This window comes from Amphibalanus amphitrite, unplaced genomic scaffold (genome assembly GCF_019059575.1).
Source record: "Amphibalanus amphitrite isolate SeventyFive unplaced genomic scaffold, NRLGWU_Aamphi_draft 000550F_arrow, whole genome shotgun sequence".
Lineage (NCBI taxonomy): Eukaryota > Metazoa > Arthropoda > Thecostraca > Balanomorpha > Balanidae > Amphibalanus > Amphibalanus amphitrite.
The window spans coordinates 1-142,737 of record NW_024882044.1 but is presented as its reverse complement, the minus strand read 5'-3'; the positions used below and the strand labels follow the sequence as shown (position 1 = coordinate 142,737).

At 50.7% G+C, this 142,737-nt stretch overlaps 6 protein-coding genes across 11 annotated transcripts; 2 read left to right on the top strand and 4 right to left on the bottom strand.

The window, feature by feature from the left end:
* Positions 1–8,503: 8,503 nt before the first annotated feature.
* On the bottom strand, positions 8,504–34,493 carry LOC122393733 (beta-1,3-galactosyltransferase 5-like). Of its 3 annotated transcripts, none has more exons than XM_043390004.1 (2): positions 34,189–34,493; positions 8,504–10,700 (listed from the first exon to the last, which is right to left on the bottom strand). In XM_043390004.1, exons 1-2 carry the CDS (start codon positions 34,234–34,236, stop codon positions 9,462–9,464), a joined length of 1,287 nt encoding a protein of 428 aa, XP_043245939.1. In that variant the 5' UTR covers positions 34,237–34,493; the 3' UTR covers positions 8,504–9,461. The 3 variants fall into 3 exon arrangements, with proteins under 3 accessions (XP_043245939.1, XP_043245940.1, XP_043245941.1); XM_043390005.1 differs by lacking the exon at positions 34,189–34,493 and adding an exon at positions 16,411–16,613; XM_043390006.1 differs by lacking the exon at positions 34,189–34,493 and adding an exon at positions 14,734–14,907.
* Positions 34,494–45,513: 11,020 nt separating this feature from the next.
* Positions 45,514–47,412, bottom strand: LOC122393734 (trypsin-1-like). Its single transcript, XM_043390007.1, has one exon. The coding sequence runs from the start codon at positions 47,104–47,106 to the stop codon at positions 45,862–45,864; it is 1,245 nt and encodes a 414-aa protein (XP_043245942.1). The 5' UTR covers positions 47,107–47,412; the 3' UTR covers positions 45,514–45,861.
* Positions 47,413–54,132: 6,720 nt separating this feature from the next.
* Positions 54,133–55,328, bottom strand: LOC122393728 (venom protease-like). Its single transcript, XM_043389985.1, has one exon. The coding sequence runs from the start codon at positions 55,316–55,318 to the stop codon at positions 54,176–54,178; it is 1,143 nt and encodes a 380-aa protein (XP_043245920.1). The 5' UTR covers positions 55,319–55,328; the 3' UTR covers positions 54,133–54,175.
* Positions 55,329–68,983: 13,655 nt separating this feature from the next.
* Positions 68,984–72,420, bottom strand: LOC122393732 (proteasome subunit alpha type-3-like). Of its 4 annotated transcripts, none has more exons than XM_043390002.1 (6): positions 72,338–72,420; positions 70,929–71,011; positions 70,441–70,564; positions 70,043–70,288; positions 69,487–69,699; positions 68,984–69,280 (listed from the first exon to the last, which is right to left on the bottom strand). In XM_043390002.1, exons 1-6 carry the CDS (start codon positions 72,365–72,367, stop codon positions 69,206–69,208), a joined length of 771 nt encoding a protein of 256 aa, XP_043245937.1. In that variant the 5' UTR covers positions 72,368–72,420; the 3' UTR covers positions 68,984–69,205. The 4 variants fall into 4 exon arrangements, with proteins under 4 accessions (XP_043245937.1, XP_043245938.1, XP_043245934.1 ...); XM_043390003.1 differs by lacking the exon at positions 72,338–72,420 and adding an exon at positions 71,803–72,090; XM_043389999.1 differs by lacking the exon at positions 72,338–72,420 and adding an exon at positions 71,951–72,013.
* Positions 72,421–72,696: 276 nt separating this feature from the next.
* Positions 72,697–94,903, top strand: LOC122393731 (heterogeneous nuclear ribonucleoprotein U-like protein 1). The gene is made up of 15 exons (XM_043389998.1): positions 72,697–73,000; positions 84,311–84,397; positions 84,789–85,179; positions 85,472–85,663; positions 86,020–86,236; positions 86,498–86,594; positions 86,883–86,995; positions 87,145–87,429; positions 87,598–87,720; positions 87,984–88,112; positions 90,012–90,180; positions 92,182–92,361; positions 92,706–92,917; positions 93,357–93,620; positions 94,299–94,903. The coding sequence occupies exons 1-15, from the start codon at positions 72,859–72,861 to the stop codon at positions 94,341–94,343; spliced, it is 2,646 nt and encodes an 881-aa protein (XP_043245933.1). The 5' UTR covers positions 72,697–72,858; the 3' UTR covers positions 94,344–94,903.
* A 12,708-nt stretch (positions 94,904–107,611) lies between these two features.
* Positions 107,612–131,819, top strand: LOC122393711 (paired box protein Pax-1-like). The gene is made up of 2 exons (XM_043389957.1): positions 107,612–107,808; positions 129,772–131,819. Exons 1-2 carry the CDS (start codon positions 107,727–107,729, stop codon positions 130,620–130,622), a joined length of 933 nt encoding a protein of 310 aa, XP_043245892.1. The 5' UTR covers positions 107,612–107,726; the 3' UTR covers positions 130,623–131,819.
* The last annotated feature ends 10,918 nt before the right edge of the window (positions 131,820–142,737 follow it).

The window sequence follows — 142,737 nt, the reverse complement described above, 5'->3', positions numbered from 1 at the left end:
TTTAGCCCCATCATGTCGTGATTTATTGGCTAAAAACTGTTGATGACCTCACCTCACCTCAGATGATCCTTCCCGGTGCTCCTGTCAGTAAATGCCACCTGGGTGCTTACAGATCAGATAATCTGACGTAATTCAGAAAGAATTGGGTGGTTTTGACTCGTTTTCTCGAAGCAGGACACAGTTCATTATATTTTCCAATAGGCTTGTCACGATTCTGACCTTACTGACGTCTGCAAGATTGAAACTATACGGTTATCAATTCTTTCTGTGTGAATGATGTCACGTTTACTTGCTGTAAGTAAAACATGGTTTCGTTGGTAAATTTTCCTAGGTCCAGGTGGTTTGCTTCATTTACGCCGTAGATGAAACAAACAATCGATGGATAGGTATAGGTATATTAATTTCCCGGTCAAATAAATTATTATGAGTTGTGCGAAGCATGGCTATGGGAATATCACCACGGTCTATTAAATGGTTTGGGTAATTGCATCCATCGTAAAAATACCAACACAGCCACAGGTATATATTACAGAAATGGGCTGCTGTGTTCATGCATTAACCCGCGCCCTGCCGGGGGGTGTTAAACACCCCCCTGCAGTTTTCCGTGAATATCTCAAAAACGGCGACGCGGCACACTTTATCCTACATCATTTCTACACATGTTGTGAAAATTTCAGACCCTGGTCACTTAAGGTCAGGTCACCAGGTCAGGTCAAATGACCTCACTACATAAAAAGTTTCAATGTCTGCCAAAGGTACACGGAGTGACCAAACGCTTTGAAACTTTCAGAGATGCAAATGCACAAGAGCGACAAAATGCCAAAAATGTATGTCTTTGAATTTTGATATCGATGACATAAGGTCAGGTCAATTTTGCGACCTTAAATTGAAAGTCGCCTTTTTAGACGGAAGTCATTATAAACACTCTAAAACACTGAATTACTAGTATCTTTGACACATTGAACATGAAAATGGCACCCGTTACCCTTTTTATAACCCTGAGGTCACATCAGGTCACGAATGGTATCTGACTGTTTTTCGCGAATAACTTTTGATAGAGGTATGCTAGAGCGATGAATACACCTTAGTTGTGTTTGGCTCGACGATACGGATGGACTGATATGGATCTTAGCCCTTATCAATCAGGCCATGACCTTGACCTGAGGCCAAATTTTCAAGTTGACCTTTCAAGGTCAATTCATAGTTCATTCCACACGTCTGGACGAGAGGAACACGATGCTGGTAAAGGGAAGTTCGTGCAAATTTTGAGACGAAAGTTATCGCCGAAAACTGGTTTCCGAAAATATCGGCTATTTTGGCAGTTTTTGCGGCCACTGCAGGTAAAACCGCTGACGGTAAAACCGTTGACGGCACCCGGCATGATTTCTCTGAGCGCATTTATACAAATAATTTGTCTACATAGAATAGGGCCTTCTGTTTACAGAGGACCTCCTCCCCTGTCCCTTCCTACAGTGGGCGGCGACGCGGTTGGGAGTCTATTCTGTACAGTTTCCTAAGTAAGTAAGTTTTTGGGTTAGGCCCTTTCGGTCGACAAGACCATTGCAGAGCCGGAAGGATGATAGGAATTAGGAGGAGACATTGGTCTGGGCAGGCACCCTAGAGAGTCGCCGGGGCTGAGCCCGTCCATAGGATAGGCCGACCAGCCCCCCAAGCACTCTCTGCACCCGGCTACGGGGTGCAGCTCCCTCGGGAGCAGCGGTGCCGCTCCAAGGGAGCAGCCCGCATGAGATAAAGTTGCCTGTCCAGCCCGGAAGGGGTTGTGGCGTGGAGGAGAAGGATTTCAGTATCCCTATAGTGAGAACTGATAACTCTCTATAGAGAGTAGCAGGGACCAGAAGCCAGAAGGTAATTTGCTTACAGTGGGCCTCCACTCTATGTACTTAATATACGACGCTGTCTTTGACTACCGGGGGCCTCCTGCCCACAGAGGGCCTCTTATCTACAGAGGGTTCCTCTCTACAGATTGCCTCTTATCTACAGAGGGCCTCCTCTCTGCTGAGGGTGTCTCTCTCTCTCTCTCTCTCTCTCTCTCTCTCTCTCTCTCTCTCTCTCTCTCTCTCTCTCTCTCTCTCTCTCCAGAGGGCCTCCTTTACAGAGGGTATCCTCTCTACAGAGGGCCTCCTCTCTAGTCTCTACAGGGACCTCCTCTCTACAGAGGGCTTCCTATCTATGTAGGGCCTCCTCTCTTCAGAGTCTCGTCTCTACACAGGACCTCCTCTATACAGAGGACCTCATCTCTGCAAAGGGCCTCCTCTCTTCAGAGGGCCTTCACTCTACAGAGGGCCTCCTACCTACAGAGGACCTCCTTTTTACTGAGGGAATCCTCCTCTACAGAGGGCCTCCTCTCTTCAGACGATCTCCTCTCTACAGAGGGCCTCCTCTCTTCAAAGGGCCTTCTGATTTCAGACGGTTTCTTCTTTACAGAGGGCCTGCTCTCTACAGAGGGCCTCCTTTTTTACAGAGGGCCTCCTTTTTACAGAGGGCCTCCTTTTTGCAGAGGGTCTCCTCTCTAAGGGGGCCTCCTCTCTACAGGGGGCCTCCTCTCTACAGAGGGCCTCCTACCCACAGAGGGCCTCCTGTCTACTGAGGAGTCAGAGGGGCCCTAGCGGTCAGACACAGACACTAGTGGTTATTCACAGGAGATGAGAAGGGCCCTAGCTGTCACTTGTCAGGCTGGTCAGAGGGCCCTGATTGTTCTGACGTCATGTTTTAGATTCCCGCGTGAATTTCGTTCGCCTCCGACGTGATTTTGGCCAACGTGGGCCTTCGGCCCACGTTGGATTCAGGCCGAAAGGATTCAGGCCAACGTGGGCCTTCGGCCCACGTTGGCCTGAATCCTTTCGGGGGGCCTCCTGAAAACCCCAAGGGAGGGGCGGGCGCCCCCTCCGCCCCCCCCTTGGCTACGTCCCTGAGCCAGGTAGGTATGGGCTGCGCTGACCGTAAATACACATACTAACTAAATCGCTTGAAAGTAACTGAAAGTGAGCGGTGAATATCATTAGAATATCATAGTGGATTCCGATTCATAATTCTCATTCAATTCTCGCCGACATTCATGACCATGGGGAATCCATTTCCATAAGTCATCGGCGGCGCATTCAGCTGTGTTCCGGCCGCCTCTCGGCTCCCGCCCGGTCCGCCAGTGAATCCGTCCCAGTCCCTATTCAGGGGGCACCCTCCTGGATCCGTATCTCTCAGCAGGGAGTGTGTAGTCTGCCGGCTGGAGGTCTCAGCTAATGTTTATGGTGTCGCGGGGTCGGCGGCCATTCAGGTTGATGGCACCGAGTTTTTGCTGGTTAGGAATTTGGTCGCAAACCTGGAAGGGTAGCTGTTTGTCTAGAGTTGGAAGAGCATGCATGGTGACCTAAGAACAAAGAACATCAGGAAGCAATGGCAGCCCCTACCAGAAAACATGAAATCATCGAGCTGTTGTTGACGAGTTCCATAATTTTTCGGACCTTCTAAAATGACAACGCTGTTGCTTCCTGTCTATTGTCTCGATCGTTATTCGTATTGATGACTCTTCTAAAAAGTTGTACATGTCTTCGTAAATAACTGAATAAACCAAGGATACAGACAATAAAACATCAAACCTGGTTTATACTAATCGCTTGTCTTATTTCATGACGTGAGCGCATAGGAAGCTAAGCAAGTGATATCACTCGAGTTTGTTCCGTTATAAAGCTTAACCCTCGCCGTCCGACTGTGGGGGGGGGGGGCGGGTGCCGCCACCCATAGGGTTTTTTCGCGATAGCTCCGAACACGCTGGCGATAGAGAGCTGAAACTTGGGATACCTGACCTTTGATTCATGCCAAATCTTTTGAAACAAATTGCATTTTCTGGTCAGGTCAGGTCACTGACCTATGACGTATTAAGTGAACCTCTGCACGATCTTCAGATGTCGCAACTTCGCAACGCCCTCACTGCCAGAGTAGCTTTCAGAGGGATATGAAACTTGCAGGATCTAATATCCATTATTAGTCTCACAACTTGTATATCTCGGATTTTTCCTAAAGGTCATATGAGGTCAGGTCATTTTCGTGACCTCACCATTATAAGTCAACGGGGAAAAATTAAAACTGCTATTCTGGCACCGGTAACGATCTCTAACTATCTCAAGCACACAGAATCGTGATTTGGTGCACTCCTTGCAAGGTTAGATGTGTCATTTTTGCAATGTTGACCTTGCGTGACGTCATTTATGACGTCATCGGGTCATATTAGTTTCTCGTCAATAACTCTCGATCAAATTAAGCTAGCGAGTCAGAAAAGCCACCAATGGACTCAGGAAGACCTGCCGAATCAAATGATATGCGACATGACCTACTTCGACCGATTTCGTGACCTGGGTGCTGACCTGACCGTGACCGGAGGTCAATACCCTAAGTTGACCTCACCCAAATAAAGAGTATATCATTCGACGCGCCTGAGCGAGGCAAACACGATGCTGCCAAAATCGCGGCTCTGCGACCGCTTTTTGCGAAGTTATTCACCAAAAACGGAACCGTACCTTGGAGCACTTGACCTGACCTCAGAGGTCACCGGTTGACCAGGACCTTAAAATTGGATATCAATCTCTGCGTCTCGTAACGGCGCACACGCTCGTTTTTTTTCTGCGACGCGCTAGCTCCACCAGGGGCGAAACGACGAGGGGGGTCGTAGCCGCCCCCCCCCCCCTCGGCCGGCGCGTATGTAGAAAACCAATAGGTCCGGCGAGGGTTAAGTTCTAAAAACAAAAGATGCAAGTAAAATAAAGCGTTATGCATCTATTTTAAGCATACCGTCATAGGCCACACAGCACGGCAGAACTCGAGAGAATTTAAATTGCACATGACAATGTTTGTCATGATCAAAGACAGACTGCTCAGTGGTTGTGGTGAATTCATCAAAACTCTGGAAAAATTGTCACATCGCCCCCCTAGCGCTGGTGTGGGTTATCACTTGGTATCCATTCCACCCATTCATTAAATTCTCCCGAAATAGAAAGGTCAGTTTCCCAACCACCAGGATAATCGATCCGCGTTTATGATAACCGATCGGCGGGGGCTGATTGGCGGGTGTGGACCGGCTGCCTGGGGAGCCACTGTTGGGCTCCGCTCGTGCGTATCGACTCCTCACGGTCGGCAACCCGCCCGGAATTTGGCGAGCGAGGAGCACACGCCCCGGCCTTCCCGGCGTGCGGCACCCATTCATACGATCACGCCTGGCAGAGGCGGAATGCGGAACGCAGCCGCTGTGACACCCTGTCATCCGGCGACATCGACGGGTCGGCATTGGGACAATGACAGCTCTCATTTCCATGAAAACTTGTAATTAAAAACTTGTAAAAAAAAAAACTTGAAAACTTGTAAAACACGAGTGAAAAGTGTGAAATAACTGCGATAGAACTTTATAATGAGGTTGCTGTGAGAAGACTGTGAGAGGCAGGCTGCAAGTGACCTGTAAGATGGTTGGTAGCTGCTAGGACTGTGACATGCCGGTTAGAGGACTGTTAGAGAACTGTAAAACTGGGGATGAGAGGACTGTGGAAATACTGCACGAGACGGACTGTGAGACGGAATCAGACGGGTGAGACGGGTGGCCTAAGAGGTGTTAGAAGAGTGCGGTGAAATGGCTGTGAGTCTGTTGGTGTGTGAGCTGTGAGTGGTGCAAGCGCTGTGAGATGAGCGGTGACATGTCTGTGAGACGGGCGGTGACAGTCACAGGACTGTTATCAGACTGTCACAGGACTGTCACAGGACGGTAAGACGGGTCGTGACCGTCGGCGGCACTGATCCCGGCCTCGTGACGGCTGTCACCGGCCGTGACACGGAGCGCGTGTCAGCGTCACGACACGCCGTCACAGCGGCGTCACGATACGCCGTCACAGCGGCGTCACGATCACCGCAGCGCTGTGCGTTACCAGCACGGTGCGACCGGACGTTCCCAGGAAGGTGTCAGTGGCGGTCACCGGGTCTCAGACGGTCCGGGCTGGTGGACAAATCTGGTCACGGGAGGGTCATTTTTCCACACTATTTATATCAGTTCGCATTCACCTGTTTCTATTTCCGTAGCCTATCAATCTCAATTTAAAACAATACTAGAAACATTGATTGGAGTCGATGCATGCACATTGCACGCTGCACTGTATGCTAGCGTACCGAAAGCCCAGATAATATATTGTCCAGGTATGTGCCATTGTTCGGGCCAGATTGGCAGATTGATTGATGGCTGACCCGACAAATCCCCAAACCTGACCTGCGACCCAGCTGGCAGACAAAGAGCCGGTCATTGACCACAGGAAGATGTTGTGGTCCAAGGTTCAGGCCAAAACCACGGCATGTGTCTTTGAGTAAGCCGGCTGCAGATTTGAACAACCGGTTAAAGCCTCTGTGCAGCTCTTCAAAAACTGCAGTGTAAGAAAATGTAATGAATGTCATTGCCCATTGAGCAGAATTTCATTTCGTAAGGGATGTTTTTAATGAAACAGAATTCAATGCCACTTGCCGGAAATCTGGTGAAAACGTCAATGTACTCAAGACTTTGGCAGCTGAAAATACTATTGACACAGCAAGCATTCGTCCGCAATGCATCAACAACAATGCATTTGCATTACCCATAGATGTAGAATGTAAGCATCTGCGGCCTGGCCTCGAGCTCCATGGAGACTGCATCTGCGCACAAAAAGCTAGCACTAAAGACTGCATTCCCGCACAACACACAACCACCATGGAGACTATACCTACGGCTGCCCACAGCACACCAGCACCAAGGCCCAGGCTTCGAGGCATAAGATGGAGTCTGGGATGTCAAACAAAACAGAAACACCAGATAAGTAGTATTGTTTTTTATCTCGACCTTCTCCTTGTTGATAGATAGCCAAATATTAAAAGACATAGGTTACATTTGCAGTCGGGCACAGCCCATCATCAGATGTATATTGTTCCAAAAAAAACTATATTAAACTAATATTAAAACAAAAAAAAAATTGTTTTAATATTTGGCTATCTATCAACAAGGAGAAGGTCGAGATAAAAAAAAACAATACTACTTAAATATTATGCTCCTTGCCAAAGCACTTAGAGATATACCAGAAACACCAGATATTTAAAAGTGGCCTAGTACGGGAGTGTTTCAGATGTCGGTGGCTGGACTTTCCTATGACTGGTGTGATGCGGCGGTCACCACGCTGCTGGGCGGGGGGGGGGGGGGGGGGGGCAGTCAGTGGTCACCACACTCTGATGTGATAAGACAGTCAGCCTTCATCATATTGTATATGTAGGGAGGCGATGCGGCCAGTCGTCACCCAGCAAGCAGTCATTCGCAGGAACTCCCATGCACTGATAACCCCAGACGACATTTCGGTCGCTATCTGTAACGAGCGGCAGTTTTAGCGGTGTTGTAACAAGGAGTGTTCACGACTGTGCACTTATTCACCGATGCTGTAACGGGGAGCAGACACAGCTTTATAGCATGGCTACTCATTTTACCGGTGCTGGCTTCGTTCCCGTCGCCGTTTCTCTCGCCCCGCCAGTCACGCTGTCGACCCTTTGACACGACGTTTCGCGTTCGCGTTCGCGAACGGTTCTTTTATTCACAGGTGGTTACGGAAAATTATTATCCATTTTATCACACACCAAACATGCAGCTCAACGAGCAGCGACAGCCGTCAGACTCGGAACAGTAATCATGATCGTGGCTTTATGACAGTTGATTTGATAAGATGAAGCCCGAGCCCCGATTTCTGCCGGGGCAAAATTTACCGAGCGTGGATGCAGGATCAGTGCTTACCACTATCATGACCGCATAATTGTTTATGATAGCTAAACTTTCAGCTCTCATAGCTCCAGCCAACACAGCGTCTGTGAACGACGCGCAGCTATAATCGAAATTCCATTCCATATTTATACCTGTCAGCCTATAATGCCACGGTTCAGGCGGCTGCGGCACACCACCTGATTATCTCGCCGGTGCCAGCCATCAATGCTCGCTTCACGCGCGCCCGACGCATGTCATTATCCTCTCGGAGGAGGCACGCACAGTTGGCCGCCCGCGGAGCTGGGATGGCTCTGATCGCCGGTGGCTGGGTCGGCCCGGCGGCGGCACTCTCCTGCCGGACCCATTACACCAGATAATCTGCTCCGGAGCAGCCCGCAGAGGCGGCTAACGGTACTGGGGGCGCGGCGTTTTTGTACCCCCGCGCCCGAGGCCGGACCGGAGCGGCGACACTCCTGTTTACACGGCACTCAACATAGATGTTGGTGGACGCTGGGCAGTGGAAAGGCAAGGATTGAGATGTAAATGGCTGGGACAGTTTGCGCAATGTTCACAAGAATAGAAGGTAAATGAAAAACTGTATGGCGTAACCATCGGTTTCATTCTCCGGGAGAAGTGATCGCACGTAATTTATCACTGATATTGCGAAGCAAATAATGCTTCACATTTTGCGGATTTCAGCAGTACTGAAACCCAGGAAATGTTCAGACACCACATAAAACCCTCTTAGTTGATTACATATATTTTACGTCATGTATGTGTCTTGTTTTGTTAGTCAATCAACAGTTAATGGTAAATAACAACCAAACAACATGCACTCCTTCCCGTTACACTTTATCAATTACCAATGCCACATAAACAATTCCCACCTTTCGGTGCAATGGTTTTACACTCAATGCTGATCACATTGTAGCATCCTATCGATGCTATCGTGAAGGTCGCCTCTGCGATTTCAGCCCCTCGGCACCCGTGAAGCCGTACGGTCGACAGGCCCTGATTCACTCATCAGGTGCCGCCGGACAGCGCGAACACTGAGCCTTTGTGGCCGGTCATTAGGTGACAGAGCGCGACCGTGGTACTGGGACGGCCCCGCGCGCGCACAATGGCCACTATCGGCCCATCATGGTCGGTACCGGTCGCCAATCACTGTGCGAACATTGCGTGCAATCATTCGTGCAGGTCAGAGTTGGCAGTCATCTAAAGGATACTGTGAATTTACATCGTGCAGGCCCTCACGTCATGGTGAAACAGTTAACGCGCTTTTGATCAGTCATCAGACGCTCGACAAAGGGCGAAAATTTGTATGCGTTTGGTGCCATAAAACCTGTTGAATAGTTTTGAAGTGGTAAACGGGGCAGTTGTCGGGGCAGCGCATTCTATGAGATCTCTGTTGCGCTCGTCGCATCTGCTGTCGTCACTGCACCGAACAATGCGAAAACATACACTGATCTAATGGCCTATGAGCATCGCTCCATGGTGCCTTATCATAGCACTATTAGTGCGCATTAATTGGCGCTATCTTCTCTCTATTATCTTCCTTAATAGCACCACTGTCACTCCCCAGCGCATCAATCACTATCACCTCGAGTTTTCACGGGCCCAGCAGTGGCCACTGGCATTGTTCGGCGCCCACCACTGACCTCGAGTGACCTTCAGCACGCAGCGGGCGCCTCCGGTCACTTCATCACGCCTTCTGACTGGTGCGCAGCGTCTTCTGCCACACTCGGAGTGCCAGCTCGGCCCACCCGGGCGCCGCCGTGTCCATGTGGGCCACCATGTAGGGTAGCGGGCCGACCCTCTCCGGCTCCAGCCACTGATGTAGCTCGTCTGGCTCGTATGTGTACCGCAGGTTCATGAAGAAGTGCCGCACGCCCGCCCGCTCGGCCGCCAGACCGGTGACGAACGCATCGTCCACCCAGAGAGGGTGCGGGTGGGTACGTGCCGCCGAGTATAGTCTTCTCGCCGTTTCTGGAGCCGCCAGGTACAGAATACCGCCGCAGAATCGCGGGTACTCGTCGGCGGCCAGCTCTGAGCGCGAGACAGCCCACTTGCCGCGCCGCAGCACCGGTGTGCCAGCCGGCAGTACGTTACACACCAGCGTGGATGGCGCCGTGGAACCGTGCGTGCGCTTCATGAAACGCACTAGCTGATACACGTCCACGAACGCATCATCGTCTGCCTTGACGAAGAAGTTGGCAGCACCGCAGTGCTTCAACATCCAGCGCTGACCGAGAAGATGTTTGATCGTCAGGTTGCGATACGTGTCGACGAAATCCGCCTGCACGATGTCGCCAAACTGTCGCGCCTCGGCGTCGATGAGTGACTGGGTGCCGGAGTCGTCATCTGATGATGGCCGTCCGAGCACGAACACCACACGCACGCCGGCGCCGTCCACGTCGCGCACGGCGCCCCACGTGCGGCGCACCACGGCTCGGTGCCTCGCGTGACTCGGTGCCGAGTGGACGAACGCCGCCAGGTAGGGCGGCCGACCCGAGCACGCTTCACTCGGACTGTGCATCAGTTCCAACCGCTCAATGTCCACCGAACCGCTGGTCCACGGCGCGACATCTGCCTCCTCGGCGGTGTTCTCCAGTGCGTCAGCGCCGCGCCGCCCGGATCGACTCGAGGAGGCTACCAGTGCGTCCATCGAACCCGTGGCGTACAGGATGGTCAACAGAAGCACTACATAAAAGACGAGCAGAGCCGTCACGGCGGCAGCGATTTGACAGCAGGAGAGCCGGCGCGGTCGGAGCTCGCAGGCTGGCGGCGAGCTGTGAGCGGCCAGTAGCAGCCGGCGGGGCCGCGGCTCCTCGCTGGGTCGACCCCAGGTCATGAGTACCACCGGTGGAGGGGGAGGTGTCGCCTCCGGCTCACTGACAGAGTACCGGCCGCGCTCCCGGCCGTCACACACCAAACGACACACCTGTGGGCGGAAGACGGGCAGAGGTCAGCATGGGAACGAACAGAGGTCAGTGCAGAAACGGACAAATGGCAGTATGGAAACTGACAGCCAGTCAATGCTGAAACAGACAGTGGCCAGCACTGAAGACAGGGGTCAGCAAGGAAACGAGCAGCTCGGTCAGTACAGAAGCGGGCTGATGATAGAGTGGAAACATTCAGCAGTCAGTTCAGAGACAGCCACTGGAAAACAGCCATAATCTATGGTAAAAACTGTCAGCGGTTAGATCAAGCGTCAAAGTCATGACAACATTTCCAATACGGTATCTTATTTCAAAATGTTTTAGTGTTAAATGTTTTAGTTTAGTGTTTTAGTGTTAAATGCTGCTCTCAACAAAATCATCACTCATCAGTGTCATGTTTTTAGGTCCATGTATTTGCAATGTCCAAGCCATGGTCTGACGCCCTCACAGTGATGATTAGCCCGGCTGGGTGTACCGTTTCTCCCTCTGAGATGTGACTCTGACGCCGGCGCGTTGAAGTCTCGCTCGGTTGGGCGGACCGTTTGCCCTCTGAGTCGCGGGTCCGTCGCCCGTGCGGGGACGGGCCTCTGACGCCGTCCCGACCGCAGATCGTCGGCGGTGGCCGTGTCCCCATCAGCGTTGCGTGTCGGGGCTAATTGGAGCCCCGCCGACCGGGCGCCTGGAATCCATCTGGTCGGTTGGCGGCTGCCCGCGGCGGCCGGCGGCGGTCCGTTTATTGCCAGGCCGCCCACCGGCCACCTCTGCCTTCAGACGAGCGGCGCCGACCGCGAGGCCGCCTCCAAGGCCGGCTGAACGCGCTCAGCGCTAACCGCTACCGGCCGCCAGAGGCGACAGTCACCGGACGACCGAAACAGCTGCGTGCCGACGACGTCGACACCTTTACAGCGTGACGGATTCGCTGCGAGCGCCGCCCTGCGCCCGGCGCCGGCCGCGCCGCGAGCTCAGGAAACCCTGACGTTAGCTCGCACGTGACCCAGCGCTCGGATTGAGTTGACGCACGATGAAAGCCGATCAGCTCAGCATCGTGACGCGGGTGTCCATATTCGTCACGGTTCATTACTCGCGATGCTTAGCGCGTCTGCTGATCTCACGCTGCCGCCGTCAGCAGCTGGCACGGCTGCGGCTCCGGCTGCGGCTCCGGCTGCGGCAGATCGAGCCAGTCATGGCGGTGACGGCCACCCCGGTGCACCGGATGTGCTCCTGGGGCGCCGCCGGACGCGCCGGGTCGGTCAGGAGCCGCCGGCCGGCCGCCCCGGCCGCTCGCCAGTCTTCTGTCAGCGGGGGTGAGGAGTGACATCCGGCCTGCGCACCTGGCCGCGCCGCGTCACTCAGTGACGGCGCGCCGTCAGGGAGGTCTGGTGGTTCCCACACTGACGGGGATCTGGCACTTCTCACAACGGTGGGAAGAAAGGCGTATGGTGAATGGTGATCACATCAGCGACTACTAGCAGATTCACTAGTTCGCAGCCATTTCACTGGTTCGCCGTTCTGATACAAGCTGCTCCCATTCCAGAAAGGCTTTCGTCGCATGGCTGATATCTCTGCATACAAAAAATTATACGTAGACTCTCCATGCAAGAAACGAGAAGCCATCGCGCAACTGCAATAAACGTCTATGGTGCAACATTGAGCAGTTCCCAACTATGTAGTTAGGTTCCTAACTCAGTGTACTCATCAAGCACGCCAATTGAATTCGCCGCCGCCCCGGTGTGTGTTCTGTTTACCTGTCGATTTCGTCACGGTTCGTCACAGTCGGGCGTCACGGAGCCATGTCCACGTCACTCCGCGGAACGGTTGTTTATGCAGTCGGTGCCGGGAGACGGAGGGGAAGAGTCACACTCCGTGGGAGAAGGGACGGTGAACGGGCTGATAGCCGGCCTGTCGCTGCCCGAACACACCTCCGAGCAACGGGGCGTGGAGCGGAGGCGTCTCCAAAGGATACGACCGTGGAATTAAGTGTGATGGCTGTTTTTCTTTCTTCCTTCAATCAAATCAGTTCCTGTCATACCTAGAGAATCCAACCCCCTTGCCAAAACTGGTTGGTGTGTGGAGGAGGGGCCCGCCACCGTATCAAGAAGCACTGCAGTGCCGTTCCTAGGCAGATTTCTATGATAGCACCGTTCTGGAGCTGGATAGTACGCCAATGCCGTTCCGAGTGACCGTGCGGTACGGTTGCCGTTCCGCCTGACCGGTCTCTCCGGCGTGTAATGTATGCACAGCCGCCCCTGCACGGCCCCGCGTGGCCTCGGCCCCGGTGCCGGGCCGTGCTGACCGCCGTGCCGAGTACGTCACCAGCCCAAACAAGGCGCAGTGCCTCCGCCCCGGCCGGCTGCAGCTCAGCCTACGCGACTCAGAGTGGTGGGAAGGTGCGGGGTGAGCTGCGGGGCCGCCAATGGCACGGGGTCCGCTGGCAGCTGACTCTAAGGTTTCGCTTATTAAGGTTTTAGGTTTCTAAGGTTTCTAAGGTTTTAGAAATCTGACTCTTCAACTATGCTTCGATTTACGTAGGGCTTTGGGGAGAATCATATTTGTTGCTGGTTTTTATTCCTACCCCCACCGCTTTTCCTCCTTTCAGAATTGATTGATCGTTTTCAGCATCGTTGTTTCGCCTGGTGTATCAACTGCTGTACTCTTTGAACCAAACATTGTATGAAATAATATTGGCCATCTTTCATCATCATGCAGAGCATAGCTAACTATATAAATTCCACATTTCTGTGCATCAACGAGGTCTACAACGCAACGCGTACACACATGCTGATGCTACCATTCACTAAAGCTGAGGTAAAAACTGAGCTTCTTTTTCCATCTACCCACCATACCGACAGGTCCACCACTCTACTCGTTCCACCTCCGCTTCCCGTGACAGCAGGTCAACAACTCAACTCCCCGCCGCTTCCCCTGCACCCTCAGCGGCAAATTGCCATATGAACTTGATGAGCGCATGTTTCGTGATTCCAAGCAATTAACTCACGCTCAATAAAAGTGGCGGTGAATCATCAAACAGACGTGGGCTTCCAGCCCTGCGTCGCCGAGTAATGACTTTACAGGGCGGGCGGGCGCACAGCCTTATTATGCTAATAGACCCCATGAGAGCACTGGCAACGACCCTGCATGGTGCACACGCCGCACGCAGCCGCGCAGCGGCGGTCGGTCGTGGTCGACCGAGAGCCCTTCAGCAGTCATTATGTCGCAAAGTCATTTGTATGTCTCTAAAGATAACGTTTCTCTAATTGCCTCCAATCTTCAGGCCTGGTTATGGCCTGGCAGATCGTTAAAAGACATCCACTGGCGAAATGACGCTCTTCAATCTTGTGGGAAGGCCCACACGAACTCTGATTGCAGAGCGGATATGAGACACGAGGTCCCGCTGCATATGCGCAGTTTGTTTCTTGTTTCATGAAACGCTAGTCACTTCTCAAGCTATTCATCTAAAACAGGTGCAAACTCCCAGCTCAGCTTAGCGTGAGCATGGCTTCACTTCAACTTCAGCGGATTCTACTGATTCCCTCCTTGACTGAGCCTCCTAGCTTTTGATCCTCCGAGGGCCGGCCGGGACATCGAGCCATTCCTGGCGTCCCACCGCTCGGTGACCCGGCGACCGCGGCTCCCACTAGAGGTCTGCACCGGCCGGCTGCAGCCGCGGCTGGCTGCAGCCCCACGGCTGTGGGCCGGGGCGGCTGCAAATATCTCCAAGAACACGGCTACGGCTGTGGCCACGGCTGTGAGATTTCAAGCTCAATCTTAAGTACTCAAATATAAAATTTTAAATCCTTAATCTTACATTCTTATAAGCAGTCTAGCCTGTAAAAATCATGCAAAGGATGCCCAGCAACATTGAAAGTGGTGAAGCCTTTGAAAACCTGTAATGGTTTTACCATTTGCTGTAGGGGAGTTTGCACTCTGGTACAGAATACTAATTATAGGTACCAAATGTTCCTTCATCACCAAGACTTTACAGTTTCAGAAAATGCAACATGTTGCATTGTCACATCCCTCTCAAATCAATCTCACCTGGTCATTAGGAGAGCACCTTACAGCTATTGAAGACGAGCGTTCAATGATTCTTTCAGGTAATAAAAAAAGAAATCACGCCTAGGTAAGGGCAGGTAAAGGCTTCATAAAATATTATCTAAAATAACTCTTAGATGTAAGATGTATTTCTGGATTTTCGGCAAGTCCAATTACATAATATAAAACTGGTGCTTTATGTTCTAACTGGTGTGTGAGTGACCGCTAACAGAAAATGCTGATCAACGAAGCCAATGAAATTAGATAATAAGTGAGCATGAACCTTACTTACGGCTAATTTACATGATGGTGAAAACCCTGAACACGTAATTCACATGACGGTGAAAACCCTGAACACAATATTTCTTACGCGAGCTGTTGACTTTACTAATACAATGACGTCTTCTTCTGAAAATGTTAAAATTTGATAATTTATCTTTGTTTGAGAGCGAGTTTTTAACTGTACAGCATTATTATTTATTAGTTATAATTTTTATGGCTGTTTATAGTGACACAAAACAATTTATTGCCACTTCTTTGCTATTGACGTCATTAAAAACTCAAGTAAAATTTTTAATTGAAAGAGGCAATTGTGGCGCGCACGTCCTTGGGGATTTGAGCGAAGATCATTATTTGGAAAAATCAAAATAGATGAATGTGGTTCTTTCTTGGATGCTCACTAGTGTTTTGATGCCTTGCATATCAAATTAGTTTGAGACTTGCTCAGAAGGCTGCTTCAAGCCTGGCATATCACACCCCAGAAAAAATGCAAGGTAAGAAAGAAGCAAGAGTTTTGACCAGACAATCACTGTTTGACAGTCCATCAACTTCAGTTCAAGTTTCATTTTCCATACCTAACATTGATCATGAAAAGCATCAGAGTCTGTTGTTCTGTCCCACAACCATGCTTCAGGATTTGGCATTAGATGTCTACACTGCTAGTGCTTCTATTCTGGTTCGTTGTTTGTTTTCTGTTGATGTAGGTATACCTACCTACCTACCCATCTTTCTTAACCCCTTGCAAGGGCTTGTGTACCTAGGTACCTATGCGATGCGCATCAGGCTTCAGGCCTTCAGCCTAAAGCCAGATACACAACCACTTAACCTATGATGCTTCATGAGCTTGAGAATCTGTAGCCCATTGCAATGTGCTTTTAGCTAAATGTTTCAACTAAAAACAACTTATTTTGTACTATTTGGTTGCATTTCATTGAAAGTATCCACGGCCGGCTGACGGCTGGCTGCCCACAGTTTGCCACGGCTGTGGGCGGCTGTGGCTGTGGAGCCACGGCTGCGGGGCGGCTAGGCTGTGGAAAATTGCAGCCGTGCAGAACTCTAGCTCCCACCGACCCCAACTGTGGGACCGGAGCGGCGGACAATCAGGCCCGATTACACACATTAGCGGTCAGCCGCAGCGCCTCAGCGGTCGACAGGTGAACAGAGTCACCGACGCGACTGTTTCCTGGTGAGTGAGTGGAACAAATTATTTATCAAAGTTTCAGCGATATATGATAAGGATTTCTTAGTGGCGTAGGTGACTTTACCACGACCTCCGATGGCAAAGTAACTTAAAACTTTGCCCAATTATGGGAGGACATGAGACTAATTACCAGCCAATTAGAGCAGGCAATGATCCAAAACAAATTTAGGATGAAAATAGTATATAACTAAAATACCTACTTGTCAAACACACGGAGGTGTATCCAGGTGAGCTTCTAGACACCGGAGAGGACACGAGTGGCACTGCACAGTGATGGCGCATACACAGATGGCACTGCAGAGGAGCGGCCTGTGGCACGTGTGACCGGGGCCAGCGACGGGCCGCGACTGGCAGCGCCCCGGTCACCACGGCTGCAGACGGCGGATCCTAGCTCTAATCTGGTTCCCGGATCAGCGAGGGGGCGTCCTCCGCGACCGCGGGGACACACTGAGCAATCCACAGACACGAATAGGTAGAGTTCTGGCTTTAGAGGACATCGCTGGACCAGCCATGGTGGATAAATATAGAGCGTGACCTGTTCGCGGTGCAATTGATTGTGAGCTTCGCAAATGCAGATGGGAAGCTAAAATAATTGAAAAATTTAACATAATGAAACTTAATAAGTGCATGAAAGTATAAATACGATTAATATAGCATCTAAACTCTAGCTCTTTTAGCACGAAGAATCAGCCATTCACATCCGTTCCGATTAAATGGAAAATAAACCGATACGCTTTGTGAATAATAGACCACGACCGGCCCAGTTGTATCAAATATTTATCACGCCCATATTACAGCCGATTCCCGGATGAAAAGTCAAAACGGTAAAAGTAAACGGATTAAAAGTCAAAGGACATTAAGTCAACAGACAGAAAGTCGACATCGCAAGAAGTCAAAGGACAAAATGTCAAATGAACAAAAAGTCAACCTGCCAAAAAGTCAACACGCCAGAAGTCAACAAGCTAAAAGTCAACACGCAAGAAGTCAAAAGACGTAATGTCAAAGGGACAAAAGCCGACATGTCAAAAAGTCAACGCGCTAAAAGTCAACACGCTAAAAGTCAACACGCAAAAAGTCAACACGCAAAAAGTCAAGACGCTAAAAGTCAACACGCCTAAAAGTCAACACGCTAAAAGTCAACACGCGAAAGGTCAACATGCTAAAAGTCAACACGCTAAAAGTCAACATGCTTAAAAGTCAACACGCTAAAAGTCAACACACAAAAAGTCAACAAGCAAATAACTAGTTAATAGGTGCGCGAAAAGTTGATGCGCAAAATGTAGTCAATAGCAAAAAGTAGTCTTTAACAGCAGTCGTTAACTAAGTCGGTACAAGTACAGGGACCCGCAGTTGCTTCTGTACACACTAGTATTTCAGCGTATTCTTGGCCTGTGACACCGTTGAAGGCGAATTGGGAAATGATTGTGTGCTTATTAAAACCACCATCTGAAGGGCTTTAAACTGATGTGCTGCTCTCCTAATTCAATGAACGTTTTATGGCTGTATCAGCAAAACCTTGTTTTCAGCGCTTCTTCCTGCCCCATTCCTTCTGAAACCTGGAACCGCTTATTCCATTCACTCCTGCCATCTGACGATGGTCGTGCTGATTACTAGTTCCGGCGCTAGTAACTGCTCCAGTTTTGCACCCGGCACAAACTCAGGCGGCACCAGGCCGTGGCTCGACCAGTGAGGGTCGGACCGAGCCGACTGCCTGGGGCGCGGTTAGATCGGAGGCCCTGCTGGGGAAGGGGACGGGAATGAAGGGGAGGGCAGGAGGTGGTCACGTGGCCCGTCCAAGCTCGCACACGACCTGTCCCGCGCCCAGCCATGTTCCGTGATCCAAAATGGCACTCGAGAGCTGTGGAATTCGTGGAGGAGACGCTTCGAAAGTGAACTTCAGTAGCACTATTTTAACATATTCTGTGGAGATAAATGAATATTGTCTTGTTGCAGAAAAATTGTATGCCTAAGCAATAAGCTGTATAAGCTGTATCTTTTTAAAAGCTGTAGGTAAATAGGATTATTTTTAGGGACTTAGGGGTTTCGTATACACAGTGAAGTGTTACATTAAGCCGCTTCACTCTTATGGTTAGAACTGAAGCGTTATGCTTTTTCTCACAGGGAATGACAATACAATAACAATACGAATAAAACCAGACGTTTCGCACAACAAAGTGCCTTCGTCAGTGGCAAGAAATAAGTCACTATAATAGGTTTAGGTGTTATCTCTCGATAAAATCGATGAAGTAGTTATCTTTATTTTTTCGGATATATTTTCAGCAGTTTTTAAAGGGACCCTCCCACCTTCAAAAAAGTTTATGAATTGGCATGAAAGTGATGTCGCTCGGTTCAGAAAGAGCGAAATCGAATATCTACCAAATTTCACCGAAAAATATTCACCGGTTTTCAAGATATTAGACTTTTACTTTTGTTTACTTTTATTGGGATCTCCGCTGTTTCTAGCGACTTTATTTTAGAAGTGCGGCGTTTGCGGCAGATGTTGCGCGCAAATAGCATATACCACCGCGTGCTACAAAACGTTTTAGTCAAACATTAAAAAATCGTTAGATATTTGCGCTGACGTCACACATTCAGAGGGGTATTCCTAAGCATTAGCCCCTCTGAATCAAAATGCTGCAATTTTGAAATTCAATATTTCCGATTTAAGGCATTTCTCGATGTTGTGAGTGCCGAAACCGGTAATTGTGAGCCAGGGACCTCATTTTGGCTATCTCAACTCAAATCTAATGTTAAGGTGGGAGGGTCCCTTTAAGCACATCATGGAAGCATATAAACATTTGTGTATTTTATCGGCAACCCGGCTGGCCAGACCGAGACGGTGCCGCATATATTATTAATCGATGTTAAACCTACACGTATTTTTCTCCACTGACGAAGGCACGTTGTTGTCCGAAAGGTCTGATTTATTCGCATTGTTATTGTATTGTCATTGTCCGTGAGAAAAACATACTCAAGTGGCCTGGTCTCAGTTCATGTAGAAATTGTCGCTCATTCATCAACACAGATAAAATGAATAGGCATTAACCCTCACCACACATACCTACAAATAGAGTTAAGTAGACCCTGCCCTCTGTTTTTCACCAATACCTAAATCGCGTAAAAGCTAAGGATTGCGACGATTCTTTGGTGCCCTGGAGATAATCAATTTTACAGCTTCCCGGAAGAGTAAATAGCCCTTATTATTTTTGCACCTTCCCCGAGAATTTGAAATCCCTGAACCAAATTACCTTTGACCTGTGATTAGTTTTTCTCAAGATCATGTCAGGCCAGAAGAGCGATTGAATGTCAGTCAGCGCACATCTTCTGTGTGTTTCCAGTCTTTTCGTGATTAGGGACGTGACAACATGTGAAATATAATATTTAATGTTTGTCTCAAGATTGTAGTGGGTGCCAAGGTCAAGTGAAACTCAGATTAAGGTCGTTTACTTGAAATGATCTCGGTTAACTTCCTTCAACTTACACCTTTTTACTGTGGTTTTTAGGTAATGTTGGACGTTGTTTTGAAATTTAGCATCCATTTTAGCATTTGAAAACTAGGTATAGTTTGGTATCAGTGTGCCTATGCAACATGTTGCAAGGCTGTTAGTGCTGGTTAACATTCTATGGATAGCCAGCAGAACGCCTACGGCCTAATGGATGATCTGGCGTGACCCGTCCTACCCGAAATGCTTTGATACATCGTCTTTGAACAAAGCAAGTGCAAATTCGAAGTCAGGAGCAAGCCAAGTCTCAGCAAACTTCACTTGGAGAAATTCTAGCAGGACCCAATTTTCCGTGCTTTTGGGTTACCTATTAAGTATTAACCTGATCTGGGAGGTCGACCTAGGATCTCAACATTGACCAGGACATAAAGATAACTGGCTTTCTCTCGTCAGCGATGACCAGGACCCTAAAATCATTGGATTTCTCTCGTCACGAGCAGCACGCTCTTTTTTCTTTTTTCAGCGAAGCTCTGGCCCTTTTATCAAGGGCCGAACAGCTGAATGTTTCTACGCCCCTCCGCTACATGTTAGACGCTGAAAATGCCTAGATTGGTGAGGTTTAAAGGTAGTGTGCCACCTTTGAAAGATTTCCCGTTTTATTTTTCCTAGGATAAGAAGCTTCTGTTTTTACCTAATATCGCAAAAAAAATCAAAAATGGGCCTGAAATAGTGCCTTTTTCGCCTAAAAGTTTATCGGTTTTTAGATATGTATAACAACTGTAGTGGGCTCACCTGCAAACAGGCGTCGGGCAACAATCGCGAATGCGGCGCACTTGTGACAATAAGCAAAGGTCATTATAGTGTTACGACCATACGACGTACGGGAATGAGTTATCAGCTGTCTAATCGTAGACAACACAATGTCGAGCCTTAAACTGTAAGCCTGTATTGGTATTGTTTCTTAAATTTGGCTGTCGAACATTAATTTGTGGTTTGAAATATGATTTTATGTAAAATAATTGATATGAAACAGCCGTCTCTTAAGTTATGACCCCATTACACCACACGCAAGTGGCAGAAATGACAATGATCAGCTGACGCATTTTTCTTGGCCGAAGTCAGAGCGCGCGGCCCGACTTGGGCCCGACGCACCACGCGTATTTGGAAATTCCGACCTCGACGAGCATCAGAAGCCACCTAACAGGCGTGTTCGAAACCGCAGGAGATGATGATGAACGGGTTTATCGAAACTTGATTGGATGAGCCTATCGGTAATAGCGATTTTAGTGTGTGCATTTATTGTTCATAGTGGTGTGAAATGTGGTTGGGGTACGACCGACAACCCGTCGGGGCGAATTTCGCACTGGGGTACTCAAAATTTGAAGAATTTAAGACGTTTCCATAAGTTTTGAAGGTATGGATAAGTTCTAAAAATCCGGTTCTCCTTATCCGGGTCATTAACTCCATATGGTCCAGGAAAGCTGGCACACTACCTTTAAATGTCGATTGTTTTTTAAGTGCCGAAACACTTTAAGTTACTTCGATAGCAGTTTTTAGGACCAACGAGCTCGAAAACAACAACTTCTTGAATAATGTAAGCATCATATAAAATGAATCATCGTGAGAGAAGCGGCTCAAGATTGAGGAGCTATGAGACACTAAGTAAAAAACGGCATAGATTAGAAACAGCACTTAACTTGCACTGCCGTTTTTAAACCTTCCCGTTGCAGACTGGTAGATCAAATTTTAGGATTGATTTCATCTGACGCTCAAATGATGTGGAGCTTTTCATTCGTTCATTCATGCGACCATCCATTCATAAAAGAACTAAATCAAAGTTGAGAGCCCAAATACGTAACACAATTGAGGGCATTTTAGGCCATCACATCACAGTATTTGAGTATTTGTCAACAATTGTTGTTGTTGGGGGAGGGGGGACTGGGGAGGGTGGTTGCTGGCTCATAAACTGTTTAAAAAAAAAACGAAACGATCATCCGCGAATGAACTATTGAGCTCGAACCAAGCTGACGAATCGATTTATAGGTATGCAACATGACTCACGATGCCACTTTTTGACTTCTTGTGTCGGTATAAATTCCATCATCTGGATAGCACGTCAACATTCTATTTGACATTTTGCAATAAACGTATACTATTTGGCGCGATTAGCCTCAGAAATGTTCTGAAACTAAAACCGTTTCTTTGCAATTAACTTTGCCCACGTGATCCCAGCTTATGCACGACAAAAATAAAATACTGCTTCAGGATCACTGGCCTGAATTCCAATACTTAAGGTTTACTTAAAACCGGTGTGGCTGAGGCACTATTCGCTACATCTCGTGACGGCCACCATTGTGTTGCATCTTTTCGGTAAGCTATAACTTAATAAGGGAAGGATTGTGAGTGTGTTGAAAACAGCCCTCCCCCCTATCCTTCTTCTGGAAACATAAGTATTCGAAAGATCAGGCGGCAATGGTTTATCCACCTCGTCTGCCGCCGCGCTGCGAGGCCTCGAATCATTCAGTATGTGGCTTCCTGAGCGGTCCTCCCCGGAGGCAAGGTGAAAGGTCATGGCCTGTATCAGAAATTTATACGTTCCTGCATATGTTTTACAGTTCTTCCAAGACCTTGGACACCGTTTTATTATCTCGAAAAAGCGTTGCACTTTCTTGTTAATCAATACATTTAAAGAAAACTTTATCACAATCTCATACTGCGGCAATTGTAGTTCTGCTTACGGTTGCCTCTTTATGATACGGGCCACCACCAGCTCCACTGCGCTGGACCTCTAGCGTTCTACCCCTCCCCGCTACGGACCGGCCCTCGGGCTAGGTGTGTTAGTACTGAGCGCAAACGTGTAGTAGTCACGTGACTTTCATTCACGTAGCGGGAGCGGGAGCTAGTGGCGATACCAAGGACGGGCTCTGGGGAGGCAACCGGCACAGAAAAATAGCACGATTGTAGTTTTTGAAGAATATCTGTTGCGGTAAGAGGAATTATGCAAAACATTCGTCCTAGAAGCAAACATGTGTTATTCCTCTATACTTTGCGCTACATTTCTTTTCTCCAATGGCCAGCACTTAGCAAATAATAACACAATTCTAAATTGGTAATATATGTGTACAGTAGCAACTGCGGGTCCCTGTACGCCGCAGCCCGCGTCTCCGGTCGGCGACTGACCCGCGCCGGGCCACCTGATCCCCGGCCGCCGCCCGCTGGGCGCCGTCTGCACCGCATAGCGCGTCTCGGCGCGTCCCCGTGCGAGCCCCGACACTACCGATAAGAACGCTCCAACCTATTTTTACTTTTCTTTAAAAAGTATATTGGAAATATGAACTTATTTATATACCTAAAGTTGGCGTACTGTGCCTGCTGGTGGCGGGGGGGGGGGGGGGCAGTTCCGATAAGGAGACGTAGGGCGGAGGCGAAGATGAAGGAGAGGGACAGTAACTGGTGGCCACAATGCGCTATACTTGTCACCTCTCTTTGGACGTCACAGCTCCGAGGTCCTAAAAAATTGTGTTTTTAGCAATGGTATCTCGATAACTTAATTGACCTATACATTTCAATGAAAATAGGTCACCTTAATTGTATGCAGACCGTACCTTTCGATGAAAATTGGGCACCTTAATTGTATGCAGTCCGTGAATATTAACAGGTTGTTGTCTGTTAACCCTCGCGGGCCCGGGGGGGGGGGGGCGTTTTTCGCCCCCCCCTGGCGAATATTTGCGATAGCTCCCGAACGCTTAGGGATAGGAAAGCGAAACTTTCAGTACCTTTTCTCCCATCAATTTGACATCTTCTGAAGTAAAAATGTTTGACCTAGCCCCCTTGATGACGTCACAAGGTCGATTTTTCTAGACCCCTGCAAGGCAAACTTCGGCGTCACAGACGCGAACTTCAAATAGCTGCTAAAAATAGAGTTTTAGAGATAAAGACAAATTACGAGCACGGTTGTGTAGCGTTTGACCTAGAGAAAAATAGAAAAATAGTTTTAGTGACCTGAGGTCAGAGGTCAGGTCAACGACCCCGAAATGTGGTTTTAGTTTTTCGCAAATAACTTCGACAAAAATGGTCCTAGAGCTACGGCAGTGGTACCATCGCATTCGCCGTGTCAAGCCGCGTCGAATGATATATATTTTGTTTGGAAAAGGTCAAATTTTATGTTGACCTCGTGTGACCTCAAATGACCTTTGGTTGACCTTGACACATGAAAGGTCGTTTATGATGGATTTGTACTCGCTGATCACGAATCTCGCATCCATTTTCCTCTAAGCCTTCATTTAGAGCTTCCGGATGGCAAAATTGTCTTATTTATTATTACTAACTTGAATTAGTGAAATAGCCTCTAGCAAGGATACTCTTCTGTGACCTTGACCTTTGGGCAGCCTTGTATCGTAAGATGAACCACAAATAGGGAACTGATAAGCCTCCAAACATTTCAAAACGTCTTGGAAGTTAGCAAGCAAGATGTACGAAAAAGTGCAAAGTTTGAGGTCAATTTTGAGCGTGACCTTGACCTTGACCTTTGATTTGGAGCACATATTCGGAATCCTCAGATTCTCTTCTTTCGTTTGATACCCAATTTTGCCGGTTTGATGCATCCTGCCATCCTCTAGAAGGCTTACTTTGAGATCACTACACCTGTGCCGGTTTTTGCCTTTGACCTTGACCTCTGACCTTGAAAATTGACGTCAAAAATTTTAGGTGCTTTAGAATCGTCTGGTAAGGACCTTTCGTTTGGTATCGCTTTTGTTTCCGTAGCTCCCTTATTTACGGAGTTAGACAGGGGGGGGGGCGAAAAACGCCCCCCCGGGCTGCGGTGGTTGGGATTACCCCCCGGGCCCGGCCGGGTTAATGCTCATATGAGCGTTCCTTTCAAGGCAGGACAATCCGACAATCACACAATTGCCTCTCGTTCCAACAGCCAACTTCCACCTATCTAAAAGAAACGACGCGCTTTACTATTGTACCAATTGTATGTACCATACAATACGCTTGAACTATAATGAAAGTGTGAAATCGCTTATAGAACCCGTGACGGAATCAATTGATGAGAAACGTCTCCCTACACAATATAGGAAATTTGAACAAGCGAACCTTTCGTATCGATAACATTCCGGGTTACTATATTTGTTGAAATAATTCCAGTAAACTGTGCCTGGTACAGCCAGTCGTCTCGAAGGATCATGTAACGCTGCCTCAAATGCCTCATGACAACCTTACGATGCGAGCGAGCTCCCACCCAGCACGTAAGTGTCAACGGATGTGTGTCAGATTTCAGCCAAGCATGCCCGTGTGACCAGCTGAGTCGCGGTTGCGGCCTGCGGGCCATGGGAATCCCCATCAGTCGCGCAATGGAGGCAGTCTCGCTTCAATGTCCAATGATGCAGGTTATATTGTGCAGCATCCTGCTTAATTGTGTACAGCTGTTTGTAAATGTTATCTCATGTATGTAATGACTGATGATCCAGGTGTCATTGACTTTGTCTCTTTGACTTGTCCTTTTGAGTTTTTGGCTTTTGGCTTTTTTTCCTTTGGATTTTTCGTAATTTGACTTTATGTCCTGTTGACTTTTCGTCTTTTGACCTTTGTCCTCTTCACTTTTTGTCCTTTTTTACTTTTTGTCCCTTTGATTTTTGTCCTTTTGACTTTTTGGACTTTGACTATATGTCTTTTTGACTTTTTGACCTTTTGACTTTTTATTTTGACTTCATGCCCGGTTGACTTGTTGTTTTCTTACTTTTTGTCCTTTTGACTTTCTGTCCTTTTGGTTTTTTGGATTTTGACTTTATGTCCTGTTCACTTTTTGTCTTTCGACTTTTGTCCTTTTTACTTTTTGGCAATTTGACTTTTTGCCGTTTTTACTTTTTGTCTTTTGACTTTATGTCCATTTGACTTTTTGTCTTTTGACTTCTATGCTAGTTGACTTTTTGTTCATTGACTCTTTGACAATTTCACTTTTTATCTCTCGACGTTTTATCCTTTTTGACTTTTTGCCTTTTGACTTTCCTCTTTGTTGACCTTTTACCTGTTGACTTTTAAGATTTTTGACTTCTTGCTTTTGACGTAATGTCTGTTGACTAATCATCCTTTTACCTTTTATCATTTGACTTTTTGTCCGGAACCCATTACAGCCAATCCACAAGGCACAAGTCATCGCGGAAACGCTAACTATTGTGTTTCTTCGTTGTTTATTTCTGTGTTCGAGCGGGGATGTGCCAAGTCATTGAGTTTGGCCCTGAAAGACGATTTTATCATATCCCTCGTTGACAACCATGTCCAATCTGTGTGACAATTGATAAAGTGATTTGCCTTCGGCCCTCAGTTTTGCCGAATATCCCGAGCACAATGTAGGTACTTACGTAACGGCATGAATCAAACGATTTCCGGATGCCTGCTGAAATGGTGTTTGGCTGGCCCTACCAATGAAACGTCTTTCTGGTAGCCTTGAGGTAGTTATGGCGTTTTTTTTTTTGCACTAATTCTTCGCAGTTCACACGGATAGCCTAATCGAGTATTCACTCGAAACAGATCATGTTCAGAAGAAGCTATACTTGGTCGGTGGTTTATGTGATGGTTCATTAGTTTTTGGCCACAGCCGTCCTTGTGAGCGCCCGGCTGATTCCCACGAAAGTCAGTAAAACACACCGCTGGTGATGCAGCGTGTGAGCCATTGGTGGCGGGCTGGATAGCTCTCACTGCATACACCATTGGTGGCGGGCTGGATACTCTCACTAGTCACTACATACACCAGCTGGGTCGCGCACCATTCGGCTCACTGTCCTCACGGCGCCAGGTCGGGTCGGGTCGAGACGGGTCGGGTCGGGTCAGTTTAGATCGGTGCAAGATACCAGGTCGGTCGAGCTGAGTGGATCAGTGTCAGATCTGATCGAGCCAAGTCCGATCAGCCTGATCTATAAGAGCTTTGTAAGTTACTACAATGCCTAACATATTCTTAGATCCAAACTATCATCTAATTTCTCCTCTGGTTTTCAAAAAGGTAGCCTTTTAACCTTTTACGGACAAAACGCAAGTGTCGTGAGACCACGGTTCAGAAACAAACACATCTTTAGAGCTGTTCAAAGCCATCCAATGCTATAGCTTCATTTTTTATTGTGAAGGAAGGCAGCACCTTTTCTCTAGAAAAGATTATGCTTCTTTCGTCCGAATAATTAACTACGAGTTCATCGTTAAAAAATGTGTTTGTCAATCAACTTCGAAAAAAAGCATTTTATATAATGGTATGCAATATTTTTTTTTTAATCAGATAGCGTCTGTTCCTGAGTAAGGAATCACTTTGAAATGCCTCCACTCAGTAAAGAATGTTTCTCTAAGTGGCTGTGAATTAGTCAGCGTAATCAGACGACGGCCTTATCTTCGAAGGAATGTGTATCACCGTAGGTAATTATTCAGGATTCTGCTTTATACAAATGGGGAGTAGTAGACCGAGTGACTGGAATTGTTTTCATATTTTACACAAGATTTAACTCTTCAGAGTGCACTTACATTTGACAACTGCATTTTATTCATTTGAGACCATTGGACGAAAGTCTGTCTTCACATACATTTCACTCAGTAACAACTTACCGCTCAAACTTTCCAGTGGTATTTCTATGTGTATGATAGCGCCTTACCAGTGTCACCGGAGTCCACACCATCGCCGGCTCCGTGAACATCAGCACATGGTCTCGTCTGGTCATCTCAGTCCATTCGGTCAGCGGCTGGTGTAATAGGTCTCCAGTCGTTAGTACTCAGTTGAACTTCATATGGGAAAGCGACGGAAGGGTCTCAGTCTCGGCACAACACAAAACGTCCAGTCGTCCACTACAGTCTTCAAAGTCACGGGCTAATTGGATGGTTTTTATGCAGTCTTTGTCGGGTTTGAGGGTCAGTTTCATTGAAACTTAGTCGTCGAAAATTGTCCACTGTCCGTCTCAGCCAAATCAATGTCATATGGGGATTACTTGCGATACACAGCGTCTGACCTTTTTGCCGATCCAATCCCAGGGCCACATGGTTGCTGTGAAGCTGACGTCACTTCTGACTTCGCTGACTGTTCAATATTGTTTCGTGGATTCTCAGTAGCATCTCGTAGCTCCAGAACACCATCCGCAGACGACATAAATGCGTCTTCAAATGCCTCGCTACTTGCTGTGGCAATCTGTGTCTTGATGTGAACTCGATACTTCGAGATAATTGCTGCCTTCAATAGGTAATCAGATTGCACAGATGCTCTGGTCTAACCGACTGAAATTGCTCATGCTCAATCAGCTTCCGTCACAGTTCATTGCAAGCTTCGTGTACGTAGTTACATACAGTGCTGGTAGTTGTTTTGATCACGCAATATTCATGGCTTGATATGGCATACTACTGAAAGTCTAAGATGTCACACTGCTGTCAGATTGCCACCACCAACTATCCGAGATCTGCGACATCTCGCTACAAAAGCAGCCACCACTTGCAGCGGCCGGCGCCAAGCCGCGCCGGGGTGACTCTGGCGCCTCCTCGTGTCGCCGTGTCGTCGTGACGCTGCCGTGACCGCCTTCCGCGCGTCGCTGTGACGGGCGCACCGTGATCTGACACGACGCCCCGGTGCCGTCTCGGGGCGTGCGGCTCTGTGCTGCGGGTTTCGGAGCGTGTCGTCAGCCGCAGAGCCAGCCACGCGACAAACTCAGACATTACCGCGAGTCGCACCTGCTCACGGTCGAGTCGGGACCGCGCCGTGTCACCCGTGTCAGGCACGGCGTGGTGTAAGCCGTGTCACCCGTGTCACGGTGCCAGCCGCGGACCCGCAGTCGGAGACCGGTCAGTGGACCTGTCACCGTCGATTTGCCGGTACCGCCGCCAATGAAGATCCATCGGTTTGGATGATAACCGAACGGCGACCGAGGGCGACGGCCTTGCGAAGCGGGCGTCTTTGTGGACGGCGCGTTTTACGCCGTGGAAACAATGCGCCGCGGCGGCCCGGGTCGACTGCGGCTTGCTCTTGGCGCCGCAGTGGCACCGCTTGGCACCCAGGCCGCGCTGGTCGGGCGGACGGCCGGATGGGCGACCCAGAGCGCCCTCCCACGCGGTCACGCCTATTGTGAGCCAAGGGTCGACAATCGTCGGCGAGTCAGCGGGCCGCACTCATCCATTATACCGGCCGTCCGCATACGGGGGTCAGAGGGCACCTCCGACCTGAGACCAGCGTGACCTCACCTCGGCCGCTCGACTGGATGGAGGACACCAGAGCGGTCAGCTGGCCAGCTGTGGCCAGCTTCACCAGCTGGGTACACAGCTATCAAAGATTACCGAGCCCGGTCAACTTATCAGCTATAAGTGCTCCCTGCACTAGAGTCAGTGACAGTACTTACAACAGTCCTTATCAGTGACCAGAGGCTGTCAACAGGCGAACTATCATAGCCATCAGTACCATCCATTTCCATGCTTTCATTCTCATCCATTCATTCATGCAGAGAGAAATTAGCCATTTCATAGCCCACCACTTTCAGTTCGTTTATTGCTTGGTGGATTCCGAGTGCATTTTTACTTGTTTTCATTTTATATTGGAATGCGTTTTGATTTCTTGACAATACAACACACGACCGCTGCGGTATGTTATTAGTTTATGTGTCACCATGGGATCAGCGTCCTCAGCACGTATACAACCTGTAACGCACTTCACAAGTATCACACCGCAGTCTCGTTAGCCATTGTGTATCGTCTATAGTTGGTCAGTTAACGCCACCGCAAACAATACCCTGCTGTCAGTAGACATATGACCACTCCTGGCTCATTTGTCACCCCCGGGCCACATGCCGTTTCAGCTGCGGCTGAGTTCTCTGGGCAGCCGTCTGCCGCTATTTGTGCCCTCTGCCGGTGTTGCTCGATCAATCACAGGTGTTTGCCGGTCCGGGTCCAGCCGTCAGCGCGGTCGAAGGTCAGGTGATGTGACCTGAGGCTGGTGTCGGGCGGGCGGCATCGTCCCAGGCACCAAGTATTCCCGTCCAGAGTGGCTATGGTGTGTCCGTGCGACGGCGGTGTTCCTCCCTTTCCTCCAGCCATCAGCCATAACAGAAGGACGGAAACAGTCGCCAACAGCCCAATGTCCCGGCGATAACCGACCCGATCCGTCAGAGCTGTCAGCGAAGGAAACAGCCTAGCGTGATCCGCACTCACATACGCGCGCACGCACATGCATGCACCGTATACGGGGCATAGCCATTGCTTCACCAATCGCCTTCACCAATGGCTTGCCTTCATCTTACCCTGGATTTTAGATGTGACCTTTTTCACTTTCTTTTCTTTTTCATTATTTCCTCATCCTGCAATCGGGAACTCGAAAACTTAGTAGCCGCGTTGTCTTGAACAAACAAGACATTTGACATATTTTTAAAAGCCGGCGGCTTTAAAACGCACGCAATGATGGAAATAATTTTTAAAAACTGTCGTAAACTTACACGGATTACAATAATGCTAAAAAGGCGTGAACTTAAAAGCAATCTAAAACGGCGCAATAGCTCACATATCCGCTTAAAGGGACCCTCCCACCTTAACATTAGATTTGAGTTGAGATAGCCAAAATGGGGTCCCTGGCTCACAATTACCGGTTTCGGCACTCACAACATCGAGAAATGCCTTAAATCGGAAATATTGAATTTCAAAATTGCAGCATTTTGATTCAGAGGGGCTAATGCTTAGGAATACCCCTCTGAATGTGTGACGTCAGCGCAGATATCTAACGATTTTTAAATGTTTGACTAAAACGTTTTGTAGCACGCGGTGGTATATGCTATTTGCGCGCAACATCTGCCGCGAACGCCGCACTTCTAAAATAAAGTCGCTAGAAACAGCGGAGATCCCAAAAAAGGTAAACAAAAGTAAAAGTCTAATATCTTGAAAACCGGTGAATATTTTTCGGTGAAATTTGGTAGATATTCGTTTTCGCTCTTTCTGAACCGAGCGACATCACTTTCATGCCAATTCATAAACTTTTTTGAAGGTGGGAGGGTCCCTAAGTATTCACTATCTATGTACGGCTTTGTATGACTCGCGTCCGGCACGGGCCCGCTTGGGTTCACTAATGACTCGGCTCCCTAATGGGCACACATACCGGGCTTTTTGTCTCTGGCGTCATAAAATGTGACGAATGTAGCGAGGCGACAGCCCGCGGAGGTGGCGTCCGAACAAGGCCGGTCCCAAACCGGTCAGGGCACTGATGGCGACAATACTGGGTGAAATGGGGCAGGTCAGGAGCGTTGGACAGGGTGAGACAGTCCGGAGTTTCGAGTGAGGCTGGGACAGTCCTAGGAGTGTCGGATGATGTGGGACAAACAGGACTCAGTAGTGTTGGGTGATGTGGGGCAGATCAGGAATGTCGGGTAACGTGGGACAGTCAGATCAGGAGTGTTGGATGAGGTCGAGGCAGTCAGGAACGCGGGACGAGGTGGGATAATCAGGAGTGTTGGGTGGGGAGGGACAGTCAGGAGTGTTGGGTGATGTGGGACAGTCAGGACCCAGGAGTGTTGGGTGGGGAGGGACAGTCAGGAGTGTCAGGGAGGAGGTGAGATGTCTGGACGAGCACTGGTCATGACGCTTTCTTTCCTGAGAGTTGCAGACAACAGGTGACCTGTGCACAGGTGTTGGCAGCGACGCTGACCTCTCCTCTAAGCCATGTCACGACGCTGACGGCGAGTGTTGCCGGCGGCGGGCCGCCCTGGTACGGACGCTGGCGGACACAGTACCGACACTGGCAGCTCCTCCACATATCTGCGTACCATCAGTCGGACGAACGGTGGACGTTAATGCAGCCCCGGCCGCCGGCAAAAGGTTTAGATCAAACAGATAACTCGGCAGCTCGCTCCAGTTTTTGTCCCCAAACAAAGGCTGGCGGTATATCAGTCCCGGTACAGAGCGCAGTGTCTTCTAACAGTGTCTTCGCTGTCCGACAGCCTGTAAAGGGTTGAAGACACTGGTGCAGGGTGCTGGAGCCCCCTCCCCCTCCTACACCCGGCCCGGCCTCGAGTACTATGAAGAAGCTGTGCATAATCCAGCACACACAGCCTGCCAAGGCTTTGTTATAACGATATTACGCAAAAAAAACGCAAACCCGCAAAAAAACGCACGCAGAAAACGCATAGTGTAGCCAGGCCTTTACTGTTATATCCCATTTTCTGAATATTTTAGGTTAGAATGTTGGATTGAATGATTAGAAACTCTTGATTAGATATTCTGCTGGATCAGGCTTCGTATGACCTTGTTCTGCGAAGGTCAGATAAAAACGACACGCCTCTGCTAAGAATGTGCTATTAGCACACACCACGTTTACTCACAGATGACGCGAATATCCCCTTAATTTACATAAGCGTGTGTATTATCGCTACATGGCTAGAATGTTTAGGCATTTCTCTGAGGTTACCTACGAGCTAAAAGGGAATGGCAAATCATAGCCCTGTTGACCACAAGCTGAGTCAGACTGACCCTGACCAGGTGTTGGCTGTCACGTCGTCGCGTCCAGCCGTCACGTCGTCGCGTCCAGCCGTCACGTCCAGCGGTGGTCGATTCAGACAGGAGGACACCAGTGGCGCGGCGCAGCGGGCCCGGTGGGAGTGCCTAATGAACCCACCGGGCGGCGACCACTGGCTATTAGAGCGACCCGCCGCCCACAGCGCTTTTTACCGCCGGCTGCAGCAGGTGGCTCAAACTCGGTCCACAGCTAGTAGCTGGTCCGTATGGCCTCAGGGACAGCGGCTGGCTGACTTGATCTAAGAAATAGGGGCTGGCTGACCCGACCTTAGTCCAGCGGCTGGCTGACCCGACCTCAGGGACGGGGCTGACTGACCCGACCTCAGAACATGGCGGCTGACTGACCCGACCTTTAGTCCAGCGGCCGGCTGACTGCTGACCTCAGGGACAGCGGCTGGCTGACTTGATCTCAGAGATAGGGGCTGGCTGACCCGACCTTAGAGACAGTAGCCGGCTAACCCAGTATCAGAGCATGGCTGCTGGCTGACCCGAACTCTCAATATGGTGACAGCTGGCTGGCCCGACCCTGCACGTACAGTGATGGAACGATTCATCGCTACAGGCACTGGCCCTTTTCTGCCTTTGGCTCTAGAAGTGATTTCTACTCGAACCACGGGCCCCTGGATCCAGCACTGCTCCGGGACTCAGGTTCCTGAAGTTCAGCATTGCCCCGGCCGGGCCTCACTCCTTCCCTAGGGACAGAGGCGGACATCCTGTATGTCCGCTCCCACGGCGTATTACCTACGCTAATGTTGATCAGACTACGCAGCGAGGGAGTGTCAGTTACCAGAGGCATCGCGACACTGAATGGACGGCCGGCCGAGGATGTCTGGTCGGTCCACTCCTTACGGCACAGTTCTGTGCATTTGCATTGGCATGATTATTTATCAATGAACTTGTCATTGCTTATAAAATGCTTCCACGGAAAGATACAGAAAAGACGCATGTCTAAGGTTGCCCCCCCCCCCAAAAAAAAAAACGGAGAGAACGATTACCGAAGCCACCACATGTGGTTGCAGGCAGACCCCTAGGTGGTGGATTCATGAATTTATCGCCTTCGACTGTGGCGCATCTGTGACGAACCAGCAAACAACGGGCTCGCCATTGTTGTCGGTGGGCCGTGGCATGGCGCGTTTTTAGCGCGTGGACTGGCCACTGCAGTAGAAAGCGGCGATAAGAGCCAGGAGAGGAATTGGTGAAGGGCCAGATCCCGCTAGCCATTGTCAAGCAATTTTTAATGTTGTTTGTTTCTTCCCTTGTCTGGCGAAGTTAACTTGATGCACCTGAGGTATTCAGCGTTGTGTGATGCTGGCTGTATGTTAGTGAACGGTTATGGTCGGTACAAGTAAACATCAATCATTGCGAACTTATTAACGATGAAATCTCAAATACATAGGTACAAATCAATTTACAGTACAGTAGATTACTGAAAAGGCAGAGCCCTACAAAAGTGTGATAAACAGCAATAAACAGCATAGGTACGTGCACGTACCTATGTACATTGTACATGCGTGCATGCAGTTGTACTTACTATTAGGTATAGCACGAGAATGGTTGGGCCGACTGCGCTCAAAATTGGCCAGACGTTGAGCCCTAAAGGAACCGTTGAGCTTAAACAATTTCGAGGATAAGATAATAAATGCCTGGGCGCTTGGAGTGGTAAGTCTTGCGGTCTGCACGTGCGCACGTATAAAATGTGATAGGTAATGACTGGCTTAAACGAGGCAACCTTCCAAACAGAATAGCAGTAGTGCCCGACAGGTTTATAATTGATGTGTTTTTCGCAGTGTTCACTGCTCATGAGATCTGCTTTGCCTATCTTTTCAAAACATTCAACACATTAGCGATTAGTTCTAAGTCAGGCATTTGACAGTGCTCCAGTACGAAACTAAACTGATCTCTGAGCTGACTGCCATGCCATTCACATTTGTTCGCTGCATTGTACATTTACAAATCACAATAGGTACAATGCAAATATCATACCACAATTCAAGCACATGTCGTATAAAATGATGAACTACATACCTGGCTGGAGCGGTTGCCGTAGAACCGCTGACCGTTGACGTTGATCATCGGCTCACGAGCAGGCTACATGTCCGTCCGAGTGGGAGCCCTTCCCAACCAGCAGCTACGCCAGACCAGACGACTAGCCGGTCCCTGAGCGAAACGTCACTGGTCCAACAGCCGTCACACGGCGTCACGGGCGTCACGGGCGTCACTCGGCACGGCCGGTCAGTGCGTCCAGCCCCGACGCCTGGACCCGACTGGCTCCCGGCCGGCCGCCGTCGCCGCTCGGACCGCCGCGCCGCGCTGGTCAGCCCGCCGACCACAGAGGTCAGGTCAGTGAGTCGCCCAGTCGGGCAGCCAGGCCGACCGGACACGGGGACAGCGTGTGACACCCTTTGAACTCTATGACCTCATAACTGATAACAACCACGTTTGCTTGAATTGTCCACAATGGTTCGTATGTTGACAAATTTGTTTTAAAAAAAGTCTAAAAATGAATTAACTCCCACTGTAAGAAAAATATGTCATTTTTTGGGTTTGCTATATTTGGATTTAGGCTATTCATGAGAAAAAAAAACTAACCATTTTTCATTTTTTCCTAGGAATGTCATTTCCTTAGCCCCCGCCGGCACAGGGTTCATTGGGCAGGGTGAGGAGTAGTGGTGTCAATAACGGAAAATCGGAATACCGATACCAAACCAAATACCAACCAAAACCGTGGGGAAATACCGAAACCAAACCAACTTGGGAAAAATGAGGAAAATACCAACTTTTTACCGATTTCTTAGCCTCTTATACATTGGTGAGGGTTCATGATACCAACAAAATACCAAACACATTACGATTGAAATACCAAATACCAAGTTGGTATCGGTTTGGTATCGGTATACCAAAAAGTTGGTATCCGATTGACATCTCTAGTGAGGAGGTTGATGCACACCCTCCTAAGCTTTTTCGCGAATAACTCGCCCGTAAAAAGCGATCGATCGCGACGAAACTTTTCGTACCCTCCCGATGAGCAATATTACGCCTACCCTGACATTTCATGACCCTGACCCAAATGACCTTTGACCTGTGGCCTACTTTCCGAGACCATGTTTGGCCGGAATCGCGATTCTGCGTATGTCGGCTCTCATTAGCCGCGCGTTTGTAGTCTTTTTGTGGTTTCAAGCGTTCAAACATGTGATTTGATGTTGCTCCCATGCATTAGGGTGGATGTCAAGGTCACCTGAATGTCATGCAAGGTCATTGACCTTTGATTATATCGGTCCACTTTTTCGAGTTTTATATGTTTCTAGGCTAGTTTTTGGAGCTGAAATCGCATTTAGCTACCATTTGAACATTTACGAAATAGTTTTGGCTCCTTCGTAACATGTTGCAAAGCTGTCAGATGCGGTTGTAATATGGACACATAAACAATCGGTGCACACATCAGTATACACACAGACACACACAGACATACAAACACATATCATTGACCTCGACCTAACTTGACCTGAAATGACCTCAGCAGCAAAAACCTGGTCGGGTAGTGTGACAAAGAGGTTCTAGCTGGCTTGGCACCAGAAAACGGCATCGTCATCGGTATATGATAAGCAGCGCACTTGATATCCAACGGTGACCCAAAACAGCCACATTTTTTAGTTTGACCTGACCTGGAAGGTCAATGACTGACCTGAGAAGGTAAAACTGGGTATCGTTGGATTTGTCTCTTCTCAAAGAATCTTTTTGGTCCTTACCGCTAAGCTCTATCTCCAACAGGAACGAAATGGCGCGGGGGGGGGTGGCAACCCCCCCCCCCCCCCATGTGCGTTCTAGGATGGGAAAATGGCATTGCGGGCGAGGGTTAAAATTGGGTATCATCGGCTTCCTCTCGTCATGGGCAACATGCTTGCATTTTTTTTTCGCGGAGCTCTAGCTCGATCAGGGACCAAACGCGAGGGGGTCGTACCCCCCCCCCCCCCCATTTGTGCCGTCGAAGGACGCAAAATGGCCTATGCCGGCGAGGGTTAAAACAGCTAGGTAGGTCGCTAGATCATGCGGCCGGTGACTGCCCGGTGCCGCCGCCTGCTTCTCGGCAGAGAGCAGCAAACACAGTCATTAGGCGCCCGGACGTACCGGCTAACGGCCTAGGCCCGATTGAAGGACAGATGGACAAACGGACAGACGGACAAACAAACAAAATGGTGCCTTCCATCGGGACACACCAGCACCAGTCGGGCATTGTAGAAAGCTCTAGGTATAGTTTACATTCTGATCAGGATGTCTCTTGCGACGAATGCGATTCGTCATAGGTATGCATCTCACCCTACCACACCGTCAACATCTTCATCTTATAAACCATCGCTGTCCACATCTTGATCACGCGTTCTCGTCTTGCCATGCTAAGCAAGGGCGCACACAAGGGGGGGGGCACACGGGCCCGTGCCCCCCCCCCCATTCGAGTTGGGGGGCCCAACTCCAAGGAAGGGGCCCATTTGAGGCGGCCGAAGGCCGCCTCAAATGGGCCTCTAACTAATCCTTAGACCACCGAAGACCGTGTACAACGGGCCCTCAAATGGCCTTAAAGGGCCCTCAGATGGTCTCAAAAGGCCCTCAGATGGCCTCGAAGGGCCCTCAGTTAGCGTCATAGGGCCCTCATCTGGTGTCAAAGGGCCCTTAGATGGTGTCAAAGGGCCCTCAGATGGCCTTAAGGAGCCCTCAGATGACCTCAAAGGACTCTCAGATGGCCTTAAAGGGCCCTCAGATAGCCTCAAAGGGCCCTCAGCTAACGTCAAACGGACGTCAGAAGGCCTTAAAGGGTGTCAAAGGCCCCTGAGCTGGCGTCAGAGGGCCATGCCCTTGCGTCAAATAGCTCTCCGAAGGCTCTAAAGGGTCCTTAGCTGGTGACAGAGGGCCCCCAGCTGGTGCCAGATGGCCCCCAGCTGGCGCCAAATGGCCATCAGAAGGCCTCAAACGGTCCTCAGTTGGCGTCAAGCGGCCCTCAAAAAGCCTCAAGGGGCCCTTAGAAGTTAGAAGACCTCAAGAGGCCCTCAGAAGGCCTTAAAGAGCGTCAAAGGGCCTTGAGCTAGCGTCAGAGGGTCCCCCAGCTAATTTCAGAGGGCCCTGAGCTAGCGTCAAACTTAACCCTCGCACGACCAGGCCATTTCTCATAACACGAACGACCAGGGGGGGGGGTTGTTACGACCCCCCCCCTGGCGTTTCGAAACGGAAGGTCGTAGAGCTTAGCGGAAAAAACCAACGGATTGCTCTCAACGAGATCTCGCGATTGGTGGTATATTTTTTGGTCCTAGGTCAACATTTGACCTACTTTTGACCGGTCAAAGGTCAAATTTTCGAAAAAATAGACTTTTTTCAACTTTCGGCGGTGATTGCGGCAAAACGGTGGGAGATATCGACTTAAAACCTTCACTATCGTGTTCCATGATCAATTCTCTATCGTTTGGTATGTATTTCGTTTCCCTAGCTCTAAAAATGGCGCGTTGGGAGCGCCGGAAGTCGGCAAGGTCACAGTCGGCGGCAGAAATTCGAAAAATCAAAATTTAAATTTTTGAAATCTGATTGTATTTTTGGATTTGGGAGGTCCATTTGCTCCCTATAGAAGCTAATATTGCTGCATATTCCCATTGAGGTGACAAGAATTAGCAAAATAGTGGTTCGGGCGCTTTTCAAAAAAAGTACCGGACGCTGTTCCTCTTGTGACGTCATAGCTCCGTGACCTGACCTGACCCGGTCAAATTTCTTATACCATATGATAGCCAATACTTGCCCCAACATGCATGGGAAGTTTCATCACGATCCATCAACCGATGTCCGTACCACCGGCAGGAAACCTCGGGCGTTGGCACTCAGTTTGTGAAAATCCGGCCGGAGGCTGTACCTCTTATGACGTCATAACTCCGTGAGCTGACATGACCCGATCGATTTTTTTTTTCGGCAAAAGATGCGCAAAGGTTGCCCCAGAGGGTATTGAAAATTTCAGCCCGCTACGACAAGCCGTTTAGCGTGCACTTCGAAAAAACCTCAGGGGGGGTTGATACACCCCCCCCCCCTAGGCGTTCTAGGGTTAAAGTGCCCTTAGCTGGTGTCAGAGGGCCCCAGTTGGTGTCAGAGGGTCATCCATTGGCGTCTAATGGCCATCAGAAGGCCCAAAAACGATCCTCAGCTGGCGTCCAACGGTCCTCAGCTGGCGTCCAACGGTCCTCAGCTGACGACAAGAGACCCTCAAAAGGCCTCAAAGGCCCCTCGACTGCTCAAAGGGCCCTTAGAAGGCCTCAATTGGAACTCAAGAGACGTTAAACGGCCCTCAAAAGGCTTGAAAGGGCCCTCTGCTGATGGCAAAGGGCTCGCACCTGAGTCAATAAGAGCCTTGTCAAAAAAACGGACCTGAGAAACCTTGCCGGCCCTGGTTATCTGCGGGACTCCTACACTTACCTGAGTGGCCCCCGTTTACTGAGGGGCCCTGGTTATTGATGGGGTCCCTGGTTACTTAAGGGGCGCCTGGTTACCAGAGGGGCCCATGATCACCTGGTGGGCCCCTGATCAATTGAAAACCCCTGGTCATCTGAAACGCCCCTGATTACCTAAAGGGTCCCATCACTTGGATTCAGTGACATAGCAAGGGAGCGAGGGGGTACGTGCCCGTTCTCGGGTTTAGGGTTCCTTCGAAACCGAGGGGCCCTGCGGCGCCAGTTGGTAGCAGAGGGTTCGCGCTGGCCGCACTTCAACTCGGAAGGACACCACAGGGCTTGTGGGGGGACGTTATTGGCTCCTATGTAGCCACAATTTTCTTCATAAAGGCCCAATGCCGGTTTCTGAGAGACCTTGCCGGCCGCTCAGGGCCCTAAGTAGTAACGGCCAACGAGTGATTGGCTGCTATGGCTCCACATCCGTCTGTGATAGACACACGGTCCACACCAGTGTTTCTAAAGGCACCCACAACGGCAACTGCGAGGCCCCTCGCCCCACCTCCAAGGGACCCCCACCAGCGCATCTTATGGGCCTACATCGGCGGCTCTGAAAGTCCCCACACCGACGCCTCTGAGGGCCACGTACCAGTGACTCTGAGGGCCTCTTACCAGCCTCCGAGTGTCCTTGCCAGCCTATGACGGGCCACTTTCCACTTGCAGGCCATTTTGCAGGGCCACACACATGCCAATGATGGCCCCACCAGTGTCTCTAAGCCCTAAGACCCCGCAACGGCGCCTGTGAGGACCCAACACCAGCGCATCTGACGGCCTTTCACTGGCACCTCTGAACGCGCCACACACCGGTGACTCTGAGTAGATCGCTCGCTTCGCTCGCTCGTAAAATACCATGTAAATTAGGCATTAGTGTACATTAGGCACACTCCTCGGGCATAAATGATACTTTTGCTTGCCAATTTTCCACATTTTTTCATGCAAAGACCGTTTTAAAGACCCGTCTGCCAGTGAGACTGGACCCACCGTGCCTCCCTCCTCCCATCGAAAGGTCCTGGGTACATCCTTGCCTGAGCTGACCCCGGGCGCCCGGGTGACTCGCGGGCCCGGGGTCAGGTGACCAGCAGGTGACCCCCTCTTGGGAGAAATTCTGGGTACGTGTCCGACATGCATCGTACATAGTCCTGTTGATTTGGTTCATTGGTTAAGCATTAAATATAAGTTATAAGCTGGATCTCTAGTCTGTGATCCCGCATCGTATCAGATATAATGACATTTCATGTCGATGTGCCTAAAAAATATGTGAATATACGTGAAAAAGGAGTGCTGCTCCCGCTCCTACACATCTGGGCCAAACAGTGACCGGCCCCTGCTTCTAGCCACCCGGGGCCGGTCGGCCGGCCGGCAGTCAGTCGCTGCCCGGGGCTGATTTCTGAGGGACCTGCAAAAATGTTTTACGTAATAAATTAGATGATTAGGTATATGTACCGGCTCTGAGTCGCATTTGAGAAAAAACAGCCTAGCGTAAAAATATATATGTTTTGAAAACAAAGCTGGTAGGTACCGAAATAATTGTTTTACCATGCATTGACAAACCAATTGCTCAAGCTTCAAACCAACCGAAATATAGCCCCGTGGGCCGTATTTTTTTTTTTTTTTGGGGGGGGGGGCCCTTCGGCATGGGGGGCCCAGTTCGAAGGTCGTGCCCCCCCCCCCCATTCAAAAATCCTGTGTGCGCGCCTGATGCTAAGCAAGTGAAGTGACACATCAGTGAAGCAAAAACGAGCCGCCTTGACCGGCAGCCGGCGCGGTGGCGCGGATTGGACTATACTCCGGATTGGGCCGCATCCAGCCCTGTCGTATGGCGCCGGTATCAGTCAGTCAATAAATTAGGGCGATCCGGCTGTAGGGTGGCGCCGTGGATGGTCAGGCCGACGGTTGGACCATCAATGATACGACGTCGGTGGCGCGGTCGGAATTCGTAAGCCCGGTTCTGCTTTTTGTATTGTTGGGAGAAAGCTCTTTGGAACTAAAAAGACCGTTGCTGAGCCATGGGATGCTATGATAGGGCGTAGAGTGTAGACATTGGGCTGTACGGGACATCGACGTGAGCCGACAGTTCTAGCCGGAGTCGGAGTCGGATTAGGAGTCGATTTTGGATTGGAAGCCGAAGCCGGAGTCGGAGTCGGAGTTACAAAAAATCCATTGACTCCGCACCCCTGCCAGCTCTGCGGTGTTGGAGCCGGAGTTGGAGTCGGTCGAAGTCGACAATTCTGCCCGGAGTCGGAGTCGGAGTTGGGGTTGGTTTTTGAAATCCGGTGGGAGTCGGAGTCGGAGGGAGTCACCGAAAATCCATCAACTCCTCAGCCCTGGTGATGCCTATGGCTGATGTACCTTAAATACCTGCCATATCAAAACGAGCTAGATCGTATCGTGAAGATTATGCAGGATGTGCACTTGCAGCCATCAGCAGCGGGCCCAGGCGATCCCGCCCACCGTCCGCCACCGCGCTGCCCCTCGAAGCATGTACCGGAACTACAGCTTCGTGACCCAGCCCCACAGAGGGCAGCACACTGTTGTCAGGTCCGAGCCCTAGGATCTGGGAACGCCGCATTGCACGGTCGCGACGCTATACATTTATTTATGTCAACTTTAGAGCGGTATGCTTAGTGTTACATACTTTTGCTAGATTGCGTGAGGATGTCACTTTATATCACTGATTCCTTTCCTATAGTATAGAGCTGTGACCTGGGGTTAGGTCAGATCATAGGCGTCGCCAGACATTTTCGGTTGGGGGGGCAAAATCAAGTTTTGTGTTAAATCTTGCCTTTCCCCAGCCGTTACTCACTCGTTTTACATATCATTCGACGCGCAATGGTGCGAGGAATCCGATGGTGACAAAGTTTTCCGTCTAGCTATAGCATGTATTTTTTTTACAAAAAATAAATAATATTTTTGAAATTTCTGGACAAAAACGACTGTTAGAATTACAGTGGCTGCGATTGCCGACGCACTGCAGAGGGCCCCTGTGCAGACTCTCGTCGCTCATGATCATTACTCAGAAGAAGGTGAAAAACGCTCCATTTGAATCGGATCACCTCGCTTAAACCTCCATTCACGCATGCATGCCGAGGTTTTACGTGAAATGCATAGGGCTTATCCCAGCCGCCGATTGTAGCTAAGAATTGGGCATTCGGCGGAGACTGAGAGAGAATGTCGGAAGTGTGAATCGGAAGTACATCATTCATCCTTGCTGCAGTGAGAAGAAGTGTTTTGTTCACTCGAGTGTGAACAAAAAGTTTCTGGTTTTTCGAGTGAAGGGAAGCGCTGCAAACGCGACCAAAAATATTTAACGGAACCAAAAGTTACGCACGGCATAGCGGCAAGGGATCCCTTAGAGATAGGAATGCGACTTCCAGGCCATTTCAGGCCACTCAGGGTCAGTGTGGGCTCTCAGAAGCCTGCCTAGGATCCCGGAGATCGGCGTGGGTCACCCCAAATATTTACGTGTATGTGGTGCACTGGTGCTTTAGGGCTTTCCGAGCCTAAGGTGGGCCCGGAAAGCCCTTTAGGGCACACGAGCTTTCAGAAGCCAGTGTGGGCGGCGGGCGCTAAGAGACTAGGCCCAGGGTGAGCCTGGAGCCCTCGAATAACAGTGTGAACCGTCGGGGTCTGTGTCGAATCCTTAAGGACCCTACGTTGGTAGGGACATAAGAAACATGTGTTGCGGCCCTCAGAGGGACACGTGAGTTGTGACCCCTCAGATGCCGGGTTGGGGTTAGCTAAGTCTGTCGCCTCATAAGTTCGGCTGAACTATCATAGGCCAGTTGAGGTTTTCAGAAATTTTCGAAGGCATCCTCAAAGATTCGTGTGGCCCTTCAGAGGTCTACGTATGTATAATGTCCGCAAAGATCCCTGTATGGGCCCTCTAGAGAACATGGACACCAGTGGGACTCTCAGAGGCCGGTTTGGGCCCTCCGAAAGCTTCTTAGAGCTCAGTGGAGCTCCTTAGAAGCCTGTGTGAAAAGCAGGCTAATGAGCCCTGCGGCACTTGAACGGTAGGTACCTGTCGCAGACATTTGACGAGAGTTGAGAAAGGCCCCGAAGATTTCGTGTCACGCTTTGAACGAAAATTATGTGTCAGCACTCCAAAACTTATGGAAATCAGCTACAAAATGTAATAAAGAACCGACTAGGAACATGGCATGAATCATGGCATTGACATTTCCGAGTCTGGAGTCGGAGTCTTGAAGATTTTGGCGACTGCGACTCTGACTTTGGTTTGAACTGCACGCTCCAACAGAGTCTGACCTCACAGGCATTCTCAGAAAGGTACCCCCATTTTTCCCCGACTCCAAAATCTCATCGGATCTGTATCGATCTCAGGGGGTGCCCGGTCCGAGGTTGGGGGGGGCAAGCTGCCCCGCTTGCCCCCCCCCCCCCGTGGCGACGCTAATGGGTCAGATCCATAACATAATCATGTTAAGCTGACCATCCCACCTTAACATTTAGTTTTTAGTTGAGATAGCCAAAATGGGGTCCCTGGCTTGCTCTTACTGGTTTGGGCGGTTTGGGCACACATAGCGTCGATAAATGCCTCAAATCGAAAATATGTGGTCATAGGTGTCGATTTGTGTACTTTTGTGGGTGCCCGGGCACCCACAATACTGAGTTGGGCACCCCCCCCCCCCCAAGGTGTTCAGGGCACCCACAACCAAAGTTACTGGCATCACTGTTTACGGTTCTTTGAACGCATTGTTTTCTCTATTACCGTACATCAGAATGCGTTGTAAAGAAAAGACGCGATTTTTATTGCCTAATCTATGCCAGACAGCAGCATTTGGCAGCCATCGACGCATTCGTGCTGCGTCAATGGGTTTCCGGTTCCGGACGTCCTGGAGTTTTGCTTTGAGTGGCGGAATAGTCTTTTGGTCCGAAATATCATGGTTTAACCCTCGCCGGCACAGGGAGGGGGGTGCAATGATGCAATGCCCCGTTGCATCAACGGGGTAGGGGTTGATGCAACCCCGCGCACCGACGGGGATCCGCATTCCGCGCCAACTTCGCACCGACGGGGGGCGGATACCTGCCTCCCGTGATATCTCGAGAACGAAGCAAGCTATATAGGGACAAGCGTTAAATGGCACATGGGATACAGACGGACAAGGTCTACGATTTTTACTGAGGTCATTTTCAGGTCACCGATGGTCACCAATGACACCACTAGTCAGTGGTGTCCAAAATTTTTAATCCATTCATATTTGACGGGCCGGGCCGGGCTGGGCTTTGACACTTTTACCATGAATGGTTTCGGGCTTTTTTATTTCTAATCCATTCGTATTTGACGGGCCGGGCTGGGCCGGGCTGTGAGCCCATGGGCCTGGGCTTGGCTGGACTGGGATTTTGCAGCCCGTGGCGAACACTGCTATAACGACATAACGTTTAATTAACCCGCGCACCGACGGGGGGGGGGGCGGATATCCGCCCCCCCTGAGGTTTTTCGCAAATAGCGGGAAAACCGCGGCGCGTAGCGCCGCGAAATTTGGTATGACTATTCCCTTATCAATTTTACACATGGTGTGCAAGTTTGAACCTCCTACCTTTCAAGGTCAGGTCACCAGGTCACTTTGAATGACCCAACCTCAAGTCACTTTTTTGCAACTTTGTCACCGTGCCAGAGCTACAGTAGATGTCGGAGGCCTTTGAAAGTCGCAGGATGTTATTAGGTCATTAGTAGCTACAATTTGTATATCTCGGAATTTTGATATCGGTGACCTAAGGTCAGGTCAATTTCGTGACCTCCCCATTATAAGTCAATGGGGGAAAAATCAACTCCCTGTTTTTACTACTAAAACGGGTCGGAATGGCCCCATATACCATACATGACTTCATATACGATCAACCTTCACTACCTTGAGGTCTGTTTTGCTGTTGGGCAGCTGTGAGGTCATGTGACGTCATCAAAGGTCACCAAAGGTTTTTGGCCAATAACTCCGTACAGGAACAAGATACAGACGCGTGTATGGTCTCATTGTGTTCAGCTCGTCAAGACGCATCGAATGATATACATGATGACCTCGAGGTCACGTGACCTGAGGTCAACCTTTGACCTTGACCTTTCGAGGTCAACATATATACCATTCGATGCGGATTGACGAGAGGATCACGATGATGCCCTTAGTTTGTTCCTATCTTGACTAATTCGAAAGTTATTCGAGAAAAACTCTCTCCATATTTAGCGCCGCCATTTTGACTTTTTCGACCCCTGTGACGTCATCTTTGACCTGACCTGAAAATGACCTTTGTAAAAATTGTAGATCTTGACCGTGCGTATCCGATGCCGTTTACCGCTTGTCGGTATCTTGCTTCGTTCTCGAGATCTCAGGGGGGGGCGGTCATCCGCCCCCCCCCCCCCCCGTCGGTACTAAGTTGGCGCAGACCCCCGTCGGTGCGCGGGTTAAATAATAGCGTTGCTTTAGTCTTGAGACGCTATCTCGTACCTAACTTCAAGCAATGATCATGGACCATGGTAGTGTGCTAAAAAGACAACTGAACTAGCTATAAAGTAGCAGTTTCTACCAAGGTATATCTGCGTACTCTACTATTACACCACAGAAAAAAAATGTTCTACACTCCTGAAACTGGATATCTTATTTTGTATGCATCCAAAAAAGTAGCGTGAGGAGCCATTACATACGATGCATTTTAACCATTATTCGTTTCTAAATTTATCATTTCTGTGTGGGAGCTATTTCCTTTCCATCATGTAGGTGTCGCTCTGAGGTCTCTCCGGGGCTTCGGCTTCAGCCACAAGCCACAACCACTAAATTTCGCTAGAGATTTGTGTCTACCTCTGTTTACAGTTTATAAGCTTCGCGATTTGTAGCGTCCTCCGAATTGCGTTATTTAGACAAACATCGAGGAAAGTATACAATTTGTATTAGAGACCAAATAACTAGTACAGAAACACGATTTTGCATATATATATAAACTTCAACAAGGTTTGCTGAAAGATGTAAATGGCCTGAACACTGGAAGATGATATCTTCTCAGGTGTCATTAGACTTTATAAATCTTCAAATACACACTGTCTGACAAAAATAAAGACAGGAAAGAAAGAGGCAAAACCCGTTGATTTTTAGTCATCAGGCTAGAGATCCCGTCATCGCCTGGCTAGCAGGCTATGTGACTCTCTGGCAAAGGCTCCGCAGAGACTGGCCTGGGCCGTGGTCAGGACTCAGCAGAGACTGGCGCCGGCCGTGGTCAGGACTCAGCAGAGACTGGCGCCGGCCGTGGTCTGGGATATCCAGCTGGAGACGGCGGTGATGCGAGAATAGACACCCGGAGAGCCCTGATCGGCGCAGCCGTAGCCCCACGACACCACGCCGATGAGCGTGTAGCGTCCGCTGACGTCGGTCACCAGCGGGCCGCCGCTGTCGCCCTGGCAGGAGTCCTTGCCGCCGGCGTCCACGTCGGCGCAGATCATGCTGGAGTCGATCTGGCCCTGGCCGAGGTCCGAGGTACACTCGGCATTGGACATGGTCTGCACGGTGACGTCTTGCAGCACGCTGGGTCGTGAGCCACCGGAGGACAGGGTGCCCCAGCCGCTGACAATGGCATCGACGTCGACGAAGTCGCCGCCGGACGGCAGACACGCCGGCGCCACCTGGTTGCTGAGAGAGCTGAAGTCAATGGTTTGCGAGAGCTTCAGAAGCGAGAAGTCGTGCGACAGGGTACGGGAGTTGTAGGACGGGTGGTCGACGATCTGCGAAACGCTCATCCGGATCTGGTTGGAGTCGGAACCGATGTTGTGCTTGCGCAGCAGAACCTGGAGGTTGCCGGCCGACTCGCCGGCAGTGCAGTGGGCGGCCGTCATCACCCACTGGTTGTTGATGACGGTGCCGCCGCACCAGGGACGGTTGTTGCCGGTGTTGACCAGTCCCACCTGCCACGGGTACTCGTTTACTTCGGTCGCCTCGCCACCCACGATGCGGGTGACCCTGTTGGCGACGCCGCAGCAGCTGTCGCCAGGTGCCTGGGTGGTGCCGGACGTGGTGCCCGCCGTGGTGCCCGCCGTGGTGCCGCTGGTGCTGCCTGGCTCCGGCACCGTCACCAGACAGTAGAACCCGGACGCCGTCACGCTAGAGTCGGTCTTGAAGACCACCCTGAGCTCGGCGGCACTGGTGGCAGGCACCGGGCTGGTGCCGCAGTACTTCACGCCGTTGACCCTCAAAAAGTCGTACCTACACGAGGAGTGGAACTCAATGTCGACAGGGTCACACTGGACGGTGACATCCTGGCCGTCAGAGCCCCGGATCACCCACCTCCTCCGGAAGTCGTTACCATAGTTGTTGGGATAGTTGGGCGATGTGAAGAAGTACTGGCCGGGCTGCAGCACGTAGGTGGCTCTCGGCTCTTTGTCCGAGAGCGGGACCGGCTCTGCCGCCTTGGTTTGCGGCTTTGCCAGGGCCGCGCCCAGTAGCAGGCAGCAGACGGTCAGTCGTAGCAGGACCATGGCGAAGAACAGTGGCCGTTGTGGTACCTGCTCCGGGTGCAGTTCGGCTTTTATACGGAACCACGCCGTAGCTACAGGTGTGACCTGTCATTCGGATCTGCCCTGTCACTGGCGAATAACGCAGTTCTGAACGAGGCAGACAAGTGGGCCTCTGCTTCGTCAGCCATATGCCTGCCGATCTGACAACCTCAAACGTTTTCAGGAAACCCGAAAAATTATGCTACGTGGAACGTTTTCTGCAACCTTGAGCGGACCAGACGCGTACCTAATTTGTGCAGCCACATCACTGGCTCTGTTTATCTACGACACTGTTAACCCTCGCACGATGTATTGCTTTTCTACGTATGTACCCGAGAGGGGGGGAAGACACCCTTCCTCGCAGTTTCACCCCTGATGTAGCTAGAGCCTTGCAGAAAAAGGAGCGTGTGCAGCGTTACGAGACGCAGTGATCGCTACCCGATTTCAAGGTCTCAGGTCAACTGGTGACCTCTAAACTCTAAAGTCAGGTCAAGTGGCTTAAACCGCGCCCTGATGGGGTCTGCCGAGCAACGCGGTCTGATGGGGGGGGTATTTTGCCCCCCCCCCCCCTAAGATCTCGAGAACCACGCAACATAGCGACAAGCGGCAAACGGCGTTGGATAGCCCCAACGGGGAACTACCTTGAGGCCCAATTTCATTGACCTCGGTCAAACCGATGACGTCACAGGTCAGGTCAAAGGTCGAATTTTCACCGTTTACAGGCATTTCCAGAAATGCGTTGTAAAATCGAGGAAAATGCATTTCATTGAAAATCATCGATAGGGAAATGTTCGTCAAACACATATTTTGCTATTTGAGGTCACTGATACCAGGTCAGGTCACAGAGGTCAGGTCACTGAGGGCCACAAATTAAAAATATCATGTGATGCATGTTTTATGGTCCATTTTATATGCCAAATGCGATTATGTGGGACAGGCAGCCCTTGGGGTCAGTTGAGATTATGTTTTGGTAAAGGTCAGGTCAATGTCAGGTCCAGGTCAGGTCAAATTAGGTCAAATTAGGTCAAATTTCAAAGTTGATATTTTTGCATAAAATGGGTAGCGATTCGATGCAGCTCGTCACGGGGAGTTTAACCCGCGCACCGACGGGGGGGCGGATATCCGCCCCCCCCCCCTGAGGTTTTTCGCAAATAGCGGGAAAACCGCGGCGCGTAGCGCCGCGAAATTTGGTATGACTATACCTTTATCAATTTTACACATGGTGTGCAAGTTTGAACCTCCTAGCTTTTAAGGTCAGGTCACCAGGTCACTTTGAATGACCCAACCTCAAGTCACATTTTTGCATTTTTGTCACCGTGCCAGAGCTACAGTAGATGTCGGAGGCCTTTGAAAGTCGCAGGATATTATTAGGTCATTAGTAGCTACAATTTGTATATCTCGGAATTTTGATATCGGTGACCTAAGGTCAGGTCAATTTCGCGACCTCCCCATTATAAGTCAATGGGGGAAAAATCAACTCCCTGTTTTTACCACTAAAACGGGTCGGAATGGCCCCATATACCATACATGACTTCATATACGATCAACCTTCACTACCTTGAGGTCTGTTTTGCTGTTGGGCAGCTGTGAGGTCATGTGACGTCATCAAAGGTCACCAAAGGTTTTTGGCCAATAACTCCGTACAGGAACAAGATACAGACGCGTGGATGGTCTCATTGTGTTCAGCTCGTCAGACGCATCGAATGATATACATGATGACCTCGAGGTCACGTGACCTGAGGTCGACCTTTGACCTTGACCTTTCGAGGTCAACATATATATCATTCGATGCGGATTGACGAGAGGATCACGATGATGCCCTTAGTTTGTTCCTATCTTGACTAATTCGAAAGTTATTCGAGAAAAACTCTCTCAATATCTAGCGCCGCCATTTTGACTTTTTCGACCCCTGTGACGTCATCTTTGACCTGACCTGAAAATGTTCTTAGTAAAAATTGTAGATCTTGACCGTGCGTATCCGATGCCGTTTACCGCTTGTCGCTATCTTGCTTCGTTCTCGAGATCTCAGGGGGGGCGGTCATCCGACCCCCCCGTCGGTGCGAAGTTGGCGCAGACCCCCGTCGGTGCGCGGGTTAATGGTGGTCTCCGTTTTGCGCTACGTGGTCTAGAATTGCTAAAAATTGAGTTCAAAAATTTGACGTCATCAATTTTTAACAGTTTTTTTTTTGCTATAACTTGGCCAAAAAAGGAGGTATCGATCTATAATTTAACCCTCGCACTGGCAGGGCATTTTTCATAACACGGCCTGGCAGGGGGGGTCGATGCGACCCCCCCTCGCGATTGGCTTCTATGGCACCTAGAAACACTAAATTTGGTAGGTAGGTGGGCCCCCTGAAGTTCTTGCCCCTGTGCAAATTTGGTTTCTCTAGGTCAATATTTAGGGGGGTTTTGGGGGTATAAATGTAAAAATTTCGCTAAAAACAGGTCAAAAGTTTTTCGCTTATTACTTTTGATCTAATTAACATAAAGCAAAAAGAAAAGCACCAATGAACTCAGTACGTCAAGGCGCGTCAAATGATATACTTTTTTGCTTGCTTAAGTGTACTTACAGTTTTTCTTAAATTTTAAGTAAACTTAAATTAATAAATTAAGTTCAATTTAACCAAATTGCATCATATCGCATATCATTCGATTCGGCTGATCACCAGGAACACAATGATACCATTTTTTAAGCTCTAGCGTCATTATGTGCCAAGTTATTGGGAAAAACATCATTTGACCTCAGTTGACCTCATTTGACCTGACCCATGGATAAGTACATCAAACAAAGAAGCACCAAGTGACCTGCTTTTAAGTACTGTGGTTTCAAAGCACAAAAGTGATGGAACGAAGCGGATATCTCCAGTATTTTCCGAATTTAGTATTTTCCCATAGGCTTAACATTACGACGTAATGACCTCTAACTGACCTCAGGTCAGTGACCTCAAAAAACCCGGACTATATGTTATACAACTCGCTGAACTTAGCACATCCTAAAAGTTTGAAGGAAATCAGTCCAAAACTGTGAGTTGGACAGGTGCAAAAAGAAAATTGAAATTTGACCATGACCTTGTACCGGTTTTTCTGACCTGGTTACCTGACCCTAGGTCACTCGGACCTGAAATTTTCAGGTCATATGTAAAAAGGTTGCCCCATAGGCTGTGCCAAATTTGGTGGCGCTGCGCGCCGCCGTTTTTACGCTATCTTTGAAAAACCTTAGGGGGGGTCGCATCGACCCCCCTGCCAGGGCGAGGGTTTATGTGTAGGGGAAGTTGGGGGAACGCCGAAGACTTTTTTTCTGACGCCCGTAGCACGCAAGGTAGACAACATAAGCTATTCTTGTTGGCGTCATTCGAGAGGCCAGTCTTTTGCCTTTCAAACATACCAGGCGCATTTGATGAATTCGCATACCGTTAAGCGCACAAACTAAAAATATCAAAGAAGTGACTTTTTCGGCGTTGCCCCGGACTGCGGGGAAAGCCGAAAATGGGAGAAATGATCTACGGGGAATGCCGACATTGATGTTTTGCCATTTTATCTCAAACTTTATCCAGAATTGATCAAAGCTGACACGCGTTTTAAGAGCTTGAGGACGCGGTGCACACTGGAAGTTATAATTGTGTGATATAATAAGAACATGCCAGGTAAATCATTCCTTATAGGTAACAGGCCGTTGTGTCGGTTGAAAGTGTAAATTGTGTGACTAAAAATACGCGTTGCTATTCTACAGCAGTAAAGTCCACGTAGCGTGCTTTTAACACGTGCGTAATCGCACGTTTTCGGCATTACCCCAGCCTGCCATACTTTCATTTGCAGGCCCATAACTTTTCAACGTGCTGTATAAATTTCAAATAGGCAGCACACTTATGCAAAGACATGCTAAAGATTACTTGACCGAATTGGCCAGACAAACGGTAGCATAATGAGTAAGAAATGCAGCTTCAAAGGCGCATGTAGTACAAGGGAAACGTACCTTGAAAACGCTCTTGGCGCCCTCACAGTCGAAGTATTCCGAATGACGACTCGTAACAAACATGCGATAATTGTAGTCACTTAAGCTTCAGAGCATCACTGACAGGTGGCATCCATGTCTTACGGTTTTCGAAATATCTCGAATTTCGGCTTTGCCCCAACTCCGGCATTGCCCCAACTTCCCCTATATCGGAGAGCGCAAGGACTATTACATATATTCCGTTTTTTCGAAAGTCTAAAAAAATCGGATTTTTTTAGTTTTTCTTTAAAAAATCAATTTTTTATTTTGGGGGTTGTTTGTTTGTTAATTGGGGCTTTAGGGCGCGCCGACTACTTAGGTCATTTTGCGCCCATATTTTGGGGGTGCAAATCTAAAAAAAAATCCGAGACAGCAGTTTCGTAGCGCCGTTTTTTCTCTACACAACCACATAAAGAACTTTAAAATTGCTTGTTAACTGTAGAATTGGTGAGCGTTTCAAGATGTCATGTTTTTTTGCTCATTTTTGCTCGAACATGACCTCAGTTTGACCTCAATAACTCCTGACCCGAGGTGATCTGTGACTTGAAATTTTGTGTGAAGGTGTCAAATTGATGCCCGGTAAGATACCCAAAATTTGGCGGCGCTGCGCGCCGCCGTTTTCTCGCTATTTAAGAAAAACCACAGGGGGGCCAAAATGCCCCCCATCAGGGCGTGGGTTAAAACATTAATTCGGTTTTGGTAAATAATTTCGTCAAAAATGATCGCAGAGCCATGATTTTGGCATCATCGTATTTGCCTGGCACAGACGCATCGAATCTATACCATTCGTTCGGGTGAGGTCAACTTAAAAAGTTGAACTCCGGTCAAGGTCAGACAGTTTGAGGTCGTTCCAGGCTACAAAAGAGCAGTTTTCATTTTTCCCAATTGACTTCTAATGGTGAAGTCACGTGACCGACCTGACCTCATGTGACCTTTAGGGAAAATCCGAGATGTACAAGTTGTGAGAACTCTATGTAGAGGATAGTAGGCCCTGTAACTTTCAGCTCCCTGCGAAAGCCGCTCTGGCACTGGCCGCATTGCGAAGTTGCGACATGAGGAGTGAGGACCATGCTGAGGTTCACTTATGACATCGTATGTCAGCATGACCTGACGAGACCTGTAGATACGGTTGATATCACATTATCACAAGATCTGGCTTGAATTATCACAAGATCTGGCTTGAATTAAAGGTCAGATATGGCAGGTCTCAGCTCCGCTCTCTCTCTCTCTCTCTCTCTCTCTCTCTCTCTCTCTCTCTCTCTCCTCTCTCTCTCTCTCTCTCTCTCTCTCTCTCTCTCTCTCTCTCTCTCTCTCTCTCTCTCTCTCTCTCTCTCTCTCTCTCTCTCTCTCTCTCTCTCTCTCTCTCTCTCTCTCTCTCTCTCTCTCTCTCTCTCTCTCTCTCTCTCCTCTCTCTCCTCTCTCTCTCTCTCTCTCTCTCTCTCTCTCTCTCTCTCTCTCTCTCTCTCTCTCTCTCTCTCTCTCTCTCTCTCCTCTCTCTCTCTCTCTCTCTCTCTCTCTCTCTCTCTCTCTCTCTCTCTCTCTCTCTCTCTCTCTCCTCTCTCTCTCTCTCTCTCTCTCTCTCTCTCCTCTCTCTCTCTCTCTCTCTCTCTCTCTCTCTCTCTCTCTCTCTCTCTCTCTCTCTCTCTATCTCTCTCTCTCTCTCTCTCTCTCTCTCTCTCTCTCTCTCTCTCTCTCTCTCTCTCTCTCTCTCTCTCTCTCTCTCTCTCTCTCTCTCTCTCTCTCTCTCTCTCTCTCTCTCTCTCTCTCTCTCTCTCTCTCTCTCTCTCTCTCTCTCTCTCTCTCTCTCTCTCTCTCTCTCTCTCTCTCTCTCTCTCTCTCTCTCTCTCTCTCTCTCTCTCTCTCTCTCTCTCTCTCTCTCTCTCTCTCTCTCCTCTCTCTCTCTCTCTCTCTCTCTCTCTCTCTCTCTCTCTCTCTCTCTCTCTCTCTCTCTCTCTCTCTCTCTCTCTCTCTCTCTCTCTCTCTCTCTCTCTCTCTCTCTCTCTCTCTCTCTCTCTCTCTCTCTCTCTCTCTCTCTCTCTCTCTCTCTCTCTCTCTCTCTCTCTCTCTCTCTCTCTCTCTCTCTCTCTCTCTCTCTCTCTCTCTCTCTCTCTCTCTCTCTCATCGGCGTGTTCGAACGGGAGGCGGGGTCGAACGGACCCCCCTCGGTTTGTCGCCAAAAACTCGCGTAAAAAGCGGCCGATCGCGACGAAACTTTCAGTATCCTCGCGTTAATCAATTTTACACCTACTCTTTAAATTTCATAACCCTGACCCAAATGACCTTTGACCTGTGACCTACTTTTCGAGACCATGTTTGGCCGGAATCGCGATTCGTCGTATGTCGGCTCGCATTAGCCGCGCGTTTGCAATCTTTTTGTGGTTTCACGTTACATGTGATAGGATGTTGCCCCCATGCATAAGGGTGGGTGTCAAGGTCACCTCAAGGTCACGTCAGGTCACTGACGACCTTTGATGACCTCGGCTCACTTTTTCGAGTCTTACATGTTTCTAGGCCAGTTTTTGGGGCTGAATTCGAATTTAGCAACCATATAGATATTTACGAAGCGGTTTTGGTGCCTTCGTAACATATTTCGAAGCTGTCAGAGGTGGTTGACACGTACTACGAATACCCGGCAGGACCCCTACTGGTTAATCTGACCTGGCCTGACCCGCCCTGGCCTAAATGCATGAAGACATGATCTGTGATCAAAACTGACATAATATTCGTGATCAGCACCCCGAAAAACCTCATAGCTGTAACACTTTACGACGTTCTACTAGGTCCCGATTTTCCCGACTTTTGGGTCATTGACCTGACCTGGAAGGTCAACCAATGACCTAGAAACTTAAAATTGGGTATACTCGGCTCGCTCTGGTCACGTGCAACACGCTCCTTTTTCCGCGAAGGTCTTGTTCGATCAGGGACGAAATTGTAATTTGTCAATGTCAACGGACCCCTCCCTTATACGTTCGTGGCTGGAAAAACACCACTATACGGGCGATTAAAGTGAAAAAATATGAAACCAAAGATATCAATTTTGATCACAATACAGACCCTAGATCACATGAGCTGTCCTACGATCCAGTAGATGTAAGCCGACACCCTGGTGTACAGTCCGGGGAACTCGGGGTTGCCGCAGCCAAAGCCGGCGGAGACCACGCCCACCAGCTGGTAGGTGTCGTCCGCCAAACGCACCATCAGCGGACCGCCCGAGTCGCCGCGGCACGCGTCGCGCGGCTCGCCGTCCCGGCTCTCAGCGCACACCACCGTGCCCTGGAAGCCGCCCGGGAAACGGCGCTCGAACTGCGGCACGCGCCGATAGGCGGTCTCGCAGACGGCCGTGTCGGCCACGCGCAGGGCCACCTCCTGCAGAATGTCCGAGGCTTCCCCATCGAACTCGAGCAGACCCCAGCCGGCCATTTCCACGTCTCGTCCGACGTGATCGGCGCCGGCCGGCGGCAGACAGATGGGTGACACGTCCCTGGTGACAGTGGCGGGCGCCGCCAGCCGCACCACGGCCAGGTCGTTCTGCGCGCCCACGTACTGCGGGTGGCGCACGATGCCAGAGACGTTCCGCTGCTGGTGCTCCACCTCGTCCAGCCGGTTCAGGTCGTTGTCGCCGATGCGCGCGCCGATAGTGTCGGCCTCCTCTGGTCGCAGACAGTGGGCGGCCGTGAGCACGTGCCGGTCGGTGATGAGGGTGCCGCCGCAGAACCAGTCGCCCAGACCGGCGTCTGTCCACCGGCCGAACAGCACCATCCACGGCCACTTGCCAACAATGGCGTCAATGCCTCCGATGCCACCGGCCACAAGCCCACCACCCGTCGACGGATGAAAGAGGTCTGCCGAACTCTGGCCTTGAGAAAACGTCTGGCGTTTGACCTTTCGTCGAACGTTGCGACGCGTCTTTCCGCATATGTCTAATGACGGTAGCACATTGAACGTCGCATACAATACCTGGTCAGTGTCACAGCAAACAAGCGGCACCACACCAACGAACCCACAGGGTCTCGGCCGGTGTCTCAGAATCTGCTCCCTCGTCTGATAGGCTGCACACTGGTGGATGACGACGCACCTCTGGCTGCGCGCACAGAATGTCTGCACACTGATAACGAGTTCTTGGGTCAGCACTGCACACATCAGCATAGCGCGGATGCCACTGTGGCCGTGTTTCACCATGTTGGCGGCTGTCGCGATATACATAAAGGAGTGGTGCTGCCGTCCGATCACCCGGTCTTCCAAGCCTGCACTGCGCCGTGGCTGCGTCAACACCTGCCTACGGCACAAACATGGGTCATTAACTCAGCAGGAAATCGGGACCGGTTTGGGTGCTGCCCTGCAAAGCCACTGGTGCATACGTCTGTGCAATCAGCATGCTGCCAAATAGTCTGTGAAATAGATGGAGAAAGGGATCTGAAGAAATAGCATGAAGCGCTCTAGCGAGAAACATCTTGATATCAGGCGCGGATCCAGGGGGGGGGCGACGGGGGCGGCCGCCCCCCCCCCCCCCCGACATCCGAAAAAGGCGCCCATAGCTCGCAGCAGAGAGGGCGCCCCGAGCAAAACAGAGGCGACACAGCAAAGGTTGAGCAGAAATAGGGCGCCTCCAGCAGAAGTTGGGCTCACCAAGCAGGAGAGCGACGCCCAATTGCCCATTCCCAGCAGATCAGAGTCGCCCCAGAAGCAGCTGGGCGCCCCCAGCAGAAGATTATTACAAGAATAAAAACATGCCTTCTGTTCAAGAGGGGCACTCCTGGCAGGAGAGGTGTCCCCCTGAAGAGGAGCGACGCCCCAGCAAAAGTAGAGAGGCGCCCCCATTCCAAGAAGAAGAAGGGCGCCCTAACCGCAGATAGGCGCCCCAACAAAGAAAAAGAGAAGCCCCATAATAAAAAAATGGGTGCCACTGGCAGAAAAGGGGCGCCCCCGGCAGCGGAGGGGGCCCAGCAGGAGAAAGGAGCCTCCAGCAGGAGATGGGCGCCCCAGCGAAGGGGGGCGCCCCAGCAGAAGAGAGGAGCCCCCTGCAGGAGAGGGGCGCCCTCAGCAGAAGAGGGGCGCCCCAGCAGAAGAGAGGCGCCACAGCAAAAGTTGATCAGAGATGGGGAGCCTTCAGCAGAGGTTGGGCTCGCCAAGCAGGATAGGGGCGCCCCATTGACAATATCCGGCAGAAGACAGACGCCCCAGCAGCAGATGGGCGCCCCCGGTAGAAGAGAGGCGCCTCATTACAAGAAGAAAAGGAGTATATTCTGCACAAGAGGGGCGCCCCTGAGGCAGCGGAAGGGCAACCCCAGCAGAGGGGCTGTGCCCCAGTAAAAGGAGAGTGGTGCCCCGCTCCGAGCAGAAGAGGGCCGCCCAAGCAAAAAGAGGAGCCCCATAAGAAGAAAAGGGATGCCTCTGGCAGGAGAGAGCGTCCCCCGCAGTGGAAGGGCGCCCCCAGAAGAGGCGTCTCTAGCAAAAGATAAGTGCCCCTGCAGGAGAGGGGCACCCCAGCAAAAGTTGGGCAGAAATGTGGCGCCCCCAGCAGAATTTGGGGTCGCCGAACAGGAAAGGGCCGCCCCATTCACAATAGAAAAAGGGACTCCCCGGCAGCAAAGGCGTGCCCTAACAGAAAAGGTGCACTCCCAGTAGAAGCGGGACGCATCAAGAAGAAGAGGGGCACTTCTAGCAAAAATATGGGCGTCCCAGATAAGTGGGCCGCCTACAGCAAATTGGTCGTTCTTAGAAGAAATGAGGCGACTTCAGCAAAGTGAGCCTTCCCATGACGGATTGGGCGATCCAAGCAGAGGTTGGGCGCAAATATCTTTAAAACGGCGGCGCTGCGCGCAGCCGTCTTAAAGATATTTGCGAAAAACCTAGGGGGACGTGACAACGCACGGCGTGGGTTTTAAAATCTCGATTTTGACGACGGTTTGGCGCCCCCGGATTGCCAGGTCGCCCCTATTTCAACTTGCCGCCCCCCCCCTCCCGAAAATTCCTGGATCCGCCCCTGCTTGATATATGATAAAACTTCGTTGTCAATTGTTTCATGTGGCTTGAGAATGAACTGTTGTTCGAAAATTTGCCAACCAACATAATATTTGCTTTTTTATTGCATTTTCAATTAATTATCTCGAGAAAGGGATCTGTCGTAGCCCTATGAGTGTGATAAATACCCCCAGACATGAAGCCTTGACTTCCGGCTAATACCATCCGGTAAAAATATTATGAAAATGTCTCCCACAAATGGACTAGAAGGCCGGTTATGCGAACATTAGGATTGTGCAGCGTTTTGACAGAGTTTATGATGAGAGGCGCCCATTGCGAAGTCCTGAAGTCCATGCTACTGAAAGCCCGATTTCAGGTGTTTAACCTGACCTTGACTCGAACTGTGACCTCAAAATTCAACTTTAAAGTACTCATCTGAAGCGTCTCGTCGCGTTCTTTCGTTTGCCGCCTCGTGCGTTTCGCTGCGCCTATTGGTTCTCGAGTTATCGGCTTGGGGCGTTTAACGCTCCCACCCCCGCCCCCAGCAAACGGCGGGTGGCGAAATACCCGGCCCCAGCAACTGCCGGGTTAACCCGCGCCGGGCCGGTCCTCGGTGCCAACCGCTCCGGACCGGTGGGTGTCTGAACATCCCCTCTCCTTCTAACTCGGCTTTTGTTGTATAACGTAAGTAGCGCCAAGTAGCGACACGCGGAAAGCGGCATTCAAAAGAGCTTCGAAAATCAGGACAAAAGCAGTCATTTTTTAAGTCTAGTCAAAGGTCAGGTAACCAGACGCAGAGAGAATCAGTGGCGCACCCAAGGGGGGGCCTTGGGGCCCGGCCCCCCCCCCCCCGCTCGGTCATAATTAGGAGGCCCCCTGAGCACCGCTTAGGGTACTTTTACACTTGACTTTCCTGCCTAACCTACTATAATTCTGCACAAGATGCACTATCTGGGCAGAGGCCAGGAGGCCCCCTCTGGTAGGCGACCCTTGATGGGCAGGAGGCCCCTTCTGGATGTGAGGCACCTTCTCACAGGAGGCCCTATCTGGGCAGGAATCAAGAGGCCCCCTCTGGCAGGAGATCCTTCATGGGCAGGAGGCCCCCGAGGCTCCCTCTGCACAGGAGGCCCCCTCTGGTAAGCGACCCTTGATGGGCAGGAGGCCCCGTCTGGCAGGGGACCTTTTATGCACAGGAGGCCCCTTCTGGATTTGAGGCACCTCTCACAAGAGGCCCTATCTGGGCAGGAATCAAGAGGCCCCCTCTGGCAGGAGATCATTCATGAGCAGGAGGCCCCCGAGGCTCGCTCTTCACAGGAGGCCCTTTCTGGACAGGAGCAGGAGGCCCCCTCTGGCAGGAAAGCCTTTATAGGCAGGAGGCCCCTCTGGCAGGACACCTTTTCTGCTTAGTAGGCCCCTTCTGCATGGGAGGCTCCCTTCTGCACAGATGGCCCTATCTGGGTGGGAGCCAGGAGGCCCCCTCTGGCAGGAAATCTTATACTGGGCAGGAGGCCCCCTCTGGCAGGAAATCTTATACTGGGCAGGAGGCCCCGAGGTTTCCTCTACTTAGGGGCCCTTTCTGGGCCGGAGTCAGGGGGCCCCTCTGGCCTCTTGCAGGAGACCCTTTCTGGGCAGGAGGCCCTCTCTGGATGGGAGTCTCTCTCTGCATAAGAGGACATATCTTGGCAGCAGTCAGGAGGCCCCCTCTGCACAAAATGTCCTATCTGGGTAGGAGCCAGGAGGCCCCCTCTGGCAGGAGATCCTATATGGGCAGGAGGCCCCGAGACTCCCTCTGCACAGGAGGCCCTTTGTGGGCAGGAGCCAGGAGGCCCCCTCTGGCAGGAGACCCTTTATGGGCAGGAGTCCCCTCTGGCAGAGGACCTTTTATGCTTAGGAGGCCCCTTCTGGATGGGACGCTCCCTTCTGCACAGAGGGCCCTATCTAGGCAGGAGCCAGGAGGCCCCATCTGGCAGGAGCTCCTTTATGGGCAGGAGACCCCGAGGCTTCCTCTGCACAGGGGCCCTTTCTGGGCAGGAGTCAGGAGGCCCCTCTGGTCTCTTGAACGAGACCCTTTATGCCCTCTCCTGATGGAAGGCTCCCTCTGCACAAGAGGCCCCTTCTGGCAGGACTCTCTCTGGATCCCCTCTGGAAGGAGACCGTCTCTGGGAAAGAGGCCATCTCTGGATAGGAGGCCCCTCTTCACAAGAGGTCCTATCCGGGAAGCGCCTCGCCCTGGCAGGGCATTTTTCATAACGCGGCCTGGCAGAGGGGGGGGGGTCGATGCGACCCCCCTCGCGATTGGATCCTATGGCACCTAGAAATACCAAATTTGGTAGGTAGGTGGCCCTCTTAAAATCCTCGTCCCTGTGCAAATTTGGTTGCTCTAGGTCAATATTTAGGGGTTTTTGGGAGGTATAATTGTAAAAAATTTGCTAAAACAGGTCAAAAGTTTTCGCTGATAACTTTTGATCTAATTAACCCGCGCCGGGCAGGTGCTCCGCGACTTCCGCGCCGGGCCGGGGGGGGTGTCTGAAAACCCCCCTTCTAACTCGGCTCCTGGGTCACGTAGCGACACGCGGTAAGCGGCATTCAAAAGAGCGTCCAAAATAAGTACGAAAACACTTCAGTCATTTTTTGGGTCAGGTCAAAGGTCAGGTTACCAGAGGTCACCAAAGGTAAAATGTTGGCTATTTCAACATTTTGGAAACTGCCAACGGCTAACTCGGGAACCGATAGAGCTACAGCGCCGCGGAAAAGCGCATTCGATAGCTCTTTTGACGCTCTTTCGCCATTATGTCCTCAGATTTGACCTCAGGTCAACGGTTTAGCCTCCAGAGGGCAAAAACTCCAAAAATAGCCGTTTTTTTTACGAACAGTGTTTTTCGGCAATAACTTCTGACTCAAAAAAGCCACGACATTACTTTTGCCAGAATCGTGTTCCTCTTGTCAAAACGCGTCGAATGAACTATAAGTTGACCTTGAAAAGTCAACTTAAAAATTTGACCTCAGGACCTGACCGGAAAAGGTCATGTTGCATATCAGTCGATCCGCATCGTCGAGCCGAACACATCTAAGGCGTTTTCATCGCTCTATCATGCCTCTATCAGAAGTTATTAGCAAAAAACTGTTAGATACTATTCGTGACCTGAGATGACCTCGGGGACATCTCAGAACGAGGGGTCACACTCCGGGTCACAGGTGCAATTTTCGGGTTCAGTTGTGTCCATTTTACCTACATCCCGATGTTTGAGAGTGTCTAGAATGGCGTTCGTGCAAAACAGACGCCTTTCAATTTTCTCCCATTGAATTATAATAGAGAGGCCGCAAAATTGACCTGACCTTAGGTCACCGATATCGAAATTCCGAGATACACGTTTAATAGGTTTTTATACACGCTTTTATAGGATACACGAGATACACTGTTACTCTCATCAATCGCTGAAAGTTTCAAGGCAATCGTGCGGTCGGTGTAGCCATGACGAACATTCTAATTTGTTTCTGACCTGACCTTTAGAGACCTGGGTCTGAAATTTTCACAGCATGTGCGGAAAAGATGCACGAACAGGTGTGTTAAAAACGGCGGCGCGGAGCTGCGAAAAGCCGCCGGGGGGGGGGGGTGTTCAAACACCCCCCGGCCCGGCGCGGGTTAAGATAGAGCAAAACAAAAGCACCAGTGAACTCAGCACGTCAAGGCGTGTCGAATGATATACTTTTTTTGTTTGCTTAAGTGTACTTAAAAGTGTAGGTATTAAAGTGTACTTAAGTGCACAACTTAAGTAAAACTTAAGTCTTAGGAATGGTTGAAATGCTTAATGTTGCATATCATTCGACTCAGCTGTTCAAGAGGAACAGAATGATACCATTTTGAAACCTGTTCTATTATGTGACAAGTTATCGGCACAAACGTCATTTGACCTGAGTTGACCTCATTTGACCTGAACCTTAGATAAGTACACCAAACAAAGAAACACCGAGTGACATTATGTTAAGTACTGTGGTATCAAAGAACAAAAGGGATACAACGAAGCGGACATCTCTATATTTTCCGAATAGGAGTTATTTGAATATTTTCCCATAGGCTTAACATTACGACGTAATGACCCCTAACTGACCTCAGGTCAGTGACATAAAAAACGAACTACATATTATACAGCTCGGTGAACTTAGCACATCCTGAAAGTTTGAAGGAAATCAGTCCAAAACTGTGCGTTGGACAGGTACATAAAAAATTAAATTTGACCATAACCTTGTACCCGTTTTTCTGACATGGTGGCCTGACCCAAGGTCGACCGGACCTGAAATTTGCAGATCACATGAAAAAAGGTTGCCCCATAGGTTGTGCCAAATTTAGCGGCGTTGCGCGCCGCCAATTTTACGCTATCTTTGAAAAACCTTAGGGGGGGGGGTCGCATCGACCCCCCTGCCAGGGTGAGGGTTAAGCTTTACTAATAACGCTAAGAACGTCACCAAACATACAGAGGCCGTCAAAAAGTAGGCCATTTGGAGGCCCCCTCGATAGAGAAAAGGCCCCCTGGCAAGCGGAACACGGAGGCCCCTTTGAGCCCGGGCCCCCTCCCCTGGAAAATCCTGGGTGCGCCCCTGGAGAGAATCAAAGGAAAAATCTTGCCTATGTCAACACATTTCGAAATACCTACCGGCACATAACTCAAGAAACAATAGAGCTGCAGCGCCGCAGAAAACGCATCCGATAGCCCTTTTAACACTTTTTCTAAAGACAGTGCTCAGATTTGACCTCAGGTCAACGGTTTAAAATTGAAAAAATATCTGCTTTTACTAACAATGCTTTTTTTTTAAAATAATTGTTGACCCAAAAAACATCGAGATCTCTCGTCGAGATGGCTCGAATGAACTATAGGTAATTTGGCCTTGAGAGGTCAAAAAATATTTTGAAAATTTGACATTGGGTCAAGAAAATGACCTGATCGGAAAAATCATTTTGCATATCAATAGATCCGTATTCTCGACCTGAACAAATCGAATGTGTTTTCATTGCTCTAGCATGTCTCCATAAAAAGTTGTTGTCAAAAAAACTGCTGGGGCCTTTCATGACCTGATATGACCCCAGGGAAACAGAGGGGTCATGGTTACAATTTTTCGATTTAACGTGTCTGTTTTACCTGTAACTACCCGATGTTTGAGTGTTTGAAATGACTTTGGACCAAAAGAGTCGCCTTTCGATTTTCTCCCATTGACTTATAATAGAGAGGTCGCAAAATTGACCTGACCGTAAGTCACCGATAGGCGATGTATAAACTCCGAGCGAGATAAACATTTTATAAACATTTTATAATTTATACATTCTGCTAGTCGTTGAGTTCTAACCCGATGTGTGCATATTACTGCTACTATGTACTAGTACCAACCGCTGAAAGTTTCAAGGTGATCATTCAGTCGGTGTAGCTTTGACGAACATTCAAGTTTTTTTTTAGGTGAGGTTACTTGAAGTGACGTAGTGACTTGACCCTTAGGGACCTGCAGGTTTGAAATTTTTAACGTGTCTTTTTTACCTGTAACCCGATGTTTGAGTGTTTGAAATGACGTTCGTCCAAAAGAGTCGCCTTTCGATTTTCTCCCATTGACTTATTATAAACATTTTATACATTCTGCTAGTCGTTGAGTTGTAACCCGATATGTGCAAATTGTGCATAAACCGCGGCGCGTAGCGCCGCGAAATTTGGTACGACTATTTTCTCATCAATTTTACACATGGTGTGCAAGTTTGAACCTCCTAACTTTTAAGGTCAGGTCACCAGGTCACTTTGAATGACCCAACCTCAAGTCACTTTTTGGCAACTTTGTCACCGTGCCAGAGCTACAATAGATGTCAGAGGCTTTTGAAAGTCGCAGAAAGTTATTAGGTCATTAGTAGCTACAATTTGGTTATCTCGGAATTTTGATATCGGTGACCTAAGGGCAGGTCAATTTCTCGATCTTCCCATTAGGTATAAGTCAATTAGGGAAAAATCAACTCCCCGTTTTTACCACTAAAACGGGTCGGAATGGCCCCATAAACCATACATGACTTCATATACGATCAACCTTCACTACCTTGAGGACAGTTTTGCTGTTGGGCAGCTGTAAGGTCATGTGACGTCATCAAAGGTCACCAAAGGTTTTTTTGCCAATAACTCCGTACAGGAACAAGATACAGCCGCGCGGATGGTCTCATTGTGTTCAGCTCGTCAAGCCCCATCGATTAATACACATGATGACCTCGAGGTCACGTGACCTGAGGTCAACCTTTGACCTTGACCTTTCGAGGTCAACATATATCATTCGATGCGGATTGACGAGAGAATCACGATGATGCCCTTAGTTTGTTCCTATCTTGACTAATTCGAAAGTTATTCGAGAAAAACTCTCCATATCTAGCGCCGCCATTTTGACTTTTTTGATCCCTGTGACGTCATCTTTGACCTGACCTGAAAATGACCTGTGTAAAAATTGTAGACCTTGTCCGTGCGTATCCGATGCCGTTTACCGCTTGTCGCTATCTTGCTTCGTTCTCGAGATCTCAGGTCATCCGCCCCCCCCCCCCCCCGTCGGTACTAAGTTGGCGCAGACCCCCGTCGGTGCGCGTGTTAATGTTTGCTATATGTATTGTTGGTACACGCAACGGCAGAAACGGTTGTCCGACTCCGAAGCAGGAAGCTAATCGAACTTTAATCACGGTTGTCACTTTCCAATATAGTATTGGAAGAGTTCAACAGCTCTAATTTTAGGTCTTAGGATACCAAAGGTTGGGTCATTGACGTGGCCGAGAAGGTCAACCAATGACCTAAGAGCTTAAATTTGGTTATAATAGAGTCCCTCTCGTCAAGGAAAACACGCTCATTTATTCGGAAGCGCTTGTCTGTTTGTGAGTTTGTCCAAAATGTGAGGGCATCCAGTCGCCATCACGTGCCGAATCAGGGGGGAAGATGGGGGGAGGGGTCCGATCGACCCCTCACACGTTAGTGACTGTGAAAACGCCGATACGTTGTCATGTAAAAAGTCAATTTTGCTCAAACGTTTATCCAAAGTGTAGTGATTGAAATAAGGAAGGCCTTTTCTCCACGCGTTTTCATAATCCCTGCCGACAGTGACATTCATGGCCGCGGCGACATCAGACAAATAGGTAATCCGCTTCGGCATATGACATGACAGCGACTGTTTCGACCGTGTCAGAATTTGGGTCACGTGTTCGCCATCCGTAACCAGGAGCCAACCTCAATGGCACGGATCCGCCCAAATCGGCTGCACATGTGGGGGTGAGGAAGGCAGCGCGAGTGAAGCTAACCGGCGCCAACGCCGACATGACGCCTGTCATAGGAAACGCGTCAGCAGTCAGCAGACGGCCCTGTCACAAAAACACATCCTACAGGCTGAAGTGGGCGCTTAGCGCACACTTCACCACTTGCGAGCAAATCCCACACAAAAGAACACGTTCTAACATTCAACACAAACACACCTGCGGGCTGCGAACCTTTGCCATTTGCTTATGGTGCAGGTGAAGGGGGTCAAATGTGTGATGGCGGCTAAATCAAAGGCTGTGAAAACTACGCAAATAACAGGACTGAAAGAAAATATCAGTAAAATGTTTACCAATAACAGAGCATTCGAATATACCTACTGCGGGCGACAGGTGGCCGTTGGTACTATCCCAAACTCAGTTTTAGAAGACCACGGGTCAAGAAAATTCCAATCAAGATTATTGACGCGATTAATAAGATTATTGAAGTGGCCATCCCACCTTAACCCTCGCCGACACAGGCCATTTTGCATCCATCGACGGCACAAGGGGGGGGGGGTGCAACCCCCTCGCGTTTGGCCCCTAATTGCGCTAGATCCTCGCGGAAAAAAACCATCATGTGAAGCAACGGTACCCAGTTTTAAGGTTATAGGTCAAATAGTGACCACTGACCTCTGAGTCAATGACCCAAAAGTCGGGTAAATTGGGACCTGTTAAAAGTTAAAACGTAGTAAAATGTAGCTGATCAAGGGGTTTTCGGGGTGCTGATCACGAATATCATGCAAGCTTTGATCACAGATGCTGTCTTCGTGCATTTAGGCCAGGTCGAGTCAGGTCAGGTCAGGTCAACCAGTAGGGGTCCTGCCGGGTATTCGTAGTAGGTGTCAACCGCCTCTGACAGCTTCGTAACATGTTACGAAGGCAGCAAAACTACTTCGTTCAAGTTCAACTGGTTGCTAAATTCGAAACCAGCTCCAAAAATAGCCTAGAAACATGTAAATCTCGATAAAAAGTGAGCCGAGTTAATCGTTATCTGAAATATGGAACTGAAACGTCACGTTAATCGTTATCTGATGTCAAGGTCACCTGACCTTCAGGTGACCTTGACATCCACCCTAATGCATGGGACCAATGGGATGGGTAGGTAATGGGGCCCAGGCGCGGATACAAGGGGGGGCCATGGGGGCCATGGCCCCCCCCCTTGGCCGATTTTTTTCAAAAATAAAATAAAAAGTTAAAAAGCTGAAAAGGGGGCCTCCTGAAAATAAAGTGGCCGAAATCCGATGAGTTTTTTTTTAACCTACCCACTTAGTTATTTCTTAGAAGACTAGCTGAGAAGACTTCTTTGTTAGAAGATTGGTAAAGCTTTTCATAACTTGGAGGTCTCTTATACTCACAGAGATGACCACTTTTACAGGGCCTCCTAACCTGCACAGAGGGCCTCCAAGCCTGCACAATTGTCCTAACAAACACAAAATCTCTTAGCCTACACAGAGGCCTCCACTCGCATCCGAACAAAGGGCCTCCTAGCCAACACAGAGGGCCTCCTAACTCACACAGAAGGTCTCCTATCCTGCACAGAGGGACTCCAAGCCTGCACAGATATCCTCTTCGCCAACACAGGACCTCTTAATCTCCACAGAGGGCCTCCACTCGCATCCACACAAAGGGTCTCCAAGTCTGTACTGAGGGCCTGCGCTCGCATCTGCACAGAGGGCCTCCTAGCTATCACAGAGGGCTTCCTAGTTCACATACAAGGCCTCCTAGCAGGGGCGGATCCAGGGGGCGATAGGGACTATAGCGCCCCCCCGGGCGACTTTCTCATTTTCTTTTTTTTTTTCAAAAAAAGCATGATAGGGGGCCCCCAAAAATAAAGTGGACGAAATCCAGGCTTAAACTTTTGGGGGTAGGTAGGGCCCCCATCGATGGGGGGCCCCCGATTCGGAATAGCCCCTCCCTTGGCAAAATGCTGGACTCCGCCCCTGATGGGGCCAGGCATCATTCAGATGCTAGTGTTGATCAGGATGAAAGGTATGTGCTGCCGAATTTGGGCGAAATAGAAAGGATCGTTGATTTTTCTATTGTCGTCGACTCAACTCGGGAAACTACGTCATTAGATGCCTTGCAAAATCCCGCTGGGTTGGTGAATGGGGTGTTATGATCTGACTTTACGGTGATTTTCAGCCAAGTCGAAGGGTAATGATTGAATGAGGACTTAACTCCACAAGAAATCGTTCGGGTCGGAGCTTTCGAATTGTAGTACAAAGCTTCGTCAGCGAATCGCAATCGGGTTCGGGGGTATCGGTCGCAAACGAAGCTTTGTAATACCTACAATTCGAAAGCTCCGACACGAACGATTTCTTGTGGAGTTAAAGGGACCCTCCCACCTTAACATTAGATTTGAGTTGAGATAGCCAAAATGGGGTCCCTGGCTCACCATTACCGGTTTCGGCACTCACAACATCGAGAAATGCCTTAAATCGGAAATATTGAATTTCAAAATTGCAGCATTTTGATTCAGAGGGGCTAATGCATAGGAATACCTACCCCTCTGAATGTGTGACGTCATCGCAGATATCTAACGATTTTTAAATGTTTGACTAAAACGTTTTGTAGCACGCGATGGTATATGCTGCTTTGCGCGCAACAAATGCCGCACTTTCAAATAAAGTCGCTAGGAACAGCGGAGATCCCAAAAAGTAAACACAAGTAAAAGTCTAATATCTTGAAAACCGGTGAATATTTTTCGATGAAATTTGGTAGATATTCGTTTTTGCTCTTTCTGAACCGAGCGACATCACTTTCATGCCAATTCATTAACTTTTTTTGAAGGTGGGAGGGTCCCTTTAACCCGCGCCCTGGTGGGGTCTGTTTATAACGCGACCTGGTGGGGGGGGGGCTATTTTTTGCCCCCCCCCCCCGTATCTCCGAAACTACTGGACGGATCCGCAAAATTCAAACGGCGTTCGATAGCCCTGTCAAATTTGTCAAGGGAAACCAAATTTTATTGACCTCGGGGTCACCGATGACGTCACAGGTCAGGTCAAAGATAAAATGTTTCACCGTTCACGGGGCTTCTAGGGAAAGCGCTATAACACCGAGTAAAACGCATTTTGTCGAAAATCAGCGATAAGACGTCAGTTGTCTAGTACATATGTTGCTATTAGAGGTCACTGGTCATACCAGGTCAGGTCACAGGTCAGGTCACCAAAGGTTACCAAGGGTCACCACATGAACCCAACTTTACTAAGGTTGTGCGATGCATGTTTTATGGCCAGTTTTTCATTTCCAACCCAATGGTGTTGGTTATAAGACCATCAGGTACGGTTTAGGTCACTTTCTGGTGGAGGTCAGGTCAAGGTCAGGTCAAAAAAGGTCAAATTTCAAAGTTGATATTTTTGCATAAAAAGGGTATCGATTCGATGCAGCTCGTCACGGGGAGTCTAATGGTGGTCTTTGTTTTGCACTACGAGGTCTAGAATTGCTAAAAATTGAGTTTGAAAATTTGACGTCATCAATTTTGAACAGTTTTTTCGCTATAACTTCGCCAAAAAGAGGTATCAATCTAAAATTTGATATGTGGATGGAAGGCGGTAAGGACTAGCACATATATTCCGGTTTTTGCGAAATTCAAAAAACTTTTTGGATTTTTTGACTATTATATCCCAAAAATCTATTTTTTGATTTTTGGGGGTCAAAATAAAAAAAATTCAAAAATCCGAGATAGCAGCTTTGTAGCCCTGTCAATTCTACAGCTTTTATGTCCTAAACATTTTTCTGTATTTGCAAAGCTATAGGCCTGACAGCTCTTCCCGCGAAACCCTTTTTTGGGTCGAAAACGGCAGAACATGACGTCACTCTGACGTCATTTCCGGCCAACCTATCATAGCTTTTGGAAAATTTTTTTGGTCACAATGTGTAAAATTGATGTCCGGGAGGGTACTGAAAGTTTGGTGACGATCGGCGCAGCGGTTCTGGAGATATATCGAAAAGTCTGGAGGGGGGGGGGGGGCAAAAAATAGCCCCCCCCCACCAGGTCGCGGGTTAGTCCTCATTCAATTATTACATTAGCGAGCTCCACATCATGTGCTTTAGTGAAAGTCGAAGAGGTCGTCGAATCTGAATATCTGCTGAATGCATAAATATAAGTAGAACTGAGGCCTCTTGCACCAAAATCCTCTTGCACCAATGCATGGATTATTTTGCATCGTATACCCAATCCAAGACTCAAATGTGACAATTTGCGTGTAAAATTTACCAAGCACCTGTAGGATTATGCATTGGGCTATTGCAAACAAATTTACTACCGTTTGATTATCTTATTCTGAAACCGGTTTTTCGATTTTACCTAACTAGGTAGTTTGGTGCAAGAGGCCTCTGCTCACATTTTCACAATTAATTTTAATTTGGTTGGGCGAATATTGTCACGCATTGCGAATTACAGCCCAATGGTCTGTGACTTTTCGGTATTATATCAACGAATGAGAATGCATGTTACAACTAACACAATCATATAGATGACCCTTCGACGTTACTTAAAAAAAGCGTATAACTATATCAGGCGAAAACTCTGGTGGTGGAGCGAAATCTCTGGTGGTGGAGCGAAATCTCTTTTGAAAAATGGACCAGTCCAATCTTCCATAATGGTCAACCACGGCATCTCTTTTAATTATATTATCGAACCGGCAATACGAGAGTAGCAGCGACAAAACACAAGAGACAGTGTGCCGCCCCTGTCGGCAGCAGTGCGGCCGGACCGTTTATCTTGTCCCGGTCGGCCTCAGCGGACAGCCGGCTTCCGAGGCACCCGCCGACCGCATCAGAAACACGCACCGACCGTGTCAGAAACACGCACCGCTCGGGGAGAGGCCGTGGGGAGATCACATGGCCTCGTCCGAGTCCGAGTCCTCCTCCAGCGCTGCCTTGGCGTACCGCTCGGCGGCCTCGTGCACGTCCTGTGGGCCGGGGGAGGGGTGTCACCACAGCGCTGGATAGCCATAGATCACACACTGACAACAGAGAGCCGTCTGTTATCCGCAATGGAAGTACGCAATCCAGGCCGGGGAGGGGCGGCACCACTCAGCGTACAGCTCACAGAGCCGATAAAAACACCATAGAGCCGCCTCCTGACCGGAGGAGCTCCGGCAGACAGCAGACTCACCTTGGGCACGAGCTGGTGGCGACCGCCAGTGTGCTCGCCCACCCAGCTCAGCTCCAGCTCGAACTCCTTGTCCTTGACCTCGTCGTGAATGACGTAGATAATTTTGGCAGCTTCCTTGATCAATTCGGCGCAGGTCAGCTCTGAGGTTTTGAGCTTTTCGATTTCGGTCTTGGCCGACTGGCGCGCCTTGCCGATGGAGCAGCCGTAGTAGCCCTGTGGCACACAGAGAACGTGTCACAAAATCCGAGAGTATGCCGGTAAACTCCAAGTGGCATCGTACAGCAGACAGAAGATAGCTCTGCGCCGCGTACAGGGAGCAGCTGCGAGAGTCGATAAACGCCGCAAACAAGAAATTAAAATGCTTCTAAAAGCTAGACACATGGAAAACAGTATTAGCGAATTATATATCAATCTCAGTAGAGACTACTAAGTAGCTCAATGAAATTCATGCCTAATATAAATGAGGTAAGTGGGCAATGGGTATTCCTTCCATCGCACTGAATGTGACCTTGTAATTCTCTACATCACACATGCCACCCGGTCGGCGGTTACTCACGAAATGCACGCCCGAGGGGTCCGCCATGAAGAGTTCGGGCCCGTCCTCGCCGTAGGCGGCCATCATAACGCTGCATCCGAACGGGCGCACGAACGAGTACAGAGTGTAGGCATGCAGGTACATGCCGAGCCGGTCGGCCAGGTGGCGGACCGGGATCGGCGCGCTGTAGTCGGCCCGGTAGTTGGACGCCTCAGTGCGCGCCGTCTCAGCGAGAGCGCGCGCGTCGGCAATCAGCCCGGCCACCGCCTACGCGGGGGACGAAATAACTGAGCTGAGAGGCAGGTACAACAATCCAACAGAGGGATGAACCATTGACAGATTCATTCGATAGGGGAGGAAGGAAATACAAATGACAGCACCAGTGCAGACGAGACAAAGCCAACAGAACAGGAACGTACCAATCCCACGTGGCGATCCACTGTGAAGATGCGTTTGTTGGTTGACTGCTCAAACAGTTTGGATGTGATGATCTTCTCAACTGCAAACACAACACCATCCTTGCCACGCAGACCTATAACAGTGCTGTGGGTACACAGATCAGTTGTCAGCCAGTCTATTGAACATTCTGTATATGCAGTTCATTATTTTACCCATGCACTGTGCTTCCATGCCTATTTCATATCCATTTATCTACAACCCTGTCAGATTAGATATCTCTTGTTATTATCTGGGAGAAGTGATATGATACCTAGCAAACAAAAACTTATCACAATAAACTTATCTGCATTTGGGTTTTTACCTTTACCAATAAATGAGCACCAAGGGTATTGTACTCTAACCATTGTACTCTAACATTCCTAACTGTGTGTTCATTATTTATTCAAACTAAAAGTTTAAATGAGTAAATGACAAAACAAGGAAAAAAGACAAAACAAAGCTGACTCACCCACTGTTTTCCACAGCTTTCTGGGCATATTCTACTTGGAACACTCTGCCATCTGGTGAGAATTGTGATGCTGAGAGATCATACTGGAAAATGCAGAAAACTCAGTCAAATGATGCACAGTTTTTCATATACACTACAAAGTTGAAAAGGCAGTTATACCTGCCCTTAGCTAAAATCTTTAATATTTTCAGCTGATACCTATTCATTATGAGTTGGCGTAAGGATATCATCATCTTGGATTAAAAACAACTACTTGCTAAGACAATTAATGACATTGCTGAAGCACAAAACCATACAGCATTCTACATAATATTCTGGCATTTCAAATGATGTCACTCAATATTTACTGAAGAAATTTCACCATAACTTGATAAGAATATCACATGCAAGAGCCCATTCTCTATGGCACAATACACATATCACAGTTCCAATTAGGTTTCCATGGTTTCATCAACAGACTCAGGTGCTCTAGAACATTGAGGCTATCTGACATTGTTAATGACTGATGTTTCCATGGATACCCAAAAGCGAGATATGCACACTGTTGTGTCATGCAGTTAAACAAAGCTAGTATGTATGTATTTATGTATGTGTGTATGTATGTATGTATGTATGTATGTATGTATGTATGTATGTATGCATGTATGTATGCATGAATGTATTTACGATCGTGGGCGATCCACACATCAACATGGCATGGCGATTACTGCCGCAATGTGTGATAGCAGCAGACAAGGTCTACTGGACAAGATATAATTAAATAGGCTCTTGCAGCAATTTCCTGCCTGCTGACAGAGCCTGTTTCTGCCTTAATATCTTAATTAATATGATAACAGATAACAATAATAAAAAATAAAAACACTTTTGCACCTACCCCTGTGCCAATGGAGCTCATGATGAAGAGCAAGGAATACAATGGCAATGAAAGCGACCAGTGTATCAATGAAGGTGGAATACAGCAGGTTTGGTTACTTTCACCTACTACCTGGAAAGAAATAAAATATTTAATGCAAAAAATGAACTGCGAGTTCGCCGTATACGCAGGAAACACCGGCAACCACGAAGTGCATGAATCAACAAAATTGACAAAATAATGTTCGATAGTTCCATTTCCAGATGAGTAAGCTATGAAGAGACCAATGGAACACCGTTCGAAAATCTGTTGCTAGGCAATCACACAATAAGGATGCGAATAGCACTAACAGCATGCTTCCTTGAACATAGCTAACTAAAAAATCGCAGCACTAGGAATGAAACACCTGCGCATTTTATGTCACCTAATAGTGATGGGCAAGTACTTGCAGCTGCCGCTTTTAGAGATCCAGTATGTATTGTTCCCTTTGCTTTGATAATTTTGGCATTTTGTTTAGCTTTTCGTCCATAAAATGCGGGATCTGCTGTAACCTGACATTTTCTCGCGGTTTCAAGCGGCCACGCATGGGCCACGCCGAGAAGACGCCGACCGGCGCCCATTTTCTACAAAACAATCGCCATTTCGCGTCGCTAACGCCTACAACGTTTCAAAGTAAATTTGACTAGTGTTTGCTTAGGGAGTGACCCAATATCTGACGTCATAAAACCTAGTAAATTGACTAAAAAATGCCTTAGTTTTCAGATATTACAATGCACATGTTGATGATTCTTAGCAGTAACAATCGCTTTTGCAATATATTGAAATACTTTTAAGTTTTTGGGGAATATTTTAACACTAACTCATTTATCCTGAGAACCTTGACCAATCAGCTGCATAGACTGTTGTGACGTATTCAGTATGAAATCTACTTTCCCTTTTTCGATGCTCACTTTCTCTTGAGGGCACGCGGTGCGGAGAGGAAGACAATCGCGAATTGGTCGGATTACATTTATTGAATTATTTTTACTAATTGCAGGTTCTGTGTTTAATCTTTGTGAATCTAATAATCTGTAAAAGATGAGTGTGGACCCGACTAAAATGAAGGTCGCCGAGCTTAAGGCGGAACTAGAGGAGAGGGGACTAGACACGAAGGGCCTCAAGGCTGTGTTGGTGAAACGACTGCAGGAAGCCTTGGACAACGAAGCTTTGGCAGATGATGGTGAGTACCTTTGAAGATTGCATGATATATCAAGTGGTGGCAGTTTGGGAAATTAATGCTGCTAAGTTATGTTGATACTCCAGTCTGAAAAATGTGGAAGCAAGCTCTAAGAGGTGTTTCCACAGTGTTTCTCGACAGTTTCCTCGACAGTGTTCACCCATGCCATATACTGTGCTGATAAATATTTCCATTGATTAATGTGTCCCAGCCCTCAGGCACCTAATGCTGATCGTTGCAGTGTGCTGTGCCAGGGGTGTTTTCTTGATTGGTGACCGTGGCGTGTGCTGAGGGGGTGGAATCTCTGACAACGGCTCCAGGGACAATTTAATCAAAGATCTTGAAATTAGTGTGACCTTATCATGTGTTAATTAGGGAGTTAAATGCATCAAGAGGGAGAATGTTCCAATAATCACATGACTTAAAATGCTCTCTGGCACCCTATTTTCAGATTCCACCTCAGTAGGCGGAACTATGGTCAAGCGTACCCATTTTCGGGAACGCATTTTCGTTCCCATTTTTGGGAACGATAAACCCAAATATGGGAACGCCATGTAGGCATTATTTAAAACAAGAAAAAGAGCCGTTAAATGACGTCCAAAAAATATTAAATGATTGTGAACCGCCTGATATTTGTCTCAATATTGTTGGGAAAGAGTTCGATATTGTAAGGCCCATCGTAGTTTCAAATCGTTCCCCTATTTCTAAAGCAGTCCATCATCCGGGCCGCGAGCCCAAATTTGGGAACGCTCTCGTACACTGGCGCTGCAAGCGTTCCTTATTATGGGAACGGCGTACCCAAAATTGGGAACGATTTCACCGACGCCTTTCATGGGCTCTTTTCATTAACAAGCATCACGTCCAACGCCGCAAATTATTGTTAACGCAACAATCATCAGATGACCTTTCCGGCAAGACCGTCGCATGTTTCGCCCGGTCTTCTGCGCTTTTATTTCAGTCGATCTTGCAGCGGGCACGCCCCCCTCTGCAGGATTACGTAATTCACAACGCTCAGCGATGTTCAACAAGGTCTTCCATACCTATATCCACCGTCCGCGCCGAGGGTGGAGACATGTCAAGCACCTGTCTGTTTATCACCGATAGTTAACGAGCACAAGGAAGTATCCAAAAATGGGAACGCTGAACATGTTACACCCTCAAAACACCTAGTCCCAATGAAAATCTAGTTTTTTCCTTTCTTGATGAGTGTAAGTGGCAAAAGGCCTGGTAGGATGGGCACGAGGAATGATCGAAATCAGCATAAAAATTATAAATAAGTCACAGAGCGACCTATATAAGAGAAATTCCCCCAAAACGATCATGCTTAGAAACACGGAAGACAAAAACCACGCTCATGACGCTCCTTATAAAACAACGCTAAACAGCTAGCATCCAAATAAAATATGTCTTTCCGGGATGATAAAATACAGCTGAATAATTTTCGACCACTTAAACTGAGTTTACAACAGTAGTTTGGTAAACTCACTGGCGTTCCACGCGGTCGTCCGCCCCGACACCAAATGTCAACAATATTACCCCGGGATTGTCCGCGTGTTCGCTTGCATATGTCAGCATCTGGTGTCGCTAGTATGAAACTTCATAACCAGGCGAAAATTATTATACTTGACCTCAAAATGTAAAAAACGCTTCATTTTCCTTAAAATTGCAAGTTAAATGTAGTATAACCCATGTTTTCACCATTCCGTCATTTCAAAAATTCATTAAAAATATCATTCGACGGTCAATTTCCTTGTTCAACGGTCAGATTAAAGATAATTTTATAGAGAATTAGTAGATACTTAAATTAGCGTGCACTTTTTTGAGACGCGATGCACTAATGAGTTTTAGCGGGCGAACGGCCGAAAAATTACCTTCCGTTCTCATAAATGGGAACGCCCGTTCCCATATTTGGGAACTCCGTTCCCAAAAATGGGAACGTTCCTATATTTGGGTACTCATGACCATAGTTCCACCTACTGACCTGCTGCGGCCTGCAGGTACCCACCTACCTTTCATTGGTCGGTGCTGTGTCAGTGTGCTATGCTGAGGCACCTTTCATTCAGTGTTGTGTGTTATGAGCAGGTTGTGGAGTCAATGGATTTTCTTGTGACTGACTGCAACCAAAGATTAAGTTACTCCGGCTCTGACTCCGGGCCAGTCTTCAAGACGTGGCAGTGTTTGACTAGACTTTCGGGCACAGGAAAATCCAGGCTGAAAAATACATTTTATGCTGAAAACCAGCTTATGCTGGGATGGCGCCCAAAATTTCAGCTCACATTCGGCGTATTTTCACACGTGCCAAATTCAGCGCATGCCGGCCGCTGAAATTTTCGAATTTCGCCGAATGGCGGCCACCGAATTTTTCGACACGCTGGTCAATCTAGCAGCAGATTCGCCCTGCGGGCGGCTCTGGAGAGGGTTTGGGGTGAGATGTGCCCAGCCCTGGTCATCGCTGCTCCGACAGTTGTCGTTGTTTTCCCTCTGCTCAGTCGAGCGTAGCCGATCGGAGGGACTTGGCAGCGGCCGTCAGGGCCATCACCACGTCGTCGTCTCGCAGGTTTTTCAGGTGTGGGTATATAGTGGGAGCGGGTGCCGCAGTGGAAGCGGACCCACTGCAGATGGGCCCGGCGGCCCCGCTCCGCCAGCGTAAGCACTGCAGGGCCTGCAATATTGTGGCACCCAGCCGTGATTGCTGGGCCGCCGGTCCCGCGCGTAGGCAGGGGCGGATCCAGGAAAACTCCAAGGGGAGGGTCATGAATCGAAGTGGTGCCCCTACCTATACCCAAAATTAAAAACTCAACGGATTTCGTCCACTTCATTTTGGTGGTGCCCCCATTTTCAGTTTTTATTTTTATTTTTATTTTTAGTCAGTATCTTAACTCTTAGCCACAACCTCATTTACCAATTGTAAGCAAGTATATATGAATGTGCTATGTGTATATATGTTGTGGACGCTGAGTAGTGAGTACTTACTAGGAACCTTATCAGGTAAGCAAATCGTTGTCAGTCCGACGAACTTGACCCTGGAGTCTAAAGGGTCTGTCCTTGACACTTCAGGCTTGTCAGGGGCACCAAAGTCCTTCCAGGGACACCACAAACCTGTCAGGGGCACCTACGGCCTTGTAGGGGCGCCACAGGCCCGCCAGGGGCACCACAGGCCTGCCAGGAAGCAGGGGCACCACAGGTCTAGCAAGTATACACGACAGGCCTGTCAGGGGCACAACGGGCCTGTTGGGCCCATGAGCACCCCTAGGGGCAGGGGCACCACAGTCCTTCCAGGGGCACCGCAGGCCTGTGAGGGGCACCAGCGGCCTAGCAGGGGCACCAGTCAACACAGGCCTGCCAGGGGCACCACAGACCTGCCAGGGGCACCAGAGGCCTGCCAGGAGCAGCACCGACCTCGCAGGGGTAACTTGGGCCTGTCAGGGCCCAGGGGCACCACGGGCCTGTCGAGAGGCACTTCAGGCTTTTCAGGGGCACCATAGTCCTCTCCGGGCGCAGGGGTAGCAGGGGCACCAGAGGCCTGCCAGGGGCACTACAGGCCTAGCAAGGGCACCACTGGTCTAGCAGGGGCACCACGAGCCTGTCATAGCCAGGCATCTCAGGCTTGTCAAGGCCCAGGGGCACCACAGGTCTGTGAGGGGCACCAGCGACCTAGCAGGGGCACCAGTCAACACAGGTCTGCCAGGGGCGCCACAGACCTGCCAGGGGCACCACAGACCTGCCAGGGGCACCAGAGGTCTGCCAGGGGCACCACCGGCCTCGCAGGGGCACCTTGGGCCTGTCAGGGGCACCACTGGCTTGCCGAGGGGCACTTCAGACTTTTCAGGGGCACCAGTCCTCTCCGGGAGCAGGGGTACCAGCGGCCTAGCAAGGGCACCAGAGGCCTGCCAGGGGCACCAGCGGCCTAGCAAGGGCACCACTGGCCTGTCAGGGGCACCTCAGGCTTGTCAGGGCCCAGGGGCACCACAGTCCTTCCAGGGGCATTACAAGCCTGTCAGGGGCACCAGAGGCCTAGCAAGGGCACCACAGGCCTGTCATGGACACCACAGGCCTGCCAGGGGCACCACCGGCCTTGCAGGGGCGCCTCAGGCCTGTCAGGGGCACCACGTGCCTGCCGGGGACACTTCAGGCTTGTCAGGGGCGTTACAGTCCTGTCAGGGCCCAGGGGCACCAGGCCCGTGGTGTCCCTGCTAGACCTGTGGTGCCCCTGGCGGTCCTGTGGTGCCCCTGTCAGGACTGTGATACCCCTGATAGGCCGGTGGTGCCCCTGGCAGGTCTTTGGGCCCCCGGGCCTCAAGGGGGACCATGACCCATGTGACCCCCCCCCCCCCCCCTTGGATCCGCCCCTGCGCGTAGGGCCGATAGGGCCGACTGTCTGTCGGTGCACAGCATCACCGAGTCGCCCTGGCCCTCTTCTTGGTGGTCCAGCAACCAGCTCAGCGCCGTGGCCAGGGCATCTCGGCCCGGTAGCTGGAGCACAGCCGGCCCGCCGCGGCTCGCAACTCCTGCTCTTCTCCTCCCGGGCGAACCACCAGCGCGCGCGCCTCCGTTGTCCGCTCCGCCCTCCGCCCAGCCATCCGTCCAAATCCAGGTCGCGCACTGGGCTAGGCCTCCCAGGCACCTCTCCACCGCCCGTCTGGCGTCTTCTGTCCTCCGCCGACGCGCCCAGCGACAGCTCGCCGACGTCCAGGGCCAGCGAGACACCGGCCGTGCCCATCCACGGCGGCGGGCGGTGGGAGATCATCGGCTCGGTGGGGCCCGTCACACCGGCCACCGTCCACACTTCCCGGCCCAGTGAACGCCATCCCCCGGTGCTCCTCAGGCGTACGGTGGGGTGGTCTCCGCTACTCTCCGCAGAGGGTTTTCCGGGGGTAGAGACAGTGCCTTTGTCAGGAATCTCGCCGCTAGGGCTCCAGCTGGCACCAGGCCCGCTTCCGCCACCACTGCGTGGGCTGGAGTCGAGATCGGGCACGCAGTGATGATGCGTGCCACCGCCCTCATATCCGTCTCCAACAGCTCCACGTGGGACGGAAGGGGGCTTCACCGGGAGCCACGCTGCTGCTGCGTGCTCCGTCGCTTCGCGGATATATCCCTGGCCCGCCACGTGGAGTAGGCGTTGTTCTAGGCCCCAGATGCTCGCGTTCTTCTAGGTCAGGTTCTTTAGTTGGCGAATCCTTGGCCGGGTCCGCTCTTTCAGGGTGCGACAGCGGAGGCCAAAGTGTAACAGACGGTCCAGGGTTACGCCTTGCAGCTTCAGGTGTGCCCCGGACCAGACTGTCTGGCCCGCCATTCTTATTTCACAGTTGGTCTCCCTGGCCCATTGGGCCCGTGCTCCGACTCGCGAGCCGCCCTTAGTGCTCAGCCGAGGAGAGGCCGCTCAGGTGAGGCCCCCACCCTCGGCGCGGAAATGGGTATGGACGACCTTGTTGAACATCGCCGAGCGTCGTGAAGTAATCCTGCAATGGGTTCCTGCCCACTGCGGGATCGAGAGGAATGAGAGCGCGGACGACCTGGCGAAACAAGCGGCCGCCCTGCCCTCGGACACCCGCTCGCTGACCCGGGCGGCTTATTTTGCGGCCCTACGTCGATAGCGCAACAGTGGTCCGAGTCACTATTCAAGCCACTCTTCGGGAGCACGCTGCCCCTCCCCATCTCCAGAAAGGACCGAGAGGACGCCGTTCCGGTGCACCAGATGAGGGCGGGCTACTGGGGCCGCTCGATCCAGTACGTGCACCGAATCGGCCTTTTCCCTTTCCCCCCTCCCCCGCGGCGCTCTGAGCCGTGTGCCGAGAACAGACTGATGTGCCGGAGCACGTGCTGCTTCGTTGCCTGGCCCTCGCTATCGCCCACCAGCCTCAAACACACCGCTTCGTCGATTTTTGTGGCCCGGGAACTTCCGGTCCGCGCCTTGTTTCACACACGTGCGCTACGCGTATTGTGGGTTTCCACAGCAACAACGAATTCGTCGCTCAAACATGGGAGAACGTCCAAGGCCCCGGAACGCTTTGTCTGGTTGATATGGCCTTGGTCGGTAGATATGCACTTGTGATTTATGTAAATGTGGCTTTATTTTCGCAGAAAAAGGCACCCAACTTCCGGCGCAAATTATGCGGAAATTTCAGCGCAAAATCGCTTGCGCTGAGGGTATCACTGTCGTGTGGCGTACTGTATGGATGTTTTCCAGTCTGGCCAGAAATCGGGGTAGCTTTTGAAAAGTCGAGGCAGAGTTCGGCAATTTCGGGGTAGACCGTTAGCAGTCTGGGCGGGGTCCACATTACCGATGGAAAATAAAATGAAACGCAGTGTTGTTGAAACGCGTGAGAAAAAAAAAACTATCTGCGCCACGAGAGTAGGGGCGGAACACCTTCAATTAAGGGGGGGGGGGGCACTGCCGACTTTTGGTCCCATTCTTTCCATGCAACGCCCATAGGGCTAATGTTAAAATGCCAAAATCAAAGGGGGCACGGTGCCCTGGTGCCCTATCTGTTTCGCCGCCTATGCACCACAATCGTTTCTAAAGCGCGGAAATCGTCGCCTTTGTAATTACTGATTCTGGCGGCTCCAGCTCTGAGTTTCATTACGGCGACCGACTCAAACATTTACCCGCGTAATTTAAGTCCATGCAATAAAAGTAAAGTTCATGTTGGAGATATTTTTATCTTCCCTGAAAAGATATTTTGCGTGTTCCATGGCCTTGCATTGCCAATATACTTTAAAATAGCATGCAAAAATAAAAACAGGCTGTGGCGCAGCTGCCGTGTTCAGAGGGCTGTACACGGGCACCGCACACTGCTGCGTGCGGTGTGTGCGGTGGGTCCAGCAGGCGTGGGGGTAGGGGATGGGTAGGCGGTTCTGACGTCATGGCTGCGTGCGGTGGACGGTCCGCTTTGGCCAGTCCCGACCGGCCACAGCGATCGCTGTGTGCGGTGACGGAAGGCTGACGTAGGGACGCAGTGGACGGAGCTTGGAGGCTGTGTGCGGTCCGGTCCGACCGCACGCAGGGCCCGTGAACAGCCCTCTGCTTTTTCAACGAAAACATTGATTTGGCATTGATTTGGAACAGCGCGGCGGTATGGCCTTGGCTTTTGACAATGTCTCATAAAGCCTTGGTCTCATTTTATTTTAACCCTCGCCAGCACGCATATTTACGTCTGGACAACGAGTTGCGTTGGAGAGGCCGGAAATAGTGGCGATTTCAGGACCGCAAGAATGGACTGTCATTGGAATGATTCTTTTTTAAACCGTGGACTGTTTTCAGCCGGAATTTAATAGTTACTACAAAATATTTTGTAATTACGTTTCCACCAAGAATGAATGCCATCAGGGCTAAATTTTTACTTGTATTGCATTTTGTCAAGAAGCATATAGTGCTGTTATATTGCAGTTTTAGCGCGTTTGTTACAAAATATGAAGCGAATAAGCGTCAGTGTAATTCATTAGTGCCAGAAGTTAACTTGAGGGGAAGCTATGCTAATTGCTCTTGTCCATCCACTAAAATTTATTAAATATTTTGCTTTGTGTATTCCAAAAGGAGAGGGAACTATTTCATTTGTGCCTTCATGTCAGAATTGATGGTGGATCATTGAATTTTCAACGCAGTTTACAAACAAGCATTTGGTCTTTCTCGTATATAAGCAGTGGCTAAGAAAAGGTTGATCAATCCTAAAGTTCAGTCATCGTACCTCAACTTGGCAGCAAGATCCCCCAAGGACAGATGATATATTGTATACATGTCCTGTAAATCAAAGAAACAAGCATTTGGTCTTTCTCGTATATAAGCAGTGGCTAAGAAAAGCTTGATCAATCCTGAAGTTAAGTCATCGTACCTCAACTTGGCAGCAAGATCCCCCAAGGACAGAGGATATATTGTATACCTGTCCTGTTAATCAAAACATTTTTGTGCCTGCAAAGGCTTAAAGGGACCCTCCCACCTTAACATTAGATTTGAGTTGAGATAGCCAAATTGGTGGCCATGGCCTGAAAATACCGGTTTGGGCACTCACAACATCGAAAAATGCTTTAATTCGGAGATATCGAATTTCAAACTTGCAGTTTTCGGATTCTAAGGGGCTAATGCATTGGTATGCCCCTTAGAATTTGTGACGTCAGCGGAGATCTAACGATTTTAAATCTTTTACTAAAACGTTTGGTAGCACGCGGTGGTATATGCTGCTTTGCGCGCAACAAATGCCGCACTTTCAAATAAAGTCGCTAGGAATAGCGGAGATCCCAAAAAGTAAACAAAAGTAAAAGTCCAATATCTTGAAAAGCGGTGAATATTTTTCGATGAAATTTGGTAGATATTCGTTTTTGCTCTTTCTGAACCGAGCGACATCACTTTCATGCCAATTCATTAACTTTTTTGAAGGTGGGAGGGTCCCTGTTATCTGTGGTGTGTTCGGAGTTAGGCCATATGGCCGTTTTTGTTGTATGTTTATGTGGAGATTGAATATAACTGTGACCCTGTGCTTGTTTGTATACTTACTATGGTCAAACAGGGAACAGCACATTCACATAACATACTCACCTAGCACCTAACTCATAGCTGTACCCTGCAGGATCTGTACTTGTTCATGTCTCGAGCATTAACAAAGCACTAAAGTAGCTACCTAAGTAATCATTTCCCACATTTCTGAGCATCTAACATGACATACAGCAGTGCAGAGCAGCTTCAGAGAAGAAACACTTTAAATGCACAGACTCACACCAGCCACCCAATGAGCCAGTTCCTCAGTTGACTGTTTCCCTGGACACAGCTTGGCAATGTGAGCTAACTTTTGGCAAGTTGAAGGTTAGCAGGTAAGATTGAGTTAGGGTGAGTACCTACCTATAACTGGGTGCTACTGCCATGCAGGTCTTGGGTAGGCTGCAAATATGTGTGATGATTGAGTCAGCTGTCAGGTTAGTCAGGTTCAGGTATGCTCATTGCTCATGTCACATTTTTATGGACATTTGGCAAATTAAAAAACTAACAATCTGATCTAAGCTAACCCGACTAAACATACACAACTACTGACTATAGGAACTGAGCACCTACCTACTTGTGCCTACATCTCATACCATGTCAAAGTAGAGTTCCTTGGTGGAAGATTACCCTCAGTACTTTTTATCCCAGCCCTGTGAAGAAAACTAATACTTCCAAGCTCTGAGTCACTGCTGGCCATCCACAGGAAGAAACGCTGAGACTGAGAGCTTTGCCATTGTATATTGGACCAATAATGACTATCACGAATGACTATGAACACATAATATGATCACATCGTTGCATGGATTGTCACATTGACAATTTTACTACAATCCTTTTTTAAGAAATACAGTGATGATGATTAACATCAAAATCAACATTAAGTGGATTTAGTGATCCAAGCTTTCTCCTCCAGTAGCAATGGAATGATCGCATGTTTCATTTGCCAGACACTGAGTACCTGATGCACATTACAATCTGCATAGCATCTAAGCATAGTAAAACTGCCCAAGTCCATTCATTCTAGATTTCAACTTGATAGTTAGCACTAATTTATCTTGCTGTTGTAAGTTATCATTCAATATTCATACCAATACATCAATATGCGCTCATCAGTCAACATTTTCTGGCATGATCCTGCTTAGCGTGCTCTTCAGTATTGCTCCAAGGTCTGCAATATTATAGCTTGTTTTTGGACAATAAGCTCTTTTAATTTTACTTTTTCTTGCTGATATATGAGCCCGATCAACTTGCGTTTATCAACCAAAATTTCATAACTTGTTTAACTTGATATTGATATTGCTCAGTAGTCAGGACCTCTGTCAGCCTCCTGGATACTTCAGATTGTTTTCAGTCAACATGCTTCTTAAATATTATATAAGTCAATCTTAAGGGATTCAAAACATCCAACAAAACGACGTACAAGAGCAAGAAAACCACCAGATAAACTAAAAATTGGCCTTGGAACAGAGCCAAGTGGTGCTCCATTTGTTTGTTTACAATGATTGTAGTGCTGATGTATTTTTAGGACTCTGAACGTCGGCTTATAAAAAAATGAAACGTTTTTACAAAAGTTGTAAGGCAAGTAATATTTATCTGAAAGAACTAAAATATTCAAAAGCCAAAGGCTATAAAATACATGAATCGGAACGAAAAAGTAACCCAAAAATCCAGCCTAATTACCGGCTCCTAAAACTGCAACACAATCAGCACTTTTCCCCGCAACTCGTTGTCCAGACGTAAATATGCCGCCAGCACAGGGGCGTAGACGCACCCCCCCCCCCTCCAAGGTTTTTGCGAATAACTCGCGTAAAAAGCGGCCGGTCGCGACGAAACTTTCAGTACCCTCGCATTGATGAACTTAACACCTACCCTGAAAATTTATTGACCCTGACCCAAATAACCTTTGAACTGTGATCTACTTTCCGAGACCATGTGGCATGTTTGGCTGGAATCGCGATTCGGCGTATGTCGGCTCGCATTAGGCATGCGTTTGCAAGCTTTTTATGGTTTCAAACGTTCAAACATGTGATTTGATGCTACTCCCATGCATTGGGGTGGATGTCAAGGTCCCCTGAAGGTCAGGTCAGGTCATTGACCTTTGGTGACCTAGGCTCACTTTTTCGAGTTTTACATGTTGCTAGGCTAGTTTTTGGAGCTGAATTCGAATTAAGCAACCATTTGAACATTTACGAAGTAGTTTTGGTGCCTTCGTAACATGTTACGAAGCTGTTAGAGGCGGTTGACACGTACTACAAATACCCGTCACGATCCCTACTGGTTGACCTGACCTGATCTGACCCGACCTGATCTAAATGCTCAACGACATCATCTGTGATCAAAACCAACACAATATTCGTGATCAGCACCCCGAAAAAGCCCTTAGCAGCCACACCTCACGACTTTCGAACAGGTTCCGATTTTCCCGACTTTTGGGTCATTGACCTGACCTGGAAGATCAACTGATGACCTAGGACCATAAAATTGGGTATCATCGGCCTCCTCTCGTGACGGGCAACACGCTCGTTTTTTCCGCGAAGCTTTAGCTCGATCAGGGCAAAACGCGAGAGGGGTCGTACCAACCCTCCCCCCTTGTTCCGTCGGAAGGACGCAAAATGGCATGTGCCGGCGAGGGTTATGGGTCAACGAGCGCGATGTTGTCAAACTAACAGGTGTGAGGGGTATGGCATTACTGAGGCATGCCGTGTTAACTCAGACTCGGGAGTCAGAGTCAGTGAGATTCCGGCGACTCCAGCTCTGACTCCGGGCAAAACTGTCGACCCAACCGACTCTGCAGCCCCCTGGTTGTGAGGGCGCCTCTCGTTGATGTGTGTCGCGTGCCACAGGCGCTGAGGAAGCCGACAATGCGGCCGAGGGCGAGGGCGATGACAAGCTGGAGGACACTGCCGAGGAGGCTGGCGACAAGCCGGAAGGTACGTGGACGCACACAACTTCTGCTAGTTTCTCAAAGTTCCTCACCTGCTGGCGAGCCATGTATCCCATACAATCCATATATCGCTACAGGCTAGGTACCTTGTTTATTGAAACATTCTTTTGAACTGATTTAAGCCACGACCTTCCTCTTCAGCTTGCGACAACCCACCATAATTTGCTTTGGTTTTACTGAAATTGCAAAACAAAAATCCGTTTCTCTATTTCACAAATATTTCGTCAATTTGTCGACAGCTGGTGATCAGATTACAAAACATCACACACTGTGAGCAATTGAGCTTTTTTTACAGGAAATACGGCGTGTCTGATTGTATTCAAGGGGATTCATTTTAGTTATTTTTCTGTCTTATCTTTTGCGTCTTTTCCCGCCAGCCGAGCCGGAGCCCGCGAAGGAGCCTACTCCTGAGCCGGAGCCGGAGCCTACGCCCGTTCCGGAACCTGAACCCGCCAAGGAGCCCGAGCCTGCTCCCGCCAAAGAGCCGGAACCAGCTCCCGCCAAGGAGCCAGAACCGGAGCCGGAACCTGCCAAAGAACCGGAGCCGGAGCCCGTCAAGGAGCCGGAGCCGGAGCCCACCAAGGAGCCGGAGCCTGCTGCGGAACCGGAGCCGAAGTCGTCCCCGGCGAAGGCGAAGTCTGAGCAGAGCTCCCCGCAGAAGCAGGCGACTCCGGTGAAGTCGGAGCAGGGTACGCCCCGGAAGGAGGCGACGCCGGTGAAGTCCGAGCCGGCTGACAACGGAGCCGCCCAGGAGGAGCCGATGGACCAGTGAGTGCTCGGCGGTCGGCCTGGTGTTGACGGATGGTCGGGACCCTTGCCGGATCAGGGACAAGGGGGGGGGGGCACCGGCAGCATGATACATATTTCTGTGATATCATTCGCATAGATCTTAGCGTAACGCCATGCCATTGACCATATTAGATCAGTCATACATGTTTTATTGCATGACGATGTCCCCTCCCCAGTGATCTCAGCTGATTGGATCTGGTATAGAAGTAATTGTTGGATCGCGCCAGTCCGACACTGCAGTGGATTTGACCGGGATGCTTTCGTCCGACAGATCGGAGGACACCTCCAAGGACGAGGTCAAGGTGGAGGAGATCCAGCTGGAGGATGACAAGGAGGCGGCCGGTGACGGGCCCAAGGACACCAGCTCCAGCCAGGGCGATGACGTGCAGTTCATCAAGGAGGAGGCCCAGCAGCAGCGCGGCACCAAGCGCGCCCGCTCGCCCGACAGGGACGAAAAGCGACGGTCAGTGGGGTGCCTTCTTCGCTGCTCCCCCCTCCCCTCCCTCTGCTGGGTCAGGTTGCTGCGGCGACCTCTGTCTGGTCGGGTAGCCTCAGTGTATCCTCTGCAATAGTATTGAGTGAATGTAGCTTATTGTCTCCGGGCCCGGGCTATTTTCATATATGACAACAGTGATGCATTCAAAATGCTTTTTTGTCTGCATTGGCCTCTCATTCTTACACAATCGTAGATGAACGGTCCTCAGCTCTCTAGTGACCTTACTTGGCCTATTAATGTAGCCTGCTCACCTGAGGCATTGAGGCAGTGTCAGGCGTGGTTTTGTCATGCTGACATGTTCGCCCGTGTGTCCTCTCGAACAGCCGCCCGGCGACGCCGGTGAAGATCGAGGAGAACGAGCCAGAGTTCGACGAGTCCAAGGTGGTGCTGGACTGGTACAACTCGGACCTCAGTCTGGTGATCGACTCCGAGACGCGCTGCTCGGCCACGCCGCTCTCCACCGAGGGCTTCGGCTTCATCTGGTCGGGAGCACGCGCCACGTACGGCTTCAAGGCCGGCAAGGTCTGCTTCGAGGTCAAGGTGAGTACAAACTCTGCGATGTGTTATTAGCGTTGAAATGGTCCCGTTATGTCTCTTTTAAGTGCTAAAGGTGGTATAAATTTTCACTCTTCGGCGTCTCTGGTCAGTGCTACGTTCATTGCAAACTTTCGGTTAAAGTGAGCTGACAAGTAATATAATTGCACTAAATAATTTTTCATTGTCTAAAGATACCTCGCTTGGATTGTGGCACGCATCATTACTTTGTGATCGGCATAATCATTCGCGTTCCTCGTGTTTCAGATCACGAAGCACAACGGCGTGGGTCACCTGACGCAGGAGGCCAACCCGCACGTGCTGCGCGTCGGCTGGTCGCTCAACAGCGCCTCTCTGCAGCTGGGTGAGTGACTGCTTAGATGCTGCTCCGAGCACGTTGTGTTGTTTGTAGAACGCAGGGGACAATTTTTCATTCGTGCCTACTGGCTTATCTAAACTGCGTGTTCAGTGTTGGTTGCCGACATCGCTCCATCTAGCAATTGCTGGTGGGCTGATCTATATCAGAGGGCTACAGACTTTGTAGGGTCTCCAGGAAAGTCGAGTGCTAACTGGCCGTCCGGCGTATTCGCTTTGGATGGTTGCAGTCGCACTGCTGCGGCATATGTGTAACTGACCCCTTCCACTTCGTCAGGTGAGGATGAGTTCACCTACGGATACGGAGGAACGGCCAAGTTCTCCACCAACCTCAAGTTCAAGGACTACGGCAAGACCTTCACCGAGGGCGATGTGGTCGGCGCGTATGCCGTAAGTCATCGTGTTTGGTTATCAATCGTTCGTGTGATATGTTTTTACATGTGGATTCAGCTATATTCTCGCTCTATCGTTCGACACAATGTTTATTTGTATTTTTTTTCTCCCGAACTAACCCTGGTCCTGATCGCGGCGGCCGACAGGACATCGGTGAGGAGACTGTCACGCTCCACTTCACGGTGAACGGCGCCTACCAGGGCGTGGCGTGCCAGATCCCGCGCTCCGAGCTCGGCACCGACGCCGACAAGGCCGCCCTGTTCCCGCACGTGCTCTCCAAGAACTGTGCGCTGACCGTCAACATGGGCCAGATGGAGGAGCCGTGGTTCCCGGCGCCCGAGGAGCTCCCCGACTACCAGTTCTGCCAGGCGGCGCCGGAGGAGAACCGCGTGCGAGGCACCGTGGGACCGAGCCAGCGCTCCGACTGCACGGTACGTCGCAGATTTTTGACAGGTAGATCAGTCGCAGACAGACGGTCTAGTATAACTCAATTTATCGAACATAGTCTACGTTACTACGTCGTTCCTGCATAGTAAAGTTGACCTGCCAGTGTAGCGTGGTTCTTTGTTCGGCGGTTGACTGTCTTGGTGCGTTTGCAGATGATTATGATGGTGGGTCTGCCCGGCTGTGGAAAGACCACCTGGGCCAACAAGTACACGGCTGAGAACCCGGACCTGAAGGTCAACATCCTCGGTACCAACTGTCTGATCGACAGGATGAAGGTAACTACCTCGTGTTGGGCCTGCGGTGCTGTTCAGTCGACTGCCGTGGTGGTACTTATCAGTAGGCAAGCAACGTAGGCGCTGGGGTGGTGGTTGTTGGTGTTTGGGAGATTTATCCCGCCTTCCTCTAGTTTTGCCCAATGTTGATTGGTTGGCGGCGTCTCGGCTTCCCAGTTTGCTGTTATTCATAAATTTGCTGGACGGTCGTCTGGGACTTAAGCTGCTCTGGACGTGCACCGACTCATATGACCTCCGTCCGCCAGGTGATGGGCCTGCCGCGCAAGAAGAACTACCACGGCCGCTGGGACCAGCTGATCGCCATGTGCACCCGCTGTCTCAACACGCTGCTCGACATGGCCTCCAAGCGGCGCCGCAACTACATCATTGACCAGGTACGGCCGGCTGCCGGTGAGGGAACCCGCAATGGCAGAGCGGAGGGCACGGCGCGGCGCTGAGCAACTGGACAGGTAGGTGACCGGAGACAGGCGGCGCACAGCAACAGCGGCAGCCAACGAACAGGTGAGGTCCAGGTAGGTGTCTTCTCTGACCCTGCCTCGTTTCAGCGGCTCCACAGCGCTACGATCGATCAGGTGAGTGGTCTCAAACCCCATGCGTTCCTCCAGCATCGCGGACAGGTAAGCGGCAGAGCGGGACGGCGGAGCGGTCCGTCAGTGACCCGCGGCGTGAGGGTGGGGCGGCGAGGCGCCGGCCAGCGGCCTCGGCGGCTGAGCAACTGCTCTGGGCGGGTGGGGAGGGAGGACGGAAGGTCTCGGTGGTTACGTGTCCAGTGCTGGGTCTGCGGTGGCGGCGGGGTGGATGCGAAGTGGCGATACACCGGCCCAGCGTCGGCACACTGAGCGGGGGACTGCTCAGACTGTTTGAGGGAGTGGCGGAACGGAACTGTAAGCGTCAGCTCAGCTGAGAACAGTGGAACTATATAGACAGTGACCGTCGTAATGTGCAACCAGTGATGTGTCCTGGGCTGACCAGTGACGGTATCGACTGTCGAACCCTGCTCGGGGCGCACCTTGCGGTCCTGGCAGCGTTTGTGTTCAGTGTGAGCGCTGGCCTAGTGGCGTTAGTGAACTGTAGGCGCCAGTGACCCGAGGTGCCAGTGAATTGTGCGGCTGTGTACTGGACCTGGGGCCGGTCGGAGGATCGGCGGACCGGAGATGGCGATTGCTCCGGTCTGGAGATTGACTGTGGCACTGGCGACGAGGATGAGACTTTGCCATGCGAACTGTGGTGACTGGCGAACTGTGTCGACTGGAGTGGTGCGGGCATCACCGAACTTTGTGTCTGTACCGACTGATAGGCCACTTGGGCGACGGTGGTCCTTTGGTGTTCGGTGCGGGGACTGAATGTGTGGGCCTGTGTTGTGTGTCATGATGTACCGACTTTACGCTGGGAACTACGTGGACATCCGTGAACTCCCAGCCTTTCTGGATCTGGGCAGCATCCGGTCCGGGGCTGGGTAGTGACCTGCTGCTGACGGTGACGCGCGCAGCACAGTGAGAAGCATCGCGATGGTTGAGGGGAGGGAGGGAGGACTTAGCACTGGACACGTAACCGCAGAGGCTGGACGTCGGGGATGTGTGTAAGGTGTGAAATTCGCCAACTCGTAGAATTAGCCTGTTCAATCAGCGTATTAAATGAGTGGAAAGGGTCTAAGTAGGGCTGGGGCTCTACATCTAGTGGGCCCTTATGTGGTGCAGGGGCTGGGGGGGGGGGGACTACCGCAAGAGGCGGGCAGCTATGCCTCAGGGTGACGGGTGCACGGTACGGGAAGCTCAACGCTGAGCGACACTGCGGCGGACGCAACCGGCGGGCGGGCGGGATGGCGAAGCGCATGCGGAAGAACGCGGTACCTACGCAAGTGAATAGGCGGGCGAACGGATAGCGTATTGCGGCGCGAAGTGATGGCCAGGCGAAAGGCCCAAGAAAAGCTCCGCGAGTGGTGGGCCATGCGATGGCCGAAAGACAGCGGCGTGCGAGGCGACGGCCAGGCGAAGGGCCAGAGAGTAGCGGCGCGAGCTGACTGCAGAACCGTAGAAGAGTACCTAGCGTGCGAACAAGCGGCCATGCGAAGGGCCAAAGGACATGGCGCATAGGCGAACGATGCGGACGTTGGCCAGTTGGCGCCACTACCGTAAGGCGCGTTCGGGAGCGGGGTGGGTGGCCGGACGCGCGCGCGCGACTGGCAGGTAAGGCGGGTCGGGTGGGCCGGTCTCCCTGCTGCGGCCGAATCGGTCCGGCTCCCATCACAGTGTCGCTCATATCGTGCCTCGCAGACCAACGTTTACCAGTCGGCGCAGCGGCGCAAGATGCGCAACTTCGCCGGCTTTAAGCGGCGCGCCGTGGTGATCGTGCCCACGGACGAGGAGTTCAAGAGGAGGATCGAAAAGCGCACCAGCGAGGAGGGCAAGGATGTGCCGGACTCGGCCGTGCTCGAGATGAAAGGTGCGTATGTCGGCCGCGCAGGGTACGGTAAGTGGTGCCGCCGCTGGTGCCGGCGCCGAAGCGACGCTGGCCCGGCGGCGGCCTGTGCTGTCCGTCTGTTTGTCTGTCTGTCTATTGTCAGTGACACCCAATGGTGTTGTTACCTGGTCCTGGTCCTATCTGTCCTGAACCTGCAGGTCTTCTTTCTCAGAATGGGCGCCGACGCTCCCCGCTCCCCTACACAGACACTGTTCACAGCTGACAGGGTGGGGACGGGTGGTTAACTGAAAATGGAATCGAGAGGACCATGCGGTTTTCTGCCGCCTCCCGGTGTTACGGTATTGTGGTGATATTTTCTTTGAGGTGACAGCTTATGCGCATGTTCAAGATCGGCGTCAGCTGAGGAGCTATTGCTAGGTGAGTGAGTAGATGCGTCTGTGATACAGGTGGCGTTTCCTCTTTTGTTTTGGTGACTGGCTGTTTCGGCAGCATTGTGACTCCACGACTGCTGTTATGTTTTCTTTGTGACGTCATGGTCTTGCATTATCTTTCATCGATCACCAGATATTTATTGAATGAAGCGGCACATCTAGAAGTATTTATCCTGCGTTCGAATTCGAGCGCAGTCGAAATGAATAACCTGGGAATGTCATACCTGTTAACGAGTTAATCTTTGATTTTTTTTACGGTAATACAGTATCAAGACAAGGTTAACAATGTAAGCATGAATTAACAAAACATGTAAAGAACTGAGAGGGAAAATCCGCCAAGCAGCTTGTGTCATCTTGTTTAAAGGGATAGGTATGAACACAAATGTGTTTTACCGTATTCTTGGTCTAACTCTGATGTTTTCGTTATTGTGATTTGCTAGCTGCGAGTCAATTGTGCAGTGGGATGTCCTTTTTTGACGAAGGGGACTCCACGGTCCTCAAGGTCTGAGGCTGTTTTGTCCTGATATTCGAAGAATGTATGATAAAACTATAAAGGGAAGTAAGTCTCCAGTTGATAATCTTTGAGGAACGGCGCCATTCTGTTACTGAGGCTAAGGCGAAGAAGAATTTTGGGGCACACAGTGGGGAATCCCAATTTGCATTTTTATCTTATTGGAAAACTAAGAGTGACTTCAGTGGACCTTCTGTTTTCTGACATACGCTTTGACATCGAGGGGCATTTTGTGCCAAGAGCTTGAAATCAGTCTTTGGTGTTTTATGAACCTGGAAGTGTGGCGTGGGTTCCCGTAGCCCATGATATTGCCGTCTTTGTGGCCAGTGATGCAACGTCATACGGCGTGACGTGATTTTGAGTTACGAGTGGCTGTTAGCAGACCGATTTTGTTGCCTTGTTGAATGCTGATTGACACTTGCTTACCACGAGATGCATGCGTCTTGAAACATTTTGTTTGTGAAGCACTTTATCGAGGCACTGATCACATGTTCCAGGCTATTACTGACCTTACCACCCTCCTGTCGGGCTATTGTTATCTTTTCCGCTGATCTAACGCAAGTCTCAACACAAACGATGCTCTTGGATGACATGATCGTCCCCGGACAGACTGGTCCGCTCTTCATATTGTGTCGTCTTCCTAATGACCAACGGTTTGTAGTAGTGACAATATTATCGCCCTGACTTTTCTGCATTGCGATGTTTTATAGAGATGGAAGCTGTTCCCATTTTGCTGGTATATGCGCAGGTTTTGCCATGACTACGAAACTACAACCATGACTACGAAACGAGCACTGGCCGTTGCCGAGGACGAGAAACCAAGGCCCGGTGGACACACTAAGCCACCGCCTGGCACGCATGCCAGGCCCCCTAACGCATGCGAGTCGGGCGGCCCGTATTAGGCATGACCCACACGTCAAAATGCACCCCGCGAATCACATTTACACACACGCAGACGAACATACACACCAATGAAAGCCCACCGTCCATCCCCTTTCCCTCCACTCCCCAACCTAGCGTCGGCGCCCCACGCTCGCCCGGCTCGGCTTGTAACCGTCCCCCCTCCGCGGCCGCCGACAGCCGCCTTCAAGCTGCCAGAGGTGGGAGAGTATCTGGACGAGGTAGAGTACCTCGAGGAGCAGCGAGAGGCCGCTCAGGAACTGGTCGACAAGTACGCCAAGGAGGCGCGTGACGCCGGCTACCTGCCGCCCTGGGAGAAGAAGGGCCGCTATGACAACCGGAACAGCGGCGGCGGCGACCGTGAGTTGGACCTGCAATTAGGAGGGGGGGGGGTTGATTGCACCGGGGAGGGGTCTGTGGCTGCTTAGGAGTGTGCCTGTGTTTCGAACACCCTGGTGATGGTAGGGCACTGGCTGTTACTGCAGCATCCATGCGAATTAGAAACGCAGAAAACTGCTAGACTAGGGAGAGACTGCTTGTGCCATCATCTGAATATTTCTCTTGGTGGTAAACAGTCGAAAGTGGAACAGGCGTTGCAGATTTCAGGAGACTTCAATGATGCTTTTTGTTAGTAACTGTCCCACTATGTTTGTCCCACAAAACTACCACTTCGTCGCTAACCCGTCACTCCTCGGCGTGTGCAGGCCGCGGCGGGTTCCGCAGCAACTGGGGACACCGCGACCGTCCGGGTGGCCCGCGCTACGACCACCGCGACAGCCGGCCGGGCAGCTGGCGCGACCAGCGCAGCAGTGGCGGCGGCAGCAGCTGGAGGGACAACCGGCGCGGCGGCGGCGGCGACCGCGACCGGCGCAGCAGCTGGGGCGGCCGCGACAACTACCGCCAGGGCTCCGGAGGCGTGAGTGGGGAGAGGGGACACAACATTGCTCCTTCTTGTGACTTGGTGCTGAGACGCCTCTGAGTGGCGGGAGAGGGGGGGGGGGCATAATATCGCATCGCAACTTTATGTGACTTTTGTGACCATACTTGGCGCTGAGGCGCCTCATCAATGACGACCCTTATGAAATACGCATTTTTTACAACCAATATTCTCGTCAGTCGGGGCACTTCCTGGTGATGTGATATCAATCCAAACTCTCTGGTTGGATATCGTGATTGGTATTCAATGCTTCCCCACTTATCTTTTTCTCGTATATGAATACATTATTGGGCTGTATGCTCGCTGAGGACAGTCTTCGCGGGTAATTATTGTTGTATTGACTTGTTGGTGCCCATCGCGGCTTGAGGTGAGGTGAGGGATTTTTGATGACCTGTCTGTGTGTCCCTATGTATGTCAGTGGGGCCAGCAGCCGCAGCCGTGGTCGGGCGGCAGCTACCAGCAGCAGTGGGGCAGCCAGCAGTACGGACAGGGCTACGGACAGCAGCAGCAGCAGAGAGGCTACGGACAGCAGCAGTACGGATACGGATACGGACAGCAGCAGGGAGGCTACGGACAGCAGGGCTACGGACAGCAGAGCTACGGACAGCAGGGCTATGGTCAGCAGGGCTACGGCCAACAGCAGAGCGGCTATGGCCAGTACTACCAGCAGGGCTACGGACAGGTACGTGCTGAAGGACCGTGCCGTCCTCGCGGGCGCTCTGCCCGCCTGCCGACGATGGCGCTGGTAATGGAGGGAGGCCGCGGCTTGGGGTTATAGGATGGAATAGGGACATGAAGGATGGAGTAGGGACATGGCGGGCCGGCACTTAGCAAGGTACCGGTCCGCCATACTCGTGGTGATGGAATGCAATGCTGGCGAACACAAAGTGTTATGTGTGAGGATTGGAAGTGATCCGGCCATCTGACCTGATGGCGCTACTGTTATCTGTCTCAGCTAACCGCCCAGCATACCTGACGCTCATTCGGTGTATTGATGCCTCTTTCAGTTGTTTTGTTTCGCTCACTACTAGCATACAATCTGACATGGATTGCGATGTTCCAAGTGACCAATGCTGTCCGCGCTGGGCACGGTGGGACGTGAGAAGCTTGAACTAACTGAATCATCTCACGCTAATGTGTGTGATCCCTGTCTAAGCTCGCCATTCAATAACTGAGCATGGTATTCATGGGGAGAATACCATCACGTTCACGAGTCGCAGTGTGTCTTGACCTGGTTCTTTGTCATTTGTATTCAATAATCGATATTATTTAGTCGTCATCCGTTTTGTCTGCGCTGACTATCCCTCGAACTGATATTCTCCGCCAATATTGTCACTGACCTAACTCCCCGACCCCACAGAACTACGGCGGTGGGTACGGCTCGAGCGGCCATTACGGCCGCTAGGGCGCCGCCTGCTGCCCTCTGCGGGCCGGTAGAACTACCGGCCCCCTGTCGACCGGACCCTACCGGTCCCCAGAAACAAATAGCGATGGCGAGCGGAGAGCGGCCTACACCTGAGACGCGTCGGTGTTTTAGTTAGCGCTCGCGAGCATAGAGACGCGTCCCGTTCGGTCGGCTTCGTGCTTGAATTTGTACCTGTGCCGCGGCTGGCATCTGCACACGCGCCTCTACTTGTGTGAGCGGCGGCGAAACGGTGCGCCCGGATTAAAGCCGACACCGCGCCGGCAGCCGGACAAAGATCATCAGATGTTTTTACTCTCAGCACTCGGTCTGGACTAATTTGGATGTTTTTAGCGTTAGTACGTGGCTCCAAGACTAGGAGCGGGGCTGGCCCCGCCGGTGGCCGGTCTCTCCCGTGCGTGCGTGTGTGTATATGCATGCCATGATTACCCCCTGATCGCCACCCCCCTCAGACGGACCCCGCGCGGACGGTCAAGTACAATGTTTGGATCGGTGCCGGTGTCGCGCGGTACATTCATCATTACACGGAATTTCCATCATTATGCCTGTGTTTTGGGGGATTGGACGGCGTCGGGGACTCGAGTGGAGGAAGGTAGATGGTACGGCTGTCAGAGATTAAAGCTGCCACAGCGCACCAGCTGCTGCGATACAGACTGCTCACACCAGCAACTCTTACAATAGGCGGCTATCATAACACACAAGCGGCTGCGATACAGAATGAGACAGCTAGACGAACTCTAATCACTACAGTTTAGTTACACCAGCTACACTACCGACATACCACACTGCATCGATGTTTTCCGTATACACGGCGCCCGGAGGAGTCGAGCATGACACGTGCACTATGACCAGAAGTGCCCGACCTACTTTATCGTTATGTACATGGGAGTGGTATGTTGCAATGGTTGACGATCAATCTCAAGATAGGTAAGCCCATCCGTAGCATTTTGCTATGATCGGTCTTGTCTCTTATACGCGTGTCTTCAGTATAATGCTGTCAGGCTGTCGGTCTCATGTGCGCGGGTCTGTCAGTACCCCGCTGTCATTCCGTCGAGCGCCGGTCTGTCGGCTGGAGTCTGTCGGCGGCAGGCGGCCACCGAAGCGTATCGCGCCTCTCCGGAACGGCGGAACGACATCCGACGTTCCGGAACGGGCCCGGAGCGAGCCGGCGGTAATTGGCGACTATTTTAGCGTCAATTAATGTCTGCCGCCGCTGACGGAGCGGGGCGGCGGCCAATTGACAGGGCGGCGCCGGCCGCGGCAGCCGGGCGGCTCGCCGGCTATCGGAAATAGCTCAATCGGCTGCGACGCGCTGCTGATGTGTTTTTCAGCCGGGTGATTGACAGGACAGGATGGGAGCGCAGAGTCTAGAGAGCCGAGTCCGGCGTCTGCGGCGGTAGAACTCGTCGCCGTCTGCCGTATGTACAACGGCAGGACTCTTAGCTGGGTACCCGTCTGTGGTATGTAGATTTAGAAATCGCACGAATCCCTCTTGTCGGTGGTACCTAAGTACACTACGACTACCAACATGCCATGACGAGAGAACCGTCTTCTGCGGTACATGAATTCACTGACTTTGTCTGCAGTATGTACTAAGGCCATGTTCTTCTAGACAGGCCGAATTCGGGACATCTCCGACTCACTTGAAACTTGCACACAGCTGAGTCCTTTGGGGTAGGTCATTTGACATACAGAGGTTAACAGAGGTCACGTCACGATCCCCTAAATTTGCACAGCAGGCAGTAGGCACGCAAATAGTGGCCCACCATGTGGAGCCAGCGAACTTTTAACCCTCGCCGGCACAGGGGGGGGGGGAGGTTGATGCAACCCCCCTAAGGTTTTTCGCGAATATAGGCACAGCAGATAGTGGCCCACCATGTGGAGCCAGCGAACTTTTAACCCTCGCCGGCACAGGGGGGGGGGGGAGGTTGATGCAACCCCCCTAAGGTTTTTCGCGAATAACTCGCGTAAAAAGCGGCCGATCGCGACGAAACTTTTGGTACCCTTGCATTGATCAATTTTACACCTACCCTGAAAATTTCATGACCCTGACCCAAATGACCTTTGACCTGTGACCTCTTTTCCGAGACCATGTTTGGCCGGAATCGCGATTCGGCGTATGTCGGCTCGCATTAGCCGCGCGTTTGCAAGCTTTTCGTGGTTTCAAACGTTCAAATATGTGATTTAATGTTGCTCCCATACATTAGGGTGGGTGTCAAGGTCACCTGAAGGTCAGGTCAGGTCATTGACCTTTGGTGACCTCGGGTGACCTCGGTTCACCTTTTCGAGTTTTACATGTTTCTAGGCTAGTTTTTTGGAGCTGAATTCGAATTTAGCAACCATTTGAACATTTACGAAGTAGTTTTGGTGCCTTCGTAACATGTTACGAAGCTGTCAGAGGCGGTTGACACGTATTACGAATACCCGTCACAACCCCTACCAGTTGACCAGTTGACCTGACCCGACCTGGTCTAAATGCTTTAAGACATAATCTCTGATCAAAACTAACACGATATTCGTGATCAGCACCTCGGAAAACCACATTGCAGCCACACTTCACGACTTTCTAACAGGTCCCGATTTTCCCGGTTTTCGGGCCATTGACCTGACCTGGAAGGTCACCCGATGACCTAGGACCTTAAAATTGGGTATCATCGGCTTCCTCACGTGACGGGCAGCACGCTCGTTTTTTCCGCGAAGCTCTAGCTCCATCAGGAGCCAAACGCGAGGGGGGTCGTACCCCCTTTACTTTACTTCCCCCTTTAACCCTATTCCTGGCGGGGGGGGGGCCTCAGGAGCCCCCCCCCCCCTGAGGTTTTTTGGTTATATCTCCCAAACGCGTTGAGCTAGGAAGCTCAAATTTTCTGACTTTTCCTAAAAGGCTTCTACGCAACATGTCTGAAAATTTTGAGTTGATCTGACCTCAGGTCAGGTCACCAGAGGCGGTTTGGTGACGCTACCTCAGAAAAGTTTGCAATCACGCCAGAGCTAGAGTTTTTGACCGATCAATTTCTTCTCTTCAGGGTTTAGTTAGGGTACCAGTATGTGCAATTTGTATATCTCGGAATTTTGATATCGGTGACCTAAGGTCAGGTCAATTTCGCGACCTCCCCATTATAAGTCAATGGGGGAAAAATCAACTCCCTGTTTTTACCACTAAAACGGGTCGGAATGGCCCCATATACCATACATGACTTCATATACGATCAACCTTCACTACCTTGAGGTCTGTTTTGCTGTTGGGCAGCTGTGAGGTCATGTGACGTCATCAAAGGTCACCAAAGGTTTTTGGCCAATAACTCCGTACAGGAACAAGATACAGACGCGTGGATGGTCTCATTGTGTTCAGCTCGTCAAGACGCATCGAATGATATACATGATGACCTCGAGGTCACGTGACCTGAGGTCAACCTTTGACCTTGACCTTTCGAGGTCAACATATATATCATTCGATGCGGATTGACGAGAGGATCACGATGATGCCCTTAGTTTGTTCCTATCTTGACTTATTCGAAAGTTATTCGAGAAAAACTCTCTCCATATCTAGTGCCGCCATTTTGACTTTTTCGACCCCTGTGACGTCATCTTTGACCTGACCTGAAAATGACCTTTGTAAAAATTGTAGATCTTGGCCGTGCGTATCCGATGCCGTTTACCGCTTGTCGCTATCTTGCTTCGTTCTCGAGATCTCAGGGGGGGGGCCGAATCGGCCCCCCCCCGCCAGTTTCTTGTCCCGGCGGAGCCCGCCAGGAATAGGGTTAACCCGCGCCCCACTGGGGTCTGTGTATAACACGCCCTACTGGGGGGGGGGGGGCTATTCATAGCCCCCCTCCTAACTCCGAAACTACTGGGCCGATCGTCAAAATTCAAACGGCGTCTGATAGCCCCGGAAAAACTGTCGAACGAAACCTAATTTCATTGACCTCGAGGTCACCGATGACGTCACAGGTCAGGTCAAAATAAAAATTATTAGCATTTTGGCTTGTTCACATTTTGGGCTCTGGCCGCCATCTTACAAGTCAGATCAGGCTCATTTTTGGTTTCCACACTCGTGAACAGATGCTCTAGATACCTTGAGGGTACCAAACTTGTACTTTGATTTTCAGGTCAGGGTCAGGTCATCACAGGTCACGGAAATATTATATCATGCGTCGGTCACGTGACACATGTTTTATGGTCCATTTAGGCCATAGACTTCGAATTTGATGTCGTCTGTGTCATTCGAGGTCATTTTGAGTCGAATTTAGCTTAGTTGAGGTCACTTTCAGGTCAAAAAAGGTCAAATTTTGAAGTTAAAATTTTTCAACAAAAAAGGTGTCTATTGGATGCAGTTTGAGCTCAGGAACACGATGGTGCCATTTATATTGGTGTACGATGTCAAATACGTACTGAAAAATTGATTTGAAAAATTAATAATTGTGAACTTTTTGCAATAATGCGTGTATAACTTGGCCATTTTTGAAGATATTTAGCTGAAACTTGCTAGAGTTAGGGGAGAGCGGGGCCAGTTGAAACACGGGGTCAGATGAAACATGCATGGGCGGCGCCACCGGGGGGGACGGGGGGGACAGGTCCCCCGCTATCGAAAGTTAGGGGGGTACAGTACCCCCCTATCGGCGAGGCCCGTTCAATAGTTGATAATAATGCATTATAGAGCTATCCGTGGCATTTAATGCATCGTTGGTTAATCAAGGCAGGTTCTGAATAAAGATTGCTGTTGGAATGCATCGCAGGGGTCCTGGCCATCTGCAAAAGGTGTGGAGCTGTGATGTCTGTAGTTATAAGGTGATCGGCAGGGCCTCGGGGATCGTGCCCCCTTTTTGGGGCGCCAGGCAGGGTTATTACTTATTACCTCCCCACCCCACTGCCAGGCCCCATTGCCGATAAAACCAAGCTGAAATTCCATTGATTTCCGTTACTATATGAAAATTTTCCATTCCTAATGAGTCAAATTCAAGCATGGCAGTTCTACCACAGGAACCATTTGAAATCTATGCCATTTAACCCCAGCACTTGTGGGGAGAAGTGTTCGGATAGATCACAGGCAGGACCAAAAAAGCACGCAGTAGCCCAAGACCTTATAATTGGATATAGCATCGGCTCCCTCTCGTCAAGGGGTTCGATAGCACTCGTTTTTTTTCTGCAAAACTAAGTTCGGTCGGCGGCCGAACGGCTGGGGGTCTAATCGAGCCCCCCATCCCTCCCCTTCTTACGTCAGCGGCTGTGAAAATGCCATTACCAGCTGTTGAAACATGGCAGTTGCTTTTGCATGAGTGCACGAAAGGGTTTTAGGTCCGTGATACGTGAAAGGTTCTACATGAAAATTGAGATACACCAGCTTATCAAATTGTGCTCACTGTGGTGCGCTCGGTTTTACCTTGACTAGTCTTTGAATTCTGGGGTGAAACAGACCAGTCAAGAAACCTGTTCCATAAGGAGAGCCACTAATGCTTAAGAGATGTGGGATGAGGTTTCCAGAGACCTTCATTACCTCCCAAAGGGGGTGCCCCGCCATTTGCCAATCCCTGCTGTAGTTGTTACGATTGGAGGGTGAATATGAGAACGATGCAGGTCGTGCCAGCTCGATCATGACGAACACAATGGTGCCGACATCACAGCTCTACTGCCATTTTTGACGAAGTTAATCAACAAGGACCGGAATCCTACCCTGGGGCATTTCACCTGCAGAGGTCGCCGGACCTGAGACCCTTTCACTCAATTTTTTCAACGGTGCATGCGCTCGTTTTTCCCGCGAAGCTCTTGGCAAGTAAAATCCATCAGAAAGTGTGATCTAATAACGGTTGGTGACCTTCCATGACCTAGCATGGCCTTTTGAGTGACCACCGATGACATGACCACTGACGGCTAGCCATTAGCTGCACCCTGCCCGTTGCATATGGATCAGGTGGTGATGTCATGATTCTGAAATTATATTGCAGTTTTGGCGCACTTGTCAGAGCAGAAGACATTCCCACTTTTCCTCCATGACTATGTATATGATGGTGAAGCCCTGAAGCTGACCAGACGTAAGATCGAAAATTTGAAAGTACGAAATGTAAGAATAGCTGGCACTGCTACTTATGCCTAAGCAATTCGCAGCTTGTAGGAAACCAGCTTTGAGTTGGCAAGACTGCAAATTTTGATTTAGAGGGAAGGATGCTTGAAAAGGTGATCGATCTTTTTTTGCATACACGATCAGTATCTACTTTTGGGATTTTCGATTTTCGGTCCCCGTCCCCCCCTATCGAAAACCCGTGGCGCCGCCCCTGGAAACATGGCTTTATTTTCAACAATATGCAAGATATGGCGTTGCCGACACCACTGCGCATCCGCGCTCGACCACTTCCTTTGTCAACGGCGTTTGGGCGGCAAACGGACGGTAATTTCGATTTGACACTTGTTTTTGTGTTTTTGAGGGGCGTTTGGGAGAAATCGTTTTTTATGAATATTTTGTGATATCTCATATACCTTTGTTTGCTGAAAGAAGAACTCCTGGCTCCGGAATAACACCTTATTTGGCCCTTCATTCAGCATGATGCCGTCCCTCCAGCTCGTTTGACATGTGCTTTACGGCGCGTGCGAGATGGCGGGAGAGGATGGGGTCAATTGAAACGCTTCTCTGAGGGTCAGTTGAAACAGGGCCACAGGCCGTTTCAATGGACCCCGGTGACCTTTGCAATGGTTATTGTTCAGGGGCTGTAAACATTAAAGGAAATAGTCCACCTTTGAAATGAGCTTTTAAACTGAAATAGTAGTTTAATAGAGCTCAATTTTTGACCCCTTTTTCTCCAGCCCTTTGCTTGAACGTACACTATAGCCTGAGACATTTTTCATTTTTCTCATCCGCCCATTTTGCCATAGTCTATGTACTTTATGTCACCTATTATGAGGAACTTTGCACTTTTAGCTTTCCAACGACCTATTGAAAGTAGCATTTGGAAAAGTAAACCGGACAAAATATCTCCTTAAGAAAGTGGCCTTAAAGAGGAAAACATCCCATTGTTAAGGATAGGTGCAATTGACCCCATGAGCTGGTTCAATTGACCCTCGCATCGGGGTCATTTGAAACAGGCGTAGAGCTTTTTTATAAGCATGCGTTTGGCAGCAAAATATGTTTGAAACATAATTTTACATATCTTAAAATAAAGCCAAAAGAACATATTTTTTCATGGCATTGTGCATTTTTCCATATGACAACTAGGTCTCGCTGTGCATGTCAATATATAAAAAGTGGTTCAACTGGCCCCGCTCTCCCCTAGTCATAATCATGCATTCTGTCACATATATTCCGGTTTTTTCGAAATGTCAAAAACTTTTTGAAAAAAAAATATAAAAATATAAATTTTGAATATTATTATAGGTATAAAATTTTCAGAATTTTCAAAATTTTGAAAATCTGAGATAGCAGTTTGATAGCGCTGTCAATTCTGAGTCCTTTCATGCAAAGAAATTGGATCTAGCTTAAAAACTGAGCTCTTGGGAGCGATTGCCGTGGTTCAATGTTTTGCGTCGAAATCGGACGAACATGACGTCACTCTGACGTCATTCCCGGCCGACCTATGGTAGCTACGAAGTTCAAATTTTGACACAAGGTGTCAAATTGATGCAGCCGAAGGTACTGAAAGTTTGGCGCCGATCCGTCAAGCGGTTTGGAAGCTATTGCAGAAAAACGGGAGGGGGGCTATAAATAGCCCCCCCCCCCCCCAGTGGGGCGCGGGTTAAGTGCCGTCGAATGACTCAAAATGGCCTGTGCCGGCGAGGGTTAACCCTCGCCCGCACATGCCATTTTCCCATCCTAGAACGCACATGGGGGGGGGGGGGTTGCCACCCCCCCCCCGCGCCATTTCGTTCCTGTTGGAGATAGAGCTTAGCGGTAAAGACCAAAAAGATTCTTTGGGAAGAGACGAATCCAATGATAGGTACCCAGTTTTACCTTCTCAGGTCAGTCATTGACCTTCCAGGTCAGGTCAAACTAAAAAATGTTGCTGTTTTGGGTCACCGTTGGATATCAAGTGCGCTGCTTATCAAATACCGCTGACGATGCTGTTTTCTGGTGCCAAGTCAGCTAGAACCTCTTTGTCACACTACCCGACCAGAATTTTGCTGCTGAGGTCATTTCAGGTCAAGTTAGGTCAAGGTCAATTATATGTGTTTGTATGTCTGTGTGTGTCTGTGTGTATACTGATGTGTGCAACGATTGTTATGATCTGAGAAGCTTTTACCAAAAATGCAGTCAAAAAAATTCACAAAAAGTAAATTCAGCTTGCCTAAAACGCAATTATCTTAGATGACCTAGGTTGACCTTGACCCTGACCTTGACCCCTGTACATCGTCGAACAACATGTTCCATGATAGGTGGGAGGTAAGACTGGCAAAAAAGGCCGAAATCAGGGTGTCAAAAGCTCACAAGGCCCATGGCAAACGCAAGATGTTGAGAATTGGCCATTTGGGTCATGACATGACTTGAAAAACAAGGTCATATCTCCGAAACCAAAAATCACAGACACTTCAAATTGTCAGTGGACATCAAGAAAGGATAGAGGAGCAGCTATACGAAAAATCAGCCCTATAGCTCTAAAAATGTTGAGTGCAGAGCAGAAAGACTACCTGGAGGTGGCAACCCCCCCCCCCCCATGTGCGGGCGAGGGTTAACCCTCGCCCGCACATGCCATTTTCCCATCCTAGAACGCACATGGGGGGGGGTGGTTGCCACCCCCCGCGCCATTTCGTTCCTGTTGGAGATAGAGCTTAGCAGTAAAGACCAAAAAGATTCTTTGGGAAGAGACGAATCCAATGATACCCAGTTTTACCTTCTCAGGTCAGTCATTGACCTTCCAGGTCAGGTCAAACTAAAAAATGTTGCTGTTTTGGGTCACCGTTGGATATCAAGTGCGCTGCTTATCAAATACCGATGACGATGCTGTTTTCTGGTGCCAAGCCAGCTAGAACCTCTTTGTCACACTATCCGACCAGAATTTTGCTGCTGAGGTCATTTCAGGTCAAGTTAGGGCAAGGTCAATTATATGTGTTTGTATGTCTGTGTGTGTCTGTGTGTATACTGATGTGTGCACCGATTGTTTTTGGGTCCATATCACATGAAATCATGATCTGAGAAGCTTTTACCAAAAATGCAGTCAAAAAACTTCACAAAAAGTAAATTCAGCTTGCCTAAAACGCAATTATCTTAGATGACCTAGGTTGACCTTGACCCTGACCTTGACCCCTGTACATCGTCGAACAGCATGTTCCATGATAGGTGGGAGGTAAGACTGGCAAAAAAGGCCGAAATCAGGGTGTCAAAAGCTCACAAGGCCCATGGCAAACGCAAGATGTTGAGAATTGGCCATTTGGGTCATGACATGACCTGAAAAACAAGGTCATATCTCCAAAACCAAAAATCACAGAAACTTGAAATTTTCAGTGGACATCAAGAAAGGATAGACGAGCAGCTATACGAAAAATCAGCCTTCTAGCTCTAAAAATGTTGAGTGCAGAGCAGAAAGACTGCCTGGGGGGGGGGGGGTGGCAACCACCCCCCCCCCCCCCCATGTGCGGGCGAGGGTTAACTGACCAAGCCTAAAAAAGTTTGCAATCATGTCCAGCCGGCAATGTTTGTCACAGAGGTTTTAAACTTGGTGGATTGCATGATGTTATGGGCGCCTATAACTTGTATATCTTGGATTTTTTTATATCCGTGACCTAAGGGCAGGTCAGTGGCGTGACCTTTCCAGCTTCCATTATACCACCTAAGTCAATGGAGAAAAACGAAAATGCCTCTAGATCCGTGTACACGCATAGGAACAGTCCAAATATTTCAGAATCACAATGATTTGGACCACCCGTGACGACCAAGGTGTCCTTTTTGCTGATAGCCTCTAGAAAGGCCATCCGAGGTCATTTGAGGCTTCAAACAGCTTTTTGCCAATAATGCTCGGTTGGAAAGAGACAGAACGCTGGGGATGGTCTCATTGTGTTTGTCTTGCCGAGACGCATCGACTGCTATGCAACATGACCTTTTCCGGTCAGGTCATGACCTTGACCTGAGGTCAAATTAATGTAAGATAAAATGGATAAAATGTTGACTATTTCAACATTTTGGAAACTGCCGACGGCTATCTCGGGAACCGATAGAGCTACAGCGCCGCGAAAAAGCGCATTCGATAGCCCTTTTACAGACCTTTCTGAATAATGCTCTCAGCTTTGACCTCAGGTCAACGGTTTAGCCTCCAGAGGGCAAAAGCTCAAAAAATAGCCGTTTTTACGAAAAGCGTTTTTTTTTCGGCAATAGCTTTTGACTCAAAAGAGCCATGACATTACTTTTGCCAGCACCGTGTTCCTCTCGTCGAGACGTGTCGAATGAACTATAATTTGACCTTGAAAGGTCAACTTGAAAATTTGACATCATGTCAAGGTCATGACCTGACCGGAAAAGGTCATTAGTCGATCCCCAACGTCGAGCCGAACACATCTTAGGCGTTTTCAGCGCTCTAGCACGCCTCAATCAGAAGTTATTAGCGAAAAACTGTTAGATTCTGTTCGTGACCTGAGATGACCTCGGGGACATAACGAGGGGTCACACTTGCCATTTTCCGGTTCAGCGTGTCAATTTTAACTACATATCGATGTTTGAGAGTGTCTAGAATAGCGTTCATGCAAAAGTTTTACACGAACGCTATTCTAGACACTGAAAAACAGACGCTTTTCAATTTTCTCCCATTGACTCATAATGGAGAGGCCGCAAAATTGACCTGACCTTAGGTCACCGATATCGAAATTCCGAGATATACATTTTATAGATAATGTTGCTCTTATCAATCGCTGAAAGGTTTCAAGGCAATCGATCAGTCGGTGTAGCTATGACGAGCATTCTTATTTTTTCTGAGGTGAGGTCACTTGGCGTGACTTGGTGACTTGACTTAAGGCGACCTGGGTCTGAAATTTTCACAACATGTGCGGAAATGATGCACGAACAGGTGTGCCAAAAAACGGCGGCGCGGATCTGCGAAAAACCGCAGGGGGAGGGTGTTCAAACAGATACGTCTTATTACAGATACGTCTGAAATTAGATACGAGACCCCCCGGCCAGGCGCGGGTTAAGATATTAGACTTTTACTTTTGTTTACTTTTTGAGATCGTCGCTATTCCTAGCGACTTTATTTGAAAGTGCGGCACTTGTTGCGCGCAAAGCAGGCAGCAGCATATACCACCAAGTGCTACCAAACGTTTTGGTAAAAGATTTAAAATCGTTAGATCTGCGCTGACGTCGCACATTCAGAGGGGGCATTTTATAAATGCATCAGCCCCTCTGAATCCCAGTGCCGTAACTTTGAAATTAGATACGAGACGTATCTAATCTAATAAAATTAGACGTATTTTCGATTTGAGGCATTTTTCGATCTTGTGAGTGCTCAAACCGGTAAGTGCAAGAAGCCAGGGACCCCATTTTGGCCATCTCAACTCAAAACTTATGTTAAGGTGGGATGGTCAAGTAGAAACGCATCTACCTGTGGTTGCGGAGTTGGCGTCGGACTCGGTGCCGATTTTGGAAGTCGGTGTCGGATTTACCGAAAATTAATCGACTCCGCAGGCCTGCCAGGGCTGGGAGTCGGAGTCAGTCGGAGTCGACAGCTATATCTGGAGTCTGAGATGGAGTTGATTTTTAGGCCGGATTCGGAGTCGGAGTCGGATTTAACGAAAATCTATCGACTCCGTAGCTGTGCAAGCAGTTATTAGAACCGGTTCCCTCCCGTCTCATTGAAAACTCGTCGATTTGTCCTTCGAACCGATCTTTGTGCTCATATATAATATAACTATTCTATTTGCGTGGGTTTGCGGTTTTTTTAAGTGCTCAGTTTTTGCAGCGAGCTTTTCCTCAATTATTTTATGGCCAACGCGACGCGTAGCGAGCCAAGATATCTTGTATGGATCCTATGGGGTATGAGTAGTATATAGTCACTATATACCGGACCTTGTCTCCCCGGGCCTGCGTAAAGAGAGACATTTGTTAGAGCCAGGCCCATCACTTATGTGGAACTTGGCCCCGGCCCTCGCCTGACCGGGTGTCGGCAGGGGTGGAGGATTAGGGGTTTCGAGGGTGCTCGAGCACTCCTCAGTGTCAAAAGCACCCCTTGAAATTGGGTAGTTCCCATAAAAATATTCTTAATCGGTGGATACCATGTGTTAAAACTTTAAAGTGAAACACAGTCGTGTGGGCAGCAGCGCTGCTGAGAAGCGGATGTAGGTACATACTTTATATACATATTACGCAGAAATGTTACGGCGCCGTTCAGTTACCACTGAAAGGCACCCCTGGCATTCTTGCAATGTTCCACCTATGGGCGTCGGCCCCTGACCGCCTCTGACTGGGCCTCGGCCTCTGACTGGACTGAAGTCCCGTCTGACCGGGTACCATGGTATTTTAATGGAAGTGGACTTCGTGCGTCCGCGTAGCAGCGTCCCTGCCTCTCATCTGCGGCCCCGTTTGACCGAGGCCGTGTGACATTGATCGTGTCACAGTCAGATCGAGTAGTTGAGGTGGCCTCCAGACGTGTCAGCTCGGCCCGCTGTGCTGTCTGTCTGTCTTTCTGTCTGTCTGGCAGATCTGTCTGGCTAGCTGGCTGAATTCTCCAGGCGCGCCACCTGCCGCACGCACGCCACATTACGCACCAAACGGCCTCGCGCTGCTGAGGTGGCGGCCCATCGGAGCGGGTCGCCGCCCGTCTGACGCCTGACGCACGTGCCGTGTCACCGTCGACGGGCGCGAGGCATTCGGCGGCGCACTTTAGCTACCGGAAAAGATCGTATCATTGTAGTTACCATGAAATGTAACTGTCACCCTGATTTAGAGTCATAGTGGCGAAGAATGTCTGTGTCTTTGGCCTGTGTGTCTATATCGGGAGGTTTTATTGTGGCATTCGTTCTTCGGCAGCAGTAACGACAGTCTGTGAGGGTGGGCCGGGTTAAATTTGCCGTCACCCCCTCCCCATTTGTGCTGCTCCGTTAACCCGTTCCAGTGCTAATAGCGCCGGCGGCGACTTCTGACGCATTTCAATCGGGCAAACAGCGATCGCTGCCGCCCACCCGGCCACCCCATAACTCTGACCAATCATCCGCGGCGGCAGAACAAACATGGCGGCCGGCCGGCCAATCAGCGCGCCGCCCGCGGCCGCCGCCGACGCTGATTGGCGTGTCGGCTCGCTGCGTCTGATCGCGCGCCGGCGCCTCGGCCGGCCCGGCCAATTTGGCCGCCGGGTCCGTCGGCGTGACTGTGTCAGACGTGACGCGACCGTGCGCGCCGGCCGTGACGGTGCGAGCGCGGCGAGAGCGACGCCACGGAGTGACGAGCGTGACACGCAGCCGCAGGGCATGACCCCGTTCAAGGACAAGGCGCCCGGAGAGCTGGTGACCAACTTTGGCTTCAGCGGCGAGTCGGCCATCTCCGGCATGGGTGAGTGATGGCCGGCAAAGTCGGCACGACCGTCCTGCCAACAACTGTCCCCAGTCCAGTGTATTGAGAGCAATTTGAATTGTGGACCGTACAAGGGTTTGTAGGTTGCTACTTGAAGCTGATCGCATAATTGTCCTGCATGAAAAGACAAAAAAGGAAATAAATGCTAATGAACATGACTTCTATAAAAAAAAAAAATCATCTTCAGCTTTGCGCTTAACACAGTGTGCATTGAACTTTCCAGCCCCTGCAGTCACACGGCTATTGATCTACTAAAACCACCAAATTTTTAAGTTTTCAATCGAAATCACCCCTTGTAAATCAAACCAAACAAAAGATGTAAAAGAATGATTTTCAATATTCTGCTTCCTCACCCATGAAATGTTTGTGTGGCGTTAGAAGATTCCACATAAATCACATTTATACGATACGTATATGAAAGAATTGTTATTTGATTTCGGTGACGATGACCACAGCTTGAGTCCCCAATATTTGCGACTCGTCCTTTTTCATCATAAGTTTTGGAAAGGCAGCAGAACAGCTTCATGCCGGGACAATGAAAGATGATTTATTGCAGGCATTGGTTTTCATAAATATTTAGTAGCTCTATTCTGACTGCACTGGATCAGATCAGAGAGTAAAATATCAGTAGGTATCCCTATTTACTCTTCATTTGTGTTTCAGTTTTTTATGATGATCAGTAGGCAAGAAAACAGAGATAAACTGACAAACCAATATTGATTTTGACAGTATTTTTTTTTTTTTGTCGTCTGACGACTGACCGATATTTTACACGATCTTAGATTATTTAACAATGTACTCAATGGTCATTACACACTGTTAAAAATAGCTGTAAAAGTTTAGAACGTATTCTATTATGCTAAATTCAAATCGCATAACTTGAAAATGCGTGATGTCATAACAGCTGTACAAATGGCTATGCAGAGACTTTTTTCACCTCACCATAATGTAGACGTAGTCAAAGAACCTTTTTTCAAACGGACGCTAAATTGTGTCCGAAATCAGTGGAATTCTACTGCAGCCGTCTCCCCTGCATCACATCAAGGGCTACATTTCTACTTATAAGCGCAACAGAGTGCCTAGTTTTACCGGGCCCATATACAAGCATTGTGGAGGCTCGTAAGCCGAAAAGCAAGATGCTGAGTTTTATCGCACTATGCCTCTATCCTTGATATTTGCCGTGCCCTGTCCTGGACGCTTGAGTATGCAAAAGACTGTGACGCTCGGTGGCAGCTGCTGTCGAGCTATTACCAGTGCGTGCAGGATATATTTCAACTGCCCCTCAGCAGGCAGCAGCTAGTATTTCACCCCGGTAACCTCCATTGTCGCGCCCTGCCGGATAGTGGATGGCCGAAATTTATCGTGAACCAGTTGTGTGGCAGTGGAGAGCCATCTGACACCGCCCTGGGTGGTCGCGAAACTGGTGCGGACACTAATTACTGTCTCTCTCTGATCAGTGTACAGATGCAGGCCATTAGTTGTTAGACTGAAAAACATTGCAGCTCGGCTTTCTCTAATTGTCGCTTACGCATAATCCGGTTGCATGGATGGCGTCGGTTTTCCACTCAAAATAATCGATTGAAGGAAATGTACGATTCAACCCATCGCCCGACTTACAATGTCCCAGGGAGTGTAATTTATGACTGCGGAGGATGAAATTTCGATGTCGCTAATGCTAGCCTATGACCCCCATGACGAGGCAGACACATCCCTGTCGTCCACGTGAATATTCTGGCAATGTCATGTCCGTAAATACCGGTACAGTGATGTTGCGCGGAGCTGCGACTGCCATACCATCTCGTTCAACCCAATGCCAGCCGCCAATGCTGTTGTCTCCGCGCGTCCCGGCTTCTCCGATGTTTTTCTCATAGTCTAGGCCGTTCCTGTGCGTAGGTTTACTCGCCTTATTTACTTCAAAGTTTCTTACCAACCAACCAGCCGGTAAAGCCGTTCTCATACTGCTCCATTTTTAGTCAGCAAAGATCCAATGCCGTCCAAGCTAAGCCCTATCGTAGATCGAGTGCGGTGTGCGCTCTATTTTATTGTAGCGCATCGTACGCCCAAATTATATATCGTTCTGCCCCATCGAATAACCAGTGCGTCCCACATAACCCTAATGACGCGTCTGTGAGTTGTGATAATTGTTCATCCACAGAGATGGTAATCACTCCCTGCTCGTTTGGGTAACAACAATTTCCCCGATGGTATATCAGTTAAGTAGTTAACTGATCTATATTACCGCCTTCAGAACGCTCCTCTTATTTGTGAAGATCAGTGGTGGCTTGTGACCAGGAAAAGACGGCATGGTTGTCGAAGGGGAGCAGCAAGATCACTCAAAGGGGTGCGGTAGGGTCACCAGATTTGGCCGACGTTGTCGGAAGGGCCAGGCGCCAGCTGACGACGGTAGGAACACCCGACCGATTAGGCCGGCGGGGTCAGCAGGGGGAGCAGCAGGGTCACCAGATCAGAGCGGCGTGGGTCATCACAGGAGGGCGATGGGGTCGGCAGGGGAGAGCGCCAGGGGTCGGCTGTTTACGGCGGCTCGTCAGCAGCGTCTCCGCACCGTGGGAGCGGTCAGTGGGCCGCCGCCACCTGCGGTCATCGGTCAGTGGCGACTGACGGTCGCCGACCGATCCTCAGTCATCTCTGACCCTTCCCCTGGCCGCGGAACACCGCGCCCCACTGCTCGCCGCCGCTCCCCACCGGCTGTCCCCACAGCTCCCCGCGTGTCCCCGCCGCCTGTCCCCACTTTGCTCTGGTGTAACGAGCGGCAGAGAGGGGCGGCGTGCACGGGGTGTCCGGTGACCCCCTGTTGTCCCCTTTCCTCGGACCTCCTCAGGTCACAGCGGGCGGTAATCGGACCGTCGAACTGCCGGCCGGACCCGGGCTCCGGAGGACGACGCACGGTCCATAACACCAGTGGCGGATCCAGGGGGGGGGGGGGCAAAATGGGCATTTGCCCCCCCCCCCAAACGGCATAATTTTAACATTACGCCTATGGACGATGCATGGAAAGAATCGATAAATTGTTATGGTTTGCCCCCCCCCCCAAACCTCTGAGCTGGATCCGCCTCTGCATAACACTGGGAAATGGGGATGCGGAGCAGTGACGGCACTCCAAGGAGACATTTTTCTTTCTTTCTCGTGTTTCTTTTCACGAGAATGTCAACTTCAAATGTCAATGCTGCCTTTAAAAGTTATCTGTTTTCAGAGCGCATCAGAAAGTAAGGATGATCTTTTACATCGATAGGTGTGTCTTTTTAAAAATGTTTCCCGTGGCATTTAAGCAGCAGTCGGAAATATTTCCGCATAACTCTAACCTGTTGGGATAGCTACAGCTGGCATGGTTGCATGCCTACTTTTGTGCCACTGTTTTTCGAAAGTATGCTACGTCACAGCTTGAAATCTTTATTGCCTCAGCTGTTATGACAGACCCATCCAGACCCTGAAATTCAACCTCCCGCGTTCTCCCGCCCTCCCTCCAACGCGTTTCGTTTTAGTAGCAGTGTTACGACACAAAATGTCAAATTAGTATCCAGTCCACGGTAGCATGTGCGGGTCAGGCCTCGCGCACGTGGAGTATCCGGTTTCCATAACCCACTCTGTTCTGGCGTCATAACCGCCGCACAAAAAACAGCCGCCGTCATGAGGGCCCCACTAACTGGCAGTGGCGGCTCCACTGATCTTCAGAGACGGCGCCGGACCGGTCTGCTGGGCTAGCACTCTCGCTCTCTCCTTTTCTCCATCTTTGCTGTTCTGCCGTCATGTCCCGTGCCGCTCGCGCCTTCTGTCGACCACCACCATTTCGCCCGTCTCCGCCGCGCGCCGCCCCACTCTGAACCCGCGACAAGAGCGCACTAATTCGTCGGCACCCAAACACAGTGGCCTGCAAACAGTGCCCTGTTGACGGACGATGCCGGCGGGCGGCCGGCCGGTTCGACCTCACAAACACTGCCGACGTCGGCAGCAGGGCGTCCAGCGGCGCCGGGGGCCCTCCAGCGGCGGCGGGCGGCGGTCCTCTGAGGGCTGGAGGACCCCACGCGCGGCGGCGCCCCTTGGAAACTGTCGGTCAACAGGTCGGCGTGCTGGACAACTTCCGGTGCTCGGTGGGGCGCCGACAGAGAGGGAGAGAGGAAAGCTAGGGACACGGGGTGGTCCGGGGGCCCTGAGATGATCTGTGGACTTGAGATGGTCCGAAGAGGTCCGTGATGATCAGGAAATATGTAATGATCTATGCATTGCTGGTCATAATTGTTCCTGACAATCAGATGACCTTACGCCACGGTTGTCCTTCGTGCTTCGTTGAATGCCGTGAACAGGTGAACGGCTCAGAGCTGTTCGCTTCTATAAGCCTCCGTCAGTCAGAGCTGCTCTCCTCAGTCAGTTTCTGTTTCCGTAAACGTAGGGCGCCCTCGGCAGCGCCACTCCCACCCGTAACACTGACTCCTTCGAGAGGCGCCGTCCGCGGGAGGGAGCGACTGCGCGCTCCGACGCATTCCTGGAATACCCGCGGATGAAATTCTACTCTGTGCCGGTACCCCTGGGCATTGTTTAGCCGAAATGGGGCCAGACTGGTGCGGGCACGCATCATTACTGCCAACACAGGCTGAGTGCACACTCGGTCCGGCTCGAGTGGCTGACAAGCACGGAAAAATGGGAGCTACGCGCTGAAAAAAATGAACAACAGAGACTTGCCCTACTCTAAACATAAGGGAAATGGTATAACTGTAGTTTTAAATAAACGAATAATGGCTCACGATGGATCATTCCTCGTGCCTACACAACATATAAATCATACGTCATAAGCTGATGATTATAACAATTTGCATCATCATTCATTGTATCATTCTATCATTGATCATTCATTCGTCCTTGATCATTGATCATATCATTGATCATTTTATCAATTTTGACCCCGTGATATGCTCATTCCCAGCTCTCCCTCATCACATCATCCTCTTCCTGTAGCACTCCCACATCGCTGCTGTTCATGGGCTCTCCTCGTTAATTGGCTTGCAGCACTCACAGCCCTCCCATTCCACCCATCCCACAATTCTCCCTCATCCCTTCCTCCCGCAGCTCTCTCACATCTCCCTCGGCTGGCTATGTCTCTCCGGAGAAAATCATAGCCCGTCCATCCGCCGGAGCCGACCCGTCTCCCTGTTGACTTTTCGGGCGGCAGGGTGTCGGTGCTCGATGATGACAATATTTTCGCCGGCAGCGAGTCGCCGCTCGCTGTTTGTTCAGGGCCGCTGTTTGAGCAGGGCCGACATAGCTTGGATGCCGCCGTCGCTGGCTCGCTGGAGTATGCATGTGTGTTGTGGTGGTACTCCAGGGAGAAGTCTATCGCTGGCTAGAGCCATGGTGAACGGTGTCAGGGAGTGAGTGATTTCTTGATGTAACGGACTTCGATTAGTGCGTATCGCAACCCGAGGCAGGTAACGGCTATCAACTAGTCCATGCCTACCAATTAGGCATGTTTTCCAACGTCCACGTCTGACGACGTCAATGTCATTGATTTTTTTTTACTGACCTCAAAGCAGTCCCCATCGGAGTGCTGTGGACACTCTCCTCTAACGGCCGGCGCAGTGGATCGGTTTTCGTCCTTGTTTTGGTTCGCCGTGCTGCCGAGTGGCCGCAGCCTGTGAAGAATGCAAGCCGCCGAACAGACGGGGAGGTAACCTGATCGTGGTCATTATTCCCTTCACTGGCCACTCGACTCTCCGCCGGGTCTAAGGGGAGGGAGACGAAGGGGACGCGGGTGTGGGAGCCAGAGTTAACCCGCGCCCCGTAGGGGGGGGGGGGCCGAAACGGCCCCTCCCTGTCCTTTTCGGTCGATATCTCCTAAACGGCTGGAGATATCGCCACCAAACTTTCAGGACCCCTCCGGGCATCAATTTTACACATTGTGACCAAAAAGTTTTCCAAAGGCTATGATAGGTTGGCCACAAATGACGTCAGAGTGACGTCATGTTCTGTCATTTTCGACCGAAAAAAGACCTTCGCGAGAAGACCTGTCAGGACTACAGCTTTGAAGATACAGAAAAATGATCAAGACATAAAAGGTGTAGAATTGACAGGGCTACAAAATTGCTATCTCCAATTTTTGAAATTTTTGAGTTTTGACCCCCAAAAATCAAAAAAGCATTTTTTTGGATATATTCGCCAAAAAATCCAAAAAGTTTTTTGAGTTTCGAAAAAAACCGGAATATATGTGGTAGTGCCTACCGTCTTCTATCTACATACCAAATTTCAGATCGATACCTCGTTTTTTGGCCAAGTTATAGCGAAAAAACTGTTCAAAAATGATGACGTCAAATTTTCAAACTCAATTTTTGGCAATTCTAGAACTCGTAGAGCAAAACGAAGACTACCATTAGACTCCCCGTGACGAGCTGCATCGAATAGATACCCATTTTATGCAAAAATATCAACTTTGAAATTTGACCTAATTTGACCTGACCTTGACCTGACCTTCACAAAAACGTGACCTAGGCTGGCCCCAAAGGCTGCCTAACCCACATAATCGCATTTGTCATGTAAAATGGACCATAAAACATGTATCACACGACACATTCATATTGTGACCCCCGGTGACCTGACCTCGCTGTGACCTGACCTGGTATCAGTGACCTCAGATAGCAAAGTATGTGTTTGACGAGCAATGTACCATCGATGGTTTTCAATAAATTACCAATTTACTCGCTTTCACAGCACATTTCTTGAATTGCCTGTGAACGGTGAAAATCTGACCTTTGACCTGACCTGTGACGTCATCGGTTTGACCTAGGTCAATGAAATTTGGTCGCAAGGTAGTTCCCGGGTGGGGCTATCGAACGCCGTTTGAATTTTGAAAATCGGCCGGTAACTTTCCGAGATCTTAGGGGGGGCCGAAACGGCCCCCCCCCCCTACGGGTGGTAGGGTCCGCCGGTAGCCCTACGGGGCGCGGGTTAACAACAGACCCGGCCACCGGAAACCGTCCGAGAGGAGACAAACTTGGGGTGAAGAGCAGGAAGTGGAGCGAGAGGTGTGAAAATGAGGGAAATACCGAAAAGAATGTGCCGTGTTTGTGAGCGTGAAAGTAGGGAGGGAATAGTGAGAAAGGGTGACTTGAACTTCATTGATCAGTCTTTGATCTGACCCCCAACTGCTGATTGGTCTTGGTCTGACTGGACTGGACTGGACTGGACTTGCCCAACTGGATTGGTCCGACTGTGTGGTAAGGAGAGCAGGTTCCAGGCTGGATGTAACCCATATCCAAGAGGGTCTCCAGTCGAGGGCGATGGTCGGGCCGGTAAGAACCGTAGCATAAAGGAGCGGAGGCGGGAGGCGGTGCCGTGTATACCGTATAGCTCCTCCGTTCGAGGGTGGTAGTCGGGCCAGTAACATAGACCGTAGAGTCCCGGCCGGTGGAAAGCGGTGCCGGTGCCGACAGGCTATTATTTTAGATTGTAGAGTGTGTTTAAACTTTTAGAGTCATCGTCCAGCAAGAGGCGGTGCCTTCAGGCCGGTATTGTTGAGCGTATTCGTAGAGCCCCCGGCCGACGGGAGCCGGTGCCAGTGCCGACGGGCCACTATTTTAGACTGCAGAGTGAATGTGGAGCCCCGTCCAGCGAGAGGCGGTGCTTTCAGGTCAGCATTGTAGAGCGTAGGTCCCAGCCGGCGGGAGGCGGTGCCCGTCGCCGTCGGACCACTATTGTAGACTGTAAAGTGTAGAGCCCCTGTGCCGGCGGGAGGCGGTGCCCGGTGTCGTGGTCCTTACAGTAGAGTGTAGTCTGTAGACTGTAGAGCCCCCGGCCGGCGGGAGGCGGTGCCCGTCCCGCCGTCGTACCGTCCACATGTGGCCGCCGTCTGGCGACTGGAGCCGCGGCGCGGCGCCCTGCACGGCACCAGGCCGCCGGCCGCGCTGCGGTGTCGGCGCGGTTATTACTTGTGGATCGGCCGGTCGGCCCGTCTGAAGTTGACACCAGCCGTCTGCTGAGAAAGCCATTACGAGCGGCCGCGGCGGGAGACGCCGGCGGAGAGCGGGCGGCGCGGAGGGGGACCGCGCCGCCCGCCGGCCCCACCGGGGCACTCTGGGCCGATATAGTGCCAGCGCAAACTGGTCAACTGGGCTGACACAGTTCCGGAGCACACTGCAATTCTCGACCGATTCATCCAATCTTATACCGTTTTATTGGTTCGATACAGTATCACTTGCCCATTGAAGTATGCAGCATAAGTGGAGGCAGCGAAGGATCGTCCCATATAGCAGAGCAGTTAGTTAATTTGGCACCTCTTCTGAGACACTTCAGGTAGCCCACGGACCAGCGGTCTCCCGGATCCGTCAGCATCAAGCGTGATGTGCCATCGATCCGCCATGGTTCACCAATCGGTTCTCCCTCCACCATATTCTGTCGCGTCGGGACAAAGAGTGGCGAGTGGCGCGCTATCGTCACAGTAGGCCGACCGTGTCTTCGGGCCAGCTTCCCGGCGACGCGCCTGTTATTTCGCTCCGGTTAAATTATGGTCTGTTTATCAGGCGTTCATCTGGCCGAGCCCATCCACTTGTCTGGCCGCCGCTGGCGTTATAGTAAATTTCTGACAAGTGGGAGCCTTTGATCTGCCAGCTAAGCGAGGCCAAAAAATGGCCCTGTCACGCGGGGCCTCGCGTGATCATCCATAAACCAAATTGTAGCTTGAGAACCTGATGTCACTGAACTGCATCATAGGTATGTAGAGCTGTGCATAGCAGAAACTGGAGAAATTGAAAAATAACTTGCAACAAACCGTCGTAATCATCAGCTTATGACAGGCACGATCCGCGAAATTCATCATCCTAGTCCCGAGACGTATTGGTACATTTATTTGAAACATAAACCTCGGGCGACACTTTAATTCTAAACGCCTCGATGCCTTTGCAAGCATGCCTGACATATATTGTCACATCATCTATCTGGGCGAGCTGGCTGGCGGTGGTCGCGGTCCGACCAGCCGCGGCTCGGGCGGGTGACAGGACGCCTGGCAGGCCCGCTCCTCCGCCGGGCCGGGCGTTGAGACACAGACGACGGAGAGAAAAGTGTCCTCAGTTGTCTGAACCTGACACAGACTGCAGAGGGAGGAGTGGGATCGTTTGTCTGAACCAGAAGACGCGTCTTCAGTTGTATGAGCCCGACATAGACAGCTTAGGGAGGACTGCCCTAAGTTGTCTGATACAAAAGTTCAGCTGCCTCCCTTATACTCTACCAGAATACTGGTCAGCTTAGTTCAGGCAGCGCAAGCCAACCGGCCGCCTTTTTGGGGTCAGGTGCCGATCCATACTCGTAGATCAGATGCTGTGGGCTGGGCTGCCGTCTTTCTCGGGCCAGGACTGTCGCCGTCTCTCGTAGTCTAAGCGCCACAGGCAGGATTGCTGTCTGTCCCGGGTCAGGTGGTACAGTTGAGATTGTGGCCGCTCGCAGTCCAGGGGTCACCGACTGTCTGTCTGTCTCGGGTCAGGCGACACAGACGAGGTTGTCGACTGTCGTCTATCTCGGACGGGTCAGACGTCACATGCCGGGTGGCCGGCTGTCTGGCGCACCCGTCGGACCCCGCCCGTGATTTACCCGACCGCTCGACACTGCGACATCCGTGGGACCGAACTGAGCCCGACTGTGGCCGACTGTGGCCAGCTGTGGCCGCCACTGGCAGGTGACAAATGCCCCCGGCGAAACCGATGACGTCAGAGGGCCGGAGGGAGCGGCGCGGGATGGACAGAAAAATCAGACGCCTTGCCTGACCTAATAATTATATAGCCAGCTGAAGCGAGGATCAAATACCTACCATAATTAGAATATTCATCAGATAAATGCTTCTCAAGCCCTACGACCTACGTGCTACACCTACTTTTTCAACATCGGCTGTTTTGTAGGCATACAACTTTTTTTTAAATAATAGATACGGTCTAGTGAATATTTGTAGTGTTCTCTGGTTTATTCGTGCCCAGCGGTAGCGCTGTTGGTTGGTAGCAGCTGCTTCGGCGGCTCGCTGGTCCGCAGTCGGCCGTCTGACATACTCGACCCCTCTCCGCCGTTTGGCAGCGCCGCGCCGACTAAAAACCCTGATACGGCGCGGCGGCGACGATCGGCGGCGCGCCGGTGACGTGGAGCGGCGCGGCGGCGCGCTGACATGGCCGCCGCTTCTCGGCCGAGCTGTGCGTGCTAATTACCCGTGCTCTGAATCACCGAATCGTCGCCGCTATCGCCGGCTGACACTAATTGGATCAGCCCGGCCGGCCGGCGCGCCGCGTCCGCCAGCATCGCGCCGTGTTTCGCCGCGCCGCGCCGGAATGTGGCGCCGGCGGCGGACGCGGCGCGCGCGCCGTAAATCGCCGCGCCGGCGCGTGTCTCGCGCCTCATTGTGCTCCGGCCGACTGAATTAGCCGCTCGGACTGAGCTGGTGGGGAGGTGAGAGGTGCCGCGCGGCACGTGCCCTGGCGCCCCGGGCCCCGCACCCCGGTCCCCAGCCCTCAGCCCCCGGAGCACCGCCACTCAGAACAGCGGACCAACCGCCCGCTCGGCTGTCAAAATATTTTCACAGCCGGCTTTCGGGTTGTAGCTTTAACAAATAGGGCCGGATTAGGACGAAGAGCTGGCAAACAACTGGAGCTCGCTGATCTGTAAATATTGCTAGCCAGGACAAAAAGATGACTGCTAGAGAACAGAGAGGGAGGCGGGAGCGTTGAAGATTTTCGGTGATCGCCTTGCCGGGTTAGCTTGGCATGGGATAGTGAGTGTCTGGACGACGTCTGTCGTCTGGTGCCCGACTAGCCATGGTAATGTGTGATTGCAATTAGCCGCTGACATTTGGTGCTCACCAAACCATGGCAACATTTGACAGCAGTTAGTCGCACGCAATTGGTGCTCGCCTAGCCATGGTAAAATGTGGCGAGATGCGTGCCACTGCCTACCGCTTCAGGCTGAGTCAGGAGCACATATGCGTAACTGGTAGGTAACACCACCGACCACGGTTTATGTCCTTGGTGAATATGAGTTAACGATCATGATTCCTACTTCCTAGTAAGATGAATGTGATGATAAAGCATATGTTTGCATTCGCTGTATTTTCTGTTACTGACAATTATTTTCAAATTCAGTTGCAGTGCATATTTCGCCAGACATAGCCCATATGTTGGAAGCACGGAATGTCCTTTTTCCGTGGTGTGTCATATAAAGGCATCTATCTACCTTTATATCCGTCCATGGGCCGGGCGCGCGGATAAATCAGGGAAATTTTCGCCGGTTATGGACATCATTCAGTTCAAGTCCCTCCCCTTCCTCTCGGCTGCCCTGGGAGGGGGAGAGGTAGGCGGGAACCTCTCAGACCAGAGTAGGAACCCCTCGCGGCAGAAAAACTGCTGAACGCCGGGCCATCTGTCAGCATAATGATGCTGTTCCGGCGAGACGCCGGCATCACAGGCGCCGCCCCGTGACGTCATCAGAGGCAATCTCCGCCGCACGACGCCGTCACGGGGAAATTTGACAGCTTTTGGTAACTTTGCTGATTATCTTTTACACTTTTGTTGGTATGGACCCTAGACGTATTTCTATCAATGACAGTTGCGGAATAATTATTCGTATGCTAATTGATAGCATATTTACCTATCGTTCGTTACTATTCACGAGCTCTAGATCACGTTCATTGATGAGGCGGGAGCTCAAAAGTAAACACCATTTTCTCCTATTCTTGATTCTGACCTCCCGTGAGTGACCATCTTCGGTCGATGATATTGTCGCAACGGCGTCTCGGTCCTCTCCCGTGCTACCGGTGCCCGAACCAGAGCAGCGGTGACCCGGAGCCCTGCGGCGGCCCAGTCAGCCGGTCGGTCCGCCGCGCCGTCTCGGCCGGTATGTCCGATAGACGGGCCCGTTTGGCCCCGGCCACCTCGGCAGCCGCTCGTATTTCTGACCCGGCGACCGGGGCGCGGCCGGCACGCCGGGCACGGCGGCGGAGCGGCGTGCTGGCGGCTGCGGCCGGCTTCAGGCGCGCTCAGCCGCGCCGTCCGCGTGCCACTCGAGCGGACACCGCCAGCTCCGCCGACACGGGACTATCAGCTGGGCTTGATTAGATGGGCGGTGGATGAGCTCCGATGGCATGTAGCTATCAGCTGAGGTCCCGGATTCGCTTACTGTTGACGATCGTCACTTTGCATAAAGTTTAGAGTCGTGCCTACTTGTTTAGAGCAACTTACGAATTTGTATATTCATGGCAACTTTATTGAGATACCACCCATGACTTGGCATCAGCTCTCGGCTGTCTCTCCATGCGGAATTCCTGACACCCACCCCAGGTGAGCTCCTGTCCTTCCGTGTCCATTTAGACGGCACGCGAGGTCCGCGGACACGCGTGGGTAGTCTGTGAGGGCGCCCAACAAAAACCGAGGGGCGTCCGGCAATGAAATGCCCAGAGGCACGCCGAGTGCTGGTAATTGGCGTCTGCTCGGCTCTGGGGAGTGAGGAATTGGTGGGCTACTCTCAGTGTCTCGACTGCGGCAGAACCAAATCGCAGAAATCTTCTGACCACGTCTGACTGCGGGTCAGCAAACCATTTCGAAGTTGGCTACTGAAAAGCATCTGCTGCAACCACACCTCCCTTTCATCTGACCACGAACAGCTTTCTATATATAGTTTTATTCACCTGGCGGTCGATGTGCACAGTTAACTTTACAGTTTGTGAACGAAGTTACATGATAATTCAATCAAATTTCAAGTATCTAAGCATTAATGTGCCACTGCCTCCAAATATGCTACTGGCGTAATCCCCGCGTCTGTTGTCAAGTGATTACCGACCAGTGATCGGTGAGTGGTGTCAGGGGTGGGGGTCACAGACGGGTGTCCGTTCCCGGAACACCCACGGTGGTGGTGTGTGATCCGACAGCACCCTCGGCGGCACCCGGCCGCGCAGAGCGCCCACGCCGCCGACACCACACATGTTTTCCTATCTCTCTGTGCCGATTTGCCGCCGTCAGTCAAACTGTCGGCGTCGACGGCCCGGTCGGCGAGGGGAGGGGAGGGGCTGTCACTCCGGAGTCGGAGGGAGCGCCGCTCTCCAGCCGCGCCGAGCACCTATCAGTGATGTTAGGATTGTCCGGACATCACGAGCTCGCGCTGACGCCAGTAAGCAATTGCACCCATGTTGTTGCGCAAGACATGTTTATATTCAGCATTTTTATATTACTCTTTTACCATCCCATGCCAACATTGCAGCATTGAAATAATTGGAATGCTCGTATAAGCGTCAATTCACCTTCTTTACCCCATTGGAGAAGCTGCAAATCGAAATAACAACTACATAAGTTGAGGTTTGGAACCATTGGCGGATCCATAAGGGTGAGTTGGAAACTGCGGGATGGTTCACTACACCCCTCTAAAAATGTTTCCAGTAAAAATCAAACATATGTTGTTTTCATTTTTGCTGCTGTGCACTATACCAATTTCAAATTTGTTCTTATAACAGCTAAGTTTTCTTTATAAGCCAGCCCAGAGAGAACGACAAGCCTGAAGACAAGCAATTTCGAACGATGTAGGTAGCATGAAAAATGTCCCCATTGTCCCTCTCTTCCTAACTCTCCCGGTTCCACCAGTGTTTCGGGTGCGGGGCGAGTCATTCTGTCAGCGCGGTACTGGTGGTGCAGCGGCGCGGCGCTTATCGCGTCGTATCAGCCGCCGCCTGCCGATCGCCGGGTAGGCTGTGCCGCAATACCTGCCTGTGATGCGGGTTGCCTACCCACTGCGGCGCACACTCGCCAGGTGGACGGCGCCGGCCAGCCTGCCGACTGAGACTGAGCGACGGCCTTTTACAGCGAGGATATGCATACTGCAGCGGAAAGAGGCGTGATGTGAATTGGCATTTTGCTTGTGACTACCGCGGAGTTATTACGTGATATGTTAGCTCTCCTAAAAGTAAGAAATCACCGAGCAAATGGAGAAATTTGTGGGCGAGCGTGGAAAGAGCTACTTTGCAATTATGGATTACTACGTGTGAACTGTGAAGTTCATGCTCGTATGAATAGTTAATGAGGATTTAAACATAATAAGATCTCCTTGAAATTTTTATTTCGAGCAATACTCCCGAGTGTCGTAATGACAGCGAGAATGTCACTTCTTGTGGCCATTTGACGGCATCTGAGACGAGAGAGTGGGAGCAATATGATGTTCCCTTCTGTTGACTGCCTAATTATTACCCTGAAAAAGTGACCCAGAGCTGCATGGCTGGATCCGGGACGTCCATTCATCATGAGGGAACATGGGTAACCCATTTCAGACGAGTGAATCAGTCTTTTTAGTGGGTAGAGGCACTGAGCGTTGATGAATCGTCGGATGGTGAAACAAGCCGCGCCTGAAATGGTTTCAGTCTCATTGTTGATATGGTGGTATTGGCTCTGCTTAGCTTGGGTAGTGGGTAAAAGGGGGCTAGGTTTTTAGTAGAGACAGCGTTCTTAGGTGTCGTCTTCAATGTGTCTGCTTATCATGCGTCACTGCGCAGCCTTTTGTGATTGGAAAATAACGCTGCTTACGGATAACAGTTTGACCGGAATATTCATAAATTCATAAATTTACTGGAGGCAGTTACTTTTGCCTGTTATTGTCCAACTTGACTAAATTATGTCAATGATTGAATCAACCCTAGGTGTGGACTGACTGTAGAACATTGCATCGCGTGATTTCCGAGTAACTGACATGTGACAGCCAAGACTCCAGCCTGAAGACAATGAGATGCTCTCAATTTGTATACCAAAAATAAGAAAACCTATTACGCATTCAACGCAGTGAGACGATGGCTCTACATCTGTGGCCAGGAACTTGAAATCCTCAAATGGATATGATGCAGATGATTTTACGCATATGATAAGTCACCATACATATGTAGCCCAAAAACACAACAGGATCAAGTGACTTTTCATGTGAAACACGATTGGAAATCAAACACGGATCTTGTTTATAAGAACATTCAAACTGGCCTGGACCATTTGAAGTCATTGCGGCTCCGTTCTAATATGACACCGTCTGCACTAACGCCACTGGATCAAATCACCGTGATCGACTGTGTATCGCTGCCATTTTATCACACGGGACATGATATGGTGATGATTCGGCCATAAAACACTCAGAGACGGACACCGGGCTGGCCGCTGAGCTGGCTGTTCGAGCGAAACCAGTCACCCGCTACCTCTCAGCGACCACCGCCGCCCCACCGCCGCCACCACCGGCGGGGCCGCACCGCCGCCGGGGCCTCAGAGCTCGCCATGGCCGCGCGGGGAGAGTTGCGTCACCGCTGGCGGCTGCGCGTCGTCACCGATCACCGACCAATCACAACAGAGCTCGGGCGCCGCCGCCGCCGCCCGAGCCAATCACTGGCCTGAACGGCAGACAACGCACAAAGGCAGCCGCGGCGACGGCGGCGGGGGCGGCGGCGGCGCTTTGGTTGAGGCGGAGGTGGGGTCGGCGAAATGCACGCTCGAAGAACGTGGCGATTCGAGAACGCTTTAGCCCAAAGCTCCATCCATATCACGTAACTTTCTGGGTAACATTCATTGGTGACAGTTATTCCTTGCAAATAAAGTAAAAAATATACAATGTTTCATGTTGGAACTTTTATGTGCTCATCCATCAAGCGGGCCGTTCTAAATCTGTTTCCTTGTGGAACAACACAGTCACGGAGCTTGCCGCAAAACAATGTAACCAGCCTGATAAATCCCGGGGCCGGGTCGCGCGCCGACCGCAGCCGTTGTTCCCGGCTCGCGGGGCCACTGGCTGCGGTGACGGCCGGCAACCATCCGTCACGACAGCACACTGAGCTGTCACGGCGCCGGTCAGGTCGGCCGTCACGTCTGTCACGCGGCCAGCCGGCTCGTGTCAGCCGGGCCGTTACGCCGTGGCGCCGCTGGCAGCCGCCGCCCCGATAATGGCTGACTCTGACGGATCGTCCCCGGCGGCCCCCCGGTCCCCCCACCCCCGCCTCCTACCACCCCCACCCACCCCCAGCGGCGTCAGACCCCTATATCATCCCCCTCAGAGCCCCTCCCGGCTCCCATCCCCCCATCCACCTCCAGTGGCGATAGGCCCCAGTTCCTAATCTCCCTCCAAACCACACCACTTCAGTGGTGGCAGACACCGGTTTCTACGCAAAACTCCCTTATTTATCAAAGTATCCCTGCCAGTTCAGTCAGAAAAATTGCAAAGCCAGCAATGCGCGCATTTCATCAGCATTTCGCTCACTTGTTTCCCGCCACTACATCACATACCGTTTGCATCACTCGCCGTGAGTAGACACCCGCTCTCACTAAGGAATGTGCCGGTCCGCACGGTCGACGCGGCGTCCCACATTTCCCTCTGCAGTGCCGATTCGGTTCGGTTTGACATGCCGTCCCTGCCGGCGTGTTCTCGAGCTGCCACTATCTCGCGGGTTCCGGCCAGGGCGCGTCTCACGGCCTCTTCGCTCGGTCGGCGGCGGCGGCGCCGCGGCCCGGCCGTCTGCCGCGGGCCGGCGCGGTCTCTTTGATGGCCGGCCCCTGAGGGGAGGCTGTCGGGCGGCGACCGCCGGTCCCCCGGGGACTGCCCGACGGCGGCGGCCGGGCGGCCCGGCGCGGCGACCCGGCGGCGGCGGTGGAGACTGGAGAGTGTATTTATTTATGACGGTACCGCACAACGGTCATGACGACTGGCCGACAGCCGACAGCAAAACAGACAGACGCGGCCGAGAGGCGCCGCCGGCGGCCGCGGCTGTCACGGCGACCACTGATCGTCACACTAACCAATTTTACTTACCTCTGACGACGGCAATGACCAGTGATCACTGAATTGGAGTGACCACTTGACACCACACCGTTCGTTACATTGCCAGACACACAGGACCGCTTACAAGCTGACAACTTTAAGATATGTGATCCGAAACAGTGAAGTTTTATTTGTAACAAATTATGCACACCCCCTGCGGACTACATGTTGCACAGAGATTTCAACCGGGTGCTCCATGCATCCCAAAAGCTCCAAAGTACAGGTCGCTCTCTCGGGGCCTAGCCACCACATGTTAAAGTAACGCGGAACTGGTTTCTCCCGGGCATTCAGAACATCGCAGCTGGACCGACATTCGGCCAGTGACTTCGCACCCGGAATCGTTCGCCTGCATATGCAGTATACAGCGGGTCTCTTGGGGGACTAATGTGTTACACAGGGCTAACTGTGTATATTATGAGGCTTGTCTGGGTTGAGTAACCTCAAGGCATCCATGCTTGTAGTTGATTGGTTTCACACATTTGCTGAGCCTCCCATCACCCGACGTTTGTTATGTCTGTTATTTTTGCGCATTATGTTATAAGAAGGCTATCAGCAATCAGCATCATGGCAGCCTTTCACCAACTATCAAGGCTTTCCGACTGTCGACTGACACAGTGACACACAAGCGCTACTCTGGAGGGACCACCTTCTCCGTCAAGCTTAGCGTCTTCTCGAGCGTCTTTTTTTTTCTCGAATGGATTCGCTAACCCCTATGAAAGATTTACCCTGATATCTCCGTTACAACACTCCAGCTGGGCCGCCTACTACGGCACTCCGACCTCCTGAGCCGCTGGCCGGTCGGCAGCTCGGGCGCTGTCCGTCCGCCGCCCGTTTACGCCCACGTGCCGCCGTGTCCGAGTGAACAGTACACAAACGCTGAGGGCCCGCGGCCGCTGGCATTCGGTGCCGGTGTCAAGGGGACGCCGCCAGTCGATCGACACATTCCTGCCGAATACCGGCCGCCTGTTTACTCTGACCACAGCCGGCACGGTGTCCGACAGGCGGGCTGTCCGAGTCTCAAACACACGGACACACAACGGACACATCAACACAGCGGACACAGCTGACACTCGGTCACGGACACTCGGGACATCAGACAACGGACCAGTGCAGAACAGAGCATTATCAGAGACAGCTGTTTTATTCACTTACTTGCTTGGCTTCAAACAAAGGTGCGTTGTTCGATGGCGACTTCTTTTAAACAATCGCAGTGGAATAAAACCGCCGCCTTCGATGTTTCTGATGAAAAACGCATGAATACGTGACCTCCTCGCTCGCCGAGCATGTTGGCTGTTTCTCGGCTGTGCGTCGCGATCTTTGAAGTCATGCTTGTGATGAAAGCGTCGGCTTTTCATCAAAGCCTCTATATTTGGTTAAGCGGGCTTAACATTAACCAGACCCAGCTGCTGCAATCTGTCTGCAAGATATTACTAACAAGCCAGTCTCACCCAATTTGATGCTTGATATCTGATGACACTTTCAATCACAGATCGTGATAGCCGCGCAGTGGGCCGCACGGGAGTGCGTTTGGGCCGGTCGCTCGTGCCGACTCTTCACGGTCACATGTCAGCCTATCTGAGCCGTTCCGCCCTCGGGCGCCCACACGGAGCGTGCATGTGAACATTGACACGGCTGAGAACGTTCAGATCGTACCGCTCTATGGGGGGTTGTTGCGGATAAGGCAAGCTCATTCACACGGACCATACGCACGAGCACATGCTAGGTGCTGACAAGGTTACCGAGGCCTGCCATAAGTAACAATAATAATAATCTTATTGAGGAAGATCTGAAAGGTAATTTGAGGAACGCACCAAAACAGGGCTCCAGCAGCAATGGGTTGTAGCAGTGAATCTCTGGGAGCGTGATATCGGACTAACTGCAGCAGTGGAGTTTTAACGGCAGAAGTTTCTGAGTGGTCTACAAGTATGCTGGCAGAAGTGGGTCCCTACAGAGGGAATCTGGGTCTCCACGAGCAGTAGGGGTCTCCCCGTGGCATCTGTGGGTCTCTGGCAGCAGCAGAAGCAGGTCCCTAGCAGCGGTAGTATGTCGGCGGCGCCGTGCCGGTGCCGTCGCCCACTATCGCGTCCATCACGGGGTGCGCTGCAATATTTACCACCGGCGTCAGGCCCGGACAGGACGCAGAGCGAGCGCACGATGAATGGTACGGCGTGCCGCCTTTGTGGTCACCGCCGCCCCCGCCCCCGCCCCCGCCACCGCCCCCCGCCCCCGCCCCCGCCGCCGCCGACCGCAGCACGCGCACAGACACAGCGAACCGCTAAGATACTTAGCGGGCGCAGTCACTGGTGTTTGATGTGCTGGCGTGTGTGATGTTTGACGAGATTTGCACGTATCTTCAGCATCAGTAATCGGGAATGAAAAATTTGTGAGACATCTCAGTCTGACCTGATTTGTTCTGATTTACGCAGTTGAACTATTTTTCCCGACCGGCAGTTTATTCCGTCGGTGCCGATATTGCAGCATATATATTGTTTGGATGGGTTTGGCTGGGCAGACACTAGACAGACTGTAGGTACTAAGTTGACTCAATGCACGGTCACCATTACGAGTAACAGCACCGTCGCCTCCCGTCTCCCAAAGATACTGCTTTGGCGCCCGCCGTCTGCCCGCGACCAGCGCTGGCGCCTGGCGGTCCGGCGGTATACACCCAGCCCGGCAGTGCAGCCCCCGCAGTGCAGGCTGGCGCCCGCGACCCGGCAGTGCAGCTCGATCTCTGTGCAGGCAGCGGCAGCGGTTGTGCGCCACCGCTGCTATAAACAACGGAGAGTTGCCGGACCGTGTCTCCGCGGGGTAAACAGCGCCCAGAGACGGCGGCTCCGGCCCCAGACAGACGCGGCAGTGGCCGGCACCGGCGCGTCGCGTCACCCGATATCAGGGCACACGTCACCGCTCACCACACGTATAGGGTATCTATGAGCGGGAGGCGGGTATTAGTCATTGAACGGGGCACTTAGCTGGACTGGTCATTGAGCAGTTCATTGAGGTGGACTGGTCATTGAGCTCTCCCGTTCAAGACAGCTGATGTCAAGAGACAACTGAAAAGCGGCCTTAGATCTGTCAATGACGATTAGTCAGTGGTAGCATACATCTGCTTAGCATGAAAGGTTATTGCTGCGGTGTGCAGAAGAAGGCATGGCAATGCTCGGGCTTTGCGTCAAAACAGTTGCAATTCGACTTTTGTGCGATGAAATATCGATATCACTCCATGCCTGCATTGATGTAACGCTCTCGATAAAATGGCACTGCTATCTTTATCGTCTCATGTAAATTTTACGATTATTTGTTACGCTCAACAGAAGTTATTCTAAAAGCCGAAGCATCAAGATAATATTCAAAAGGTTTGTTTCGTGTGCTACGCATGCAAAATGGCTTTGACTTTCATTACTTCTCAGTGCTTTACTGAAAGCACTGCTATGGTGCTCTGCGCTACATCAGTACCTTCCAGTGCAATTTCTCCAGCTAACAAATAAAGTGGTAACAATTACTCGGTTACGACTCCGGGTTTGTCCAGCAGCGGTGTCTGAGTCAGCCTACTACACCGTTACGTATTTGCCGGGCTGGAGAAGTCCAAATAAACACCGGCCCGTACACATATGCACGTGCCATGCATGGGCAACAGACTGTGCTGCTTCCGCCCGGCGGCGCAGTCTGTTCTTGAAACAGGCCGTGGTGCGGCACATCAGTCGACCCGCCCCCGAAGGGTTTTGCAATAGGACTGCTGAGTCAGGCAGGACGGTATGAAACAATGAAAACGCATATTCCTGGGTGAGGTCGGGATTGGTCCTTCTATTGAGTTACGTCAAGTACAAGGGGATGACGACTTACCAGTGCCATTCAATGCATCCACTAGTGAGTTGTCTTCCCCTGGTGCTGGTCTTTGCTAAGCCTGCTCCCGCTGCTGTGTTGGCCCCTATCCACCCCTCGGTGCGCTGTACCCGCCAGTGACCCTCCGCTCCGGTGAGGGTCCGGCCGGCCTCTGCACGGTCATAACCGGCGCGTTTCCAAGTGCCACTCGGCCGGATATGACCTCCGGATATGGCCCTGGCCGAGCGCCGTGGTCGTGGCTGGGCACGGGGTATCGCGGCGTCTGGCAGGGGCGGTCGCAGTCGTTCAAAGCGGTCAGCGCCTGCCCACAGTGGCCACAGGCTAAGACAACCCATGGCGTCTACATTTGGTCTCAAGTGGTCATAGAGCGACCACTTCACAGTGGTCACATCGTGCCGCCACAGTAGCCACGGATCGTCCTAAGCGGCAGCAGACAGTTCACAACCCGTTCACAGACCATCATCAGCGGTGAAAGACCATTCACAGCGGTCACAGTCTGCCCAGGGAAGTTGTAGAGTGTAGAACAATAGGTGATACGTGCCTTGAAGCACACCCCTTCCTTGGACGACCGCCTCCAGCGCGGCGGGCGCCGGCCGGTCGGACACCTCTTGTCATCGTCTGCAACGAACCAGAGTGGCGGAGATGGGCGGTCCGACTGTAGAAACTTCCCGCCCGAACCGACCTGTCGACCTGTCAGCACCCGCTGTGAGACAGTGACGCGGCCTGCACGGTCGGTGCCGGCCGATGGACAGATGGACAGACGGACGGACGGATGGACGGACGGACGGGCAGACGGTCAGCGGGTGGCGTCTACTTCACAGGAGCGTGCCGCTCGACCGCCCTGTTACTTCTTTCACATATCGAACAGCATAGCTGTCGCTGCTGATGTGTATTTGAGTTGCAGTGCTTAGAGAAAACAAGATGCTCAATACATGCGATTTTTCTGTGACCTTGAGGCGTAATGCTCAATTCTATAGACGGCCGTCAACTTATTTCACCGCACTACCGTTGTGTTTACTTATGTTCTCATACATATCCTAAATTCTCTCATCAGCAAGATCGGTATCCTTGCCTGGGACTGACATGGAAGTTAACAGACATGTGTTGCCTGAATAAATAACCATGCATTAATCTGCGCAGCCGTGTACTGGATTTCTACGATGTAGCTCTTTGTAATTCAAACACAGGAAATCCCAGAATGAGTGCGCACATTATTGTCCCGTTTCTGGTACATCGTGTCCCCTCTGCCTTCCGCCAGGCTTCTAATGCCAGACCCGCTGACGTTTCGTTCTCTCTTTGTTCCAGACCCGAACATCCAGCAGTACGGCGAGGTGAACCAGCTGGGCGGCATGTTCGTCAACGGCCGGCCGCTGCCGAATCACATCCGCCTGCGGATCATCGAGCTGGCCCAGCTCGGCATCCGTCCGTGCGACATCTCCCGCCAGCTACGCGTCAGCCACGGCTGCGTCTCAAAGATCCTGGCGCGCTACAACGAGACGGGCAGCATCCTGCCAGGAGCCATCGGTGGCAGCAAGCCGCGCGTCACCACCCCCAAGGTGACGGCCTACATCAAAGAGCTGAAGCAGAAGGACCCGGGGATGTTTGCGTGGGAGATTCGCGATCACCTCCTTCAAGACGGCATCTGTGACAAGTTCAACCTGCCCTCCGTCTCATCCATCTCTCGTATCCTCCGGAACAAGATCGGCACACTGCAGCACCTGCAGGGCGCTACGCACTACGACCTGAAGCCGCACCAGTCACCTGTATATCCCTCCGTCGCGGCCATGTACCCGCACTACCCGTACCAGGCGCACGCTGCCGCAGCCGCCGCCGCCGCTGCACCAGCACCGGTCTCTCCGATGCCGCCCAAGAGCGGCTCTGGGTCGCCAGGCATGCCGTCGCGCACGCCCTGGCCCAGCGCTCACTCGGTGTCCGACCTGCTGGGTCACTGGGGTCAGATGCGCGGCCACGGTGGACCGCCGGCCACATCGCACGACGCGCAGAACTACAACTACTTCATGTACCTTCAGTCGTGCAACGCGCCGACGGCCGCGTCGGGAGCGTTCAGCGGCGCGCTCGGCGGCGGCTCGGCGTTCGGTGGAGGTCTGATGATGGGAGGACCGGGCCAGCACACCCAGCAGACCTCCTCACTATAGCGGGCCGACCTCCGAGGGGCGCCGGCCGCTCCCGTCGGCCGACCGCGCCGCGGCGCCGCCGCAGCGCGCGATCGGCGCCTTAGTGCAGTGATTGATGTGTAAATACCGGCAGAACATGGCGGGGCGGCGCGAGCCTGGCTGCACACAGCCCTGCCACTCACCGGGCGCGGCGCGGCTGTGGGCCCAGCTGGGTTGATACCCGTCTGCAGAGCCCACGAACTCCTCTCGGGCAGATCCCGGTGGCTCGTCTCCACCGTGTCTGACCGTGACAGCGCGGCTGATCGGCTCGGCACGGCCGCGCAGATCGGGAATACCGGCTAACCGAGCGTGGAATGGGCTGCCGCTCGCGCCGATAGTGCCGCTCGCCGCTCGGCCCGCTATCTGACAGATAGCGACGCTGAGAGGCCCCGCGTGCCGACGAGACCGGGACGAGTCTCCCCCGATGGACGATGTCATTGAGAGGAGTGTATGTCGAGACCGACGGCTGAGTCGCAGTGCTCACCCGACCCCTGTAAGTTATTTGGGTTTATTGCCGAACACTGCATTGTGATGTACAGCGAGTGAAATAGTAGATAGCAAAGTGATATAAATATCACATCTTGCCACTTAGAGAAAGATGATGCATCCACAATTACATTCGTGGAGATAACTTACCAAAAGCAGTGTCTGCTCAAGAAAATACTTGTTAACGAAAAATATATTAAATTTGTAGTGTTCAGCGTTTAATTGCATGTGCTTAGTAATTGTGCAGCCTATTATGACTTCCGAGATGCTGTGTTTAAAAATCAGATGGCCAAGAGTCGGCAAACGAGACAGTGCCCACCATTGCCGCTCAGAGGGAATAGGAGAGGTGTGAGAGGGGATATCGATAAAGATATGCTGTTACTGTTCGAAGACTGTAGGTATTTTGCGTCGGCGGATAGCCCTAGGCAAGACGAATCTCAAGTGCCGCTTGTACAAAGATCGGCATGTATACGCGGCCGTTGTTTTGCTGTGAATAGTGGTGCGCTGCATGTGTGCGTTGGAGGTCTGTTGGGACTGGTTCTGTGTGGTGTGTCGCTTCACCAGGCCGGTGTGTGGCCTAGGTGATCGGGTGATAGGTGATGAACCAGTGTGCTGGTGTGTCACCTGCTTTTGCTGCTGTCAATGCTGCTGCTGCTGCTGCTGTTGAATACATTGCATAGATATGTAGGCGAACCAGTGAGTTTGAAGAGCGAGACTGAAAGGGGAGGGCAGCAAGAGTGAGGAGATACGAGCCTTGTGTCACTCAGCTACCGATGTACGTGTTCTTTTTTTCCATGGTTGGATCTAACTGTACAGTCACACTTCGGTGCAAACACTAAAAACAGAAACCTACATTTATAAACCTTTGATTTATGAAGGGACAGCTCTGTCACGACTACGACCGTTCCCAGAGCTGGGCAAGTAAGGGTGAGCCGACTCGAGCTAGACCTGACCAAAATCGATGCACAAGAAAAGAGTTTGAATTAGTCAGTTTTTGGTAACGACAGAGCCATATCATCCACTGCCAGCGCAATGCTTAGATTGCTTCCAAAGCCCGTATAGTATGGTACGTAGGGGGGGGGGGGTCCGTTGGAACGGATCCCCTTGCCGTTTCGCCCCTGATCGAGCTAGAGCTTCGCGGAAAAAAACGAACGTGTTGCCCGTGACGGGAGGAAGCCGATGATATCCAATTTTAAGGTCCCAGGTCATCGGTTGACCTTGCAGGTCATGTCAATGACCCAAAAGTCGGGAAAATCGGGACCTGTTAGAACGTCGTAAAGTCTGGCTGCTATGGGATTTTTCGGGGTGCTGATCACGAATATCATAAAAGTTTTGATCACAGATGATGTCTTCATGCATTTAGTCCAGGTCGGGTCAGGCCAGGTAAGGTCAAACAGTAGGGGTCCTGCCGGGTATTCCTAGTAGGTGTCAACCGCCTCCGACAGCTTCGTAACATGCTACGAAGGCACCAAAACTACTTCGTAAATGTTCATATGGTTGCTTAATCCGAATTCAGCTAAAAAAACTGGCCTAGAAACATGTAAAACTCGAAAAAGTGAACCGAGGTCATCAAAGGTCAATGACCTGACCTGACCTTCAGGTGACCTTGACACCCACCCTAATGCATGGGGGCAACATCATATCACATGTTTGAACGCTTGAAACCACGAAAAGACTGCAAACGCGCGGCTAATGCGAGCCGACATACGCCGAATCGCGATTCCGGCCAAACATGGTCTCAAAAAGTAGGTCATAGGTCAAAGGTCATTTGGGTCAGGGCCATGAAATTTGCAGGGTAGGTGTAAAATTGATAAACGCGAGGGCACTGAAAGTTTCATCGCGATCGGCAGCTTTTTACGCGAGTTATTCGCGAAATACTATGGGGGGGGGTCCGTTCGACCCCCCCCCCTATACGGGCGAGGGTTAATCCGCGCCGCAACGGTTCTTAGCGCCAACCGCACCGGCCCGGAAGTGTCTTAACACCCCCGTCTAACTCGGCTCCTGGGCCACGCAGCCACACGCGGTAAGCGGCATTCGTAAAAGCGTAAAAAAAAAAATAATGACGGAAATACTTCAGTCATTTTTCAGGTCAGGTCAAAGTTCAGGTCACCAGAGGTCATAGAAGGTTAAATTTGGTCTATTTCCCTATTTTTCGAAAACCCAATGCCTAAGTGGGGAACCAATAGATTTCCATCGCCGCAGAAAAGCGCATTCGATAACCCGCGCCTCGTGGGGGGGGGGGGGCGAAACGGCCTCCCCTGTCCTTTTCCGTCGATATCTCCTAAACGGCTGGAGATATCGCCACCAAACTTTCAGGACCCCTCCAGACATCAATTTTACACATTGTGACCAAACATTTTTCCAGAGGCAATGATAGGTTGGCCACAAATGACGTCAGAATGACGTCATGTTCTGCCATTTTCGACCGAAAAAAGACCTTCGCAATAAGAGCTCTCCGGCCTACAGCTTTGAAGCCACAGAAAAATGATCGGGACATAAAAGGTGTAGAATTGACAGAGATACAAAATTGCTCCCTCGGATTTTTGAAATTTTAACCCGCGCCCCACTGGGGGGGGCTATTTATAGCCCCCCCTCCCGTTTTTCTGCAATAACTTCCAAACCGTTTGACGTATCGACGCCAAACTTTCAGTACCTTCGGCTGCATCAATTTGACACCTTGTGTCAAAATTTGAACTTCGTACCTACCATAGGTCGGCCGGAAATGACGTCAGAGTGACGTCATGTTCGGCCGATTTCGACGCAAAACATTGAACCACGGCAATCGCTCCCAAGAGCTCAGTTTTTAAGCTAGATCCAATTTCTTTGCATGAGAGGACTCAGAATAGACTGCGCTATCAAACTGCTATCTCAGATTTTCGAAATTTTGAAAATTTCGAAAATTTTATATAATAATATTCAAAATTTATATTTTTACATTTTTTTTCAAAAACGTTTTGACTTTTCGAAAAAACCGGAATATATGTGATAGAATGCATTATTATGACTAACTCTAGCAAGTTTTAGCCAAATATCTTCAAAAATGACCAAGTTATACGCATTATTGCAAAAAATTAACAATTATTAATTTTTCAAATCAATTTTTCAGCACGAATTCGACGTCGTACGCCAATATAAATAGCACCATCGTGTTCCTGAGCTCAAACTGCATCCAATAGACACCTTTTTTGTTGAAAAATTTCAACTTCAAAATTTGACCTTTTTTGACCTGAAAGTGACCTGACCTAAGCTCAATTTGACTCAAAATGACCTCGAATGACACAGACGACATCAAATTCGAAATGTTTGGCCTAAATTGAATGGACAGCCATTTTATGCAAAATATCAATTTTGAAATTTGACCTAATTTGACCTGACCTTTTTTAATTTTTTTTTTGTCCGAATGGATGAATGGGTGGCTATGGGCCCGGGTGCCCCGCTAAGCTGTGCTTGTTGCGAATGACACCACGGACCCACCACCCCACCTTGCCCGCGCCCGGTTCACCGGTGATAATTTGGATCGAAAGTTTAACGTGCCGCAGGTAGATGGCGGCACGGTCCTCCCGGGTCTAGCGTGGCCCTCTCTCGCCAGTTGCCAGCTGGCTTAATATAGGAACGCGGGTCAAACGACGTGGAGCTTCCCGGCCGCGAACTCGCTGCCACCGAGTTAGGAGACGGACGCCTTATCCACTAGGCCACGGGGAGGACCTGGACCTGACCTTCACCAAAACGTGACCTAAGCTGGCCCTAAAGGCTGCCTGAGCCACATAATCGCATTTATCATGTAAAATAGACCATAAAACATGTATCACACGACACTTTCATATTGTGACCCCCAGTGACATGACCTCTGTGATCTGACCTGGTGTCAGTGACCTCAAATAGCGAAGTATGTGTTTGACGAACAATGTACCATCGATGGTTTTCAATAACTTACCAATTTACTGGATTTCACAACACATTTCTTGAAATGCCTGTGAACGGTGAAAATCTGAACTTTAACCTGACCTGTAACGTCATCGGTTTGACCTAGGTCAATGAAATTCGGTCATAAGGTAGTTCCCCGACGGGGCTATCAAATGCCGTTTGAATTTTGAAAATCGGCCGGTAAATTTCCGAGATCTTAGGGAGGCCGAAACGCCCCCCCCCCCCTACCCATCACGAGACGGAAAACTCAGACCATCAGCACGGCGGAGGTTGAAATAATGGTTATCCGACCCTTTTCAATCTGACCTTTTTCACCTTTTCACTGTTCGATTGAACCTCTCTTCTCTACCATACCTAATCTATCAGACACCTATCTAGCTGAGTGAGACATTTTAGACAGTTCCCGTCCGAAAAGGACCCCGTCTGATCGAGCGCTTCCAGTCTGGATCATGTCTGTTAGGATTACATACCTACGCCTGTTAGAGTCATTGTAGCATGTCTTTGCTCACTTCTTGTGACCGAGTTCACAAAGGAAGCCTTTGGGCTTCTTTTGTGATTAATTAAATGACGCTACCGGGTCATTATACAGCACAACACTTTACACCTGCTATATTTGAAAAAAAGTAAAAATATGTCACAAAATGGAATTACTATTCACAAAATAATAACAACGTTTTTATCATAGTTCTATAAGAGTGCATTTTAGTTGATCCCACATGTAGACAAGGATGTATTTCCTCCAGTAATGTCAAAAACGTCTCCTCCGAGGTGATGTATCAGTGCTTACATTATAAGCATCCGCCTCCAGGCTGTCTAAACTTTCTACAGAAGTAAGCTGGAGCGAAATGCGAGTCACGCGCAATGTCCACGCAAATGACCACTGCTAAGCAAACAGCGTGGGCGCTCCGACGCTCTCCGTCCGACAACTCTCCGGCCAGCATTTGTCACGGTGGCGGCACCAGCCCGGAATTCCATAAAATAGCCCGTTTCCCGAATTGTTGCGCGCTGACGTGGCCGGCGGACGGCGCTCGGCGGCGTCACGGCCGGCCGCCGATCACGAACCGTGCCGTTATCGTGGTCGTCACTCACACAGCGGCAGCGCGCGAGCCGCGCGGGCTGCGCCGCCGCCGCCGGCGCGCCGCAGATGGCGCGCCGCCAGCGCGTCACCACTTCAAGCATTATGCCGTCATCGGCCGGCAGCGCAGTGGGCCGTCTCTTCATAGCTGGTTGGCTCGGGCGGTGTCGTAAATACTGGGGAAGGTAATGTGAGGACAGCTGCAACTGCAGCCGTGGAGAGGAGACGACTTGACACGGCCGGGCCCCCGCGGACCCTGGAGGCCACGTGAAATAACCCGGCCAGGGATGAGTGGGAACTAGTGCTACCATAGCAAAATATAGTGACAGGAAATGTGTCGTGTTCAGCTGAATTCTGGAGCTCAGTTTTGCATCATTTTTGCTGTTACAGTAAGTAAGAAAAACAACAGTTAAAAATTGTTATTTTTGAATGCGTTAGAGATTAGAGAAGTCAAAACACATTTTTTGGAGAAATGAATTTAACAGACAGGCTCTTTCATGTGCGAATATTTCTCCATAAACAGAGCTTTTTCATTTATCGAGAGCGCCGGTCTCACTACCTCTATGATGGCATGCCTGGGGCCGGTTGATGAGCCGGCGCTTGTGTTTGAACCCGGCGGGTCATCAGGTGTCGGCGGCAGCAGGTCAGACCGAGCGCAACTCTTTACCGCCACTAATCGACCTGAGTCGGCCCCTAAAACTCCGGCGGCCATTGTTCTCGGCGAACTAGCGGAGGATCAAAGTAACGGCGAACGACCCTAAAGCGCAACGACTCATGCAACTACCGCGCAAGACCTGTGTGAAAACACTGGTTTTGGCACAAAGTTTGTTTACAAATAAACGGTGGTGTAAAATTACACTCCCCAGCAGACTAGCTAATCCTCAGCACAGGGTACGCCGCCGGAGAAGACATAAGAGGGAACAGAGAGCTGCTCCAGACCAGCTTCCCAAATGACTAGCTCTCCGATGGGCTCTGCAGCAATCAAACCTGACTGAAATATCGGTAACACCAGACTTGTTCATCATGCAATCAATCTATCTATATCATAATGAACTATGCCTCCGGACATCCACAGAGCCCGTCTCTTGCGTTGACCTGCCGCCGAGACTGGTCGGTCGCGCCGGTAGGCCTGGCGTCGTTCAGCGGCGTTCAAAGCAGTGCCCAGTTGGGTCACCCGATCTGTAAGTACTTACCACTCCGGGTCGGCCCTCTGTCCGGGTCAAAGGTGGCCCTCTGTTCCCGGAGCTTGCAAACAGCCGGCGCGGGGACTGCTGTCAGTCATCCTGTCCTGTCCAGTCCACTGTCCAGTCCAGTCTGCCGTCCATCGCCGGCAGGTTGCCGGACGGGTATGTGACATGCCATATATGGAGCTATACCCGGCTATTGAGACGCGTTGAATAATAAATCAGGTCATTTTTATCGACAAATGCTGCCGAATATGTAATTGCAAACCAGTGCAAGCCACTATTACGCTAATCTATCAACAGTACTGCATTGCAAGTTGGATGCTAATTGCTCACCGTCATATCGAACAATAAAGTTCTTAGCATAATCCCTGAGAGGTGGGTCCCACTGACGTCTCCTGCCGACGGTCTTGTGTTGTGAGGAGGGGATAGGAGGCTGTGGGTCACCACCGACTGACCACTCGCCACCCACACTTGGTGACCACAGGACACGCCTGGCCGCCCTCCGACCATATCCAGCCGTGTCTGTAGCCGGAGTCAACACAGGCGACTTATCGGCCTCACCGTTCACGTCGAACACATCAATATGGCGTCACGAAACAAACTGTGGTCCGTTCCCCGAAAGCTGTCGGTGTTATGAAATGGTAGATAGGAGGTTATACAACTGGCGCCAGCAGCTACAACGGTTGTCACCGCTTCCTTGACCGACCGAGTAAGGCTGTAACTTGTAAGGGTAAGGCCGCGTTATAGGTCATAAGGTTATATATCCATCAGTGATGTCAATGTGGCAGCACAGAGCGGAAGCCGAGTCACAGAATAGCGATTCGAGGTTCTATTCTATACAATTACTTATTCATAACTGCTTCTTAATCGAGTTTGTGTGGGTAAGATCAGTTTATGACCTGAACACATTGATGCAAGAAGATGATTGCTTGCGGACTTCAATCCATCCACTTGTGCAAGCATTAGCTTTCAAGAACTGTCGGGTAGACGGGCTGGACTACATTTGTGTTGAAAGTTTACCAAGTCGTAATCAGTAAAACCAAACATATAAAAGTATTTCCTAGCAAATCCGAGTACAAGCATGCATCATTTTGGAATACTGAAGGCCTAGCGTATTGTTTAATGCAATAATTCAGTAGCTGATGCTTCATATTTATATGTTATTGGATATTTTGTCATCAGGATTTCATCAAATCTGTGGGCAATCGCTAATTTTATGATACACTTATCATCAACTGCAAATAACTTAGCGTTTGTATAAACACCCCTCACAGACACCCCGGGCTTCCTTCAATGCTCTTTGCGTCACACCAAGCCGGTTCCTGAGAAGCGGTATGACGCCTGTCAATGCTCGGTATGCGGACATATTCAGTTACCGGTATACAGCAGTGCTAACATCAGATTCCAGGACCCAGCAGTTCGCGACAGACGGGCGAATGTCGAGCGGGGGCGAGCAAGCCTTTCAGCAAGTCACTTTACTTTTTCAATTGCTATCCATGCCATTAAAAAAAAATTTGCTTATCAACTAGAACGCTGAAAATAAAGGACGGTTCATGATGTAAACGTTGAAAACTGTTCTGAACGTTTGTCTCAGAACAATTTTTTTCTAGTAATCGAGGGTGATGGAGCAATCGTTGATTGCCTCCAAACCAGCTAGTTTCAATGTTGTTTCTTCCAGCAGACATCCAGGAGCCTACACAAATTCCCGTAAACCCCATAAACAAGCCTGTGTCGGTGGCCTGGGCCCGGTCCCGGGAGTACGGGGCATGTCGGCCTGATGGACAACATACGCTACTCGACTCCCGGCAGAGTGAAACCATGCACATGCCGACACGATTATTACGCCAAGCTTCTGATTCTCGCTACACCAGCCGCATACTTACACGCTGTTAACCGATGGTAAGGGGTGAGTGGCACTCCGATTGCACTATCGAGCCAGGACTGATGTAAGCCTGTTGACGGAAAAGTGTTCCAGCGTAGCATGGAAATGAATGTTAAGTACATTCAAAAATAGAAGAAATGAAATAAAATAGAAATGTTACTGTCACAGACGTAGTCAAATATTTACTTTGCTACCAATTTTGTGTTTTATTATGTAAATGCAATGCAGTAAAGCAATGCAAGGAGACGCGACCGATGTCGTGCCTTCCTCCCAAATGTGCTCTTCCTACGTCTCCCGTTTTTCAAACCCCTTTAAAGTTCGTCTCAGCAGGAGTCTCTCTGACGGTCGACCGATTTTTTTCTGACAGTCGGCCGGTCGGTTTTCTTCTGACAGCCGTCTTTCTGACAGTCAGCAGGTCTGGCAGCTCTGACAGTCAGCAGGTCTGGCAGCTCTGACAGTCGCCGGCCGTTGTCGACAGACGATGTCTGGCCGGTCGGCGCCGCCACCGCCGTCGGAGGTCGGCCATCGGGGCGTGCAGCGGTGCCGCCGCCGCCGACGGAGCGACGCCGCCCCACCGGTCAACACAGACACGCTTTGTCACCGAGCAAATGGCCATGACCGAGCGTGTATGTTTTCACCGGCGTGTCTTTACACGATCGGAGGACCAGCCCGTGCCGGTGTTGTTGCCGAACTCGAGATCTCAGAAGTAAACGAGCTGATGGGCTACACGGCAACGGGCAACTCGTGCTGATTGTAGCTCGATCAATAGCAGACTAATAATAACTAAATTGACGTTTGCAAGAGTTGACGCTATTATTTATTCGTATTTTTCCACTTGCCAGGCTACTTAGGTATATTAGCAAATTTGAAGCCAACCGTCGTTCTTATTATAAATCTCACTTCTAACAGCTACAGCATATAAAATGTTTAATTATTACAAATGCCGCGAACGAATATGTGAAATTAGTTGATGACGACTGAGAAGGCAAGTTTGAAGTTATTAATTTTACGGCGCATTTTTTCATTTTTTTTTTTCATAAATTTTTATTTTTTCATTCAATAATCCTAGACAATTTTTCCATCTTAGATTTTGCTCACTCGGATGCAAGGATGACGGAGTGACTTCAAGCTACCTCAGCACGCTTTATTTAGCTTGAGAGAAATTTGAGTGAACTAATGATAAGAGCCTCACTATATTGCATAGCATTAGCTGCATTGTCTCACAACGTTATGTCCAGCATTCAGCAGTGGTTGATAACTAAAGAAGAGTTGAGCATGTTTGACTAGTCGGAGAGCCAGAAGATGATCCAGAGTAAGCAAAAACTTGTCCAATCAACTCATCTCTTTGCTTCATCAGCCCTTCTGCTCTTCAGGGTGCAGCTCCCCCTTCAGTCACACGGTCACGGTCCGTGCAGAGATCTACATCAAATCCTGTGTTCTCGGCTGGCCAAACAGCTTCCCCTCGCTCCACCCCATGCCAACTGTGCACAGCAACATACAAGTGTTTTGTGAGTTGAGGCCGCCGCTGGTCTGGGTGCTGGGTGCCAGCTTGGTACTGTTTTAGGTGGTGTTGGTTGAGAGCGGTGCTGGCTGGGTGTTGAGTGTTTGTTGGGTCGGGTGTTGTGTGTTTGTCAGGCAAGTTGGACACGATGATGGAGGTCTTGCCGCAAGTGCAGGCTGGACCGGTCACCGATCCGAATTGCGTTGTCCCTGACCCGGCCTTTCTTATTGCCTCTGCAGTCAGCAGTCGAGAGCCTCTGCCGCCGACCAATGCATGTGAGCGCTGGCGGCAGCGGTGGTGGTGCTTTGAAGTCACCGGTCTGCCCGTACGCCGTGGCCGTGCCTCTAAACCGCGCCGTAAAGCCACATCTGGCAGTGCCTGTGCGCGATCCGGGCCCGGCGCGGCCGGCGGCGGCGGAGCGGCAGTTCGTCGCCGCCGCGCCGCGCGCCGCCGCTAAACAAAAATACCCTCCGGCGGCGGCGGCGGCGGCTGTCGCGATGGCGCACCCATGATTGGACGTGGCAGTGGCGGACTTCAAAGGGGATTTACGGCCGTGCCGCCACTGAGCCGGGGACACAGAGGCGCTGCCACAGCTCATCAGCCGGTCCTCCCCTCCGCGGACCTGACGAACCGCACACCCACACACAGAGGACGGACGGGGCCTGTCCCCGCGCAATGTCCGCAACCGCACACCGACCGCCTTGTGCGCAGACGTGCCGCGGCTCGGCATTTCGAGAGCGTGACGCTTTTTGCAGGCCATATCAGACGCCATTCTGGAGGAAAGTGGCCTTTCGCATGTCTTTTTGCAGTTGGGCGGCACTTGACAGTTGACAGCGCCGTCGGGGTGGCAATGCCTTCTTTGTGTGCCTGTCCAGTCGAACACTTGCGATGCATATGAGAAAAAGCCGATATTTGTTTAACCCTAAGTGTGCAATTTGCAGGCTGCTTCAAAAGAAAGTTGTTAGGATGTATTTCGAAATACACCTAAGCAACACAATGTGTGGAAAATGAGGAGTGGACACTCAGAATTCGGAAAGTCGGATTTGGCTGCAACTCCTCCGTTTGCGACGCATGAAAACTTTCAAATCAAGTCACCCAAGCTCTCATTTCTACCCAATCCCGATCTCGCTGAGACAATGTGCGAAAGACCAGCACTATCAGTTCGATCGAATCACTCATCCATAACTCAATGCTCAAATAGTTATGTTTCGGTTTTATCTGGGTGCGCCATTGATGCCCTAAACGATATTTTCACACGCCACAACTTCGGCGCTGAGCTGAGCGATAAAAGACCCACTGGAATGTCGCGCTCGTCAGATCCCCGCCGCCGCCATTCCCTGCTCTTCCCCGTCCCCCACCGTCGCCCTCCCGTCTTCCGCCGGCGCCCGCGATCGCCGCTCTCCCAACGTCACGTCGGAATCGTTGATCCCATGGCCCCCGAGATGTCGTCCCTGACTGGCTGCCGGCGTCGACGGGACCGGCTGGCTCGTTACGCCGTAAAAACGCCGCCCGCCGCCGCCCGCCGCAGCTAATCAAAGAGAGGCCGCGACGCGCGCCGACGTACCGCACATTTTGCCGCCGAAATCGGAGAGCGGCCGGCGCCGCGGGGTGCGCGAGGCGCGAGTGGCGGACAGACTACTAACCAAACACGGCCGCCCGCCGCCGCTGCGGCCACTCGCGGCTCCCTCGCGTGGCGAACCTTGTAACGCTGGGAAAGCAAACACTCATGACGAGTAGCTAATGGAAATTGATAGCTGGAAAAAAATGCGAAGCCGGCTATCGCTATTGAATGCAGTGAAACGCATCAAAATGTTGTGGGCGGGTACTGGCAAAGTGTAGAGATTCTGCAAAAAGAGTTGAATGATTTTTATGTCATGATTCAGATGCATGAAACTTGAAAGCAAACAGGACTGTCATACATTAACTGCTGTTCCGAGTTTTGGTGATTGTATAATCAATGGAACTAAAACTAGCGGTGTCATATGCTGATCTGTACCTATCTCATTAAGGTTTGAAAATTGTCCGAATGAAACAGCACGTCG

Coding starts and splice junctions, on each gene's coding strand:
- LOC122393711 (XM_043389957.1), top strand. CDS start 107,727: ATGACCCCGTTCAAGGACAAGGCGCCCGGAGAGCTGGTGACCAACTTT. Junction 107,809..129,771: donor GTCGGCCATCTCCGGCATGG/GTGAGTGATGGC, acceptor TCTTTGTTCCAG/ACCCGAACATCCAGCAGTAC.
- LOC122393734 (XM_043390007.1), bottom strand. CDS start 47,106: ATGGTCCTGCTACGACTGACCGTCTGCTGCCTGCTACTGGGCGCGGCC.
- LOC122393728 (XM_043389985.1), bottom strand. CDS start 55,318: ATGTATATCGCGACAGCCGCCAACATGGTGAAACACGGCCACAGTGGC.
- LOC122393732 (XM_043389999.1), bottom strand. CDS start 71,998: ATGCACTTCGTGGTTGCCGGTGTTTCCTGCGTATACGGCGAACTCGCA. Junction 71,012..71,950: donor GCGTATACGGCGAACTCGCA/GTTCATTTTTTG, acceptor TGCATTTTCCAG/TATGATCTCTCAGCATCACA. Junction 70,565..70,928: donor AAAGCTGTGGAAAACAGTGG/GTGAGTCAGCTT, acceptor GTGTACCCACAG/CACTGTTATAGGTCTGCGTG.
- LOC122393733 (XM_043390004.1), bottom strand. CDS start 34,236: ATGATCAACGTCAACGGTCAGCGGTTCTACGGCAACCGCTCCAGCCAG. Junction 10,701..34,188: donor ACGGCAACCGCTCCAGCCAG/GTATGTAGTTCA, acceptor TTCCGCCCACAG/GTGTGTCGTTTGGTGTGTGA.
- LOC122393731 (XM_043389998.1), top strand. CDS start 72,859: ATGAGTGTGGACCCGACTAAAATGAAGGTCGCCGAGCTTAAGGCGGAA. Junction 85,180..85,471: donor CAGGAGGAGCCGATGGACCA/GTGAGTGCTCGG, acceptor TTCGTCCGACAG/ATCGGAGGACACCTCCAAGG. Junction 90,181..92,181: donor GGCCGTGCTCGAGATGAAAG/GTGCGTATGTCG, acceptor GGCCGCCGACAG/CCGCCTTCAAGCTGCCAGAG.